Source organism: Corvus moneduloides, chromosome 1, assembly GCF_009650955.1.
Source record: "Corvus moneduloides isolate bCorMon1 chromosome 1, bCorMon1.pri, whole genome shotgun sequence".
NCBI classification, from domain to species: Eukaryota; Metazoa; Chordata; class Aves; order Passeriformes; family Corvidae; genus Corvus; species Corvus moneduloides.
In genome coordinates, this window is record NC_045476.1 from 152,551,478 (window position 1) to 152,689,328 (window position 137,851).

The 137,851-nt window shown below is 41.1% G+C and overlaps 3 protein-coding genes and 1 long non-coding RNA gene across 13 annotated transcripts in view; 3 read left to right on the forward strand and 1 right to left on the reverse strand.

Moving 5' to 3' along the window:
• Positions 1–33,940: 33,940 nt before the first annotated feature.
• Positions 33,941–76,004, reverse strand: LOC116454915. Of its 9 annotated transcripts, none has more exons than XR_004244240.1 (7): positions 75,541–76,004; positions 74,346–74,505; positions 50,751–50,849; positions 49,990–50,086; positions 48,292–48,369; positions 47,229–47,466; positions 33,941–36,987 (listed from the first exon to the last, which is right to left on the reverse strand). It is a non-coding gene; the product is annotated as an uncharacterized LOC116454915 (long non-coding RNA). The 9 variants fall into 9 exon arrangements; XR_004244238.1 differs by lacking the exon at positions 75,541–76,004 and adding an exon at positions 75,045–75,204; XR_004244239.1 differs by lacking the exons at positions 74,346–74,505; positions 75,541–76,004 and adding exons at positions 54,639–54,710; positions 56,863–56,957.
• COLEC10 (collectin subfamily member 10) lies at positions 42,445–60,417 on the forward strand. 2 transcript variants are annotated; one of them, XM_032132051.1, is made up of 7 exons: positions 42,445–42,593; positions 42,879–43,651; positions 53,584–53,655; positions 55,052–55,123; positions 57,173–57,226; positions 58,163–58,258; positions 58,881–60,417. In XM_032132051.1, exons 2-7 carry the CDS (start codon positions 43,504–43,506, stop codon positions 59,270–59,272), a joined length of 834 nt encoding a protein of 277 aa, XP_031987942.1. In that variant the 5' UTR covers positions 42,445–42,593; positions 42,879–43,503; the 3' UTR covers positions 59,273–60,417. The 2 variants fall into 2 exon arrangements, with proteins under 2 accessions (XP_031987942.1, XP_031987933.1); XM_032132042.1 differs by having other exon boundaries at positions 42,445–43,651.
• On the forward strand, positions 75,285–86,268 carry MAL2 (mal, T cell differentiation protein 2). The gene is made up of 4 exons (XM_032132065.1): positions 75,285–75,484; positions 77,581–77,751; positions 81,799–81,957; positions 84,346–86,268. The coding sequence occupies exons 1-4, from the start codon at positions 75,350–75,352 to the stop codon at positions 84,424–84,426; spliced, it is 546 nt and encodes a 181-aa protein (XP_031987956.1). The 5' UTR covers positions 75,285–75,349; the 3' UTR covers positions 84,427–86,268.
• A 46,472-nt stretch (positions 86,269–132,740) lies between these two features.
• CCN3 (cellular communication network factor 3) overlaps positions 132,741–137,851 on the forward strand; it is a 6,893-nt gene continuing 1,782 nt past the window's right edge. The window contains 5 exon segments of the mRNA XM_032132120.1: positions 132,741–133,418; positions 133,420–133,518; positions 133,615–133,843; positions 134,104–134,355; positions 136,237–136,445. Of these exon segments, the coding sequence (XP_031988011.1) occupies positions 132,756–133,418; positions 133,420–133,518; positions 133,615–133,843; positions 134,104–134,355; positions 136,237–136,445 (1,452 nt within the window). The 5' untranslated portion in view covers positions 132,741–132,755.

Consider the following 137,851-nt stretch of genomic DNA (forward strand, 5'->3'; position numbering starts at 1 on the left):
TATTTTGGACCAAACCACTACATCTACCTAGGGAATTAAGTCAGCTTGTGAATCTGAAGAGTGCTGGTTCCCTGTGTAGACACCCTTTGCTGGCAGATAATGTTATCTTCTCTAGTTCCCTTTCAAAGTGGATTGACACCATTTAATTCATCTGGATTTGTGAATGTTTCGGGTTGTATAAACAATTTGAACTGGGTAAGATCAGATTTCTACCCTTCAGATGACTGTAGTTCAGACTCCCCTCTTTGTATAGGGGCCACCAAATTGCTGCACTGTAAATTTACATCCCAGCCTGCTTCACAGTCACTCCTACCTACAGGCAAACCAGCATGAGCGTAAGGAATGCTGAAGAGCTGCGAACTGAGAAACGACAGTTTTATTTAGCCATTCCTGCCCTGCCGTTTTTGGCCTTGAATTTCTTCCTTACTTGATCTCTGTGACATCAGGAAGCTTGGGGCAATGATTCAGATCCTTCAAGTACTCAGAAACCTTTGAAGTTTTCTGAAAAACTCAGTAGTAAACCCCATTTGATAAGAAGGAATTCATTGTTCCCAGAATCAACATTTCCAGTTAACACCAGTACTCCAAAAGAGAAAGAGACAGCACATGTTTTACCGAAAGCTATGGAAACTGGAACTGAAACAAGACAAGCTTTAGCCAGTAAGATTTTCTGGCTAACAGGTTTTTCTTTTTTGTCTCTACTAATTTGCTTGTTACTCTGTAATTGAAGGTCACTGGTTAAGGAAAATGATCCTCTTAGCTCATGAGGGCCATCTGCAATTTTATTGCTTTCAGTCTGACTTCATTGTGTATTTTTGGGCAGTATTAACATGGCACCAATTTTCCCTCCTTCTGCTTTTCCATGTACACAGGATTGTCAGGCCAGAAATGATGCCACTTTCGGCCTTCAATGAATTTTGCATGGAGATCTGAGATTTTTTTGCTACGTGTTCTGAATTCAAATCTCTCAGACACTGGGTTCATTCAACTGTGAACCAGCTACTGGCTTATGCAGCTTGATGGACAGCCTGTATAGTTTACATCCAAATGGTGTCACCACCTGTGGATTGCTAGGCTCTCCCCTTTCAACCAGGAAAGTAGTTAAAGGCAGTTGCCATCCATGAGAAGAAGCTGGCTGCTCTTGGACACAGGACCTTGGCTGCTTCTTGTGACAGTAAACATCTACAGTACAGCAGGGGCTTTCATTGCTGAAGAATCTGAAATGCAGGTGAGGTAAGAGACTGGAATCTCAAGGGTAGGCTTGACTGAGGTTGGACAGAAAAACCACTGTGAGAGAGTACAGTCTTTTAAAGAAATCAACAAAATAATATTTGGTATAAAAGCAATATCTTTCAGCTGCAAATATCAAGCAATCTTCATGAACATTCTATGAGTTACATAGATACGTAGATAACATTACAAATACAGTGATTTCAGACACAGATCAATGCTTTCCTCCTTATTTATAGAAAGTTCCTGGCTTTGCCATCTGTCATATCAATGCCATGCTACTTTGAATTTCTCCAATAGCCTTTCCTTTTCCCACTGAACTGAGTTAAAGCATTTTGTCCACACCTTTGAAAGTGACATGGTCCTTTCCCTTACTAGTTATCTTCATGTCTCTTTTCATATGGCTTCTGTTTCCTTTTCCATGCCACTGAGGCCAGCCTAAGCTTGCCCATTTTCCCCCAACCACCTCTATGTCTTCATCATTCATAGATCACCTCTCTTAACTGAAGTTTGAAGATTCTTTATTTACTACTCTACCCACCCTCTCTGGGAGCAATGAGTGTTTGATGGGCAGGTGGTAAGTGTATGCAATATATGTGTAATATATATGCGTATACATATTATAAAAAATGAATGTACTTTTCTGCCTTGTACTTGCTGTACTTTTTAAAACATTCTAAAATTTCTTAAGTATGCTGCCTTCCTCAGACAGGTTGTGCAGCACACCCACAAAAAACCCCCCCATTTACAGCCATACTCAAAATCAATCACAATAAAGTAATGAAATCAATAATGAATACCCAATATTTCCTCCCCAAAATGGCTTTCAGAATTTATTTGAAATTCCTTGTACAATGTCAGGTCTGAAGCTTCTTGCTTCAAAGGAAGTGAGTGCAGTGGTGCAAGCCAAGAAAAAAAGGAGGGACCTTTGTGAAGTAACACAGAAGGAATATGTAATTTGTGGATGATGGCAAAAGTCACTGGGAAAGCTTGCCATGTCCCTGCAGAAATAGCACATGCTCATGTACTAAATGCTCTGAAGCACCTTTTAGGTAATGTTGTTTGTGGCCAGACTTCAGGCATAATAAAGCTTTTGTCCTTTTCTTGGCAGAGAAGGTCGAAAACCAAAAACAGGAGTGGGGGGGAGATGGAAGGAATTTCAAACTCCTCAGAAGAGGCATTCCAGCTGGTGTGGACTGTGCTACATCCTTCCTGGATGCTGCAGTGCATTCCTTTGTTTCCTCTGGCCAGACATTTTCTTTTGTTTAGTCCATCAGTGCCCTGCAAAGTATGTTGTACCTCCTCGGCAATGTGGAAGGCATTGCACAATTTTATCTTCCAGCTCTGAAGTTTCCCCAGATTTAGCATTTTTATCACATGCTGCTCTTTATTCACTGTGTTAAAAGAACTATTAATTATTGTTTTTAATTTCTCTTACTCAGCACTGAGACGTGAGCTAAATTAAGCTTTGGTGGAAGCCAAACTAACTGTCAACTTCATGCATATTTATTCTTCATCGCCATATACGCAGCAGGGTGGCACCCTGAGAGCAACAGCACAGATTCCAGTGCTTCACCCAGCAGGGACCAGGACGTTTTAAAGAGATTCCCCAGAGTCACTGATTATTGTGCACAAGGGAATGTGCTGATTTAAAGATTTTGCATCTACCATGCTGTGCCTCAGTTAGCACTGGGAGTTTGCTGTATTTCATGCAATGTGAATTTTAAACGTTGAACATTAGACTTCTCTGGGTGTGTATATGTGTGTAAGATGCACCTCTTCCCTGAATCCACCTTTATTAATCCCTCCAAAAACATATAAACTTCTCTCTCAGCTTTCTTCGAAGCTTGTCCTCTCCCAGTGGGATTTTGCTTTTGAAGCTTACCCTTAACTTTCTAGCTTCTGCCTTTTTTTTTTTTTTGCATGGAGATCTCCATACACTTCCATATTTCTAGAGGTACAGGGATTCTTCTGGCCTGCTGTCAGAATAGGCAATACAACTTTGTACTGTAAGACAAGTTTGCACATTTCCATGCTCCTTTTCAATCAGTATTCAAGAAAATCGCTACTAGGACAAATATTAAAGGAGCCAAGGGTCAGTGGTGATGGGCCATGAACCAGGATCCTTTCAGTGAACAAGAAATTAAAGGTTCCTCTCAAGCTTTTAGCAAGAAGCCTATTTTTTAGCAGGTGTAAAGCAGAACTTGCTTGATAAATCCATGTATTGCAGGTTATGGTGTCCGCTTGATCTTCAGTGAAATTTTCCAGTAAGTATTCCTGCAGCTGCGAGTTCAACTGCAGGAGATGGAAGCATGGCTCCTTGGCTAGGTCTGCTCTTGGACTGGGTTAGGACTCAGGAGGCTTGAGAAGTGGAAAATAAAATGAGAGGAAGTGAGTGTTCACCCTATTAAAAAGTATTAACACACAAAAGATCAGTATACTTTTTCCTATGTAAAAACAGATATTGTAAACAAGAAAGAATAGTAATAATAATAATAACAACTTTGAAGCGACCTTTCAGTTAAAGAATTCAGTGCTGCTGCTTTAAATTGTTGATGCTGACTGCACAAGGAAAGCTAACATCATTCTGATTTGTTGTGAGAACTTCTCCCTAAAATGTAAAAGCCTTCCTTATCAGACAAAGACTCTCCCTTCTCTGCTTCTGCCATCTTTTTACATATTGCTATAAAAAGGCTAACAGTAAATATCAATGAAAATGAAGGCAATGTGGAAATACATAGAAACTGCTGCTCTGGTCTTTTTTTTTCCCCTGTGAATTCTTTTAAATAATTTTGATCTGCATCCAGAGCAGTTTATGGAGGCACAAAACAGTGCATGTGAAACAGCAGGCATGAACGTGGAATGAATACTAATGCACTCAAACACCCTCCCTCAAGCTCTCTAAGCCTGAAAAATCCTTCTGCAGCATAACTGCTAGTTCCTGTGGAGGTTGCTTATATCCTCATGGAAGAAAGTCCTTCAGTATTTAATAGAAAATTATTATCTTTTCATACACTTTTTGAGCTTTTAGAATTTAATACAAAATTTCATCCTTTCCATGTAGTAGCTTGGGAAAAAAGCCTCTACAGACTATCATGAATAAATTCTAAAATGTTTTTAGGGAGGACTTTTCAGGCCAATAATAATTTTTATAGGACCTGAATACCCCTTGATAAATAAAATGTGGTTTTTTTCACAACAGCAGAATCTTGAACTAAACTGATTTTACGGGTAGATTTACCAGGACAAATTTTGACTCTTCAGTGTAAGAGGAGAACAGAAAAAGGCCACCTGTGAAAAATAGAAGAAAATTTAAAAAAAAAATGTACCCTTTTTCCTGAAAAATATATTATAATTTCTGGAAGGCTAAATACTTAAATTATTTAAATCTTTTTGGCAGAAAATGCCACAAAAGGCCTTTCTTTATCTTCTAATTTCAGAAGTCTAATTACAATCTGACATATCACTCAGAGATGTCAGCGAGGTGCACAGCACAGAGTTTGGGGCCAGACTGGTATCAGAACATTTTTTTTCACTAAACCATTAATTCTGTGAAAGGGGTTATGTGATGTCTGGCCCACAATAGCAGAAAGCTGCAGTCAGTGGCATTCTCTTTTCTGCTCCCTCTGCCTCCCATTTCTCATAAACTGGGGGTCCATTTTTCCTCCCATTCTGCCTATATAATGACTTTACATGTTCAGGGTGTAAATATACTTAGGCAACCATCCGGGAGGACAAATGTAAAATTTCAGCCTGAGTGTGCTTTGGATACCTCTCTTTCCTTAGACTCAAGGAACTCCAAGGACAAAGTGGCTGCTGTTCCTGCTTATATGCAGAGTTGGAAGTTGCAAAGAGACAAAAAGCGTCACAATTCCAAAACTAAAGACAGCAGATTTACTATTTATAAGCCTTGTGTGGCATGGGCTGTTTGCAGATGTTTACTTCCCCGATGCCATTTCTCTACAAAAGGGCGGGGTGGCCCAGTGCAAGGCTTTTGAATTAATTGACTTCACTTCTCTGCTGGGGCATCACCTCACCCATGCAATCCCAGCAAAATATCCACAATGGTTTCCAAGATTTTTTGGCTCTGCAAGAAGAAATGGGATTCTGACAATCTTGCAAAGTGGAGCCTGTCCTTTATATTTTGCCTTTTAAAAAATTCTTTTTGGGTAAAACTCCATATACTGGTATTGCTAACAGCTGGATTCTGAAATGAGAGGAGCTATATGATTACCTTGGGTAGGTAACTAAGAAGTGTTGCTGACAGGCCTTGGCATTTAGCATGCTGACTGTGACAATGGAAAGATTTATTCAAAACTACTGCATCAATTAGAGACCATATTTTATTTCACTGCAATATGCTTCTTGGTGTTTTGCTTTTTAGCTTATTTAGCAAAATAAGCTCCCTGTTGAATCTACCAGCTGACTGTTAAAATGAGTGAAAATCCATGGCTTTCCACAGCAGCACTGTGCAGAAAAGAGAAAACCAAATTAAATCCAGATATGCTGATGAGAAGGGTGAAGGAGATTCATCAGCCACTCTGGCAACAGCAAAAGCCAGACAGTGATGGTTATCTCTCAATCTCCCTTCTCCCTGCCTCCCGGTGGTTGGAGTTGATTCAACAATGGGAGAGGTCAGAATCCAAATTAACGATCTCTTTAATGGAATCTCGTAGTCCTACAGTAAAGATCTGTTTCTTCTCTCCCCTTATCTCCATTTATGTTCAGGCAGCCTCACCATCTTTTCCTTATTTCACCCCTCTCTCCCTCACTCCATCTTCTCTCAAAAATGGAGGAGGCATAAAGCTATGATGTTGTTTGCTGCTACTACCATATTCACTTTCCTTGCAAGTTGTGACATCTCTTTTGAGGCCTGTCTTCACTGTTTGCATTTCATACTTCTCTGTTTTACATTCATCACAATGGGACTATGACCTCTTGAATGTTTTCCAAATAAATAAATCTAGGTAAGGTCAAGCATGAGGCAGTGGCACCCCACCCATGAAGAGCAGGCACTACTTTAAACATCAAATCAGTACTCCAGTGTATGGTGCTGTGCTTCTCCCTCACCCTTTTTCTGCTTAAGCAATAGCCATCAGTAGTGGTCAGAATGGCTGTGTCTGTATTAAGTTGGACTCTGGAGAGACAGATAACACAAGAACTAAGGGCTATAAGTCTTGCTCGGCAGCTGAGGGCTAGTTGAGCATATGCCAGCCAAAATACAGCTGGTATGCAGATACCACTATAAGTCAATCAAGTTATCCCTTAACTAGTGGACAGCCCAAAACTTGTTGAACTCTCCTGCACAGCAGCAGAGTTGCATGCCAGGATCACCCCTTGAGTGGGGATGCCTCCCAGGGTTACTCCTTAAGGCCGAGAGAATCCTTATTGTTGCTGTTCAGGAGAACTGAGGGCGGACAACCCCGTGTGCCTGCAAGAAACAACTCTTCCAGGGGCGGTGGCCAGATTCCCTGGGCAGCAAGCACTTTCAGCAAGTGTAGGGATTTCTTAGCTACAAGTGATTCCAGCTCTTGTGATTCAGCCCTTTGTGAAATCACCCAAGATGAACTCGGGGATAGAGAGACAGGAGCCTCGTATAGCAGTTCCTTTATTGTCCAGCAGCCTCTGTGAAGGGAAGGCCAGGGACGAGAACTCCCTACTGAGGGGCAGAAACAGGGATCTTCTATGGGAAAGGCAGGGGGTGGGGGAGAAACCAACTAGCCAACTGGGTACAGGCTATTACCATATAGAAACAAGGCATGCTGGGGGTGGTTCACTTTGTCACCATGACCCGAGGAAGGCTGCTTATCTCTGGGGAAGGTCGTCTTGCCCTCAGGCCTCTCTCCTCCAAGGGAGTGCAGAGGGCTCTTGTGCCAAAGGCTCCCAGCCCTTCACACCTCATCACATCAGATACCCAGTAGGTGAATTGGGAATAGGAGCACTGAAACTTCGAAATCTTAGCTAAGTGATGTAAAGGCTTATTGTGTATCTGTTATCATTTAGACATAAACCATTGACCAACTCTGGAACTGAGCCTGAATCCAACCACACCTGAAAATCCTTGCTGGGAAAGAATTTAGAATGCAAGGGGATCCTTTCTGAACCTCATGACTCAAGGGAGGGTCTCCCGACAGTTTTGCCTGACGCTGTCCTCCATGCAGCACATACCTTGCCATTGAACCTTGTTAAGCCACTGTCACATTTACCTTTGAACTTTGGTAACTCACTGTCCTATACCAACAAAATGTATCGTTGCTTCCCTCTTGCGAGGGAAGTGCACGACTCCATCTGAGACAAGGTGAGACTCTAATCATGGGAGCATCTCCCATATTCCAGCTGGTTTCATTGTATGCCATGGCCTCATTCCTGGGATATGTAAGTACATGGGCAACTCTAAGTGTGTCAGTGGCCCACTGCTTTGAATAGGATTACTCACACTATGAAGCACCTTCCTGAACTGGAGCTTCAGTATTGACTTGAATAGCAGAGAAAAATGCTTTTGAGATCCATTGAAAAAGTGCTAATTCAAACCCCATGTAAAATGTAAGCTAGTCTGAACAGCTACGTTATTTCTCTAAAAAAATATACAACCATCTTGGCAGAGCTCCCTTGTTATTGAATTCATTTTTATATGTCGAGTTACGGGAAATGTAATAATACCTCATATTTTTATTTTTTATGGAAACTATGCAAAAATACTTGAAGTTAACAAATGCTAACAACCTTTAGTAGTCTTCAAAGCACAACTAGAAAATTAACTTTTTTCTTTATGGTGGTCCTATTTAAAAATCACAGATAGACACAGTTCTTTTCCCTCTGAAAAAATGGGAAATCTTTTTAAGTAGTGCATATCAATGAAAGAAAATGCAAGTAGATATGGATCAAATAGCACCAATATGAAAGTAGTTGTAGATTAAATAACATTTTTGTTTTATTGCCAACCCTTGTGGAGGTCCTTTGCTTTCTCAGACGTTGAATAGTTGCTTGGGGCAAACTTTGGGAATTGTGTGCATTTGCCTACCATTGCATTTGTCCCAATGACTTTTCTGTGAAACCACAGTTTGTGGTACCTCCTAAGGGTATTCACAGTGAAAACTTTGTGCATCATTTTAGGGGTGTTGAAATTACTGAAATGCTGTGAGTAAGAGACATACAGGAATTTCCCTCACCAGCAGGAGATGAAGTAAACAAGTAAGAAAATTCAATTTCATCATAAACCCATTGGGGGTTGGGGTTGGGTCACCATGTCAAGCAGTATAGAAAGAATGGCTTGGTTTCCTTGTTCATTAAATAGTAATTCTCTCTGCTGAAACTGCAAGCAAGAATGCTAATTAGTGCTTGCCACTCTCCATTGGACCGACACTGTGAGACGTCTAAATATTCATCTGACTAAAAAGCTGTAGATTCTCGTGACCTAACTTATTTCTGAAGCAATTATTCAGAAGTAAAATTCTCTGCTTTACTTTTTCAAAACTGCTCTCTCCGTCTTAACCTGTTCTAATTTTGCAAAAAATGCACAATTAATTCTTCCAAAACCCCCAATCACTTATTCCTACAATATTGTATTGATGTTACTCAAAGGTTCATGTGACAGCTGTAACATTTTGCATTGAAACTGTTGGCTGGTTTAATGGTATTGGCCACATTAATGAACTCCAGAGCTGGAGAGATCATTTTGCTTAGCAAACTTGGTTGCTTGTACAGCGTAGATGATGCAAATGCTTTGTGCTCGCTTACAGAAGATCACAGAATCATAAAGAAGTTTGGGTTGGAAGGGACCTTTAAAGGTCATCTAGTTCTACCCCCACATGTGGAAATCACAGAATACTTAAGGTTGGAAGGGAACACTGGAGATAATCCAGTCCAACCTGCCAAGGCAGGGTCACTTAGAGTGGGTGACATAGGAAATCTTCCAGGTGGGTTTTGAATGTCTTCAGAGAGAAAACTCCATGACCTCCCTGGGCAGCCAGTTCCAGTGCTCTGCCACCCTCAGTGTAAACAAGTTCTTCCTCCTATTGAGGTGGAACTTCTTGTGTTTTAGTTTATGGCCATAGGTCCTTGTCCATTTTGAATACATCCCATTTTTATTGTAAGATCACTCCCTGAAACCCTTAGTTGCTGTTCCACTCATTAATTAGAAACAGCACCAAAAAAAAGTGTGGTTTATCTTGTCTGTATACACAGAAATTCAACTAATCTTTTATGTGATACAGTTCACAGAACACCACTCTGCTACCTCAGTATTGAGTCCAGCAGCTTTTGTCCACTTTTTCCAAAGAGATATCTTTGTCTGCATTCAAAGGCACAAAGAAGTGGGGAATACACCAATATTGCTATTTTGTTCTCATGGTTAACCACCACCTAAGTAATTTCCCTACTGGTTTTTTTCTTTGGTATCTTCTGATTTAAATTATGTAAACAGTTCTTCCTGATGCCATTTTGAACAACTGAAGCCTCAGTCCAACACCTATTTAAATCAAGGGAAACATTCCTATTGATTACAAAGAATATTGAATCAAGCTCTGAATTATATATAACATTTTCTGTGGTTTATGAGATGAATGCTAAAGAAAGTCTCTCTTAATTTTCTAGCAGAAAGAGAATATGGATGATAGAGAGAATGCTGCCCTCTCATGGTTTTATGGATAAATATGATCTTATAATATATAAAAAATATAAAAATAATATTTTAGGTCACTACATGCTGATCTCTTCTCTTTTATGTATTGCACTGAAAGGCATACTTGCAAAAGGTATCACTCCTGCCACAAAAAATGCTATGAAAGCACGGAAGACACAGCCCATTAATTGCAGACATGGAAGTAATGAAGCTCAAGGAGAAAGGGTGATGCAAGATGCAAGTTTAATATCACTTTCTTTCAATCAATTTTTTAAGCTCATCCATTCCCCAGATGAACTGTTCCAAATGCCATGCTTTCCCTGCTGGAGAAGCCCTGGGTGCCACTGGGCAAGAGGTACAGAAAGTATTTTTCTAGTTTAAGAGCAAATCAGTTCCAAATTACTGGGATCTTTTTCTCTCCAAATGAGTAATTGACTGAGCATGCCTAAAGGAATAAAAACAGGTACAAAATGACTGAGAGTGAGTCAGGCTTCCTACACATCCTTGGTAGCTGTTGAACAGTATGGAACATATCCAGCACACCCAACATACCCTGTGCATGCAGGACCCAGGGCAGCTGCTGAACCAACTGCAAGATCAGAGCTGGTGTTGGTCTTCAGTGCCCTCTGTGCACATTCTCTGCCCTTGATAATGACCTTTATTGTCTTTATGACCAGTTGCAAGTTCATAATGAAAAACATGGCATTAAATAAGAAGACCCTGTGTGGTGTTTTCCCTGGGAAAGGGCTCCTGCAGGCTGTTCAAAGCACGTTTGTATTTTTTTGTGAGAACTGTATATCATACTGTATAACCTCAGACTGTGAGCTCAATCACATCTCACATTCTGTGGAATCCTTCATATGCAAAACCATGAAAGAAACCACATCAAGATGTGCAGACCACTGAAATCTTCAAATAAACATTACCCACATTTATCTATTGCTTCCGTACTAGGAACAACAAAATTCCATTTTGACTAACTGCTAAACTATGTTGAATTGGAAAAAAATTGCATAAAGTAAGTAGTTGTACTAAAACAAATCATGGGCCAGAATAGACCATTAGGTCATGTAGCCTTGTCTCCCACATAACAAGAATTTCCCCTAATTACTGCCAATACGTTTTGTTCGACTCTAACAAAATACTCCAGGAAAGCACTGGTGTGAAAATGTCAAGAAAGGTAATTCCTTTCTTCCTTTGTCAGTTTGTGAAGGCTAAATCTCTGTCATTCTTAAGAGTTTGAGTATTTCTCCTTCACTTCTCACTGAAAGATATGTCTCAGTCACCATTTTATAGCCTCATTGACAAAGTATATCTTAATAGATAGGTCTTCCAAACAGTTGTTACTTAAAGGATTTTTTTTTAACAGAGACTTTCTAAAAAAAGGCTTTGTCTCCACAATGATATTTTTAATAGTTTTGGGTGTAGCCATGACAATATAATGTAAAATAAACTTTTCCCATGTGGGGTGGTAAAGCCCGGAAGTTATTGCACTGAAAGGGGAAATTCACTCTGGGAATAATATGGCTTATCCATTTTTTCAAAATTGGACTGGGATGTTTTGGTCTGGCCATACTAAGGCTAAAAAATTACTTGGGTACCAAATGTGAATACTCAACACATTTCAAATTGTGTTTCAAATTTGTTTTGGGTCAGGTTATAATACTGTAATAGGGTGAATGGCAGCAGAATAATTATGGTTTCCAGTTGGTCTCAGGGAAGAAAACCTGTCATATCTATCACAGTCAATCAGATATATCCCTCTGAGCACAGACTGGATTTTACTTCTTGTGAGTGTCCTAGAGAAAGTCCGAGTCCAGGCTTCCCCAGTTACTCATCTCTGTTTCTCCATGGTACCAGTGTTGCATATCATGGTAATCAATTTTAAAATGTCAGAATAACATTAGGTTAAAAAATATACTGTAAATATTTTTTACTCCTCCATTTCTCTGTAGCAGATTTCTGAGTGTCAAGAGTCAGCTCACACATAGAAACATATTTAAAAATCGCTTTAACATATCCCTTTGTCTCTTCCCACAGTAATTGCATCAGAAAAAACACAGGAGAAGAAAAGCTTATGACAACTAATATTGCCATATGGACCAAACAAAAGGGTTAATATCTGGTTGATACATGCCTACACAAGAGAGCAATTCAGACAGCTAAGCAAGCATAGCATTTCAATTCTTCTCAAAATACTCAAGTGGAATAAGTGGCTGGCAAAATTATCTGATAAGGTCTACTTTGGGGACTATCAGAAACCTCAAATTTCCATTCCACTAAGAGATCTGATGCTGGCAAACAGAAAGAGATGCACCTGTAGCAAATCCACAGATCCAAAGTGAAATACTCAGAGATTTGCATCCTCTCTGATTCATATGATGTTGTAAGAGGCTTGTCTCTTATTCAGATACACATCTTGCTAACAAGGCTATCCTGTTACCCATATAGTCTGGGCTGAAGTTACAAATGTTTCCCTAATAGAGGGCTACATTGAAATACGACCACTTTGCATTTATCATACTACATTGAAAATGCATATAACCAATGGTGCAAGTTAAATAATGTTTGTCAAAATCCACCCTGGCATTTTGATTCACCCAGTCTACCGGTAGATGTTCTTTCTTCCTCTCCGCAGCTATGCTAAATACAGCATGGCATATTTTATATATTCAGGATTGGAAGGCATTTAATTCATTACATCACACATCTTCAGAACCTTAACCAGAAATATACTTTGCCAAATATGTATATTTAGCCAGTGGCTAAACCTAATGTTACAGAAAACAACTTCAGAAGGCTGTGCAATACTAGAAAATTATATGCAAGCTCTGTAGCCTGAAGCTTTAGAGAAGTGGCTTATGGACAACACTACAGACTCTCCAGCTTCCAGGATTAGGTGTAGCCAGGCATGACAGCCATTACCATAACCCAAGCTGATAAGGAGAATAAATGATCTTGCTCAGAAGGTATTTTTAGTCTGTATTGTCACAGGCCAATAAATTTTTGGGTCTGTTGCTCCAGAGGAAACAGAGCTCTGCCGGAAGGGGCTGAAGGGTACATGCCATAGAGCCATCCACCAGTGCATATGAATGAAAGATCCGAGATAAAAGGATTGAAGAATGGGAAATGGCATTTACTCATAGTTGTCTTTGAGTCCACTGAGCCCAAATTTTCCGTCACTGTTGAGCATAGCCAAATGCCAGACAGAATTACAGAATCACAGAATTATTTAGATTGGAAGTGACCTCCAAGATTATTGAGTTTAACCTTTGACTGATGACCACTTTGCTAACTAGACCGTGGAACTGAGTGCCACATCCAATCATTTCTTGAACACCTCCAGGGACAGTAACTCCACCACCTCCCTAGACAGTCCATTCTCAATGTTTAAGAACCCTTTCTGCAAAAAAAAATCTTCCTGATTTGTGGTGGCTAGTTAGCCTGTGGTACAAGGCACAAACAGAGTTCTCTGGTAAGACAGTCCCTAGTACCAGAGACTTCTACCTCACTCCCGGTGAGAAGAGAAGCCTCTCCCAGGATGCTTTGTTCTATTAATGTACCGCAGTTCTGCTCCCTTGGTTGCCTTTTGAGCCTCTGCGCCCCCTCTATACCTTATATGTCCCTGCCCTTGAAGGTTTTCCACTCCAGGTTCCCCCCATTGGCCCTTGCCCCATCGCCACTCCCCCAGAGCTCCCCCATGGGTCCCCCATTCCCTAGTCCCGCCTTTGTACCGCCCCTGTGCCCTCAGATCATTGGTCCCTGGTGCTTGCCCCGCTCCTGTACTTAAACCTGGACCCTCCATTGTTTCTTGTCTTTGCCCCTGGGGCCGTTCACAATGTGTGCGCGAAACCTCCATCCATGGAACCCCAAACGGAGACCCTTCCTGCCTCTTTGCCATCGACCCATATTGCTGAAGCTATCCGTGCGTTTGTGCGTGCACGCCTGTGTGAGTGTGTGGCTGCCCTGCCGAGCGGCTTACGAGACGCTTTTGGAAGATCGCAGCACCTCGCGCTCCGGCACAGAAGCTGCAGAGCACAAGTTAGAGATTCTGATTGAGGTGCTCTCACTGTATTTCAGAATTGCTGCTTCTCTCTATGGAAATCTTCTTACTGAAATAGCTGTACAGTGAAAACAGCTCCAGACCTACAAAACAGAGACTCACTTTCTGCTTTATATGTGTTTTGCATTAGCTGTGCCTTGGGGTTGTTTTTTTACCCAGGCCTCATCCTGCCTTATTAGTATGGATAAAGGAGCTGATGACTACAGAGATTACAAGGTTTTTATTCAGTATCCCCCAAGGGCCATTTTGAGCATTTTTGTAGCTATTTATCTACCCAAAACAGAAAGCAAATGGACAAATGAAAGAGAGAGGAATGAAGCATTATGCAAAGAAAGAATTGAAAGAACTGGGATGGCTTAGTCTGAAGAAAGGGACCTTCTAAAAAAGTAACAGCAAAATTAGCTATTCTCTACCCATACTGAGCACAGAAGAGAAAGGAATGAAGTTAAAAGACAGTAAGAGAACTGAAGGCTGCACCTGGAAATACTTTCTGGTTGGAAGACTGTTGAATACTGGGAGAGGTTGTATGAAAAAGCTATGGCTTCAGTGTCACTAGGACTGTATAAGTAGAGGTTATAAAAACCTTTGTCAGCTATGCTGATTTTATCTGGAGACAGCAGAAGGTCTTCACTGGCTTCTCGGGGTCCTTTCTAGGGAGCAGCCACAGTCCTGAATAAACTCTGCAACTTCTGCTCCCCTTTTACTGACACTGAAATCAGAAGAGCTACAAGTTAGGAAAGCCTCGGGAAAGAACCAGGCAACATTTCCAAAAGGTTTAGGGAGAGGCTTTCCAAGTACCCTTGAAGACTTTAGGCCCACTACACCCATTGTCACCACAGAGAGAGCATTAGTAGAGGGGAAGGGATGTGATTAGAGGACATTTTCTGTTGGGTGTTTACAGAAGTAGACAGGGAACTAAATTAACAAACTCTTGGCAGAGTTATGAGGCAAGAGCTTTGTATTTATCATTCATAAGGAGGTATTGCTGTTTTCTACCACTATGACTGTATGCCTTTTCCTCTGAATGCAGTTCCAGCAGTCTCCTATAAATTATTGGACCTCACTGCAAGTGTTGTGTATTTGGGGCACATCAGGAGGCAACACAGTCTGCAAGAGGTTGAGCTGGGGATGTTGGTCTCAAAAGAAGAGACGTATCCAAACCTGTCCATTGTTTTTGCCAGAACACCAAGAAGGAGGCTTACAGACAGAAAATTACTTTTTCCTAATACTGGCCAGAGATCTTTTTGCAGAAATCTGTGAAAAAAGAGTACCTCCTAGTAGAGCCACCTTTCCTACCTCCCTGATGTTCCTTACCTACCAGGTCTAAGAAGAAGCAAGTAGTTGCAAAATGGGTCTGAAATGTTTGATTAGGTATAGAGGAAGTAGCAAAACTCAGATTTTCAAGGAGCTTAAAGTGCAGGGCTGAGTTTGGGATCTATTCTGTACAAGAAAGCGGGGGAGGTATTCACACCAACCAGCTGACAAAACACAGGGAAATACACCTGTGGACTCTTATCACCGTAAAATGAATGTGCTTAAATGCTCTGAGCAGCTTTGCAATGGCAGGGGAGAATCTTCTAATAAGACCCTTTGATCAGGGGAGGCCTTGAGAGAAACCCAGATCTACATCTGGAACAACAATCTTTCCCCTGGCTGCACCATTCCCTTCCAGGGAATCAGAAAGCAAGTTCAAGGATGGTTGAAGCTTTTAAATAAACCGGAGTACTTTTATCTAAGCAAAGCACATCCTCTGCCCATCCCACAGGCACTATCAGGTACTAAGTTTCCCGGAAATCATGTAGTGTCAGTCATTCTTAGTACCCAGTCATTTTTTCTAGTGAGCCTTTTCCAAGGACTTTAAAGCAAGGCTCAGCCTTTTGTTGCAGTCTGATGTCTTTTCCAACCATTTCTAGGATTTATCTGGTGTGCTTCAGATGTGCTGTAGGCTCTGCTCCAAATCATGTTTCAAGGACCATTTATTTTAGTCATTTCTGGGTTAGTCTGTACCTCCCAGAACAGCCTAGTCCAGGCACTTGCTCTCCCAGCACAAAAGTGACTCTGCTAAGACAGTGTCTTCTCCACCCCTTCTCTCTTGGGTGAACTCACTGTCCCCAAATAATTTAATCTTCCCACTTGGCTGTAGCTGCCTCTTCCAATGAAATTATAAGCCACTGACAATCAAACCTTAATTCCTGAGAGAAACACCAAGAACAGTCCATTGGTCTGTTTCTTGATCTTTTGAGGCTGTTTCTTCCAATCAGAGGCAGAAGATAGAGGGAAATATGTTCTTCAGTCCCAGGAAATTCAGGGGGCAGGCTTGAGCAAAGGGGGAGTAGGTCCAGGAGAGAAACAATAAAATATAAAATAATGAAATGAAATGAAATGAAATGAAATGAAATGAATGTTCAGTGTCAGAATCTGAGTGGTATTTATGGGTGTACAGAAAAATATGAGCATCTATGTGGTCTCAATGTTTTTTGAGAGCAATAAAACTAACATGGATCTAGTCCAATCTCTAAAATTCTGCCACAGTATGTTATTTCTAATTCTTGAAGATTAAAGCAGCCTCTGGCTCTCCCTCAGTGGCCCAATAAGTATTGCAGGCTGCCAGAAAATAAACAAGCTGTATTAATTGCCCTCTGTGGTGGTGTTTCTTCCAAGAATGGTTGGCACTGTCTCTGTAGCCATTGCAAGTTCTTGCCAATGGCCATGACTAAGAAGTGGATAGGTAATTGTGACCCCTTTTTTCTGGTTTCCTATATTCACCACAGGTATATCACACCACAGTGAATTTGGTATTAAAGATATTGACAATGCATAATATCAAAAGTTTCTCTTCAGGAATTCATTACTTACAAGAAAAGTATTGAAAAAAATAACCCAAGGTTAAACTTTGTTAGCAACTGGTGTGGATTTAAATTTATTTAACAGTGGAATTCACACTTGAATCACAGCAGCATTTTCCTTTCCTGAGCAAAGTTTTGACTGCTGACAGGGTTTTCCAGTAAAGAAACTCAAGGGACCTTCAATCATTCCAGTTGAAGACTCTCTTAATTGTGAATCAACTACTTAGAGCTGCATTCCAAGGAACTATGGAACTGGAGAGAAAAAATAAACACAAACAATGCATTCCACTCTATTTTAAGAGGTTTGCTGCTTTCCTTTTTTAAAATTTTTTAATCAGTGCAGATATTAGCTCAGATGCACATTCTCAGCTTTCTCAGTGCTCTCCATAATACATCCTTTACAGGAAAACCCTAATGAGGTCTTAGATTCAGACTGTGTTATGCTTGTGCTCTTTCCAGTACTCAGCGGAAACAACACACTGCCAAAGTTCCTTCAATGTTTATATCTTGGAGGCAATACCTGGTGTGTGAGATCACTGCACACACCCAGGCTTTTCACTTTGAGACAATTCTTGTAAGTTATAATAAAGACAATATGTTTTGCAAAATGCATTGTTGCCAGGACCAACAGTTAAAACTGTCCGCACTTTGGTTCATACTTTGTCTACGTTTTCTCTAATCTTTGGATAAAGTATCAAGAGGATGCATCAGGTGGTGTGGAATATTGATGTAATTTTCTGGTGACAGAAGAAGGGAAGCTTGTGAATGAGATCTGACAGCTCTGGGAAGTTATATGGGTGAGAGGAAGAATACAAATCAGAGTATTAAATTTCCACTGGATTTTATTTAAAATTTAAGGAAAAGAAAAGAAACTGCTGAGACACGTAAGCTGCTAATCATTATTGACTACAGCACATGCAAACATACAAACCCACTGCTTTGCATGAGATTAAAAAAAAGGTGCTGCATTTTTTCCAGTGTAATTGATAAAGCTGAGTAAATAACTCAGTGTACAGTACACTCAGGAAGCTGGTGCTCAGTAGATTCTGTGAGAACAAGCACCATTATGCTATTATATTCCACTTATGAGATACCAGTATACTCTGGGAAAAAGTGAATCAGGCCCTGTCCCTGGGAATTTCCGCTTGACAATATTTAATAGCTGCCTGAGGGGGTCAACAGGGGACAAGAGATCTGGTCAGCTCATTTCCTGGTCCTTAGGTGCTAGTTTAGGCTCTACTAGTTTCTTGTCATTACCAGTGGACCTAGGATTTGAACGGAGGGAAATTTGGTGCTCATGAGTTACATACACACTCTCCTTGCTTTTTGGTAGTATGTCTATTCCCTGATTCATGGCTTGAGACCAGTGCTCTAAGTAGAGACAAGAAGAAAAGGAGGATGTCATTCTAGTCTCTTTTTCCTAATACTGTACAAACACAGCAAATGCATACACAGTGTCTAGCAGGAAAATTTTATGGTTTAAAAGCAAGGCCTTTGAACTAAACACAGATCCCTTGCAGCAAAAGTGAGAAGAATTTTAGTGTTCAGCACAGGAAATACTTTATGCTTTTTTCCTTAGTGGAAGCAGCAGAAAGAATAATTCATACTGAATTGAAGTTTTGTGGTGTCTCAACTTTGTTTAAAACAATTTTGAGGGTCCAAGTCCACAGAGTCTGGTAAAAAAATCTATTTTTCAATCATTTAGCTGACACAGTGTGGTCTCGTTTGAAGGATGCAGAGCAGCCAGAGCAGTCAAAGAGCAATTTCCTTTAAGACAAGAACAGGTTTGAGTTTTTCTTGAAAGGCCTCATCCCTTTTTTATTGAAATACAGAACATTCTTACTCACTCAGATGAATTCTGGGCCTCAGAAGTCCTGTAAATAATTTTGTGTTTTAATAGCTAAACAAGGTGAATGGATATCTCAGGATGGGAAGTGGAGGGGCAGGTACAGATCTCTTCACTCTCGTGACCAGTGACAGGACCTGAGGGAATGTCCTGAAGCTGGGTCAGGGGAGGTTTACATTGAGTATCAGGAAAAGGTTTTTCACCCAGAGGGTAGTTGGGCACTGGAACAGGCTCCCCAGGTAAGTGGTCACAGCACCAAGCCTGCCAGAGTTCAAGAAGAGTTTGGACAATGCTCTCAGGCATATGGTGTCACTCTTGGGGTGTCCTGTGCAGGGCCAGGAGTTGGACTCGATGAACCTGACAGGTCCCTTCAAACTGAGCATATTCTATGATTCTATGATACAACAACTCACACATCCACTGACAAACCTCCTTTTCAATTAAAAAAGACTCCTAAAATGCAATTAAATTGATGATTTTGACTCCAAATGATGCAGGAAAACTGTGTATAATCCAAATATGCGCGTGGATCAGCACATTCAGTTACTACTTCTGCTCACAGGAGTGAGCACATTTTTGTCTGAGCTCAGCTTTCAGAAGCCATTCTCCTTCCTAGGGCTTCTTGAGATTCATACAAAATGAAAATGCAGCTTGATAAACTGAGTGTGCTCACAACACATGTAGAGTGCACTGAGACCTGAGCCACAGCCACCTACATTTAAAGATGGTGGGAAGAGGTGAGCAACAGAGTAACTCCAAGGTTATGGTACTTGCTCAAGTAGGAGAGCTGGCATATGGACCAGGATGACAGAGCCCAAGTCCATGGTTTTTGCTTCACACAACAGAGCCTCACCATCAAGCTGGGAGTAAGGAGTACACTATTCCTTCTCACTGAAATAGGGACACTCTGTAACTTGAATTTGAGGTCCATGAGTTCAGAGAGGCAGCAGTGACCTGGAGCTGGTAGCTCAGCAGTATGGGAGCTCTGCTTCTAAGGCAGGGCTCAGATTTCAGGTATTCAGTATCAACACACTCAAACTTTTGTTATCTTTTGACCTTTTACCTCATGAAAGAGAGGGAATCTTCAGTAGTGCTGCTTCTTTGTAACAGAGACCAAAGTACGCACTGAGTGAAACTGGATTGAAGTGAAGAGACATTGCAAAGCTTTAAATGAAACATAGTTAGGCTCATAAAATTACTCTTTACCCTCAAAAAGTTTCCTTTCCATCTCCTCTCCACAAAAGTACTTAAACATTTCCTTTTACTTTTGTTGGGGGTATTAAAAAAGTCTTAGTGATGGTTGCAGACCACCTGTGTGATTTTCCTGCACTGGGTAATTTCAAAAAAGCCACAGAACTAAGTCACCACGAAGTGTCTACAAATATAAACACATAAAATTCATGGAAGCATTGTTCACTTACCATATAACATAGCCAAGCATTCCTTCCTGTTATTGCCATCTTATTATTGGGAAAATGCCCAGTCCTGCTCATTCTTACAACTCAGCAGGTTCTTTCAAGCCAAAAGTGTGTTTCAATGAGAGATGAGCTGGCAAATTCACTTTTAAAGTTTTTCTTAAATGATTTCATGTGACTTTGGCAACAAAATGCCTTTTAAATAATTTCATATGACTATGATGATCAATGCAGAACCAAGATTTGCAGACAGTGAGTTGGTAGAAATTGCTGAACCTAAGGTTGAAACAAAGACACTCATTCTTCCACGGGGGAAAAAAAGGATACTCCTTTGCCATCCCTCTGTTTTTGGTATAAACTTTTCCATTTGCGCTGTGCTGTTTGTGTCTTCAGCACCGGCGATGAGTTAAATTCAACAGACAACAACAACAACATCCTGAAATTTAAAGCAATATTTTATTTTGGTTTAAGTCTACTGAAGTAGATAGTGTTAAATGTGAATGGATGGAAACGGGTGTAATATGCTGAAGAATCAACTCCTTTGAAAGCAGTGAAAAAACAGAAGTTGCCATTAGAAGCACTTTAGCAGCAGGCTGAAAGGAGCATTAGAGAGACATACAGAACAAAAGGAGAGCTCATTAGAGACTGACTGCAGCAAGCCAAGCAGATAGACGGGTTGGGTATTTCCACATCGAGCTCCAGAAGTTCAGTCATTCAAGTTACCAAAAGAGTGACTTTTTTGAAGTTGTATCTATTTTGCTAAAGTATCAGCAAGCCAAGCTAAATTAGCAGATCTTAGTAGGAAGAAAGTAAATTAAGTCTCCGTTATATCAGCTCAGCTAGCAAACCACTTGATACAAACTGCCTTCACACTAGCTTTAACTAGAACAACTGTAACTGCTTCATTTGACTTTCCATCAATAGTTACTCATTGTGCCTGTGTTCACAGTACCACATTGCTATTTACAACAAGACTGCAGTGACAGGGTTCTTTCTAGTTCTTGGGGATGTTTCAAAGTGGGGAGTAGAGAGGAATTGTTTTGCACTGCCAAGACAGAACGTGACTTTGGATCTTGGCAATGAGAAATTTCATACAGGTTTGGGTGACCTACAAGTAAAAATTTGCTTTTTGGCATCAAGTTTATTCACTTTACTGGTCATTCAGGAAACGGTAAAGATTAGAATCACTTAACTCTTTCCTCAGTTTGTTCCTCTTAACAGAGTCTGTTTTTTCTCAGTTTACATATAAAGCAAGCTTTCATGCTAGAACTAATATGGCTTATTTCAGTTTCATGCTATTACATTTCCCAGGGCTAAGCTAGGGACTCCAGAGAGTCCAGCAATAGCTCTCCTTCAGCAGTGAGAATAAGAGAAGGCTTGGCACTGAAATATCCATCAAAACAGAATTCAGTGATGACAAACATAAAGGGATCCATTATCTGCTTTCCTGTATATATTACAGACCTTGGACCTCCCTGGTTGTCAAGATCAGGGAGAATAAAATGTGTGGCAGGATATGAGGCCGTAAGTACTATTCAAATTCTCCATGTAGCAAGAAGCAGGGCTGAGACAGTACTGAATTTTATGCTGGCTTCCTGGTCAGGTGTGCTTTTCACCCTGGCTAAGGGACATAACATTTTCTTAACTCCCAACAATTGTGGAATGCATTGCTAACCTCACCACAGCCTGCCACAAGTGCAAACAGCAACCTACGGCAGCATGACAAACCTACCTCCGTGTCCAGCTTCGAGCTGCCTTCTCCTTCCAGCCACATGCATTCTGGCAATCATTCAGTCCCTTACTGTCCCTCACCTGCTTTTTGTGAAAACAATGTAATTTCCATTACTGGCATCCAAACCCCAATGTTACAAATATAAAAATCAGACGGCTATTCCCTCTTTCTTTATGGGATTTTCCAAGATTGTCTTGGATATATTTAGTATTCATGTGTAATGAGTCAGAGTGTCCACCTGTGGTCTCCATAAATGGATTTTGTAAATAGCATTGACTGATGTGACTCAAAAAAAAAAAAAAAGAAAAAAAAGGCCAGTTTCTGTTTTCCAGTTTTAGTCTGAATTCAAACACTGTTTGCAGTTCCAAGAACTCTGTGGGTTTCATGCTCTGGGTCAGTGGGTGGGGAATACTGGAAAAGGCACAATCCATCCTGTCCCCTTGTTCCGGTGGGCTGTAGATCTGCAGAAAGATGACTTTATTTTATAGCACAGCAAACAACCTTTTCATTTAGCAGCTGTTTAATATGGAACCTGTAGAAGAGGCCCTGGCATACGTATCTTCCTGTGTCCCTTCCTCACTTGGATGTTGCTTTTGAAAAACATTAAATTCAGCACAAATGAATGCAGAAAATGAGCTGAGCTCTGTTTTTTGTAGGTGCTGAAAAGCATGGAAGGATGTCTGACTGACATTCTGTAACGCTTTGAAGAATATGGGAGAACAACTTCAGTGTTCTGTTATCTAAGATCAATTTCACCTCATGCTGATAGAGGTGGCCACATTGTGAAGTGCACCTAAACTTCTTATTTTGGACTGAAGTCACTTGGGTGTGGTGTGAAGTCCTTTGGGGCTGCAACAGAATCATAGGATTTTTAAGGTTGGAAATGACCTCTAAAACCGTGGAGCCCAACTGTTAACCCATTCCCACTGTGTCCATCGCTAAACCCTGTACCCAAGTGCCACATCCACACACCTTTTGAAAACTTCCAGGAATGGTGATTTCACCACTTCCCTGGGTAGTCCATTCAAATGCCTGAACACCCTTTCAGTGAAGAAATTTTCCCTAATATCCAATCTGAACCTCCCTGAGTGCCACTTGAGGCCATTTTCTCTTGTCCCAGCAGTTATTATCTGGGAGAGGAGACCAATCCCCACCTGGCTACAGCCTCCTTTTAGAGAGTTGTGGAGAACAATAAGGTCTCCCCTGAGCCTCCTTTTCTCCAGGCTAAACCCCCCAGCTCCCTCAGCTGCTTCTTCTCAGATTTCTGCTCCAGACTCTTCACCAGCTCCATTGCCCTTCTCTGGACACGTTGCTGTTCTTTGGACAGCACCTACTCTTGGTTTTTGAGCAGCTGAGCTGTGGGTCTGAAATGTTCCTGTATTAATTGAGAGGCCTTTTTGGTGCAAAAGAGAAGTTTTAGACAGACAGTGAAAGACTAACAGCAAAGAAGAGGAGGCAGCTTGTATCCTGTTAATAACTGAAGAGTTGTGTTAGTTAAGTTTAGATTAACCTCTCTGACAGATCAATATCTCAAGTTAAAAGCATCATCATGCATCATGTAGACATATATAGATTTGGGTTTAAAATCAACTATAAAAGGGTAACTGAAATCAGGTCTGCAATGATGGCAAGCCCCATCTCCGGAAAAGATATACCTGAAATATACCTGAAACTCAGGTTTCATTTTAAAATTTGGCCTTTCTTATGCGACATTCTTAAGACTTTTCTAAGTTCTTGTATTAAAATCTTTCATCTGCTTCCTTTGAAATTGCACAAAATGAGCAACTCGACAGGTGTTCTATAGTTGCTAAAGGATATCATAAAACTAGTTCAAATTAAGGTGTTAGAAGGACACATATAAGTGCACAGGTACATGCACTAGAAGGCTGTATATATTCAAAAATAATGAAGGAAAGTAGGCAAAAGGATATGCTTGCTGAGTGTTTAAACAGTCAGTTGACTTCAGTGGAAGTTTTGGCAAAAGCTAAAGGCAGGCTGGCCCCTTCCCAAACAACTGAATGAAATAATTGATGATTATGGCAGTATCCACTGTGTTTCTTTTAGTTTCTGCATTAAATGCATTGTGTTTAGGGCTTAGAAATAGACCCCTACCTAACAACACGTGTATTAAAAGGTCCATTAAGACTCATAGAGCTTTTGAACCTGCTCTGACTTGCAATCTTAATAACACTGCTTATCTTCCTTCACCACAATTTAATGAAATTTACAGTTAGCATGTTTTCATTATGAAAGTCAAGAAATATGGTACCTTGAAGGGCTTTTACATTAATGCTTCAGAAACACTTGAACCTGGAGCTCAAAGCAAACTTCAAGGCTTTCAAAACCACTTAGGTGGGAATGTATAATACAATAAAAGGCAATATCTGCATGACTCTTTGCCAACTGAAACCAGCAAGGACCACACAGATATATTAGGACATGATTTTGCCAGGTGCTGACGTGTCTTGTGAGTCATTGTGTACTCTCAGCTCTTTGAAATCAACAGAATCAAGTCAAAAGACACCCAGGACTTATTGAGATCGGGTTTCTTACAGATCAGTAAAACAGTGTTTGCTGCTATATTCTTTGAATAGAAGAACAAATACCAAAGCACCCACTTGCAGACATCAGAATTACTAAAATGACCAGGGAACCAGCATTTCTCATCTTGTAATGAATGCAAAGCAAGCAGCTGAGCTGGCAGATAACATGAAGCATGTTAATTTGGAATTACAGAAGCACTTGATAGCAAGGCAATGGCTAAAGTTCTATCAGCGTTTCTATTATAAGCCACCATAAAAACCTACTGAAACTAAATATTTGGTGTGTGCCTTCTGAGCCTCAGACTCATTCTAATGTTTGCATTTGATTAAGTAGTTTCCACCAAAAAGAAACCAAATCAGTTATAATAACTGGCATTCTAGATAAAAATTCAACTGAAGTTTAGGTGAATTAAATTTACTTGTACTTCTATTACCTAGCAAAATTTGGTCTTTAACACTAATTGCAATGCTTATTATTCCGTAACTGTAAGAAAGAGCTCTCTTATTTTAAAAATAACCTGCAGGAGTAGAGCAACTGCTCACTCTTTATGACTTTGTGCTAAGTGTTCCTGATGTAGATATGTGTGACTGACAATTTCATGTTAGTGTTAAAATATGCACTAGAAATGAAATATAAGAAATTACTTAAGTCCATTATGTCCTCTGTGTGGGAATGGCATTTTCTGCTATTGTACTCTGTGCTTTTTGGTGTCTGTGATGCTACGTCAAGATTATTTACTGCCTAGCACAAATTTCCAGGATTCCTCAGGTGAGCAGTATTCTTTCTTGTGTATGAACTCCAGTAGGCTGGGCACTTTCCAAATAGGAAAGGCAGCTCAGCTTTTGTTTCAATGGTGTCACAATCTAAAAAGGCAAAACTGATGCAGCAACTTAGCATTTAATGAAATCCAGCCAGGCCCCTTGAGTATTAAGCAAAGCCAGACACCCCTAGAAACACAACTGTTATGGCAGTGCCAGCAACTTGGCACAGACCAAAGGGAAGGAAGTACAGAAGAAAGAACCACAGGCAATTAAAGTAACCAGAACTTTAAGGTAATTACCCAGTCTGTAATACAGCCCAAAGCAGGATGGAGGCTGCTATTCTTGTGACAAGTGTCATCCACTATTTTACAGTCTGAAGTGGTCAGGACTCAGAGCCTCAGTGCTGGGATTCACCTGCAGGACAGCACCCCAGCAGGGCACGAGTGACTCAGGGTGAAGAATGTCATCTTCTGAATCACGTTGCCACTTCCTGTGGCACTTCTTTGTTTTATTTCCAGGATTCCCCTGGCTGTCTGATACTAGGTAGACTGTAAGATCTTTGGAAGACTGAAGATATCTAAGGACTTGGACCAAGTTTGTGCCCACTGCAATACAGTCAGTGTGGCTGACTTTGCCTCCAGATTGAAGGTTTCATTTAATTTCCTCTAGTCCTTATAAAGGTAGGAATGGTATGTCTGATTTTAAAATATGCCCTTGTTTTTTTAAGTGTTGTCCAGACTTCTGGTTCTGTAGTCATTTAAAAATTAGTCAGTGTTTCCATTACAAACTCCTCTTTCGGGGATTTATCATTGCAATAAAAACATATTCTCATGGCACATATATACTCACACAAATTCTCTGGTAAAGGAAACTGAGTTCCAGTGTCAAAAACTGCTGTATTAGAGCAAGATATAAGGAAAAGGACAAAGAACTTGATTATGAAATGAATGCAGAATACTTGGATTTAAGCATCTGAGGAATTCTGTTGAGTTCCAGAGCTTTGTATACATTGTTAATAAGGAAACACAGGGATCAGAGTAATTAATAGTTGTTAAAAACAATTAATAAACAAATTAAATAAGTAGACACCATAAATATGCCTTGCATTCATTCAAGGAAAAGCCACATTTGCCTAGGAGAAAGGACATAGAAGGAAGCACATAGAAGAAAGGAGAAAGATCACAATCTTAATACAGAAAATACTGATATCTCAAACATGTAAGGAATCCTCTGCTCTTGTTCAATTTAACTGTAAGAAGAAACTCAAGCTGTTAAAAGAGGATTGTTTCCTACCTTCTGAAGGTTTGATAATGCAGAGTCTTATGCATCTTCTTTCTACCTGCTGATAATATCTATCTTGCATAGATACAATAGGAAAAATTAGTATATATTACAGTTATTGAAGGAAGATAACTGTGTGATGGAGAGAAACTGAATGATGCTTCTAGATAACTGATTCTTCTTCTGAGGCTGGAACTCTAATCCAGCATTCAGCAGTAGAAACTGTTCCTTCTCTGTTCTTTCATCTTGTACCACACATGCCTGCTGAAGGGATTAAAGACACAATTTTAAGAGTTGCTTTGAAGGATAAGATAAGAATCTGGGTAAAGTAACGTCTTTTTCACACATTCTGCACCAAGTCCCAGGAGTAGATGTACTCCCAAAACAACACAGTGGTGCACTCATTTTCCTGAAACAAGTAAAGCAGGTGAGGATAATCTGGTGAACAAAAACAAACCGACAAAAAAAAGCCAACATCCAAAAAAACAAACCACACCAACCCAACCCTCCTAACAATTTTCCCCATGGAGGTCCTAAGCTGTTTCTTTAATATTCAAATATATCAAAATGGTGCTTTAGCCTGAAAACTTTGTCAAGTGCCATGCTGCTTCAGACATAAAAATATTTTACAGTCAAGTCTTTTGAAACTCAAGTCACTTTTGACCATTAGTTTATAGTTACAAACAACTGGAACTCACATGCATTAGGGCACTTCCATCAAAAAGCTTTTACTGAGAAAGGGGTCAACACACTCAGACCCAGCAAAGCACTGCTGATGCAGAAAATATAGTCATATTTAGTCAGCATGTTACAATGAAGAAAAGCCATCTTGGAAGGGCTCTCTCTTAACAGTTCAACCAAATTTTGTGGAAGGACTCTGTCTTAACAGTTCAACTGCATGTGTTCACCTCCACTGGCACTGATGCCTTTTCCTGGTAAGAGCCAGACACGGTTAAGGGGAAAAAGGGGTTTATAACTCTGTATTTATTTAATGATCCTTAAAAGTGCACCGCTTCACCAAGGTGGAATGCACCGAAACGCACACACACAACAGATCGCGTATACAATTTATAGACCTTGCAAGTTGGTATATCTATCAAAGATTCCCCAATGAGAGGCTTAAATGAATAGCGTGATATCCCTCCATCCTGAGGAATTCCCTCCTGGATGGGCTTATCTTAGTTTACAGGATATGTTCTAGAGAGGACCTTGGCTTCTCAGGATAGCATAGGGCTTTCCGGCCTCCAACTGCGAGGCCTCCAGGATGTTTGGTCTCCTGGCTTAACAGAATATTAGGACTATGCTAAATTATTTGGCTTAAGGAATTACAAGTATGCATGCTAATAGCACAGGATACATAAAAGTTGTATAAAAGGGTATATAAAAGGTATATAAAAGAAAAGGCAAAAAAATCTTCATGGCATCAGCACCACTATATGCAAAACATCAGAAAAAGATTCTTTGTGAGAAAGGAAAATTAATTAGGGCTGAAAATTGTAATATATTGTTATTACTAAATTAGTCCTAGGGGTAGATATCCATATGAAGAAAAGGTCATAGGAAAGGGACAATTTGCCACAAATGCCTACTTGGTAACTAAGCAAAACACTACATGTCTGGGTCTGCTTGTGTTATGCAGCAAGCCAGTGACAAATGACACCCTAGAGGTGATTAAGAGGTGTCTGGATCTGGCACTGGGTGATGTGATTTAGGGTTTAGGGCTTACAGTGGCAGTGCTGGGTCCACAGTTGGACTGGATGATTTTCAAGGTCTCTTCCAACCTAGACTTTCTATGAAATCCAAAATCAAGGGGTAGGTTTGCTAAGCCTCATCTCCGAAGCCTAGTGCAAGACTCAAAATAAAGAAATGTCTATAATACTTAGTCTTCCTTATGGCTGAAGCTGTTTTTTAAAGCTTCTTCATAACTTGATTTGGGGGCTAGCTGGGTTATCTTCCTATTGATTTTAAAGTATCTGTCAGTTTTCCTACAATTCTGCTCTACTGTTAAGTGCAAAGGCTCAATTTCTGCTTACAGCCTACACATTATTTGCTTTTCTCCTTGCCATGCCTTGAGCTTACACTTGCCTTTGGTTTAGGTTCTCGAAAAGTGACAGGTACATATGAATGGATGACTGATCTGTTAAGTGCAGTAACACAGTATTGGGACCTACAGTCCATGCACATCATTGATCCTTTCAGGTTATTGGATTCAATGGGAGTTTTTATACACTGTGACATTTTGTGTTCAGTTTGGGCATGACTAAATGGGGAATGGCAGGCATGCAACATTGCAGAATGAAGGATTCTTGGGAAACCCCAGGTTTGGTACTTCCTTATTTCAAAGTGTTGATTTTGTAACCAGATCTAACTTCGTATGAATCAGGACCCAAGGGAAGAAAGAGTCCATGAAAAGGCAACTGAAGATTATAGCAGGGCACAAAATTACCAGGCTGAATTTAGATTGGCCAGATAGGCAAATATCTGGAAATTCTCCACTTCAGAGGACTTGATTTTCCACCTAAAAAAAGCGTGAGTTTCAGGTGTATGTTGATAATTTATTTTTTTTAAGAAAGTCTACTCTGTTCACATGCACCCACATCTTCATCACCAGTGGGACTTTGATGCTGACTGCTTGTAGTAGGTACACATAAGCCAGCTCTCTGAGCAATCATTTATACACTCAGCTGCCAGCCACACACACCTTATTGCCAGTGGAGAGAAGTGATGGAAAACAGGATGGAGAGGGCTCCTAAAGTGGGGCAAAGGAGGGAGCGTTTCCGATTCCTCAGAGAGCAGCTCCAGCATCCCTGTAACCTCTTCTGCTGTGCTGGCTCCAGTGGAGCTACACCGGCATCAGCCTGTGGTGATGGCAAGCAGCCACAGCTTCCCTGAGCTCTGATCGGGAGAGGCAGAAACATCTCTGGAAAAACAATTTTGTGAGACAAAAGTTATGTATTTCTTTTTACAGTAAGAGCTCCTCCTTTTTGTCCTGCCACATACACGTGTACACACTCCTCAAGCACATTTCAAAGCCCTGCTGGATGCACCAAAGATGTTAAAACTTCTCAGGAAGAAGTAACAAGAACATTTTATGCTGAAATGGGTCAGGGCTCCCAGAGTGCAGGTAGAACAACTGCCACCCCTGATGATTAAAGCAATATAAGCTACAGCCTACCACAGGCTGGAGAAAAATTTCCTCCTTTCCTCCCTACCCACGTATGAGTTCAAGTTGCTGGTCCATATTATCCCAATAAAAGTGCTATCACTGACAACAGGGTAAGAGGAATCCTCAGCAGGTTTCTTGTCTGGTGTTCCTGAATTAATCTGAATTTTAAATGTGCAAAATAAATGCCGAGTGTCTGCCACAGCTATTACAGGAAGAAAAAAAGAATAATGTCACATGTTTCTCTCAAGAAGCTTTGATGTCAGGAAACAAAATATGTAAGTACAACTATTTTTCTAACTTATTCATCTTTGGGGGTTGCCAGAGGAAGGTCTTTTTTGCCTCCCAGACCACCACAAAGTTGAGAATGAGGAACAAGTGATTGTCCACATGACTCTTCTGTGAAAGTTCTGGATTTTCCGAAGGGCCGTTTACAGTTACGTGTTTATTCATTTTTCCAGTCAGTGACCATTACAAAAATAAAGGACAGAAAAACAGAGGTTATGCTAATAATTCCTGAGTGACTTCAAGAGCATGCAGTTTCAATCTCTGATGCAGATGATAGCAGAGTTTCTCAGGAAGCTAAGGGACGACACAGCCCAGCCTTGTAAAATTGCTTAGAAGCTAATAATTTGTAAAGTTTGTATCTATAAGGTCATTCAACAATTGATTTTTAGGTGATTCTTTGAATTATTGGTAGCATTTGTCACATTCTCTGACAGACACCAACTGTAATAGCTGTAGTGAGGTAGTCAGGAATTTTCCATCAAAGCTGAAAAGCCCTGATGGTCAGCAAATACATCTATGACTTAAAAAAAAAATCTTTCAGTTGAAGAAACAGTACCAAATTTCTGGTCTTCTGATATTCAGAAATATTCTGTAGTTGAGATCTGACATTTAGACTGTTTTATCAGATTTTCTGTCTTACCAAAAAAAAAATCAAGTCAAATTAGAAAAATTCTGTGAACTTGACTAAATATTGAAAATGTTGGCCCATTTTACTGCCCTCCAGCATGATTCACTGAATAATCCAATAGGTTGCCTTGTTCCAGTAGAGGTGAAATAAACTATACCTTGCTTCCTCATGGGGATGTTGGTAATGGACAATCTGTTCATCTGCATTAAATGTTAACAACTCTTCTTTGTGATTTCTCCTTTTTGGAAACATCTGAAACTTCTGAAGAAAACAATACAGACTGCTAAGCCATGCCAAAACAAAAGCTGCCACGGACAAAATGTTGTATTCAGGGGCAAAAGCACAAAATTTACGTCAGAGACACCTTTCTGCATAAGTCTCAGTATCTTTTTGATATTATTTGTCGTGTGATTTCGCCCTGTATTTTTTCTACTTTCCAAAGTAAGTGAAAAACAGTCACTTGGAATGGAAGGACCTTTAATATGTCCATTCTTAAGTTCTTCTACCTACACCTGTTCCCATTGTGAATTTACATAATTCTATTGAAGTGAACCTAGTGAAGAGGTGAACTGGGCTCTTCATATTTAAACACTCCTTTTTCCATGCTATATTCACAAAAGAATTTAGTACAAAACTCAGGGAAGTTAAGGGGAGTTTTTCATTCATTTGCATTCAAAGACATGCTGGACAATCCCATTCCAGTTCTGTAGCTTCCCTTTATTTTTTCTCTTTACCCTATTTCTTCTTTCCACAAAAAAAAAAAAGGGATATTCTCTGTTGCTCCCATGTCTTTTCCATTTGCATCATGCATCCTTCCCAACCCTTGTCACATGCCTATCCAGTATATCAAGGTGTTCTGAAACAGCTACATGGCTTTTTTATTCTCATTCATGGTGGAATTTGTTTCTCCCACATACAGGACAAAGTCAAATGCTTTGTGGAAATCTAATAGAATCAACTCTCCACTCTGGAGTTTTGAGATACAGCCAAAGGAAAAATACAGGCACAACCTCCGGACCTGAACTGTTCTTGGGAACAACTGCGTAAGCAATACTGTGGCACTGTGCCTAAGCTCCTTAGCTTTGCTGGATGTAGACTGACTCACAGGATCATCTTAGCTCTCTCTGTAACCACTGCACTGGTTGATCTGCAAACCAAATTGTCTTCCCCTGCATAATGGGGGGATGACTCTTCCCTTTATTAAGCAAATTGGCTGTCTCATCTAAAAGGTTATTTAGGCAAAATGTTGAGGTTTTAACCTCAGATAAAGATATTTGCAAATATCTTAACTCCATTTTTTTTCAAGAGAGACACAAGGGTTCATCATGTGAGAACAATCAAGGTCACTAGGAAAGAGAGGCAACATCTCAGCCACCTCTCTAAATGAAAGACAGAGGTAAGACTAAAGGCTCTAACTTAAATAGCTGTGGAGTTTGTCAAGAACAATATATGCTGCAACAAGTTAAATCAGTGGGCTTAGGGACTGTTATCTAATGGAAGCAGACCAAGAAACATGCATTGCTGTGGGCTGAAAAACTTCACTGGTAAGAAATGTAGCACTTCAGGAAGACAGCTGCTCTCTAACTGTAATACATCATGAGATAAATCAGCTTTTGGGATAAAGGATGTAGAACTAGTTGGCATTTGGGCCTAAAATTGATAGTTATAAATACTTCAAATACAATTGTTTATTTAAACAGGTAAACGTATTAAATATACTTTACTAAATACGCATTGCAGAAGATCCAGCAGGTTACAAAACAATGGTAACTAGTCACTAGAACAGGGTAGTTGTATTTTCCGTCACTTGACGTTGTAATATAGAGATGACACATCTTCCAATCACCACCAGCATCTCTGAGCAGGAATCATTCCATGACATTCCCAGGCTTATGTTACATACATGTGCTGGTTTGGGCTGGGGTAGGGATAATTTTCTTAACAATGCCTGGTGTGGGGCTGTTTTGGATTTGTGCTGAACACAGGGTTGATAGTATATAAGTGTTTTTGTTATTGCTGAGCAGGGATTGCACAGAGCCAAGGCCTTTTCTGCTTTTCATACCACCACACTGGCAGGGAAATTGGGCGTGTCTGGAAGGCTGGGGAGGAGACACAGCCAGGACAGGTGACCCAAGCTGACCTAAGGGAAATTCCAGACGATATGACATCATGCTCAAGATACAGAGCTGCACAGAAGCAGGAAGAAGGGGACGTTTGAGTGATGGTGTTTGTCATCCCAAGTCACCATTGCTCATGATGGGGCCCTGCTCTCCTGGAGATGGCTGAGCACCTGCCTGCCCCTGGGAAGCAATGAATTGATTCCTTGTTTTGCTTCACTTTAGTACAAAGCTTTTGCTTTCCCTATTAAACTGTCTTTATCTCAACCCATGAGTTTTCTGGCTTTTACCCTTCCAGTTCTCTCCCCACTCCTGCTGGCAGGAGAGTGAGTTAGGAGCTGCCTGAGGCTTGGTTGCTGGCTGGGGTTAAACCACAATAATAGGTGTGCTGGTTTTGACTGATACAGAGGTAATTTTCTTCACAATAGCTGGTATGAGGCTGTATTTTGGATTTGTGCTGGAAAAAATTTTGATAACACAGGGATGTTTTAGTTGCTGCTAGGAGTGCTTACACAGTGTCAAGGTGTTCTCTCCCTCTAACATCACCCCCACCACAACAGTAGGAAGCCAGCCTGTATCACCATAATGATCCCTTCTGTTTTAAAAGCTCTGAATGCTATACATAATCCCTGTAATTAATCTAGCTCCATAGGCTTCTGTTTACGAGTCACTTATTTTGGCTGTGTGTATCAGAAAAAAAAACTAGTTGCAGCCAGTCAGGCTTATTGAAAGTAGGGAATTACTATTTGGAGCTGAGTCTGTTTCTAAAAAGCCTGCTGTATAAGCCTATGCTCATTGGAAACACCAAAGTTGATCTTGATGACACATCCTATTTGTTGAAAGTTTACGGTAGATTGACTCATGCAGTTTTATGTCGTGCTCAGTTCAAAACACTTTTTTTTTTGTTGAATGGTAGCTGTTTCAGTGGTTACCTTTTGGTTTGATGGTTTGTTTTTATAGGGCAGAGAAAGTTTACCCAAATTACAAGCAGTTGCCAGTATTGCCTGAAGAAAAATGTCATCCTGACATTGATTTCTTCGGGGAATGAATCATGCAGCCATATAACTTTTAGCAGTGCTGTCTGTCTAGATTTGTGATCTTTTTCTTTCTTTTAGTACAAAGTTTGTCACTTGAAACAATGTGTGATGTCTCGTCTTAAGCATATTTATAGTTTTCCCTCTGTTTACCAACAGTTCTGTTCTGTGTGTCATTTGTGTCTGGCATATGCATCATCACTAGTTCCATTTCAGTATAGAAACCCATAATTTCACTTTATATTTTGTCTATATGCATCATTTTTGTGGCTATGTTTTATCCATGATGGGGCATTACTTGGAGGCCTTCTTAATGATAGAAACCATAATGTGTCCCAAATATAGCACAGTATGGATAATTGCAGACAGGAGTTTAGGGGTATTTTTGGCTTTGACAATTAATGACTGCCTGCATGGAAGTTTTATTGAATTGCATCACATAAAAAACTGCAAACAGAAAACCAATGGCACATTCCTTTGGAGATCTCCCTTGGGCTCATCTAATCCAAAGAAAGTCAAAATGGCCAAATCTTTAAATCAGCACAAACAGAAAACCTAAGTAATGAATACAGCTTGATAGATTTCCTCAGGCCAGATCCTGTTCACTTGAAATCTCCCACCTAGGAGGAAAGGATTGAGGAATCCCAGGAGCAGCAAAATCAAAGCAGCAGATGTTTCTAGTCTGGATCCAATCTCATGTAATTAGAAAAACAGATAAACCATAACTTCTCATTTTCTCATCCCTGCTTTCTTTTTAAGATTGCTCAATTCCCTTCTTTTCTTGTTGTATTACTGTGGCTCCCTGTTACTTACTATTTATTAAGTGCTTATTGATGCAAATCTTCAGAGATATAAGCCATAATATTAGTCCTGATGTTTAGGGGCTCTTGTCAATAAATCTCATCTCTTGCCCTCTGCTTCCTTGAAAAAGGGTAGCTCAGCATTCAGTTTCTGACTCCACTGCCCACCCCCCCATGGAGCAGCACTCATTGGACATGTGCCTGTCTGTATGGCACAGCATGACAGCAGGTACAGTGATCACATCTGAGGAAGTTGTCGCTAAGCTTTCAGTTACTAGCTCATTCCTCATCACAAATCCTTCTTAAAGAAAACAGTGTGAATATCTTCCTAGTGCTAATTGGCAGTAATTCACTTTCAGACTGATTAAGCCTAGACATTTTTTTTTTTTAAAGTTACCATTGAAAATAAGCCACTTCCAGCTGGGGAACTGGCATAGGCAGCATTGAGCAGGATGCAAGTCAAAATCTATTTCCAATGCTCATCTGTACCCTTGTGAAATTGGCTTCCCACCTCTGTGAGCAGGCACTGCGCCATCCTGCTGCATGGCTACAAGGGTGGGCAGCCAAGCCAACATGTGCACACACTGACTGTGGGCAGAAAGGGCACAAATCCAAGCCCAGGAATGTGGATGCAACAGCATGGCTGGAGTGTAAGCACAGATTCAACAGTAAATGGACTGTGTCAACAGCATGAAGCTAGAATCGCCTCTGATATCAGCCAAACAGCCTCCTTCACTGTGTGAAGTCATTTTCATTGCCGAGGGATCAAGACATATACTGCACCCGAAAAGAAAAGAGGTGAAGAAGGAGAACAGCAGTCAGATCTTTATGATGGGTTGTACATTCATGCTCTGCCTGACTTTGCATAGTCTTTTTTCTTTTGATTAGGTTGTTAGTCTTTGGAAAGGGAACAACTGATCTGTAATGCAGCATTATGGATGCTTTGAATGGCAAACCTCTTCTGTGCTATAAAGCCAAGGAGCAGTTAAAATGAGAGGTAATCTCTTACCATTAACCCAGCTGCTGACAAGTTCAGGTTTATTCTTAGCTGCTTCTGCTAAGAACTTAAGAATGTGCTTTTAACTGCCCAAGGGGTAAGACCTCTTTGCCACAGAACAGTACAAGAACGTGCCAGGATCTACTCTTTGCTCCCAACTCATGCTACTGACCAAATTGCAAGCACTTAGCAGATATTTCCTGTCCCTTAGAGTGAAAGTGACCCTGACACCCATAAGAATAAAGCTGGAATCTCCAAAACACTTGGAGAAATGACAGTGCTACATGTTTTACTGATACTGTTGGACACAGTCTGACACTGTCTTTGGAACTGATTTAATCTTACTTATAAACTCATAAATTCTTTTGAATGCTGTCATTAAATTCTATACATTAAACAAAACCATGCCCCAGTTTTTTGGTGATGAGAATTACTGTGCTGATTTATGAACCTTTCTTCTATATCTAATATTGCTACAGCCAGAGAGCAGGTAGATTAAAAAGTAAAGCATCCAAGTAGGCGTCACTTCCTATGTGGGGATGAGACAAATAAAAACTTGAAGTCTAGGAGAATCCTGCCTCAGGGAAAAATGCAGAAAGCTCTATGGTTCTTAAGAGTTTCCATCAATGATAAAGTCATTACTATTCAGAAATCTTTTTATAAGCCCTGTAGCTCATTTTTTTCCTTGCCAGAAGTGGCTCAGCAGTTATTCCAAGTGATGTGAATTACTCCAAATTGGTAGAAGTCACAGCAGTCCTTTTATCCCGTCTATGCTAGTACTCTACTTTATATGTTAAACCACTATTAAACTAAAAACCAGCCCTAATGACATCACATTGTACACCTAAGCAAGTATCCACAATTCAGAGGTATGCATATGAACTCGGGAGTGGAATCCAGACTTCTAGTTTCCAAATCACGTGTCAAAAGCTCTATACCAGCAATAATCAGCACTGAGTAGGAAAACCTCATAATTTTAAAATCTTTCTTCATTACACAAAACTTGAACTTGTAAAAAGACTTAATTCATTAGCAGGTTAAAAAAAAAAAAGCAAACACAACAAAACAAAGAGCTTTCTGAGTAAGAACTGAGTGAAGGAGTTTTTTTCCTTTAGTTTTGTTATGCTATCAAGTGCAAAATAAGCCACCACCATCACCCTGACTCCCTTACACTAGCAAACAGTCTGGCAGACAGTAACTAGGAAGATGGGAGAATGAGGTTCAAAACTTTCTTTTTCTTGCCAGAAAGACACCCCCACAGACATGAAACCAATGTTACAACACATTACACAACACTGTGCATCTCCAAACAGCAGGGAAACAACTTAGGACGTAAGACAGAGTTCACTGGGCAGGACAGATGTCTTGAGACACATTTGGTAGCAGGGTTCAGGCAGTGACAAAGGCCAGGAGCCTCTGGGCTTGCAGGGAGGTTTTCAAGCTTTCTCTGGTTTCCTGCTCTCTCATTTTCCTCACATCCTTGCCCTCCCTTTTAGCTGGGGATCTTGCAGGGCAGGTAGCTGCCTCCTGGTTTGTTGATGTTTCTTTTGCAAACTGCTGAAGAAAGTGTTAAAAGCTGTTTGGCTCTAGCTCTCTTTGGAAACTGTGCAGCATAGTTTGAACTGAAAAGGAAGAAAAAAAGAGAAACAAAATAATTATAAATCTAGATGATCTGTATAATAATAACCTATAAGGTTAACCTATAACATGGATAATGCAAGACACATCAGCTGAATTCTAGGACCAGGAGACTAAGAACAAGTAGGACTGGTAGAGCTTGAAGTTTGAAGTTTTGTCATTGCTCTGCATGATAAACAGGTTTCATATAAAATCCACAGGTCAGCACACCACCTATGTACGACTTTATCATTTTAGGGTTTTCTCCTGGACACAAGCCTGACATCTGCCATCTCTTGTGCCTGTGTCTGCCACCATCACACGGCTTTTTCCAGAGCACCCCACACAGCTCATGGAAGGGTTTGAGAGCATGCTGGAAAGCAAAGCTCAGCTTTGCCCTAATCCAAGGCTTTGCACAAGGTTCTGTCAGTTTGTGCTTCAATGTCAGTGACTTTTCTGTTCTCTTACAAAATGTTAGAGAGCAGAATCAACCCTTTCCAGTTTGTCATGGTGGGGAGTATATCTATTCTCTTGGGGCAACTTGTGCACTGCTTTGCCACTGATCCATACTATAAACTTAGAAAGCAAACACAAAGGACTGCACACCAGTGCTATTTCAGTTCACAGTTGTGTGTCCAGGTCTGTTTCTAAATAGAAATACTTTCATTAGCCATGCAATCCTCTGTTTAATTGCTTACATGATTTTTTTTTTTTTTTTAAAGAAAGTAGCCTCAAACCAGAATGGGAAGGCAGGACAGAAGTGTGATTCCAGGCAGAACATTATATTTGGTTCCTATTTCTGCAGCCCAAAATAACTACTCTCCAAAGGGCATCAGGAATGTTCAAATTCCAGAGCCAGAAATGAGCTCCATAGCTCAAGATATGATGTGATCTCTAGGAGGAGAGTGAAGAACTCTAAAAGACAGAAATGCCTGAGATAAGAATGTAAAAATCTGAGGCTGGGTACATGCCCATAATCTCTCATGTGTAAACAAACAGTTAAATTTATGTCAGGGAGCAGCATGTTTAGTTTTCTGAAGAAGACATGTTTCCCAGAAGGAATTACATAAATATTTATGAAAATGAAGCAGGAAATATTTTCCCAGGGTAGGACACTGTTCAGCACTGCATCAGGTCAGTAGAAGCTGGGGTTTATTTTGTCAGTCTTCCCCTGGAACTGAATCATTGCCCTCTTGTTTGCAAAAATCTGTTCTGACACAGGAAGAGGCTGCACTTAGATAAACACAATTACAAGCCACATTGAGTATTTAATTTCTATCACATCTCTGAATGCATATGTGAATGCCTTACATTTTTGGATAGCTTCTCTGAGTGATTGCATGCAAAACAATAGCAGTAAGTATCCATCTTAGGCCTCTCTGAAAGGCTGGTGCCGTTATGTCAAAGATGTCTTCCGTAGAACTGAAAGTCTGCAGGCTAACAGAGCATTCTCAATCCAGGTGTTCACTATAAAAGTGCTTAGAACACAATCACTGTGAGCCAGGACAGTCTTGCTAAGTGCAAAAGTTAAAAACAAAAAGTCATAATGCAGTGCTACCTGAGTGAGCAGAAGTTACACACAACTGAGATCTGTTCACAAAATGGGGTACAGGGTTCAGTACTGTACCTCATAAAGCATCCAGCAGCTCCCTGAATCTGTGGTCTGCAACCCAAGCTCCTTAAGAGATTTTGGTGCTGACCAGCTGTTCTGTTCCCTGGGCACCAGCTGTCTCAAAATCCCTCCTGCCTCACAGGAGATATGTACAGCTGGAACCTGTGTCAGCTTTTCTGTTTAAGGGCTAAAAGCTGAGGGGCATAGGAGTGGGAAAGGAGAGGAGCATCCCAAGAAGGGGTTGTAAGCTCTAGTGCAGACCTAAGGTTCTCCCAGAATGCCATCCCTGTGTCAGACCAGAAAAAGCTCACACCCATCCCTCAAGGTACCAAACTCAACAGAAAGCCGAACTCATCAGCAGGAAACCAGGGGGATCATAGTTGATAGCAGAGCATATATTTCTATATGGCCGAGGCTGATGAAGCCTCCCAAACATCCAACAAGAAATATCTATGATCATTAGATTCCTACAAGCTCTGTTTACTGAACATATAAGCCAGAAGATTTTGGACAATTTTGTCCTTAGGTTGTTTCTTTCTGTCAGTTATTTGCAGGCATATCAAAATCTAGTCATTGTTTGTATCTTAATCAGAGGAACAGCAACAGGTGGAGACTGTGTTTACAGGCTCAAGTAGCCATTGCATGGGGTCAAAACCAAGAATGGGATTTTACAAAATAGCTGTAGGATTACTTTTCTCCTTACACATTGCAAACCAAAATACTCTGTCCTTCTTCTTCCATTTTCTCTAAGCTTTGCCACCATGATTGATGTATCCAGCATGACAGAATGAAACACCCCAAATCATCATGACCCCTGATACCAGAAGAGAAGCCATCTAGGATCCCAAAGCAAGAAAATATTCTACCTTTTTTTTTCTTCAGGTGCTCCCAAGTTTATTCAGTACTGTAAAGTACAGAAGGGGAAAGTTCTCCTTAATACTGAATTTGGGTCAGAAAGGACACCAGCAGACTCTCAACTCTTACGGATGAATCAGCCCATGGTTACAAGCAGGATGTATTAACCTGGATTCCAACCACAGGATCTGTGACTCTACAAATGATGAAAATTTGCTGTAGATCTGCCCCCTTTTGATGGACACTATTTCAGCATGTTGTCTGTGCTCCTTACAGTCTGTTGACATTTAACTACTAACATTGAAGAGTAAGCAAATGAAGGTTATGCAAATTTCCAAGGAAGTTACTTGGACTCCAAATAGACAACACACAGGTTACCTGACTAGTGCTCATCTCAAAGAACAGAATCTTTCTGGATATTTTTTGGTGTGTTTTCAGGGTTTCCTTGTAAAACATCCATGCCCTTGGAATTGTTTGTTTTGTGACCTTTATGTCTGGACAATGTGGCCTAGTTTGTTTTTCTTTCTTGCCTACAGTCATTTCTTTAAGCCTGATTCAATGAGAATTAATATGCACAATAAGCACTCTGTTTCATTAAATCTCCATCAGCAATGAAGCTACTTGAAGATATTTCAGGGAAACTGGTTTGATAAATACTGATTTGCCAAAACCCAAGCTTTTCATGGTAGTATATCAGTTTTGATGGACTGCCTGTTAAGGCAGGTTTTCTAGCTCCAGGACAGCATTCCTGGTCCAACACACGGGAAGACATAACTGATTAACACACACCCTTGTAATAAACCACTATAACCTTAAGGCTCTACTGCAAGCACTGGTTTGAAATAGGCAGAGAAATAATTCAAATCTGGATCTCCTACATTTTAAGTAAGTATTTTCATTTACCAAGGTTTTAGATCCATTAAATCTAATTTCTCACAGTATTTTCAGGGGGCTTGTGACTGTAATGGATGTGGGGTGGGGGTGGGGGTGGGAGTGGGGGTGGGGGAAGAGTAGGGTCTTTATTTATTTTCTAAAGTGGAATGAAAACATTTGTAAATTATCACAGCACTGTCAGAAAAATGTTCCCTGCTTAGTCCCGGATAGTAACTGAAGTAGTTAAACAAATGGTTTCCTCTCTCACTTACACTTACCCCTCTTTATCCCTGATAAATAACAAACAAGTCACTGTAAGTCTCTCAGTACTGTGGAACAGATAGCATCATTCATGTCAGTTTGGCAACATTTCCCAAAATGCCTCCTCCAAACCTAAGTACACTAGCTTCCCACTCCTACGCTCTCTATTCTTGCTCTTACATTGACCTTCTGCTCACAAAATGGAAAGTGAAGAGAAGAAAAAGTTAAATAAAACAGATTTACAGTGTACAAGTCAGAGGCACTGTGCCCAATGCAAATCACAGAGGAACAAGTTTATTTCTGGTATGACTCTACTCAACTACAATCCTGGCTTTGTCCTTCCTCCACATTAGCTGCATGTACCCCTTATCAAGGCCACATTTGAGGGGGTAAGTTAGATGACATTCTTTAAGACAGAGACGACTGTTTATTTCTGAAAAGCACTGTATACAGTTAAACAACAAAAAAAACGTGTTTTGAAAAGGGGGGCAGTCTATGAGCAGGCTAGAAGGAAAAAGGGAGAGGAGTATCTTGACCCTTCTTAGGACTTTGGCCAACATTTTATCACAGATGAAAGCCTGAAGTCAGAGCTTTTCTTCAGGCTTTAAGAAAAGGTATTCACTCTTACATCGGTACTGCTACTTATTCTATATGCCCAAAGGCTGAAATGTAGGACTAGGGAACCAATATTCTCTTAAATAGTGAGGAAAGCCTCTCAAAAGCTATTAGCATAGGAAATACATTTTTTCCTAGAATGGAAAACAAACATGCTCTCACACACTACATAGTTCAAAAGCCTAGTGCAGCTTTTTGAGTAGCTGTCTCATTGTATGAGAAACCAGAATTTAACAAAATTCCTGGAAATATTACAAATAGTCATCTCCCCTTTCTTTTCTGCCAGGCTACCATGAACATCCTCCTATCCCTGGCTACTGTGCTCTCCTTAAGAGAAAGCTAGAGTTTTTTCTAGGAAGGGATTGCACACAGATAGGTATATATCATAGCTCCTTCCAAGAGGGAGGATGCATGCAACCTGTTCCTCCATCCAAGAGGCCTCCTACACTAGTTTCAGGGTCTCAGCACCCCGCTGAATACCAGAAGGCTACCTCAGGATTTGAACCAGCTGCAGTTTCCTGGACAACCAAAGATAACGTTCTGTTGTGATTTGTGCTACACCATTATCTCAATATATGGCCTCTCCCACTGCATGGGAAAAGTGATATAGGAGAAGGTGACGCAGTCATTCAAGCTCATCTTGTGCCATTCTTCAGTCCTGAAGTGTGTTGTCAGAGACTGAAATAGTTCATGCCTCAAACATTGATACAAAGTTTTGCTCATTATAACAAAAACTGTATAAAGAAGGTACAACCAAAGAAGGCTCCCTGAAGGTACCTGACTGGAACTTTGGACTGTAAGTTAAACCACTAAGATTAGATAAAGGGAAAACCCATTCTTTAATCATCTCAGGCCTAGGAAAAAACAAACAAGGCTGAAGAAGGGGAATGCATCCACAAGAAAGCCAAACACAGCAGAGATTCTTCCCTGGCTGAGTTTGGGGTGGGGGAAACCACAGCATGCAGAAGCCAGGTTTACACAGGCTCACCCCACCAAAATAAGGGGGGAAGAGGAGGTTTTGGGTGTAACCTCTGGTCAGAGGCAGTGAACACCCACCCTCCCTTACACAAACTGGCCCAGCTGTGGAACCCCCAACCCCACAGGCCATTCACGTGAGAGGCAGCTGAGGGGGAGTCATAATCCATCAAAGGCCCCCCAGAGTGCCCCCCCCGAGTCATTCCTGAAGCCTTGCACCACAGGACTGCACGTGATGCAACAAACCCAGAGTCTGTTATAAGAGACAATGGCAAACTCCCCCACCAATGGAGGTGCCTGGGTTTTCCTACCTAGCCTGAGTGTCTATTAACCCATCAGATTCTATGCTTTTCAGGACGACCTTCACCACCAAGAAGACCAGCTGGAGAGGATCAACAGATCATCATTGGGATCCATGGAGTGGTGATATTTTCCTTATTCTGTCCCTATCACTCTCTTTCTGTCCCCTCCACCTGTTTTCTATGTCTTTCTTTCTTTCTCTCTCATATTTACTATCAAGTAAAACCCATGCTATTATCACTGGCATATGGTCTCATTTGCACCTTAATTTGGGCAGAGGCATTTCTAAGAACTTTAGTAACCAGAATCGTAACACGTGTCCTTTCTGTACTGTGTCTAGCAGCATGAGCTGGGCTGGGGGCTAGCATTGTGGAGCTATCTGTAAGCATCATTTGTGGTTTTCAGGCTAAAACACCCATGGATAATGTCAACTTTTCATTTGCTACTCTGGGGACTGTGGGTACCTGGCACCCAAAAGGTGAGATATAGCACCGGTGATTTCCAGCCACAGCGGACTGGCAGCTCATCTGTTGTCACTAACAGTCTCCTTGGAGGAAAGTCTTTATGGAAAAGTATCGCTACATATTATATGCAGTCTGCACTACTCTTCCACCACAAAACCAGCCAAATGTATCCTATAACTAATTAGTACACACTTCGATACAATACCGAAGTCTTTTGTCCCTTGAGTAAGTGAAAAGCTGGGCATGAAGAATCAGAGGAGGAAAAAAATTACAAGAGAGATATTCCCATATGTTGGAGAAATTTTCCATGGCAAAGGCAGCTAAATATCTCACAGATAAGCGATAAATTGGAATAAACAGCTGTCAGTGTTAAATAAATATCCTGGATAATGTGCAGGACAGAAATAACTACAGCATCGTCAAACTCCTTTCTTCACTTTATTTAGCTGTTGTTGCATGTAGCTCCCAATCTTTCCACTGCTCCCGTTAGTGAAGCATTTATTTTTGAGTCAGCTGCATTTCTTAAGACTGTAACAACGAAAGGCATTTCCTGAGAAACTGCAAGGATGAGCAGCAAGAAAGAACAACTGCTAAGGAAATACAGGACCCTTATAGTGTTTTTTATCTTGCAAGTTCAGATCTTTGGTTTTGATGTTGATAATCGACCTACAACAGATGTCTGCTCAACACACACAATTTTACCTGGACCAAAAGGTGAGGAATTATCAGGTTGCTAATGCTGAGACAAGTGCTGATAAAGGCTGATTTTTTAAAAATAGAGACTTGGAGGGCTTGTGGCATAGGCTGGGCTTGAAAGATGTGAAATATTGTAGACTGTACAAACATCTAGTAAACTGTAACTGTAATGGGGGAAAATGAAGAAGCAAGGAGATTTAAATTTGCATTTCTTTAGTTTCAGGAATAGTGTCACATATTTTCATATAAGTTAGAGGTGTCTTTTTGCATCTTTCTCCAGCCACATAAATCTTCTCTTATTGCTTGTGCTCATCACACCATGAATACAGCTAACAGATACAAACTGAGGGACTTGTCTAAAAGTAGGCACATATTACAAACTTAATGGTTAATGGTCTGCTTTGTGTCTACAGACAGGAAGAGATATGCAATATTTAAAATGATCAAACTGCCATTATTTCCAAATGTTTACTTGTACACACATCTCTGCTACATTCATCAGACCTCATCCAGTAGCTCTTGTTGAATTAAACAGGACCTTTCCTACAGATTTCAACAAGAACTAGATCAACTCTGACACATACAGGTCTTTTATCTTCAAAACACTTTGCAAATATCTGAAACCAAATTTTCTGCATGAACATACTTTTTCTGTAACACAACTAATGTCAATGAAATTGCCTGAAGAGTATCTTATTAGGTCCACGACATACAAATCTATCTTGCAGTGGCAGATCTAAAATATGTATTACACACCACGGCTATTGCAGTTTCAAACTATTGCTTTCTTTTTAGTAATTCATTGTATTTTTCTATAGGCTACAGACTGAGAGAAAAAAAAATGCAGCTGATTTAAATTTAAAGCAGGGAAAAGATTATCAGGTCAAGAGCTTGCTACAGACTCATTTGTTTTTATGATGGATTATTCAAATGCATGTCGCTTAAAGGACCATTTTTAATCAGGAAATTAATTTCTTTATGATTACAATCCAAGCTTAAACTTTTGCTGCCACAGCAATGTAATGTAATGATCCCCAAGGGAGCTAGTGGGTGTTGATTTAGTTAGTATCTAAATAATGGCAGGCTGGAGAACACAGTTTGACAGAATTGTGTTTAACAAGTCATAGGCTAATGAGGGGGTCTTGTGACAACACAGGATAGCTGGGACTCCAGCTGGCTTCTGTGGTCTACCTTGTACAGGGAGCATTTGCAGGGTAGGTATTATAGTTCTTTCTAAATGTGGTACTGAGAAAGTCAGAATTTAGCCATTACCAGTCCTATTCTTCCCGCATGACATCAAGACACAAGATGAGACCAGCAGTTCATTGGCACAGCTCAAACTACTGCTTTAGGTCACCATTACCAAGATCTATGATTGGTAGAAGGGGTATTGAGTAAATCACCTCCAAATTACTGGCTCACATCCACTGCAGGTCATCAAATATATTTTGGAGACTCTGTGATATGATCCTGTAGATTAATTTCAGTTCCTACCAGAGCTGAGCTCATCCAGGACAGCTATGAGTAGCCCTTAATGGCACTGGTTGTTTTAACTGCTAGTCATCTGGGCAATTAAAGACTGAGCAGGCTGCGTGTATGAACTACCCTGTTACTTTTTAGGCAGCATGAAACATGCTTCCCTAGTATGCCAGAAGAAAGTCTGTCCTGCTGTCATTTTTCCCTTATCCATCTTATGTCTATGGACTCAGAACACATGATCCCAAGCTTATAACCACATCCACAGGCAGCACTTTGCTGCTTGAACTCTAACCTTAACAATGGACAAGCCTCTGACTTTTGCTGCTGTAGTTTTTATTCCCTGTGCTACATCTGTTGTGTCCCTTTGTTCACTGTTCTCATAAAAATGGGGTTTGACTCACCCTGAACAAGTTTCACCCCCTCACCTCCATCTGCTCAGCATCTCAGCTGTGGTAAAATATGGTGGTGCTCCCACAAGACAGAGGTGCTGGTCTCACACATTATGTTGACCAGCTTTTTCTACCACCACAGGCTAGAGTCCTGTTGTGGCAACTTCCTCCTTCCATGAGAACATGGAAGTGTCTAATGGGCCAAAGCAACCACAAGTGCAAGGAATTAAAAGGTATTCAACAGCTGTAAGACTGCCTAGACTGTCCCACTTCACCTATCCCAGTGCAAGGCATAAATTGTCCTATAGGCTAGATCCAATCTGTGTGCTACACAGATGGACCCCGGTCCTGTGCAGCAGAGACACTGCTGTTTCCATCACACAGAACAGCAGACAGGAGAGCACAGAGGGAGAAGTGGGGGTGTTTGGAGAGTTCAGAATTTTTAACCCTTTATTGCCTGCACTATTGGAGGCTGCATGACTCAATCCCCTGGACATTCACAGTTGCTACAAGGAGCAAGTGCCCAACCTCTTCACATTCTCACCCCGAAAATCACCTGTTAAAGGGTTTTGAACGTAGGCCACTTATACAAGCCACATGTAAGTTGTCCAAGTTACTTTGGCCAAGCCATATTCTTCCCCTTCAGAAACATCTCTTTGTTATGCTTATACCTGAGATGTCACAAGAGAAGTATGACATGAGCAGTGAGATGAAAAAAAAAGGGTAATTCCAGGCTGATTATCAGAAGTCTTCAAACCGCCTGTGACAGTCCCACCAGCTCCCAGAAAGCATGAGGCAAAACCAGAGGCCATCATGCTTAACAATAAGAGCTAGAAAATACTCTGGAAGACTGCAGTGTCCCAGGAAGAGGAGGAATGCAGTGAACATCCTGTCAGCCTTTGCAGGTTGTGCCGCAAGGACAGCAGCGGGTATGAGCTCCAGTGCTCAGTGTGACGAACCCGGCGGGTTCCAGCCCCACCTCTCGTGGCTCACTCAGTGCTTGGCAGGTGCTGCCATCCCCCCACAGCTGCTGGTTCCCCTCACTGGGGTGAGCAAATGAAACCTGAAGCTTGTTTGCAAAGAATTATGCAAAAAAATTTGCCAAACAGGCACTCCAGAAAAACAGAAAATTAAAAAAAAAATTTTAAAAAGCGAAAGGCAAATTCTGGCACCCTTCTCCATTTCCTTTTCTAGGGAACACTCAGGTCTCTTCTCAAAAAGAGGGGATTATTTTCAATGAAAATAGCCCACTGCAATGGCTGTCTTGTATTGCCTTCCTGAAAAATGATTTGAGGTACACAGCCATTTGGCTTATATGGCAGTTAAAAACAGAAAGGTGTGAGGCATTTTCTAGGATTTTTATCGAAATACCCTAGGAACATGCCCCCACGTCCCCACCCCCCCCCCCAAAAAAAAAAAAAAAAAAAGGTACAGATTTTCAGTGTTCATAACTAGCGATTTTTGATGTTTGACCCAAGATGTTAGGAACAACTTGGTCCTAGCTGGGCTGTTGTGGCACAGGAACTCTGAAAACTTGCATCTTACATTAGGTAATGCTGATCCACGGCTGAGTAACTGAGGCAATAACGACCATGCTCTGTACTTCATTGAATTCTTGGGTCCAAAGAGAATCAAGAGATCAAGCATAAACAAAACAATGAATTTTCCAGGGCAGCCAGGTGCTTGGCCTAGCAAAAGTAGTCATGGCCCTATTGCTTACTTTTTACCTTTCCAAGCCTGGAAGCAAAGCAGGCTGGCTGTTGCTGCTGCTGGGAAAGGATGTGGGACTGTGGGCAGGCAGCAGGTAACACAGTGAGAGCAAAGGCACCAGCTGTTGGTTGTTGTCCTGGCAGCATCAGGACGATCAGGTTCTGCTCCCCTGGGCTCCGCCTTTGAGGGGTGTCCCAGCTCTGTTCTTTTTTCCAGCCTGCTCTCCCCTAGACTGCAAGCTCCGTTTTGTCTGATCTGCAAAGGAAATTTTAAGTGGGCTGCTAACATAGATGAGACAGGAGTTGACCTGCTCTGAGTAAATCAATAAGCAACAACATGAGGACTGAAATAAGCAGAGGAGGACCCAAAACTCTGACTCCTGAACTCCCATTAAATATGTGAGCAGGGGGAGGAGAAGACTAGAGCAGGGACTGGCAATGCAGAAGCTGATTTCACATGGATTCATGGGAGCTCAGCACTTCAGAAGACTGGCTCTAGATCTTGCTATCTGTCCCTGGTCCCTGATTCATTTCCTCTGAAATCCAGACACAAGAACTTAGAAGGTCTTGAATCAGATCCAGATTGAGAAACTGGAATGAGATGAAATCTGAAGAGCACCGGGAGTTTCCCATAGCAATTTAGATGTAAAATGTTTCCTTATCATTATTTCTGACAAACAATGCTTATAAACTCTGTGACATTGGCTGGTACCTCAAAATAGCATTTACTGTGGTCACCAGTATAGCTGTCCATCTCTCAGCTTTAATTGCACTTAGACAGTTCCACTCCTGGAAAATCTCAAACTCTCTCAGAAACCAGATATGCTGCTATCCACATTGCCTTCCAAAAAAACAAAATGCCTTACCACTCCTATAGCTGTTCAAATATGTAACTAAACTTCCCTCTTGTTTCATCTGAAGAGTCCTTTAATTTCAACACATAATTCTATTTATCATGGCTTTTAGAATTCCTCATTTTAGCACACAGTAAGTTTCTGGAACTTATCAGCCTGAGCAACAAAGCATGTATGTGGGGACTTAAAGACATAAATTCAAAAGATAGTGGGTCTGTATTTCTTACCAATGGCAGTCTGATTCCTCACTGAAGCCACCATAATTCATGGGTCTCTGAGATCATGTCAGAATGGCAGGCAACAGGCTGGGAAAATCAAATCAGGCAGACCAAGTAAAAGGAGAATCAAGAATGATTGAAATTACTTCTGTGTTATTAAAGAAATAATGCATATTCCATTCATGCACAAAGGCTCAGGGTTTCAAATAATACAAGTCAGCAGAGGTTCACTGAACCTACTGAAGGCTTGGGTATGCCTCATGCAGTGCAGTAGGAGAGGAGGATATTTCTAATGAAGTCAGTAGATATTTATAAGTAGAAAAGCAATCATAGAATTCTTTTTTTTTTCTTGACGATTCTTTCTATTTCACAAGGGAAGGGCTTTTACTGTCTAATTTGAACCTGGGTGAAGAACGATAACCTGTGTAAGAATGGTGCATATGTAGGAGCCCTGCACATTCCTGCAGGACACCTGGGAGAGTGTGGGTGCAGTTTCACTCTACAGCTGAACATACTACTCAACTCTCAGGTTTTCTGACAAAAAGGGAGGCCAGACATCTTTTTCTTCCACTCTGACCATGTGGTCCCACCCTCACCTTGAGCTGGCTCACCTATTTCACAGAATCACAGAATATTCTGAGTTGGAAGGGACTCACAAAGATCAGTGAATCCAACTCTTAGGTGAATGGCCCATCTGGGGCTGGAACCCACAAGCTCAGCGTGGTCAGCACCATGCTCTGACCCTGGGCTCTTCACTGAGCTGCTTCAGCTCACTTGCTAAAAATGTGTATCTACCTTATTGATATTCCTCTGTTTATGGAGCTGAATTTCTTCAAAACAGGGTCAAAAGAGTGCTCAACATCAGGCAGAGGGGAGGGAGGCATGCAGGGCAATGCTGGGAACTGAAGGGAGGAGGAAGGACAGGGAAGGAAGCATCATGTCAGACAGGCAGCTGACGTCAAGAAATCCCATCCTCACTAGCCAAATACAGCATGAAAGCAAGAATGCACTCTGTTATGGGAAATTTGCAAAGGATCTAAAAGACACTGAAAGTGAAATTAGAGGAATTTTTGAGTCTTTCCATTGACGTAACTGTGACGCGCTCGTACATTGGAAATACAAACTGGGCTGTGTTTGCTTATTTCTTAAAGTCTGCAACTCCCTCTGGTGACAAGCCCTCTCTGTAGATACTGTGCATGCACAAGTGCTGCAAAGTTTCTCCATGCTCAGAGTCACTCTGTCTCCCAGGCTGCAGAGCCAATCCTGTGGCTATCTGTAAGGTTCTTCCAGGAGGGCAGGATTCAGTTGCTCCTGGAGGGATCTCAAGGCTTCAGAATTATGCTCATCTCCTTATCCTCTTAGTTTAATTCCCCGGATAGGCAGAAATCACCTGTGCTCTTCAAACTCAGCTTCTGGAGGTGGAGAGGGTTGCTCTAAGAACATGAAACATGGAGCTCAGCAGAACTGTGTCACACATGTAACAAATTCCATATGAAGCCTTTGTGGTAGGACATTGGCTATGCCTAGGAATGATAAATGCATCCAAGGCAAGCAGTGCAAAGCTGCTTGCCTTGCTTGACAATACCACCCATGTGGTATTCTCACCAAGATTAAACATCCTTCCCCCCTCACAGAAAATCAGACATTAGGCTAAGGGCTTTTCAAGGACTTTTGAGCTGGTAGTGGGATTTTTTCAATTTAGAGTACCTGATGTAGGAGAACAACTGTGCCGTAGCCCAGCGTAAAGTGATGCTTCTATCATTTGAAAGGGTGGGCAGGCCCTGGATTCTGGAGGTAGATATACCTGCAAAAGAGAGGATGAGAAAGCCTTAACATTTCTGCAGTATTTTTGCTCAGGAGACAGGAACTGGAGCTGACCTGAGGCCATGGCTTGCCAGCACACCTGACAAAGTGGTTCCCTGGAGTCTCTTAGCATAGCTCCAAGTGTGCTGAGAGGTACTCATGCATAAGCCCAGCTCGGAGTCTTCTCCCAGTTTTAGCCTTTAGGCAGCCTGTAGGCATGCTCTCAGCCTGATGCAGGGCTGTCTCTGTAGATAAATGTGGGCTCCATAACTTCCAGGAATTACACCCTGGGTCTCCAAGAACCATGCTCAGCCCTTGATTACAAGACATGGAGAGCCACTAAACATATGTGAGCAATACCAATGAACCTGAAAACATCCTCAATTCATGAATACAAACCAGATAAATTGCCCACAAAAGATTCAGCAGGGAAATCTAAGTCACTTGAAAGTCAGTAAATTCTTACAAATTAAATTCTTACCAAAGGTAACCTCTCAACACTGTGTTATGTAGTCAAACTCCAAAAAAGACAGAGCCCCTTTCAACTGCCTAAAAATCCTGCTGGTGGTTAGACCTTCAGCATTTTCCTGAGCTTGTTTATAGAAGGTCTGTGGTTCCCTCTTAATTACAATTAAAATTTTCTAATGGCTGCAAAATTCACTTACTTGTTATGGCTTCTGCTCTTCTGCCTCACAGTCCCAAGCTGGAAGAGTCTAGTAATTTACTGCTTCAGGTGTCCCTTTTAGCAATCTGGTGTTTTATATCTGTGACACAGAACAAACAAATCAACCTGACGAAATACTAATGAGGCTGAGAAATGGTCTTACTTCAGTTAATGACTCGACTGCTTCTTCACCCATGCTTCAAATGCCAGTGACACCCTCGCAACTGCAGTTTTAAGGTGACAATCTGCTAATTAGGTTAAAATTTAACCTCAGGCTGCCCCAAGTGCAAAGCAGCACAAAGGAGAGGTTAACCCCTAGGTACATACGAGGTCAGGGATCAGAAAATTCATTTAGCACAAAGCACAGTACTACAAAACTACAGCCCAGAGTACTAGCAGGACAGATTTTTTTCTGGAAGATTGAAAAAAAGGTGGCTAATGCAGTGGATGGCTTGTCCACATGAAGCCCCAGAGGAAACGGAGGGATATTTATTGTAAACTAAAAATAAAGCTAACTCAACCCCTGCCCGAAACAGTCAGCCAACCTCTCACAGGCTCTCCTACCTGGTTGCAAATCATAGCGAGACCACAAGAGGGGAGCACAACCCAAGAGTTCACATTTCATGCCAAATTTTGAGATCACAGCACACAGCAGCTAAAGGAGGACACAGGATGTACCATATCAGCAGGCACTGGGCTTAACCTAGTCTTAAATTAACAATAAAATTGTATCACTAACTAATACTGTTTGTTTCTACCCTTGTTTTGTAATGGCCTACTAATTCTCAGATGGCATATGGGGAGAAAAGCAGGATAACCCTGTCTTACAGATAGAGAAATTACTGTTCTTCCCATTTTCCTGGATATGAAAATTTAGACAAGAGTGTGACAGGCTCCTGATTTGATTTTCCCAGCCTGTTGCCCTGCCGTTCTGACATGATCTCAGAGATCTCTCAGAAACCAGATACGCTGCTATCCACATTGCCTTCCAAAAAACAAAATGCCTTACCACTTCCTATAGATGTTCAAATCTATAACTAAACTTCCCTCTTGTTTCATCTGAAGAGTCTTTTAATTTCAACACATAATTCTACTTATCATGGCTTTTAGAATTCCTCATTTTAGCACACAGTAAGTTTCTGGAGCTTATCAGCCTGAGCAACAAAGCATGTATGTGGGGACTTAAAGACATAAATTCAAAAGATAGTGGGTCTGTATTTCTTACCAATGGCAGTCTGATTCCTCACTGAAGCCACCATAATTCATGGGTCTCTGAGACCAATGTAATGATCAGTCTTAAAGCAACCATGGGAAGGAAGGTACTTGCTCCCAAGTACATTAAAAAAATCATTGAGCTCTTTGCCACTTGATATTTATTATAAGGGCCAAAAATATAAATAGGTTTAAAAAGCACAAGGCTAATTAGTGGAGGGAAGAATCACTAGCAGCTGTTCATGAGGGGAGGGGATGCAGTGCTTGGCTCAGATAAGCCCTTTAACCATTCCTGTGAGAGGTTGGAAGTGACAGCCTGGGTCATAGTCACCCTCAGTGCAGCCAGTTCCCTGAACGCCTTCTGCCAGGGCTGGAGGCACCATCCTTGGTGAGACAGGTTCTTGGTCTTGTCACATACTGCTGTTCTGTCCTCAACTCTCTGGCTGACATCCAGACAGACTTCCCTCCCTTGGCTGTCCATATACTGAACCACAGCCTCTTCTCCCCTTCTGGGCAGCAGGCACAGACACAACTGGCTGCCACTACCAGGTGAGATCCTGGCTGAGCCAAGAGACTGTGGCACTGCTTCCCACTGCACGGCAAGGCTCACTGCCGACATGGGAAGGGAGCAACGAGAGAGAGAGGCTCTGGAAGGCTGCCTGTGTTCAGTGATGGTCATTTGGTGCAGGCAAGTTGTCTCCTCCCCACCTCCACCCACCTCTGCCAGGGGAAAAAAAATTATTCTTGGGATTTGACTCCAAACTAAGAAGATGAGAAAAATCAACTTTAGTTGTGCCTCCAATTTCCTGCATAATGCAAAGACACATTGTATGCTATTTATGGCAGGAAGTAACATTTCTTTCTGAATAATTGCTGCCTTGCACCTTTAGACTGTAAGCTGCCCAGGGAGAGAGTAAAAGTGCTTATACAGAACTATACAGAAACCCGTGTAATAGGGTCTTGATCTCATTTAGAGAAATCTCTGCACTACTACAATAAATGCAACGATTTTGCCTCTTATAGATGCTCTGGGTATGACCTTTTCAAAATAAAACATTGGAGTAATTGCAAAACAAGTTTCTTGTATCAACACACAAATGCCATCTGTCAAAAATGAAGGCAAGAATTGTGTCATATCAAGTGCCAAGGTCTATGTCAAGATCTATTTCAACACATTTACATTCCTCTCATTCCGAATGCATCTGCATACCCTGAACACAGAGTCACTAGGAATGGAATCACTGGGAACAATTAACTAGGAACCTGTTTCCTCCCTTGGCAGTTTGCCCATGTGCACAAGTTTCCCAATACCAAAAGATGGGCTTATTTATCTGCTTTATAGCTAATAACACTTAAAGTGTAGTAGTAGAAATTGGTGTTGTATAATTCTCATGTTGTAACAGCCTCTCTGAAAGGGAAAGTTTTTAGCTTTTCCTAATGATGGTCAGATTCCTCATCTCTTCTCAGGAAATTTATCCCATGGCTACTGTGCCTTCAATGTGAAATAAAAAGAAAAATGTAGGAAAAAAAACCCCTGTGAAATTTACTTTCTGAGTGTGTATGGTTGTACTTACTGCACTGAGAGAAATGTACCATGATGTTTTCTTTCTGTTTTTTGGAAGGGGATGAAGGTGAAAAGGGAGACAGAGGAGAAGTAGGCAAACAAGGAAAGGTTGGACCAAAAGGACCTAAAGGTATTTATGATGGTTTTATGATGGTTTGTTGACTATTACTGGTATATGAATATCATTATACACAACTGTACTGATTCATATGTTTAATGCTTTTCATTCCTGTTGCACCAGTGGATTTCACAATCCTGTCAAACATTAATTGGTGAACATAACAATACTTAGAGAGCTCAGTTCAATTCCTACTGATACTTAAGACAAATATATATGGCTGTCATGCGTGTGATTCAGAAAACCCATATCATATATATAATCAGAAAGATTACTCTTACTGAAATTAGCCGTTAGTTGAAACTGAATTTTGAGCATTATTGCCTAGCAATACATCAGGATGCTCAATAAAATTTGGTTTCAGCTGTCTGTATTCTGCAGAAAAGCAAACAAAGCCATACACAGAAAAAAAAAGTTCCTCTGATCAAACAGCATCCAAGATGAGAACAAGGAGTGGCACGTATTTCAGGACTTGGCTCAGTTAAACATATCCCATATCCACAGTGTGACCTGGGCAGATCATTTGGAGGCACCAGATGTGACGGTGTCAGCCTCGTTTGCATACTCTAATTCAAAAGCTTCATTTATCTTAAGAGTTTAATGATAATGCATATCCAAGATCTTTCTTCTTTGACTGTGGTTTAAGACTAATCAGGAAAGTTTTTACTTTCATAGAAACTTTAAAATCACTCTGTTATTATTGTCATAATAAAAAAACTTTTTCAATTTTTAAATGCATTCTTACGATTTTGCTTCTTACCTTAAAATGATCATCAGGTAAGATACAAGGAATTCAGGGAATCAACCATTTACAAAGCATGTTATTGATGTTAAATTCATTTTGCAAACTGAGATTCCCTAGATTGGCCTGTCATCATTAGACAGCTATTTTAGAACTTAAACTATTTATTAATCAGTTAAAAAGGACATCTGTTATTTTGGTGCTCTGAAGACTGGGAAAACACATACAGCAAAATTAGTAGCTCCCTACTTACAGTCCTGCTAGCAGAAGGACTCCCAGCAAAGCTGCAAGGACTTTACCTCAAGGAAGAAGGAAAGCATTATGCCTGGGGCAGAGAAAAATAAAAACTGTCAGCCTGGTTTGACTGTGAAGTAAATCACTAGCAGTTTTAGTTTCTATTTTCTGTGAGACAATATGATGTTTCTGGGCATTTGAACAGGCAGTTCTATTAAGGTTCCTTGCAATGTCCTACAGTCATACCCTACAGCAGCAGAGATCTGTGCTGTACTCCTCCAAATATCCTCAGGGCTGTGCTCACTTGACTTTGCCACACAAGCAGACTGGCCCCACTCAGGAAAAACAGCAGCAGTAGAGACCTAAACCATGCCTCAGAAAAGAAATTACAGCAACCATCCATACTCATTTCCTCTTCCTTTCTTCTCTTAGGAAACAAAGGACCAGTGGGTGATGTTGGTGACCAGGGAATGCTTGGTAAAATTGGTCCAATTGGTGGAAAGGGTAAGCTCTGGTCTGGGAATTTTCTTGGGTTTTTTTCCCTGAAGGTAAATATGTGCTTTGTGAGAGTTCCAGATATGGAGTAATATTAGATAATGGTATGACCAATGCTCTCCAAATAAAGTTATGCATAAAGATTGGTGATGAGAGCTAACTGAAGTATCCTGGTTTTCTACATGCAATATATCCAACTTATTTGGCTAAAATAATTTGTTTTATGAGTTAAGACATCAGTCCTCTTTGATGGATCTAGTTGAAGATGTTTCTGCTCATTGCAGGGGGGTTGGACTAGATGACCTTCAAAGGTCCCTTCCACCCCAAACTATTCTATGATTCTGTGGTAAAAGAGGAAGGGAGAAATCCAGTTCCTGTGAAGTAAATCCTCTGAACACTCTAAGAGACAAATTTGTGCCTCTGATTTGGACACTGAAGGCCTAAGTCAAAGTCCTGCTGCTGCTGCTGAGGATGTCACACCTTGTTACCTGCACTACTGTGGGTCACGTGAACAAGCAATACACAGGCCATCCTGGTAAGGAAGGAATTCAGTTTTAAGAAGGCACTCACATGAGCAGGGATGGCAACTACCTGCAAATCAAGGTACACTCCAAATCTGCCTGGACAATAATTTATCAAATTGTGCTCTACTGATCTTGAGAAGAAGCTCAGGCATTCTTTTCTGATGTTCCTAAAGAGCTACTTAAGAAGGAATATTACTTCTGCCACAAGGAGACCTGCCTTGAAAGCTGATAAGGGACACCACCATTCCCAGGGGAGCTCTGTGGTCTCTAACCAGCACAGCAGCCTGGGTATGCTGGGGAGTGGGTGGAACAGTCTCTCTGGGGAGCTTCTCAAACCAATGTTCTTAATAAACCTTTCATGGCCTCTAGCCGGCCTCAGTATCAGACAAGAAGAAAAGATTTTGACCTGATGGATTAATTTTCACAAGTACCTAGACAACTGAAAACTCAGTTATTTCCTAAGATGTCTTCAATCCCCAAAGGAGACAAAATTTGAGAATCTCACAAGTTGCTTTTCTTTATCTGAAAGGAAACCAATGTTCTGAACCTTTAAATCAAGCTCTTTTTTAGTCTGAATGCACAATTTATTGTTCCCTTACAGTTTTTTCTCATTTTCTTTATTTGCTGGAGCAAAGGTCACTAAGTCACTGTTTAAATCTATGATTAAACATTCGAGTTCTTAATGAAACAACCCTGAAATTCCAGCTTGCAAGTGTGCAGTGTCAAGCACTGCCAATTAAAATGACAGCCAACATCTAAATTCTTTAAAAAACCACAACCATGTAAAGTAAAAAGTGTATCAAAACATGACCATCAATAACGAAGACCAAGTATTAGCATTTTTGGCTTCTGAAGGTTCAGTTCATAAAAGAAGAACAGACACAAATTTCAGATAAAGTCCATCTGTTCCTGACCCAAATTACTGCTGAGATTTTTTAAAGAGCTAGTCACCTCCAGTTATACAGTAGCAGAGCACTTGGAAAAGTATTTCTATCACTTTTATAATTTACAAAAGAAGGGGAGAGCAGCTGGATGAAAATAAATCCCATTTCCATAAACTGAAATGAAATGCTGCTCCTTAATGACCTCCCTCCATGCAGGTGCCACACACAATCTCTTGCACACAGGAATTCAGCGGCACATCTGGTGCCTCATCCCACCGTGGAGCTACTGAACCTGAGGAAGGGCTCTGTCCTGCAGCTCCTGAGAGAACCCAGATCTCACCTTGTCAAGATTTCTTGAGTGCTTTCAGCCTCTCAGGATCATTTTTTCAGTTTATATTTAAAGTAAGTGGTACCAGGAACCAGCAGCACACAAGATGCCTGTGTTATCAGTGAGTTAGCTATTAAAGGGTTCTCATTTCCATGCACCAGAATTAATCGTGGTTTGTTTAACTTGGCACATCTTCCAGTACATCTATCAGGGCTTCCTATCAAAAGCACACTGTTAATCTATTATTAAACAGGTTTTTGAATACGCTTCCCTGACAGGTGCACTGTCTGAGATCTGAGAATTTATTTTCTTCTTTATTCAGGTGACAAAGGAACCAAAGGCTTACCAGGAGTTTCAGGAAAAAAAGGAAAAGCAGGTATGCTATGGATCCTTCTGTGCAGAATGGCCAAGTCTGCTAGATCTTTGATTTCAGGATTGGTCTGTATTGAATTCTATGAAATTTTGAGGCCTGTGGAAAAACTCAAGAATATATGAAATGTAAAGAAGAGACTGAAAATGTTCTGTCGAACAAAATGAAGGGTAGTGTAGAGATATGACTGATTTCTATGAATACACCAGCAGACACAAAATATGAAGTCACCCAAATTCAGGGGCAATGTTTGATATCATAAAAACTAACACACAGGCCAGCAGTATGCATTTGTACTGGATACTAGAAGAAAGTTTCTTAATATCAAAGGAATCAAGCCCTTTAACAGTTTCCTGGAGCATGGGAATGAAAAAAGTAAGCTATTTAAAATAGAACATAATCTGTTGTCAAATTAATGCAATGCATTTGCTTACAGGAGGAGAATTTGACTCTGATGAACTAGAAAGTCATTCTCAGTCCTAGTAACCCTGAATGGTTACCCACATTGAACTTACACTTGTGTTTATTTTTAAGAGATTTCATATAAGATGACCATTTGGTTCTTAATGGGAAACCATCAGCAACTTACTTTCTTTCTGGGAACAGAAGAAGAAACAAAACCTCTACCAAGCCAAATTCCAGTTTCCAAAAAAAACCAAACCCAACCAAACCAACTGAGTTTCAGTGCTTAAAAGCTATTGATTATTTGGGTTGGTATTAACTTGCTTAAGCCAGTTAGCAAGGGGATGGTACAAAGTGTACAGAACCAAAACATTAATCACTTTGTTCAACAGAAGTATAGCCATTGGGGTAAGGACTGGCTCTCCATAAGCGGAGCCCAGGTCTTCAGAAGCTTTGGAAGTGAGCTACAGGTGACTCTCTATGCACACACACACAAATGCTTCTAAGCAGATAAATCCTCTGTCCTTTGTATTGCATCAGGCACGGTCTGTGACTGTGGAAGATACCGCAGATTTGTTGGACAACTGAACATCAATGTTGCTCGTCTTAACACATCCATCAAGTTTGTGAAGAATGGTAAGGATCCCTGTGTATTTGACGGGATTTATTTCACTCCAATCACAGATATCATTGCTATTCTTCTACCATTGCTGCTCTATGGCAGCGTCCACAGATGACCTAGAGGGAGGGTCCTCTGTTTTAGGCACTCTGAAAACCTACAAAGGTCTTGTCTTAGCAGTCACATTCATTTTCTCCTACATGGAAAGGGTCTGAAAAGCTATCTATACCCCTGTGTTTCTATCCCTGGGCACTCTTTCACAATCTGTATTCAAATACATACAAAGCCATGGGAGTGATCCAGAGTTAGACATTGCCATTTGACCATTTAGCATGCCTTAGTACTAGAATTTGATTAGTACTAGATATCCAGGAAATAAAACTGAAGTGTCACCGGAGACGTGCCAATCAGGACTGAACAGTTCTTGTCCTAATGTGGGCAAAGTACTTGATAATCTCACTAGTCATATCAATCTCTGATCATGTCCTCATCATTCATCATAAATACAGTGGTGGGAATACTTTTCCTCCTTCCCTTCTATTAATTCTAATGTAAAAGTCATCTCATTGTCATGTTGGAATAGAATAACCTTCAGCATCTGTTGACATGCGATTAAGCAATTTTTCTTCTCCTTTAAAGTTATAGCAGGTATCAGGGAGACAGATGAGAAATTCTATTACATTGTGAAAGAAGAGAAGAATTTCAGAGAAGCCTTGATCCACTGCAGGGACAGAGGAGGATCACTGGCCATGCCTAAAGATGAGGCAACCAATGCCTTGATTGCTGACTACATCTCCAGCAGTGGCCTGTTCCGAGCTTTCATTGGGCTGAATGACATGGAAAGAGAAGGACAGTTCATGTATGCAGACAACAGCCCACTGCAGAACTACAGTAACTGGAAGAAAGGGGAGCCTCACGACCCAGCTGGTCACGAGGACTGTGTGGAAATGCTCAGCACAGGAGAGTGGAACGACTCCGAGTGCCAAGTCACCATCTACTTTGTCTGTGAATTCCTCAAGAAGAGGAAATAAATGTGCCAGAGAATGTGCCTGGCACCTGCTGTACATACAATAACCCGTCCTCATTCATTTACTGTAGGAAAGCAAATCAGGGATAGGAAACCAGAGATAGGGCTCAATCCAGCCCTCACATCACTGGGCTCAGCAAGAGTAACTACTGTTTAGTCATCAGTGACCACAAAGTCAGCACAGGTCCACAGGGGGCATCCAGCCAGCTGTGAATTTTTATTTCATTTCTACATGCATTTTAGGGTGAGCATTTCTATGTGTAATTTAGGGGTAAATTTAGAGCACACAGAGGTGAACATAATTTCACCAGTTCCAGAAATAGTAAGATCATTGGTATATGAAGTACTGATGTGACTTGCACAGTCCACAGATGGAAAGAGCATGACCTTCATTAATCTCTGATACCTGCACAGGGAGTCCCAGTAATTTCCCTAATGACTTGAGAGCTGTGAGAAAAGATTTTCAGGATCTCTTGAAAAAATCCTTCTTTTGTTAGAATCATAATTTGAGGTGGAAAGGATCTCGAGGTCATTTTGTTAAATCTTGCATGCAAAGTAGGACCAACTTCAAACTTCGAAGTTTTTATATTCTCCTTAATTTGACTGTGCAATTATATTGCCTGATAGGCATTTATCTGGTTTTCTGTAAAGCCTTTGACATGGTCCCCTATAATAATATTCTCTTTAAATTGGAGAGATGGATTCAATGGGTGGACTGTTAGGCGGATATGGAATTGGTTAGATGTTCAAACCCAGAGGGTGTTGGTCAATGGCTCAGAGTCCCAATGGACATCAGTGACCAGAGATATCCCTCAGGGATCTGTATTGGGACCAGTGCTATTTAATATCTCCATTAATGACATAGACAAAGGTATCAAGTGCACCCTCAGCACATTTGCAGATGGCACCAAACTGGGTGGTACAGTTGACACACCTGAGGGACGGGATGCCATCCAGAGGGACCAGGCTCAAGAAGTGGCCCATGGGAACCACATGAGGTTTAACAAGACCAAGTGCAAGGTGCTACACTTGAGTTAGGGCAACCCCTGGTATCAGTCCAGGTGAGGGATGAACAGATCAAGAGCAGCCCTGTTGAGAAGGACTCTTGCTGCCTGTTCGGAGCTTCCCTTCCCCCTCCCCAAGACAAGCCAGGACTTGCCTCTGCCATGGGTTCCGAACTCCTTTGTTCCAAGCGCCGGCAAAACCAAATGTAACTCAGACTCTTCAGCAGTGTCTGATTGGCCGCTCACCCCGGGTCCGCCCCCAGTCCTCCCCTTTCCCCTCCTCCGAATAAAAGAAGGGCCCAAGAGGGGGACCGCCCTCTTTGGCTTTGCAATCCTTCTGCGAACATCTGTGTGTTTCTGTTTCTAAGCTTCTAATTGCAGGAATCAAGCAAGCTGAAGACTATATTTCTCCTTCTTTGCTTCCACTGGTGGTATCAGCTTTGTAGCTACTGTTTGCCGCTTTTAGAGCTACTGAAATGCTGGATTGCCCATGCTACCTCTCTAGGCTGCCCGAGGCTTTCTAAGGCATTGAACTACGAGCCTAGCCAGTAAAAAGCTGTAAGTATCTCCACAAAGGACTTGGGGGTGCTGGTGGATGGGAGGCTGGACATGAGCTGGCAGTGTGCACTCACAGGCCAGAAAGCCAAATGTGTCCCAGGCTGCATCCAAAACCCTGTGATTCTGCCCCTCTGCTCTGGTGAGACCCCACCTGCAGTGCTGCATCCAGCTCTGGGGTTCTCAGAAGAGAAAGGCCATGACCTATTTGAGTGAGTTCAGAGGAGGCCACCAAGATGATCAGAGGGATGGAATACCTCTTCTGTGAGGAAAGGCTGAGAGATTTGGTTTTATTCAGCCTGGAAAAAAAAAAGACTTTGGGGTGACCTAGTTGTGGCCTTCTGGCACCTAAAAGGAGTCTACAAGGAAAATGGAGAGAGACTTTTTGCAAAGACATGTAGTGACAGGACAAGGGGGAATGAGTTTAAATGGAAAGAGAGTAGGTCTCGGTTAGATATCAGGAAGAAATTCTGTATTGTGAGGGTGGTGAGGCACTGGAACAGGATACCTCGAGAAGATATGGATGCCCCATCCCTGGAAGTGTTCAAGGCCAGGTTGGATGGAGTGCTGAGCAACCTGGTCTAGTGGGAAGAGGCCCAGCTCACAGCATGGGGGTTTGAAGTAGATGATTTTTAAGGTTTCTTCCAACCCAAACCATTCTATGATTTTAGGATTCTATGCAGAAGAGGTGTTGCTTATCTCTGTTTTCAACTCCATTATCCATCAGGGTGGTCTGAAGTGTGAGGAATTAATGGTACAGAGGCATGCAAGCCTGCACAGCTTGTAGGCAACCTGCAAACAGATGGAGCAGTTCTAGTGTCTGAAGTCCCCAAAATCTGTGATAAACATACAAAAGTCTAGCACAAAGAGAACAGTGTAAAGGAAGCAACACCATTCCTATATTCCTGTAAACAGGCACGTGTAATATCAGCTATACCATGTGCATTGCTAGTTTAACAAGTGATTCTAAGAACGTATTAACTCCCTAACTCAGAAGCCAGTAATGTTCAATGTCTAATGCTAAAATCACCTGTGCCTTTGTAACACAGGAAGAAGCTACAGAACAGGTTTTATCCTCCAAGAACCCAGATTCAGGTGTGGTTGAACAACTTAGTCATGCAGTTCAGAGGGACTCACTAAAAATGATGAGTATTTAATATGAAGGCTCTGCTGTCACTGACTGGCTACTCAGATCTCCATGTCAAAATGCCCACAAAGAATAACATTTTCATATCTCTAAGAATACTGACAGAGCTTTTTTCTTCAGACACAGCAAGTTCTTAGTCATGGTTTCCTCACAGCAGGAGATGTCAAGAGAAACTCCAGGGCCATTGCAATGTAAGTCTGTAGGTTTTCTTTCCCACTTGATAATAAAAATTAAGGAATGATATCTGGAAGCTAAGGAGAATGCTAGACACTGGCACCAGACAGCAACACTCCCTCAGCACCAGGTGCACAAAGTCTTCCTCTGGATTTACAAATAGCTGGACATGTCATCAGCTCACAATGCAGAGGGTCAGCTCCAAGTCTCCCTTCTACTGCTGAGTACAGCACTGCAAAGGCAACCAAACACTGACACATCCTCAACCTCACCCTAAACAGGAAAATTCTCCAAACCGTTTACCTGGTTGTTAGTTTGACTCCAAGTTCACCTCTGAGCATTGACCAACACAGGAGCATCCCAGGAGACTGTGACTCAGAACCACTCTTGTAATCTGGTTTCTCTGACACTTTATCCTCCAGAAAACCTCCTGCTGCTACCAGCAGTAAACTGTGTTGCTACACACCCTCCAGGAAACTATTCAGACCTGTGAATAAAGGGGTGGGACCACATTTCTTTTCACTGCTCCCCTTCTATGCTATGAGAATATTTGGGCAAACAGGTTCACTTTGCATGACATAACTCAACCTGAATTGTTCCCTCTCTGGGAACTGATATTCCTCAAAATTAGGCAGAATTACACTTTTTAGGATCTATTGTAATAAACTCATTAAGCTAAACACTTTTGTTTTAGAAGCATTAATGGGTAATGATAAAGAATTAATGACAAATTCAAAAATAAGTTTCAAAAATAAGTTAGCAAGAGCGGAGGGTAGGCACAAGCTGAGCCAGTCAGTGTAGCGTACATGCGGCCTCATCCATCAAATAAGCTTCAACCTACTACATTGAGGAAAAATAATGCCTTTTAGAAGTTCAAGCCCAAGGCTGCTGGCCTCATTCACAGCAGGTCAGCTCCTACCAGTCATGAAGAAGTGGTATAGTAATATCCCTGTGGGTAGGCACAATCACTTCTCCACACTTCGTCTTTACTTCTGACCCAAAAAGCCACCAAAACATGCTTACCGGACTGAATGCCCATATTCTGAAACCCTCTGGCCATACTGAGACCATTGGCTGACAAAATTTAGAGGTGTCCTTAATGCTACAACCATCATGGACAAGCCATTTTCCTGTTCTTTAGGAGGAAACTCAGAGCTGGGAGAAGGTGAAAGTGGAGCAATACTTTGCTGCAGGAAAAAGCTCTGCCTTAGATTAGACCAGCTGCTCTCCAACACATTCAAAATCAGGAAATACATGTCTAAATTGAAACTTTAGGGTTTTTTTTGGTGACTATGAGTTATGAGTAATACTGGACCATGCTCTGTGTACAGGAAGGAATGACTATCACAGCTTCTTGCTGTATGGCTGAGTGAGGAAGTGAGTGAGGAACTTGTGCTGGATTTCTGCAATGGAAAGGCTGGGACTGCCCAGTTCTTCCATCTTCATCCTCTCCTACCACACCAGCTTCATCCTTTCTTATATAGAAAAAAATAAACAAAACCAACCCTTTTACGCACTATTGGAACATTGGGCAGAGCTATGCCAGCTGAAACAAGCAGACTTGGGATGGCAGTTCCTTTGCTAACTAGAGAAGAGGGACAGCAGAGGAGCACAGCAGATGTCCAATGTTCAAGTCAACCAGGTGTAAGTGTGAGCAGGTGCTTGTGCAGCTCATTCCTGCAGCACTAGTCCCAGTTAATAAATTGTGCCAAGAAGCTCAACTCGTAGGCCAGGCCAAATAAAAAAGCCTATACCACAGAGGAAACCTGGCAGGTAGGTATCTGCCCCATGCCTTGTGGACACAGGCTTGAGCCTTAACTAACTGAAATATTATAGCCATGTTTTGCAGAAAAAATATGCTTGCTATAATTAAGAATTTGGGCTACATCAAAGGTTTCACTGCTAGCCAATGGAAATTGACTGTGGTGGGTAAAGTATCTTAGGTTTATACATTAAGTGGATGGAGCCAGGAACACAGGAAATGGTGTCTGACTATTCACGATTTATGGTCTGTTAATGCGTGACACCTAAACCATTTTACCCAATCCCAGCATAACTTTTACACATGTTTTTCTTTCCATTATTCCCAGGCTGAATGTTTCTTGTTTCAATTTATGCCTGCTGTTTCTTGTCCTCCCACCACTTAACCTACCACTGTGAAGAGCCTGGCTTTGTCTTCTTGAAGACACCCTCGTAGGTCCTGGCAAGCTGCTATCACGTTCACCTGAAGCCACCTCTTCACCAGTCTGAATAAATCCAGTTCCTTTAGCTCCTCCTCACGTGGCTCTGACTCCAACCATTTTAGGGGGTCTCAGCTAAACTTGGCTCCAATTTTTCATTGCCTTTCCTGGAGGGGCTCAAAAGGACACAGTGCCTAGATGTGGTCTAACAGGTGCTGAGCAGGAGGATAATCTCTTCCCACAAGCTCCTGGCTGTGCTCTCTCCAGCACAGCCAGGATGCCATTACCTTTTCTGCTGCCAGGGCACACTCCTGGTGCACAGGCCATGTGCTGTCTGCCAGGACTCTCCAGAGACCTTGCAGCAGAGCCAGTGATGCAAGGGCTCAGCATTCCCAAGTGACAGGAGCTTTGCATTTGTCCTTGCTGAATTTCATAAGGTTCCTCTTGGCCCATTCCCCCAGCCTGCCTAGGTTCTTCTGTATGGTAGCACTGCCCACAGCATATTCGCTGTTCCCTACAATTTGGTGTCATCTGCAAACCTGAGGAAAGTGGATTTTATCGCCTTCTTGAAGTACCCGGTAAAGATGTTAAACAGGACTGTTCCAGTCTCCAAATCCCTGTGGCACTCTACTAGGTAAACAGGAGAATGTTGTCTGGGTAGAGAACAACTCATTTAACCATTCTCCTCTGAGCCAAATCAATGAATTTTTAGCCATACAGACCATAATATCCATCCCAGTTGGGATACAAGAATATTGTTGGAGACAGTATCAAAAGCCTTGCCTAATTTGAGGTAAATGATACCCACTTCCCTCCCCTCATCCACAAATCCAGTCATAGAATCATAAATACAATCAGGCAGTCAGACAAGATTTACATTTGGTAGATCCATCCTGATTGTTTCTGATCACCTTCTTCTCCTTCATATGCCCAGAAATGCGTTCCAAGAGGACCCACTCCTTTAAGTTCCCCAGGGAGCAAAGCAATGCTGATCAGTTTATAGTTCCCCAGATTGTCTTTGGGCTTTCTGAAGAAACAATGCAACATTTACCTATTTCCAGTTACTAGGAACATGGTCTAGTTACATGGTCTCCATAACCCTTCTGATGTGATGGAGTGGCCCTGCAGAGACATCTAATCTTTCTTTTTGGCACCTTGGATGTGATCTGCCTGCTCCCATGGTGTTTTCTGGCGAAACTTTCTCATGTAATCCCCATCTAAACACACATCTACTGCTGGTAGTTCTCTTTGAACCCTTTCCCTAAGCACAGATGCATGGGAGAGTTTGGTGGTAGAGATGGCAAATAAACCTTAGAATGCTTCCATTTTATCAGTGTCTGCTGTCACTACATCACCTCCTCCATTCAGCAATAGTTCACATATTCCTTGCTCAGCCTTTTTATACTAACAAAGCATTGGAAGCTCTTCTTGTGCTTCCCATGCAAGTTTCAAGTACATTTAGGCTTTGGATCTCCCAAGGCTACTCCTACAAAGCATTAAGTTAATGCTTCTAAATTATTCTTTTTTAGCCTGTCCCTGCTTCCATCTCCTCTATACTACCTTTTCAAATTGGAGCTCCACAAAGCTCCCTGTCCAGCCACACCAACCTCCTGACAAATCTACTTTGATGTAGATGTACAGTGAAAACAAGAATGCTGCCTACGATAACAAGAATACTTCAGCATGCTTCCTGCTCTTGGACAACCAGGAATTTATGATCTTCTATATTCGGAAGAATGTCACTCAGTGACATTATCAAGCATTATCCTCCTGTATTCCCCAGGCTCACAATACATATAAGGCACAGATATCTATGGTAAATACAATGTTTTAGAAACTAATAAAAATGATCACAGAATCAACATATGCCATTAGGAATATATTTTCCTCAAGCATTTCAAACAATCTCACATGGGCATTCATCTGATCCATTTTTTTCTTTCTACTTCTATCACTGATTTTAATAACTTTTTAAAAAAACAATTTAGCACCTAGAGCAATTGCCACATTCTTGACCACAGCCACAAGAATATATAGGCATGTCTATGTAGCTTTACATACACTCTTAAATAGTACATTGCAATTGTAATTCAGCTGGCTGAAATGGTTATTGAAATGCACTTTGACACCATGTGTGATGACAAAAATAGTAAATGTGTCACAGAGAGAGGGATTAACATGGTTATTTGGAAAGCATTGCTCTAGATTGTCTTGATTTAATAGGTTTGCATGGTACAGAAGCCATGACTTGCTATTTCTTTTCTTCCTCCCTCTTTTTTGTTAAAGTCATACGTAAACTACTCAACACAGGGAAAAAAGAATGAGCAAGATCAAAGCAGTAGCTTAATCTGCGTTTCTTTTATGCTTGTGTGGCAAGGGAGAACAGCAAATCGTTACAGAATTTCTGCCTACCTGCTGCGTGCAGTGCACCCAACTAAAGCTCCAGGCCACACCCACTCCTGGCCTGGAAAGGTTGCTCCATGCAGATCTTTCAACATAGGGAAAAGTTTCAATTGATTTTTAGGTGGGTGGGACCAGGAACTCATATCACTCAGTTTTGCAGAGAGCAGCAGCAGCCTACTGAAGCACAGAAGCTGACCACACAGAGCTGTCTATATCTGGGATGTGTGTGTGAACATGTGCATTTTGAGTTCAGAATCCCCAAGGCCCTTAGTGCTGTACCTCAGCATCCTCAGTGCTGTATCTGTGCTTAAACCCCATGGAGGTCAAGTGCAGACCTGCAGATGCTGGGGGAGTCAAGGAACTGCAGTTTCTCATTGGTGTGAGGTAGTACATCATAGATGCATCTGCAGAGCCATGACTTCAAATGATGCAATTTCATTATATATCTTCTTTTTTGTCCCATTTGTCTTTAGTTATGTGTTTTACAAAACAAATACAACTTTTTAAAAGTAGCCAGATGTCAGTCATTACTTTGGTTTTATTGATGTGGACATAGTTCAATCCTAAAGAGTCCTAAAAAGTATAAGTAATATATTTTTGAAAGCAGATTTCAGTGATGAATCCCCTGTTCTTTTTTTTTCCTCTTACTAGATTCCGCAAGTTTTGCTATCTTGTTAACCTCTCAGCAGTAAATTGTCTACCAAGAGATGCTAATTTTCCCAACTTCATACAACACAAGTCTTTATGTCAGTTTCCCACAACATTCCCTGAGTGCATGGAACACTCTACTGTGGGGAGGGTGGAAGGAGTAACAATGATGACCAGTCAGTCAGTAGAAGATTAAGTAAAACAGTGCAGAAAAATGTGAATACAGAGTTGGCAGATGCTTACCATGTGAGGTGATGAATTTATTTCCCACTGCGAGCTAAATTCTAGGTCTTGAAAAGCCTTTGAATTTGTCAGAGAAAATCTAAAATGTTATCAGTAGGTCCAACAAGAAATTCCAATTCAACAGATCAGGAATACCAGAGCTTTCTGCAAGTCCGTGTTTGCAGGAGAGAACTTTCTCAGGATCTGAAGAAGCAGAAATATATTTTCTGCAAAACCAAGGACAAAGCAGACACAAGTGATTCCTATGATCTATATCCAGATACCTACTTTAGTACAAAACAAATTGTTCATCAAATGAGGCTTTCTCTTTGCTGTTTGTAGTGAACAGTCTAGCCAGATAACTGGAGATACACACGGGCACTTGATCAGCTGAATCCCAGCCTGGTTTCTTTCACTGTGCACCAGAAACCCAAAAGGACTTCATGTGAGGTTAAGTATTTATTTTTGAGTATAGCTAGATGTAGAAATGCATGAACACATTAGTCCTATACAACAAATTACGTACAACAAATTACATCTTCAAAGTACCCCATAAACATTAACTACACAGCAATTATATTATCCTATTAGTAAAGTAATACACAGAATACTGACCTATTTATTCTTTTGCTATTATGTAAAATTAATGAGCTGTTTTTTGACCACTGATTCATCCTTCTTCCAAATACCTGTGGATTAAAATTTAAGCTACTTAAATAGCTCCACAAAACTACTGGTAGGCAGAAAAAAGCAAGGCCATTCAAGTATTTGAAATGCACTGCTACAGACTGTAAACATTCTGAAGGATACGTGAACATAAGGTCCCATTCCAAATCAAATTCCAGGGTAGAAAAATAATTTTGTTTAAAGGCGGAGGTAGTCTGCTGGTAGCCAGTTCACCATCCCTTTCTCTTCCCTCATCCAGCACTTTTGAGAACAATGTGCAAGTCCACTGTCAGGAGTTATTTACTGTAGTGGATGAAAACATTCCCTACATAAGAGAAGCATGTGCACAAACGTGCATCCTGAAAGACATCAGGGAACAAAGTGCAAAGCCAGACACTAATGAATACAAGAAATCATCAGCAACGGTGAATGAAGTAACATATTCATTATCTGTGTGAGTAAATTCTGTGGTTGCCACATTAAAAATCATGGAGGGAAAGGGGGATAGTTGGTCTTTAACTTATTTTTCATAGTCAGAACAATGTCCTAGCAGAGTTAGTCTCAACATGAGGATAGCACAAACCACCTCACCTTCCTTGGTGATTCGTAAGCTAAACCTGCCAGCAGAACCACAGATTGTTTTCTATCCAGAAATTGCATACGTACTGTGTGTAACACTTATTTCTTCACGAAGGACGTCAGGCCAACAGGAATGCAGTTTAACTGGTTTAGGATTTATGAAAGAAAGAAAAGAAAAAAAACTCCCAAACCTGTTTGTTTTCCTGCGAATCAAAATGTACTTTATCAAATGCTTAAACTTACCAAAACGTTGTGAAAGAATCTGAGGCAAGGTTCAGTAGGAACTAAGTAGTTGGGATAAGCCTGGAGAAATAAATTCACAGGAATTTCCTGAAATAAAGATATTGTTCTCCTGTCTTATGTTAATTTCTGATGTAGCTTCAGCACTTGATGACTCAGAGAGTTACTGTTTGGAACTTGCCATCAGTATCAGCATTGGTTTTCAGAGGATCTGAGCAGGCAGACTTTCTCAATCTGATATTTGACATGAGAAAATCAAGCACTAGAAGGAAGGTTCATGTTCTGTAAGGGGCATCCACTTCCTGAAAATACCTGACTGTCCTATGGGAGTTTATCATTGCAGAGGACAGGCAAACTCATAATCTAAAGTTCAAGGTTAGAGAACATGTATTTGTGCTTATTCTAAGTAAAAAAAAAAAAAAAAAAAAAAGAGACAAATGCTGATATATCATGAATCATCCATCTCAGTTGAGACCCTTGGAGTTCTCCAGGATGTAAAATGCTGTAAACTTCATTCAAGAAAATTACACTCCAAGTACCAATACCCCCAAAATCACCTATACATAAGAACATTAAAACAGCTCTTTATGAACAATTTGAATTTTATAATGAAAGCCGTATTCTTTTAGTACAAACAAGTAACTGTGATCATTTCATTTTTCCCTTTAATTAATATGGGAACAGCAATAGATTGTCTAAAGGTGCAGAAGCATGGCTCAGACCACCTGAAGGTTTCTAGAAGCTGCATCAACATTTCTTATCTAAAAGAAAAATCCCAATAATGGCTTTCCATCTATCATTTAAAAGAGAAAAAATGTCCATGTAATGTACAGTCCATAGAGAAGATAAAACATGGCGGTGTATCTGACTCATAAGTTTTGTGTTTATTTTTAAACTGTTCTGGTAGTACTGAAATTACTTAATTTTGTGAACACCAGAGGCACTGGATGGTTGGAGGCTGGAGTCTTGGACACAGTTTTGAAATGATGCATTAAAAGGATTCAGTAAAAGGATTACCAAATTCAGTGATTCAGTAGCTGAAGAGCTCCCTCTCAGCCTTATAACTCCAGCAGTTACTGTAAATAACAACAGATGTCAGTAGAATAAGACCCTCCTGTTTTAATCAAACTGAAACTAAAAATATAGAAGTTACTTATGATTCCCTTAACGATGCCCATATTTACATACAAAGAGCTCTTTACCATCCTACTAACAGTCATCAGATAAGTCCTAATTATGTGTATGCATTGTAACACTGATAAATCCTTTTTATTACAAACAAATAAACTCAGAGTGCTTTGAAATCTATAGACTCACTCCTTTTGCAGCAGCATTTTTCTGCTATTTCAAACCACTACGCTGCTTTTTTATACAATCATATTTTCATGTCTCCATGCTTCTCCTTCCTGAATTCATTCATCACAAAATAAAGCCACCATTGTCTTTTCCTTAATTATCCTTTGCCTTCTACTGGATTTTTAGCCAGGATTTTGCTCAATAAAACAAACAGTCTCCAAAAGGCAAACAAACTCCAACTGAGGAAAAAGGTGACTTCCTGAAAACATTGACAGTTCATGAAAATAATAGGTACCTACTGCTGCCCAACGAGAGATAAGATCAGAGGCCACCATGTTATGAGTAAAGATTACTGCCTCAAGTCTTGAGTGATGACAGAGTGAGAAGAGGCCCATGCTACCAGAAGTATCAATGCCACAGTGCTGCAATGGCAGCACTTAGCACATCCTCCCTGAGTTCCTCTGCAACTGGCTGAACTGGTCCTCTTTTATACCATGAAGCTGGAGTGGGACAGGGAAAAAAAAAGTATTGCTGCTGTGCAGTCTGTCTACTTGTTTCCCTGGGCAATTCTGTCATAAACAACCAGTGCTATTTACTCATCCCTCAGCTACAGCAGTGATACTCTCCCAGTTTGTACCTCTGAGACTTTCACATTCTATTCTGAGGACAGTCCATGCAAACCATTTTTCCTGCTGGCTCACCTCTGCCAAGAGCAGAACATTGACTTCTTGAGACATTTTCCCTTTAGGTAATTTTGCTCTGCTCTGCCATGTCCCTCTCTACCCACCTTGCCTCCTGCACCATCTCAGGTCAGAATCCTCCTCTATACTATGATGAGATTCTGCATTTTTACCTTTGCTGCACCCTCACAGATGTAAAAGAAATTTCTCAAAGTAAATTAAAGGAAAACTGGCCCTTGGCACGTTACACTATACTGCTAGAGAACAGCAGTGCCACCAAGTCAAACAAATGAAGTGCTGGGAACCTTAGGAACATGAAACAATGTTAGGAGAACAGGTCAGGAACCTCAGTCTGACCTTGGGAACACAGCTTACCACCAAGGAGGGTCCCTGGCTCCGTGCCAGCCTCCCAGCTGTGTGGTACCTGTGTGAAGAGACCCTCAAACACCCCTAACCAGTCAGCTAAGGATTCCCTGCTTTAAAGTAAAGCTCCCTGAGAGCTAAAGTAGCCAAAGTACAGCTCTGGGCACAGAAGACACTTCTGCAGGAAGAAGCGATATCCAGAGTACCACTACAGCCTTATGAGCCAGCCAGAAATCACTGCTGAGAGCAGCTCTGAGACTGCTTTAGGTTACTCCAGGGACTGGTTTGGTAACCAGCCATCCCTGGGACTGGTGGACCAAACAGGTGGCACATTTATCTTCACCTCCTCTCCTCAGCACACATCCCAAGCTCAGTTTAACTGGATGAAATGAGAGATTTCAACAGTTGTTTTTCCCATAGTGTAATGATGCAAAAAGGGGCAGCATGCATTCACAAGCCTGGCCCCACCTGTTAAAATTAAAACTCTTGCACTGCCTCCCAAGAAATCTCAACAATGTAGTGGTATTTGAACACTAATTCATAATATGCATAGGTCCAACCACAACCCTGAAGTTCTGTTACCGCTGAGTAAATACACTACACAAATGACGCTAAAGGCTTTCCTTATCACTCCTCTTATGCAAACCAGTTTTATGCCTATTTAATTTCACTGGCTGAAGGGGAACGACTCCAGAGTTTGTACCAGTATGAGATCAGAATCCTGTATGCAATTTCCAGGAGCATGTTAAATTAATTCATCCATAAACAAAAAGCCAGTTTTACATGATCAGCTCCGGGCTTTCTATTTTTGATATGTAATGAACTATAGGATTAGGAGACTCTGTGTTCCTTCTTAAGAAACAGCAGCTTTGCAAATCTAAAAGAAATACAGATGACTTTTGAGGGCAACTTCCTCCAGAACAAGAAGGTAACTGGAAGAAAGAAGCAGTCCTAATACTGTCAGGAAAACCTTGCTTAGCTCCACTCTGGGTTGGGGAAATCTGTGCGTAAACAGAGCTACAGGAGAATAGGGTTACTGTCATTTATTTGTTTTGTATTTTCAACTTCTTCGGCCATTTTGGCAGACCGCTCTTGTGCACACTGTAGCACAGGACATGAGATTACATCATCATCATGAGATTATCATCTTCCTGAAGTGCTCCTGATAACATACTCAGATAAGGTGTTAAGGACCATGAATTCCTATATTGACATTACTTTCACCTATTATTCTGACATTACTTTCACCTATTATTCTGGTATCCTTACTAATATTCAGCTCTTCCAGAAGTATCATGCTATACATCACAAAAGGTAGTCTGAATCTTGCCGCATAGGACTGCTGTGTAAGTAATTTTCAAATCCCGTAGGATGTATGTCTATGTTTTTTTCAAAATACTAATTTATCTTTTATTGTAGCTGACTATAGATTTTTATAACTTACTGCATTTTTCTAATGGTTGGTCACCTGGGGGAGAAGAATTACAGCATTCCAAAAAAGATATTTTAATTTCTATATATATAGAATTAAATCATCAATTATTTTTCATAATCTAAAATTGACACCAAGTGGTTTAGTAGTTCTGTGACAATGCCACCTTTACATTAGGCTGCCATAAGCATTAGAACACAAAGGGGAAAGAGCTTTTTATAGCCATTTAAGAGCAGTTTTTAGTCCTTGTGGTTGTATAGACAGACCTTCCTACACACAGTGAATCAATATACCTCTGTCTACTTGTTGACTCTGGTGGACTTGGAGCTGCATCATTAGTTTACCTTGTAACATGCCAAGATGCAATTAGTTACATAAAAATGCTATTAAAAAGCAGTCTAAGACAAACATGTGCTTTTGCGTGGAAACATAAAAATGCAATCCTGACACTAATCTCTTAAAGAATCCAGTTCTTTAAAGATTCAAACAGTACATGAATCAGTATAAAAGCAATTCCACATGGAACTGTAGTGCATCTTGCCTGAACACAGCAAAAATAATTTAAACAGCCACTTCCATGCACATGATTAGGATTTAGGAAAAAGCACTGCCAAAATCTACTCACTATATCTATACCTATTTGTGAAAGTGAAATTTAGACTTTTTGTGAAAACCTACTAAAATTCAAGAAATTAAGTGTTATAAAGGAATGTGCAAGTAAAAAGAAATGGTATGTACAAGCAAGAAAAAGTGTCTGCACATGGTATGCAATCATTAGTAAAATCCAGTACTGCTGGAGTTCATACAGATTAACTGTGCAGCTGGATAATAACACTGGAAATGTTTATGACCAAGTATTATTTATACTTCGTGTAAGATAAGGGCAATCACATTTCTTGTTCTGAATCATAAACTAATCAACCCGGTTTTGTGCCCAGTCCACTCAGACTTCTCCCTCTGCAGGGCAGTCTCAATAGATTTAGGGTCAGACTGAAATGAATTGGACCTATGGTCTCCAAAATGCAACCCCAAGAATAAACCCCCTACACCTCATCACTTAGGCGTAAGTCTGAACCCCATTCATTTCTAAAACACACCCAGACTGGGTCCTGTAGGCATGCACTTCTGCCTACAAAGACTGGAGTCTTTGCCTGACGATAAAAGGATGGGACACAAGGTTTACTTTTAAAATAGGTCTAGAGGAAAAAAGTATTATCTCATTGGATAACTGATGGGGTAAAGCACTCAGAAAAGAGGAGAGGCTGGGCTTAATGCCTTCTTCAGCCTAATGGGGATTCATCTCCTCCTTAAGAGGAGATTCATCTCCTCCACATCACCTCCTTAAGAGTACAAGAAGCATCCAGATACAAGAGGCATAGGGATGAAGACAGAGCGCAACAAAGAATGCAAACTCTTGCTTCTTCCTCCTTTAGAAGACATGATTTCAAAGCCAAGCAGTTATTACTGCATTTTTAAAGCATCACAAACCTATTTATGTACAGAATAGTACGGCAGAAACACAGATGAGTCCTGTTTTATGGAGCCAGCTGCTCTCCACCTAGGGCTTGGATTGGGGTGGGGAAGGCAGGCGTCTCAGGCTGTGGCATTTCTTGTAATCACGAAAGCATATCTGAGAAACATCATGCATCTAAAAATAAAGGAATATAGTCTTAATGCCCAAGCTACTTCAACTTTCAGAGCAGCTACACACACTTGCATGAAACATTCTTAAAATGTAATCTGTAAAGTCGCAGCTGTATGTGTGGAGGACAAACACCCAGAAACACTGCATGGGATAACACTGAGTGAAACTCGGTCTTGGTCTTCCCAGAGACAGGATATCCTGTCCGAAGTCACAATGGGAGAAATAAGAGAGAAATAAGAAATATCCTTCATCTGGAGATGATGCTTATACAAAGAAGCATAAGAAAAAAAAATTGATTATAAGTGGTCTGGTGAACATGTACCTTTTTCTAAACTGAACTTTTACAAACATTTTCTATTACTCTTAAGCAGTTGTGCACAGTTGAAAGTTGAGCTAGACTGAACAAAAAGAAGACACAAATGAAATGTTTTCAATATTTTGAATGGACAACCTCGTCGGCTCCTTTAAAAAAACAAAAAGTGCAACCACGCAATTTCGAAGCCCCAAATATCTGTAACCAGAAATAACAAGCTTTTGCAAACCGGCATTAGGAAATCACGCCCCGAGTCTGGCTGGCCTGATTCAGGACTCATGAATGCGGAGCGCCGCGCTGCTGGGGAAGCCGAGAGGCAGGGGCCGGACCCGGCCCAGCTCCAGCTCCGGCGCCCGGCACGGCGGGGCACCCGCCCGGCCCCGGGCAAGGCGCGGCGGCTGCGGGGCGGGGCCGGGCCGGGCCGGGCCGGGCCGGGGGAGGCACGGACCGCCCCGCCCGCACCTGCGCCCGCCCTCGCCACCGCCTCCTCGCCCACCTGGCCGCGCTCGGCACAGCAGCCGCCGCCGCAGCAACATGTTGCCCAGGGGAGCCTCGTCCATGCCGCCGCCTCCCAACCCCGCTCCCTACTTCCCGCCTCCGCGGGTCACGCTGCCCTCTGGCCTGGAGATCCTGCGCACCTTCTCGGGAGCCGTCATCTTCCTGGAGATCGTGAGTGAGAGGGGGCCGGGGTGGGGAGCGGCCGCGGGCCTGCCCGCGCTACTCACCTGCCATTTTGTGAGCGGGGCAGGTGTGGGGGCCGGGCCGGGCCGGGACTCTGCGGGAGCGGCAGCGGGACCGGCCCTCCGGCCGCCCCGGTTCGCTCCCCTCGGGCCGGGACCGCGGATGGGTTTCCCGGGGCTGTTTGAGTTGTCGAGGGCTTTGAGCCACGCTCTGCCCCCGACCCAAAAAGGCACCACGGAGAGTTACACCAGGTTTCGACTGTGCGCGTGTTACGCGTCCTCTGTAAACTCCTACGAGTATGTTCAATGTCATGTGTGTTAGACCTCACTGGTGTACACAGGGCTGAGGACCTTTGAGCTGAGGTTGGGTATGAAGCTCTGCAGTGCCACTGATTAGTGGGAGATAAGAAACAACAACAAAAAAGGTTTGGTAGAACTAGTCTGATTTTGGTGGCTTTTTTTTTTTAGTGGTCAGAGCAGAATACTGCTTGGGTCCCAGCCTGTGGGCTGGATCCCACCCCACAAGCTGTAAAACTGTACTTGAGAAAGAAACTCGAAACACAAGTCTGGGCACTAAATCAGGCCCAGAGTCAGTAGGGACAAAAGGTTAATTTGGTTGGCCAACCAATTGTACATCTGACAGCCAAGCTGAAGTAGACAGGTGTAATGTGAAGGAAGTAGCACAACAATGGGTGCTGAGATTAGCAGTCTCTACAGTACAGTTCTAAATTTATTTTTAAGGAACCCTGCAAGTTTGCACATTCAGAATACTGAAAACATTTCATGTGTCCCTGTTTTTTGTTTAACAGACACTTTCTGCTATCCCTTTTGCTTCCTCACTGCCCATCACTCTCTGGTCACCAAGTGACAGACTTGCACCTGCAGCTTGTGAAACTAGAGAAAGTTTGGTTCTTCACAGGTTCTAAAAAAGGAACCCTAGAGAACAACTTGAACACTAATACATAAACCCATGGGAGCTTTGAACTGAGACTAGCAATGCATCTTTACATATGTGCTGCTACAGTGTAACGTCAGAGAGGAGCCAGCTAATTTTATAGCAGGCATCTTTTGAAAGGTATCTCTTCTCCAACCTTGATACAAAAGAAAGTTCTGTGAATCTGAAAATGTAACCTCTGACTTCCTGGTTGTAAATGTGTAGAATTTAAACAGGAAAGAACTAACTTTTTTGGAAATTGATTTTAGTTGTCGCTATTCAGCAGCTTGGATTATGAAGTTAAATCATTCTGTAATAAACAAACATACGTAGATGACAATTGTGATTCACCCCATTTATCCTTTTTTATTAAGAGGCAAGATTTGCAGGAAGAAATAGTACTGTTCCTGAGGCCAAGAGTTGATTAAACCAGGGAAGTCTTAGAGTACATAAATTCTCCATCAGGCCATCCCTAGCACAGTGTCCCTACCACTCATTTGCTGTGAACAGTCTGCTGAAATGAAAATTGGCACTGCTGAATTCTTCTCCAAGTTATGATGATTCTGGAAAGCTGTACATTTTTCTAGTTTTTACAGCATAGTCTACAACTCACCTTATTCTGTATTCTAGTTTTCTCTCTCACTTTATTGGTTTGTGTCCTCTTTCAGCTTGGTATTACAAATACATTGAAAAATGGGTGTCGTTTTGTCTCCTTTCTGTATCTCATCTGATTAGGACTACAAAACTAAACAGTAGGAGATTGAACCCAAATCTGAAGTACATCCTTTTTGTGCTAACTTGTGTGTATAGAAAAAGATTTATGTGTGTGTGAACCATGTTTTCACATTTCCTGTATTTTGCTCAAAATTAGAGTAAGGCTAAAATTTTCAGCAGCAGCACACAAGTCACCTGGGTTTGTATTTTAAGACTCTTTTAAGAGCTTTTAGGAATTTCAGAGTGGCTTTGTCTTTTCGCCACTTAGTGCTTATCATTTCTGAGAGAAGGACTTGGGCTCTGAGTACTTTTGAAGTGTCTCCTTTTGGTTCCTAAGAGTCATTTGATTATGTGTAACATGTGATATCAGTTCTTAGGCAGAAAGGACTGAGTAAAAGTTATCTGTCAGTTTATTCTCTGTATTCCTTTCCTTGCAGCTGTTTGGAACAATAGTCTGGATTTTGGTTGCCTCTACCCAAGTTCCGCTGCCACTGCTGCAGGGATGGGTAATGTTTGTGGCGGTGACTGCATGGTTCCTCTCCATTGTGTTCCTCTCTGTGTTCCTCTTTGGTTATGCAAATAGAATTGCTGTCAACTGGAACCAGGCGGTAAGATTTTTTCTTTATTTAAGGATTGCCTTTGTTTTATAAACTGAAAATGATTTAATGAGAAGTGTTGATCACAAGTCTTAACACCTGGCCTTCTGTTTTAGCACAAAGCTTTTCAAACAGAGGAATTCAAAACTGGAAAAAGAAAGAATAGGGTTACAGAGGTGACAGAGGAAATCCAGGACCTGTTTTATGATGGAGGCTGAAGGAGCTTTTGAAGCTGTTTGAAGGAGTACACTTGTCCTGAGCACATAAAATGCGTGAGCAGCAGGAAGAGGACTAGTTAAACAAGGCGTGACAACAAATTGGTTTAAATGGCCAGAAATTACTGTGAACTGGAAATCAGAAAATACTTTCTGGCTATTAGAGAAGTGGTAGTAACACCTTGTGCATAATGGGATGTAGAAAGATACATCTAATATTGTAAAGGAAAGGATGCATTTATGATCATACTGTGTGATTTGGTTGTCTGAGATAGCACAGACTGGACTTCAGCAGCCCTCCAGTTCCTAAGAAATCTACTGGTGACTTTTGGGTCGATTGCTCAAAGCTAGGGCAGCAATGGTGAATGGCTGTTAGACCTTAGGTGGTGAAAGACAGAATAACCTGCAGTATGATATAGCTTAACGTCTTAGTAGGAGACGTAACATCTTCATCTTTCTTAGAGGAAGCTTGGTGAGACTACAGATCTAATTATTCTTTGCTGAGCATTTCATTTTGAAGACAAAGCCTGAATCTTGCTGTAATTGATTGTTATTGCTTGTGCCAGTAGTTCTCAACGGCTGTAGCTTCCTGTTAAAAAAAGGAAGTTGTTTGTATTACTTTTTGCCAACCACATTGATTCCTCAGGTTATTGACTGGTAATTTACATGCTCCTTTGTTGTCATGAATTGTTTTTTACTTTGAGTTTTTAGCACTCAAGTAGTTGAGCATGAGATGATATCACACTCTCTTATATTACTGGAAGTGAATAATAAGAGGTGGCAAAACTTTGATCAGAATTCATAATTTAAAAAAAAATTCCTCCAAAAGGACTGCAACTTCTAAACTACTGAAGTCTGTCTGTCTGTAACTGCTGATCACCTTCACCTTCTTCCTGTGCAGCTTAGTTTTCCTATTGGCACTTTCCTTGATCATAGCTGGAATTGCATGCTTCAGTATAAACATCTGTAGAGATTTATCTGTTCAGGTAATTCATGGACAGGCCCTTAAAAGTTCCTTAAAGCAAATCATAAAACTTCATGAGTTTGGAGCTCTGATAATTTCAAAGCCCATCAGTGCTAACAGACTGGATTCTATTAAAAACAAACTTTATCACTTTGATAGTGAATAAACATACATGCAGCATCAGCTTTCCAGCACAATACAGGCAGTAATTAAGCTAATAATCAGTTACAATCACAGAGGCCTTTACAGGGATTTATGCTGCAACATCCTCACAAATTATGATGCAACAAAGCCCTTGAGCATGTGCATAAGTAAAGTAAATTAATAGTGTCCTGGGTTTCATTGAAACTGTTTGCCAGTTTACAATCATGCATCTATTTAAGAGTTGTTGGATAAGGACAAAGCCTTTTATAGATTGAAAATGCTATACAAATTTCATCTTATAACAATTGTGTGTGTATTACACATTGGCTACTTGATACTGTCAGTGATTTGTTGTACTGTTAATTTTGTCCCCTTGTATATAATAAATTGCTGGAAAATTTTCTGTGTCAGGAAATGGATACATGACTTGTATAAAAACTGCATCTGTAATTTCATCTAAAAAGCTGTCATAACTCAGTCAACATCTTAAAAAAATGCAGAGGGAATCCTTTTATTTCTAACTTGGTAGCTGAAACCCAGCCCCTTCCAGGTGTCAACAAAAATAAGAGAAGACACTTTACCACTATTTTCAGGTACCCAAATGTTTTGTAACTTGTTGGCAGTAAAGTCTTTAGCAGGACTTCACAAGTAGGGGTTTTTTTACCTTCTCTTGCAAATAAATAATTAATTACTGGAAACACTAAAACTATTTTTGTTACTATAAATGCAGTCCTGCATTTAGTAATACCTTTAGTATACTTGTAAGTATATCTGCTAATACTAATAGAGATATTTAAAAAATGATATGGTACACAGTGGAAAAGATGGACCTTATGGAGTTCCATCACTCATCACTGTAAAGGGCAGTACAGTCAACCATCAGGTTTAATACACTGGTATTAAACCTGATGGTTGACTGTACTGCCCTTTACAGCCTCACTCACAACACACTCATTTGCAAAACTAGATGTGAACTAACTTATCATGCTGCTCTGATAATGTTTTGCATACACTTTTGTTGAGGTTTCAATGATTATACAAGTGTGGAGGCAAGGGAGAGTTAGGCACTATGATAACAATTAGTAAAACCCAAAAATAGTCCCTCATAAGATCTTGGGGTTTTTGGTCACAGAAACCACAGCCACGTAAATGTGAAACCTTACTGATGCTACAGAGCTTCACTGTAATTACTGCCAGGAGAAGGAAGTTAGAGGGCTTGGCAGTAGACTGAAGGAAATGAAAAAGTGTTTCCCGAAAAATATCTCTCCTGTATGCAGTCGGTCCTGATCTAAGTGGAATGGGGAACTGCAGTAGCAGCTTATATCATAACTTACCAAAACTGACTAGGGAGGTGTGATTTAAGTAGCTTCAGCTGTGACCAAATATGGAACAAGTAATAAGTTTGAAAAGAAAGTTCTTTCCATTAAAAGGAAATCTCACATCTATGAAGAAACTGCATTTCCCTGTCCAGAGAAATGCAGCACACTCTCACTTTGCTCTCAGGCAGGCAGTATTTAAGGATGTCACACAGTGGTTTCTAGTGCGGGCAAGTGCTGTCTGCTGAACACACATAAAGTATCCTGGGTTCTCACTCCAGGCATACTGGTAGTCCTTTGCACTCAAGTGAAGTTAAAGTTCATAAAGGATTCATTAGTACTGGAGTTAGCCTGCATATCATAGATATCATCAAAAAGCGTACATATACTTGTGTATATATTTTTTAAACTGTGTCTGTGGCTTTTGCAGACCTTCACAGGTATAGGCACAAAGTATGGATCAAGAATTGAGTGCAGTGCAAGTATCAGCTTTTCAGACTGAATAACAGAAGGAGATGTTGGGAGAATACTTTAGACATTTTAAAACTGTACTGGAACATGCCTTAGATCTTGCTGCTGGAACACTGGACTCTGAAATAGGACCTGCAAAGGCACCAGACCTTTTTTATGTGTGTCAGTAATGGAACGCAGAAATGAGAGTTAGGAATTTAAACCTTTTGTTCAGTTAGCATTCATCATAGAGGAGGGCATTGCCTAGAGAGGGCTAGGAGAGAAGCATATTTGAAGTAAATCCTAAAACCTGTCCTCTCAAGCCTTGGACATTTTATTCCACAGTGTCATGAAGAACTGTCAAGTTACTGACTGTTGGGTAGAGCCAAGTCAGAGAGAGTTGTGGATATACCTCTATTCTTGGATCTCATTGTATTGGGAAGTTGGACATTTCAGCTGTGTCAAAGCTGAGGTGTTTCTGGGCATTTAGAAAAGCAAAATTTAAGCATGGAGGGAAGATATTTGAAGCTTTGTTTACAGCTGAGAAGGGACTTACGGGGCTGCAAGATTGTATTGTACTGCTTGAACTGTGATAAAGTTGGCGTGTATATGTCTTCTTTTTTATCTGTCTGAAGGGAGACTTCTGTAAACTCCAGTAACTTTAAGGTGGTCTAAAATGTCAGCATGTGTACATAAAGAGGAGCATGTGCTTCTTAATTTGAAAGAATATAAAGTTTGGGGAGAGGGAGAGCTGCCCTTTATCACTAATAATGTTAGTGAGTTGCTTATAATTGCAAGAAGCTGTGAAAACATGTCCAGGTTAAGCTCTCAGATGGATTTAACACTGCTTATCTAAAGTTAGTGTTATCAGTTCTTGTTTCATGTTTCAGTGTTGGATTTCATTTGTACTGAGATGAGAAGAATTAGATACGTATTGGAACCCAGACTGATCCTGTTGTTTGCTTTTTAGGATTTTATTTTCCATGGGGCTACTTTTGTCTTTTATTTTGGAGCATTTCTTCTGCAAGCAGCAACTACATCTCTGCATCACTTACCCCGCAAATTCAACTCCACCACACAAGAGAGTATTCTAAGTGGTCATGAATATAACATAAGCATAGCAGCCTCGGTATGTGTTTCATATATTTGTATCAGGGGAACAGAAGTCTGTAGCAAGCACTTGTAGCCCGCCATTCAACTTGGGAATTTAACAGCACACTGGAATAGAAAGAGGAGCTGTGAGAGAAAGAATTGCCTTTGAGAGCAGCAAATAGTACCTAACAGCAACATGCAAAAATATTGTATAAGCTAATGCTAATGTGATAGCTACTCTTCAATATAGCAAAGAGTTGCTACTCTTCACTGTAGCATTTTAAATATATGATCACTACACTTAGAATTTTTAGACAAGGTATTTTGTAAAACAGTTTTGATTATTAGAAGAAAAAGATAACAACTGAGCCTTTAGCAGAGGATGAGGTATGAAATTCACACCAGTGCTCAGAACTTTAGTTGCCTTTTTTATACCATTTAGATAGTCCTGAACATGCCATGGAGATAAAAAAATTTGGACTAGGTCTTTGTGAAGCTCCACATGCGTACTTACTACATCAGACATAAAAGTCGTCTGTCAGAACCTTGCTGTCTCATTGCAATTATTAGAGTACTTTCCTTGATAGCCTAAGCTCAGAATGCATTTTTCTCACTGTAGTTGCATCATCACTGAATCAATGTATTTGGTGATGTGGGTGTGCATAGCTGAATCAGAAAATATACCAGGCTTTAGTTTTCATCCTGGCTGGACTATTCAGGGCCGAGTAGAGGTGTGGCAGGTAGGCTTAAGTTAAAGAACTGAAACCACTGCTCTTAATTTTTTGTTCCGTCCGGAGACTTGCCTACCAGGGAACTGTGTATATTTATTAAGCTTCTAAACCCTCTGTGGTTATCTGTTGTCCTTAAAACTCTGTGCACCATAAATTTTGCACAGTAAGCACCTTCAGTTCATCTTAAGATAAAAACAGATGTCTGTAAGGTGTAAGGTTCACATTCTGTCTGCAGGAGCAGAATAGAAAGGAGAAGCCTTTTGCTTTGGCCAGCCAGTCCCTGAAGAGGTGAAGTGGGCATGTCAGTGTCCCAAGGCCAGAGTTCCTCACGTCACCCACCTGCCAGTAACACACTCAAGCACATCTGATTCCCTGGGTGGCCATGTGGCACAAGGACAGAGGTGGTGTCCCAGCTGTGCCTGAACTAAAGGAGGTTCTTTATCCTAAGCAAATATCTCAAATTCTACCCTTAAGTGTACCTTTAGTGTGTTCAGATCCCACTGAATATATGGTCACTTGAGTCATTTTGTCTGACAACAGAATACTGGGCACTCCAAGAAACCATTCTCTGCTTAGATACTATTTTTTTTAAGGGAGAATTCAGTTCTTCAAGCCCCTCAAATCCCTGTCAAGATGGGGGAGGAGAAGACTCTTTTGTAACTTGCCTCAGTATCTTAATTAAGAGACGCTGGAAAACAGTGAATAAGACAAATGTAGTCTCTAGCGTCTTTTCAGGTTTTTTTGCAAAAGTGTATATTTAGGAAGTCAAAACATACAGAAATTTTTTTTTTAAATCTTTTAAGTACTTCATTTCAACAGTCCTGTGAGCTACATGACAAAAAGAAGAAAGGTTGCTAACATTCTGTCTTTTAGAATGACTTTTATATACCATGATTAGAAATACATGTATGTTCATTTTTTACAAATGATGGTTCTATGTAGCATTCAAAACTTTAATTAGTCAAATTAACACTTGTATGTAAAGCAAAGGATGATTGAATTAGTATATTAGGAGAGACAGAATTCATTGTTAGCACTGGATAATCTGAGAAATGTTTTTTCAGAAATTCAGTTTCTCATTTCTTCTGTCCAGTGTACATTACATACTCGCTTTCATTGTGGCACGATTCAAATCCATCCAATTCAGTTCTTGAGCAAGAGCAACTTCCCTGGCATTCCTTGGGAAGTTGTTTTAAAGGCTGGATATCTGGTCAAGGAGGCCAGCTGTGGAGTTGTTTCTGTATTCCTGCAAGTAAAAGAGTTCTGCTGTTTAGAGGGATGTCTTCTTTGATGTTTGCTGCGGTAAAGGCACTCAGCTGGAAACATCTGAGATTGATGTTTGATCAGTCTAGATAAGAGAACTGAAATACACAGTGTACATATACCTGTTTACTTTGTACTGTAACTTATACAGAAATTATATTTCATATTCTATTTCTAAATGTCTGCTGAAGTAAGCAAGTGAAAAGTAGTAACATGAGGTATTAGTAAAATGGGGTTATAACAGAGAACTTCCTGAGAAAACTTCAGAGGATCCCAAACCTAACTTTACCTTATTAAGCATTTTGGTTGGGGGAAGTACCATTTGAATCACTTGTCTTCCTATATTCATTTAGAATAGAAAAATATTGTAGAACAATATGTGTGATTCACTTTTTTCTTCTTTTTTTTTTTTTTCTCTGCTCCTCCTCTAGATTTTTGCCTTTGCAACAGCTGTTTGTTATGGTTGCAGCACAGCCCTGGCATTAAGGAGATGGAGGCTAAATAACAGTTGAAGAGAGGTTAATACCCACGTGTTCCACTTCAGATCAAATTAAGTGCTACTTGTCTGTTTTACTGTAATTTAATTCCAAAAAGACTTCTTTTTTTCCTTTTTAAAATTTGTTCTAAATGCAAGTAACCCCTAATCAGGATTTCCTCAACAGAAAACAGGTTTCCATCTCTTCCCTTTCTAATATTTACTTTCACTGTGTACACATTGTAAGTGTACTTATTCTAGGGTATTAGAGAGTTTAGGAATAAACTAAAAGAGGTATGTCATTACAGACAACAGAATTCCAGTGCTACACCAGAAGAGGAAGAAAATGGAAACTAAGCCAAGAAGTTAACTGCACAGGCAGCTAAAAATCTCCCCCCTTGTTAAATCTTGGAATTAAATGCTTTGCAGCATTACAGTGCACTCCACACAGGTAGAGCCTTGAGGCTCCTGGTAGAGTCATGGGTGTTCTGTGTGCTGCCCTTTGCATGATCAGAACCCAAGCTGACTTTGAAATTCCAACTTAGTGTATATATATATATATATATATATATATATGTTATTAACTTTGATGTACAGTGAAAGTATTTTAAAAAACCATCCAGTGAAATCTTTTTATACTCTCTTATAGCTATGTCTAGCTAGGGTCACCTGATCCTTAAAGCTTACTGTGTTCCATACTAGATGAAAACTGGGACTGTCAATCAGTAGTGTGTTAGTTTTAGGAATTTAGCTTAATCAGATCTATTTATACTACAAAACAAAACAGTGCATTTGTGTTGTGTGTGTATATACATGGTATGGTTTTGTTTAACAGGAATTTTTGCACTGTTTAACTTAGTTGGACTACAGCTTTGTTCTTGCTGCTTCAAGTGCTGCATTTGTTAGGTATTATGTGAGTCAGTATAATTTGAATGGAATGTTACCAAATAGTGAATAATGTCTGACCTCAATTCTTGTACTGTGTTATTTGTTGCATTCTAAACCTGCAGTGTTGTAAAGGTGTTTTTATTTGGACAGATGCCTGTGCAACCTCTTACTGAAATCAGTGGAATGCAAAGCAGTCCGCCCACTATGGAGTTTGCTTTTCGCATGAATGATGTTTAATTGAGTCTTTCTTGAATATCCTGGTGTATGATGACATGTGATATTATATATAGAAAATTGATTTAGCAAAACTAAATGATAGCTCCCTGACACTCATGTCATTTTGCACATGGTGAAGCTTTTTGTTATTTTACTAGTAAATAATTTTTGCTTTTGTGAATAGTGCCAAAAAGATAAGCTGGGACAATAAAAGCTCCCTGTCATTTGTAAAACAACTTGTTCACTACATCTTGCCAGTGTACCTGATTATTCTGCAGAGACCAGCAGTGGTTGTGTAAGGGAAGACAGGATTTCCTTCATTCCCAAGCCACTCTTCTCCTTGAGCCAACAAGGGTGTCTGCCATGGAGGTTACTTTATCAAACTTGTCAGGTACAAGGATCTCTGAGGGGCACCCACCCTCAGCAGTGCCCTGCTGACCCAGGGCAGATTCTTGTGAGTTACACAGCAGTGAGCAGCACCCTTCTGACTATGGAACCACTCAGTTGTCCTGAATTACTACAATGGGATGTTGTCATATATCTGTTTCCTGAAAGTTTTTTCGAATCTTGCAAAGCTTTTGTACTCTGGCTGATTTTTGTCCCCCCTAATTCTCTAATTGCATTGAAACTTTTTGTGAACGTTTTATCTAGAGCCATATACTTTTAAAAATACTTTGTATTGTATAAAATACATTTACACTGGAGTATATGGATGAAAGTATATAACAAAGACTTACGCTAAGCAGCATTAAAGTTACTTAATATATTTATGGCAGTAGTCCGGTTACTAATTTTGTCTTTGGAAATTATCAAAAAAACTACCTTGCAACTCTGACTCGCCTGATGCTAGACATACAAAATTGAGGCTAAGATTTCATGAGAAGGCACAGTTGCATTGGGGCTAGTTTCACATATATTTTACTAGTTTCACAGCTAGCTTGCCATGTGACACTGCATGAATATTGGTAAGAAGAGTAAAGTCAGTTACAACATTTCAAACAGATGCTGATCTTTGGTTTGGTTTCTCCTGTATCCTGCAACCTGTCTGTGTCTTGCACACCACAGACTGTGCATGCCACAGCTGCAGTCTCTGCAGCCAGCTGTGATCATGGAGGGCAGATCTTAATGTTTTGCCTTTTGTATGTATGAATCCCACATATGGAGTCAATTAAAGAGCTGTCCAGGCTTAGTTGGCATTTGTATCTAACCACCCAAGTTCAAACCTGAGGTGTAAGACTCATGATTGGTGAGTGCTATTCAAGGTTCTTAATCTACTAGTGGAAGTCCAGATAGCAGAGTGTGGTTAGCATAGCATGGAAACTGTTTGCAGAGTGAGGAAAGTCTGAACTTTCCCTCTTAAGTATCAAAGACAAACAAAGGACAGAGAAGAGATAAAGGTAAAAACTACAGTAATGAAGAACAATTTTCACAGCAAAAATGGAGTGAAAGAATAGAATTTTTATGTTAGTATGGACTGAGTTTTGCTGTACTTTGAGGAAGATCTATGGACAGTCAAACCGGAACATGCAGTTATGCTCTTTCAAAAAACAAGGAAAGAAGTCAGTAGTTAATTTTGTATTACATTATACTGGGAGCCAAAAAGGTAGGTGTGACTTAGAAATGGTATGTGCATGCTGTATGTATGCAAATACTGATATGGTAATAATATGTAATCCTTGTGATAGATACTCCAGGGAAAATGTGCAAGCTGGTTCTAAATAATCTTTCTTCCTTGTAAGAAAATTCCTCCAAGCCTATGACCTTGAAGGACACAAGCTTAGACCTCTCCAAAGAATGGAAGGCATAGGGAGGACACAGGGAAATAATTTATCTCAATTAATTTAAGGTGAAAGGACCAGGATGACAGATGCTAGTGTTTTCATCAAACATCTCTATTTGATGTGAAGCTGAAGTGCAGCAGTATCTAAGGTACCATGCAGGTATCCCTACTCTTAGAATATATTTCATGGTGTTTTGGATAGCACTGTTTGGTAGCTGCTGGTAAATAAGAAGGAGCCTCAAAGGAGACTTTCCTTCAAAGGGTGCAGAGATAAGAAATGGTTATTGCAGTTATTCTCTTTCTAAAGAGAAATGAAAGAGCACATGTTAGAAAGCTAAAATTTTGTTAAAATTTTGGCAGAAAATATGCACAGCACATGCTTCCCAGAAGTTCTGACTCTGCTTCTGCCTTGCTGAAGGTCTGGAAATAATCCAAAATTACACAGGTCCTGTAGGATTATTGATCTGCACAGGATCAGTCTGTTCAGACTCTCATGATTTCTCTGGCTGTGTACATTGGTTTATAACCCCTGACATGAGTAACGTTGTACTGCTGTAAAATGCTGCCTTAAAACAGAGGTGTAAACCACAGCTCTTAAAAGAGAGAGGCAGAACCAGTGACTACACAAACCTGTGCCCTTCATAAAAATAAAAGAAAAACCACTGGATAATCACTAGATCTGTGTCTTCTCTTTCACTTCCAAAACCAGCTGATAATGCTGACTCCTGTTGCACTTCCTCTAATTGTAGTTTTGCATTTGCTTTATAACTTTAAAGGATTTTGACATTCATGATTTCTCCATATGCATTTCAAAAAATGTTAAGAGAGCTTAAAACTCTTAAAATTTGTTTGTTCCATTTTTATCTAGACACTGTGAAATTGGTCTCTGAACAAAAGTGTCCTGATCATTTCATGCTCCTCTTCCAGGCTGCCCAAGTTGTACAGAAAGGCTTCCCAGGTTTTTGTCTAAAGATAACAGTGAACCATCAGTTCTCAGACTGAGATGCAAATAGAACATTGCTCTTGTCAATCTTACAAAAAGAACAACTTGAAAGTGAGAGCATGTTGTCTTTCTTTCTTAGTTGTATTTGTACAATTGGTCATGACACAGTAGTCTTTGTTGAGACACAGAGAAAACCAGAAAGAAAAAAACCAGAAGAAAAAGCAAATCTTACGTACTAAAATTAGTAAACAGCAATGGAAAATTTAATTTTTTTTTTAAGAGGCTGAATTCAGCATGACTGTTCTCTTTTCTCCCACTTTCTTTTGCTCAGTTATGGTGTTTATCTAAACACCCTTATAACCTGACCAGCTCAGAAATTACTGTATTTATCCTCAAGGTGCTCCTGTAAAGAAGGTAAGTGCTATTCCCATTTCACAGGTGGAAAACTTGGACACAGAGACACTGAAAGACAACTTGGTTGCCAGAGGCCTCTCACAGAAGGTCTGAGTGGAGCAGGAAGAGGAAACCTGGCTTGTCAAGTGGGAGTTTCTTGGTGCCTTGCCCAGCAGCCTCTACTGCTGCCCGCTGTGGGCTGGAAGGAAGCACTGTAGTGTGGGTTGTATGTGACCTGACCCCAGTCCTGTCTCTGTCATGGTGGTATTACTCTGGCAATTAGTTACATGGGGTTAAAATGTAGAATGACTGTTTGTGGAGGATTATGAGTCAAAGGCAGGTCTAATGTGCCAAATTGGCATTCCTAGATCAAACATCATAGTGTCTGGGTGTTCGAACAAATTTTGGTTATCCAATTGTAAAATAGACTACATGGAGTTCTGTTTGAGGTGTTGATCTACCTTCTGCATCTTAAGAGAGGATAAAGGTGCTGAGGAATCTGTAGGTTTCAGATGCTCCCTGCTACACAACATGCTTGAGCCCTAAATCCCTGGTGCTAGCAGAATACTACTTGCCTTGAGCCTGCCAGGACACAGCACCTTTCAGTTCAGAAACCTGAGCTAAGTATTGGCAACTAACCTGTCAGACTACCTTTCAGGGGAACACAATGATCAAACTAGGTTATGTCTAGGTGTGGTTTTAACATCTTTCTTGCCATGGGATAATTGCAAATGTCGGTAAAGATTCTGGAGATTGTGGACAATATCTTCATGCGCTTATGTCCAGAGTTACTGTGCCTGGCTACAGAGAGGCTCTTAAGCAAGGACTGAACCCTGTGGATCCATACAGGGTTTGATTATGGTTGCAGCATTATTAGCAATCTTAAAAGAATGACTGCAGATTTTAATCTCATCCAAACACCTTTTCCTGGCCATCTCAGCAAGGTGTGGTCTCTGTCATTGGACCAGTGCTGTGACACAAGAAACAGCAGATCAGAACAAACCTGAGAAAAGCATCATTGAGTAGTTTGGGTTTGGAAGGGACCTTAAAGGTTCTGCACTCCTGCTGCAGACTGGGACCTCCCACAGTTGTGTTGCCCTGTACAAAGGTGATGGGATTTCCCAGTGATCTGATTGCCTGCTTGAGCAGTTCTGCTTGCAGTGCCCACCAACGACTGGCTTTTAACATCACTTTGTTACAGGTGGTTTGGGTTCAATAAGCTTCACCAAACAAACTAATGAGGCAAAAAGTGTTTTATTTCCATATGAAATGGAAGTGTGGAAGATTTGTCCCACACAAGTATCACAGCCATTTTTCTTCATTATTATTTTTCAAGTGGAAAACATACTGTAGCATAACTTAATAATGTAATTAATGATATCATAGGTCTTACTCCTCACAAACTGCATGGCCTGGAAGTATTTCCAGACTCCTGGGTCCAGGTGAACACCCCAGCTAGGTTGCATCTGTATGTAAGACCTAAAACAGCATCTTCCCTTTTCCCTGCCTCTTTCTCATATTTGGAAAGCAAAAAGAGAGCTATAGCATGATCTACACAGGCTGAACAACTCAAAAAACTATGTGGTGTATTGGAATATGATTCACTCTTCAGTAGCACTCATGGGCATAGATGGTCTTGAGGTGGTTCCACCAAGATAAAATAAAAGTTACGGAAATAGGGTTGGAGGCTTACCGGGTAGAAAAGGAGCATAAGACCTCAGTACTTGGCTACGATTGCTTCCTGTATAAAACCTGGCATTGAATCCAGCCCTTAGCTCCTTAATATACCTGTTTTTCAAACTGTAAATACCTTGGCCTGGGATCTAAAGCCCTGGGGAACCTGTAGGGCCAGCTTAGAGCTTTGTGCTGTTGGAATAAGAGGCAAGGTGAATCATCGCCAGATACTTTAACCCAAAATTCAGGAGCAGAGGAGAAAGAGAATGGTTTGCAGGTCCCTTTTCCAACTTGTTACCAGTTCTAAGAGTTGAGAGAAGGGCAGGAATAGTTTTCCTCTACCTCTGTTCCTTTCCATGGACCCAGAATGAGCTGCATGACAGAAAGGATGAGGACTTGTACGGAATAATCTGAGTTCTGAGATTCACCTGACCTAGCTGCAGCAGTGACAGCTGTTCTGGGGCCACGTCCAAGATCCATCCACTGACCTAAAATAAAAATTAAATATGTCCAATAATGAAATTTTCAGACAACAAGTCTTCGTCTTAGCTGGAGAAAATGTTCTTAGAAAAAGACAGTTACCTCAGAGAGAAATTTAATGGTGAAAAAGAAGCCAAATTGTTCTTTTAGTTATATAAATGCAACTTCTTTTGAGGTCTAGTCGCCAGTAAGGAATTTCACTAATGGAAGTATGAGCAGAATTTCCCTTCAGCACTAAGCAGAGCTGACCTTTGAAACAAATGGAATTACAAATTCCTTGGCCTTGTGTCATTTGCTATTTCTCTTAAGAATCCTGCTGCTAGGGTGAGTTGCTGCTGGGATATGTTGCTGCTGTTCTTAAAGGACAAATATCCTATGTGACCACGGCAGACTTAGAAAGTGTGAAGACACCAAGACAAAAATCCAGCACTTGTAGAATCTCATTATTTTGGAGGACCTGACTTATAGCTTGTGAATGGTTTAGGGTCGGCAATGTTGGGCAGGGTCTATGAGGAACAATGTCACATAAAGCTTGTAAGATGAAAAACTTGTACGTTAGCACCAAGTTACAGGGATCTGTCGGAGATCTGAATATGTCTGCTGGCTGAAAGGACAGCAGGAGAAGAGATTCATTCTGAGTTTACTTCCGTCCAATATACTGTAGCTTTTTTGGTAAGAGGAGACCCCCGAAGAGGAGTGAGTGACGGGTGCCCAGGGCGATGGGTACCGGCAGATGGAGCCCCAGCGCCGGGAGCCGCTCCCGCGGCAGGGTCAGCCCTGCCAGGAGTACCGCGGAGCGCCTACCAGCCCTCATCCTGAATAAACAAAGCTTCTGGGACTGCAATTAGGGCTACTCACTGTAACTTAGGTGATTCATCTGAAAGACCCAGGCTTGCTTTTTCATCTTTTTATTATAAGGAGACAGCAACAACTTAGCTCTGCACATGACTTCGTACTTCTGTCATTATGGTTGTATTACAAATTTCATATTTATCAAGAACAATTCCAGGACACAAATACAATGCCAAGGCCCTTTTTGTGAAGCTGAGAAGTAGCTAGACACAGTGTCGTTCACTCTTCTCCCTGCAGGACACAATTGGCTTTATTGACTTCTATAAATCATTTGTGGTTGAAATCCATGTAGCTTCACTAGGTTAGAGAAATAGAAACTAGCCCTCAAACCTTAAGGATGTTTTGGAGAGTTTTCTTTTTTCTAGGGAGTTATAAAATTTAAACAAGTCAACTAATATAAAATGACAACTGAACTAGCTCATACCATGGAGTCGCTGTCATTGCATAGTTTGGGGGTGATACTAAGTTCTTTTAGACAGTCAAGTTCTGGGCAGGCCATGAAGACATCACCAAACTGAGTTGGCTCAAAGGTGGCAGATGAACTTTAATATAGATAAATCCAGGGCAATGCATCTAGGAAAAAATTATCCACATTAGGCCTGGAACTGAGGGTAATAACTTAGGAAAGAGACCTCTGAGCCATTACTGATGGTTCTCTGAAATCATCAGCTCAGTATGCAATGGCAAACAAAATCCAATAAAATGTTGGAATTCATATGAAAGTTATTAGGAACAGGACAGAGGGTGTAATGTTACTGCTACATAAAAAACAAACAAACAAAACTCCAAAAAGCCCTGTGGTGCATTCTTGTAAAGAGCAGCAAAAATGGTTGAGGTCCTGAAGCTGCTGCCTTATGAAAACTGAAAATACTGGGACTCCACTCAGGAGTGAAGGAGACAGTGGAGCGAGGTAATGATGGTTTACCAAATGATGAACATGCTGTTTAAACCAAGCATGTAACTGTTATCTACAAGGACTTTGCATGGGATCTAGGGGACACTTGAGGCAACTACCAAAAGATAGGTTTAAAAGAGATAAAAGAAAGTATTTGCTGATACAGTGAGCAGCGAACCTCTGGAGCTTGCCAACACAGGAGCTTGTGGAGACAGACAGTATTAGCATGTTCAAAAAGGGATTAGACAAATTAATGTGTCTTTATGCTAAAAGAATAAGGCAGGAGCATACCCTCTAGTATCCCATATCCAACAGTTATGAATGCTGCATATTAGGGGGAAAGGACTGCACATAACAACCAGCCTCACACGGTCTTCCTAAACAGCAGCTCTTCTTGCCACCACTGGAAACAGAGCAGTGGGTGAGGCAGCTCATTATGTCACCAACAGGCTGTCTCTCATATGCAGCTTGGGGCTTATTCCCCTTGGCAAGGCTCCCCTGTGGGATACAGCCTCACCTGCACACTCAGTCCTTGCTCCATCACCAAAATGCTGAGTTTATCCTCAGGCTCAGGTCTGAGGCCAGCTGATAGTTTAAAATCAAGCCAGCTAAATTAAGATTTTTAGGAAAAGGTGCAGTTTGTATATCCTAGCATAAACGGAGCTGCTTGATTTGCTATAAATGAGTAACAGTGTTGGCTTCTGGTCCTTCAAAAGGCAATGGGAGAACAAGAGGTAAAATCAGGTCGTGCTCTTATACACAGTTTTGGAAGCAGTAAATAGATACAATACAGCTGAGGAGATTCTACCTTACCCTTCAATACTGCTCCTTGGACTCTCTCCAAAAACATTTTTCAGCAGTGCCAAGCTGAAAGCTAATTGTCAAAACTAATTATATGTACAAAGTAATTGAAAAAAGATTAATGAAATTTCCATGATATCTCCTAGATACTTCCTGGGCTGTTTTTTTCTCCCCAGTTCATTACCTTTTCTTCTGCAATTCTGCAAGGGCTGGGCTGCCTGTACACACATGCTCATGCATGCAAACACACACACGCACACACACAGACACCAACACACACTCATACCTCCTCATCCCACTTGGTTCAGCCATTCCCTCTGCTCTGTGGATACAAAAAAGCTAAAAGCAGAGAAATTCTTCAGCTTTCTGCAGCATCCTGTGAAGGCCTTGCTTTCTCATGCAGCTAGCTGAGAAACAGTTTGAGGTTTTTGTTAACCAAGGCTTTATCTCACAGGATGCTGCAGAAAGCTGAAGAATTTCTCTGCTTTTAGCTTTTAGTATCCACACTGCTCCATCCTTTTTTTTTTCTTTTAATACAGTTTCCTCTTTGTAGAGTTTTCACGCCCTGTATGCCTTGCTGGTGTTTCACCCCCACCTCTTCTCACAGTCCCTGTGTCATGTTTTAATCTTCCCTGTTGTCAGGCCTAACTGATACATCACTTGTGTTAGACACAAGATGGGGATGTCATCCTCCAAGTGACTTGAGCAGGGCTGTGGGACTTCGGGTAACCAAGGAGTTACACTTGGCTGCTGGACATGCCATGACAATTCTGTGTGTTGAGTGAGGGGCCTTGGAGGTCATCAGGTACCTGCCTTTCCCTTGTAAAACATGCAGCTGCTTGGTAATATGGATACAGGATTATTTTTTCACTATAGGCAAATAGTGAAATCCCAGTTACTCTTTTTGAAAGGATTGAATTACTTTTGATGAAACCTTTCCCAGACAGTTCAGCAGAAAATAAGAAACCAGCATGAAGAATTGGTTTAAAATCTGTGAAATCATAAGCAATTGAAAAAGCCTTTCAAAGGAAAGTGTTACATTTCTTTAATGATAGGCAATGCTTCCTTCTCTGGCCATAGCATCTTTAAAGCTTTCACACCAAGTCCCCTTGACACTGAAGAAACACTGCCTTTTTTTGAGAAAATTCCAGCTGTATGATCATGAATGGAAAATGCTTGTATTGTTATGACCAAATTTTCTCAATTACAATCTAAATGCCATTTTTCTGAAGTGAATGAGACTGAGGTTTGCTTTTCAGACTGAGAGAAGTATTTGCCACTTTTAAAGTCCCCCTTTTCCCTGAGCATATGTACCACTTTCCTGGAGGTCTGAAGCTGAGGACCTCTTCTACTGCTGTGGGGCAGTTGTCTTGGCTTGTTCAGCTGTGCCAGCTCACATCAGCTGAGCATCCAATCTGGTCTTTAATAAGGCTCTTTTTGAACTCTTATGCTTTGTTTCTCTTTACCTAGCAATCACCAGGATGGTGAGGGACAACTGAAAATAAGACCAATGGCTCTCTGAGAGAGATTTGAGCATATAGGGGCAGGTGGAGGGGACAAACTTGCGGCACCAGTGTTTCAGAGGTTCACAATAACACACTTCCCTCAAATAGTATTCTTTATTTGAATATGCATTAAAGGGTAGCAAGTAACCACAGGACGCTGTATAACTCCGGGTTATAACTCTCAGCAAAGAGGCTGCACAGCTTCCTGGATTGTCTTTAACAGGAGGCGAGGCAGACCTGGAAAGCTTTCCATTTTCCAGCCTGCTGGCTTTAGCAATAATGTCATGTAAGTCTAAAGGGAGACAAGTGACCTTCTAGCTCATGCTATTGTGCTGGTAACACACATAAACAAAGCCTGTAGCTAGAGGGGGAAGAATTTCACCAAAAACAAGGTCTAAGGAGAAGTCCTTTCCTCTGCGCCTTTTCATATAACCCTCCTGTGATGAAAGCTCTCCTAAGCGTCTGGTGTTTTCATCCTCCATTCTCCTAGGGGGTTTAAACTCACCTCTTTCACTGTCAAAAGAGATCTTTGAACACCACACTCTCATCAAGGCTGGAATAGCTCACGAACATACACACATGCTGAATTTGTATCACAGTGAATACAGGGGTGTTGTGTTCACATGGTGACAGCCATCAGTAAATCCAGGTGATAATCATTTTCCCATCATATCCTTGTCATCACTACCAAATGGCTATAGAATGTCTCTGACAGGCTACAGGTTACAATTTTAATACCTGTAGAAGACGGTCAAATCCGTGGACTATTATGTCATTACTAGCACCCATAGCCACTATCAGCCTGGATGGATTTTGCACTCTTCTGACAGCACACCGTGTGCTGACATCTGCCCCCAAATGTAGTGTCAGGTGAGCCTGCTTTCGACAGCAATTTTGGACATCCCCACCCTGGTTGCTGCTGCCGGCCCAAGGATGCTACTGCATGTCCCATCCTGGGCTGCTGGCCCCATGGAGGGTATCTGTCCCGAAGGGAGCTGGCAGCTCTCTCTCTCCACAGACGTGGGCAGGGCGTACTGTGCAGCACATCAAGCAGAAAGGGGGAAAAAGGATTTAAAATATTTCCTATCTTTAACATTTGAAAAATCTAGACTGTTCCAGTGTACTTGCGTGTCCCTTGTGGCTCACTCTACAGCTCAGTCCAGCACTCCCCTTTGATGTTCTGCCCACAGTATAATAAACTTCACCAAAGAATAGAAAAACAGCCCATCTCTGTGAAAGCCACAAGCAAATGAACTGGAAATGTGAACTGAAGCTGCACCATGGTTTTTTGTAGGAGCAGATTCTTTTATATTAAGTGGCCTAAAAGGATATGGTAAAATAGATAGCCACATAGAATGATGGTCAACATTGCTAGAATTTGCCTGGGTAGAAAATGTTGTGTTTATAGCAGTTTTGGTAAATTACTAAATTTTGGTAAGTGCAGGAAAGGGAAAAGGACTTTCTTCAGAGCTAAATGTCTTAGTTTTTTTCTCCTCTTCAGACTTCTGGTTTCATCTTGTTCAGTATCAAAGCAAGTAAAAATATGAAAAATGTGACTTCTGGGGAATAATCGGTTGTGGGAAGAGCAGAACTCAGGTCTGAGAATTGTAATTGGAAAATAATAATTTCTCTAAGATCAAATCCCTAGCACTCCATAAGTTCAAAAGGGAAATATTCTGCCTAATCTATCCTGAACGGTGGGAGATTTTTTCCTCTCACTGTATTCATTTCTGTTTGTGTCATTCCTGGAAAGGGACCTCTTTTTTAGGTATCTTCTAATTTTGTGGTAGGGATTGTGGATTTTGGTGACATGCCAAAGTCTAAAGACTTTCAACACTGAAAGTTTCTAAGAAAGAAATTATGTCAGATAGACTCTCTTACCTCATATGACACTTGGCCTGAGATTTACTGCTGCTTTTTTCTAGGATGCTGGAAGAAAGCTGTGCTGCCACTTGGTGAGCAGACTGTAGTTCAGCTTTCAAGCAGTCCTTCACAGCTTTTATCCACAGAGGAACAGAAAACTTTGACAAGAAAGTGTAGTGAATCAGCTGTAGCAACATGCTACATGAGCTAATTTTTAAAACCATGTATAGGATGTTGCCATACATAAATATGGGTGGTCAGTGCCTGGAGTCTCTTAACTGGATTCGGAATGAGAAGACAGGTAAGGTGTCCCAGTGCATGGCCAGGAGACACTGTGGTGCCCACAGCTAATTTTCCCTTCATTTTAAAGGTACCATGTGACAAAATACACTGGAAAGGGGTGCAAGAGATGAGGAAGCACCCATCAAATGTCTAAAAGGCAATACCTGCTCCCTGTGCTTCCCTTTCTATTCCTAATTTGAACAGTCCTGTGCAGTATTTCAGTTTAAGCTCAAGGCGAGTTCCCACAGCACCGGGTGCTGCAATCACCACAGTGCTTCACCCCCATCACCCCATGCTTGTAGGCAAGGACTGTGCATAGATTGCTCTGTCCAGGGCACTGGTCCCCTCACCCACACCCGGCAGTGATGCTGACGTGCAGCTTAGTAAGAAATACCCTATTTTGCTCTTCCTTTTGGCATCTGGTCTAGCTTTTGAATTTCATGTGGTTTTGTGCTACACTGGAAGACCTGGAGTGCAGACCAATGCTAAATGAGGCAAATTATTCCCTCAAGCTGCTGCAGAACTCACCGTCAGAGAATTACATCACCATGTGGGACGATCTGTGGGATGTGTCTGCAGACAGCCATTATTGGGAGCAATTCTTCCAAGGCAAACAAGACCACAGCTCGGAAGCTGCCTGCAGGGAGTTGTAAGACTTGCTGTGAGAAGTCCTGCACTATTAAGCAAGGCACAAGCTATTTATTCACCTTACTGCATGAGTAAGGACATACTGTTCTATACACTGAACTCACACCTGCCTTTTGCTCTGCAGAAGGACTCTATTTGTTGTCTCACTAGGAGTCAGACCATGAAACCCCAAAGAACTGTCTTGGAGGATGTCTTCATGTTCCCTGACAGCTGCAGGACCTCATGGGGATGAGAAGAAGCTCTCTCCATAGAATGCTGTGCTCTACCCCCTGCAACCTCATCGCTCTTTTGCAGACCCCAGCAGACCCCAGTGATTTTTATTTGAGCAAAATTCCCATTGTACAGTCAGGCTTTAGACATTTATGGGGAAATTTTTCATTATTAGGGACAGAAATTAGGCATGCAAATCATTAATACATTCTGGCTTTTCCAAAGCATCTCCTCATCTAGCTTAATCAGAAGCCATGAGAAAGAAAGAGGATTAGAAAAATATATTTTTCTATGCATGTTTGGGTGTAGATAGTAATGGAAATCACCCACTATTACACAGAGTTTCTTAACAATTTTTCTGCTCAAGGCTCAGCACTTATGTGCCAGTTTTAGCTGGGATACAGTCAATTTTCCCCACAGTGGCTGCTCTGGGGCTGTGGTTTGGATTTGTGCTGAACACTGGCTTGATAATGCAGAGATGTTTTTGCTATTGCTGAGCAGTGCTTATACAGAGCCAATACATTTTGTGCTCCTCACCCCACCAGAGAGGCGGCTGGGGGTGCACAAGCACAGCTGGGAGGAGACAAAGCTGGGACAGCTGATCCCAACGGACCCAAGGGATGTTCCATACTTCATGGTATTACGCTAAGCATATAAATCTGAGGGAAGAAGAAGGAAGGGCAGATATTCAGAGTGATGGCATTTGTCTTCTCAAGTCACTGTTATGTGTGATGGAGGCCTGCTTCCTTGGGGATGGCTGAACACCTGCCTGCCCATAGGAAGGGGCGAATGAATTCCTTCTTTTGCTTCGCTTTTACATGGTTTTCACTCTCCCTATTATATTATATTTATGTCAACCCACGAGTTTTCTGGCTTTTACTCTTCCAGTGTGCCCCCAATCCTGCTGGTGGGGGAGTGAGTGAGCGCCTGCCTGGGGCTTGGCTGCTGCCTGGGGTTAAACCACAGCATTTTATATGATGCACACCCATGCAAAATCACATTGGTGTGGAATACCAAAAAGACATTTTTGATTATGAATTTGACTCTGGGTGCCTCCAAGGCACTGAGTGTCCCAGAATGAAAAGCAGAACTGGGATGCCAATGGAAAAGGCTCCAGCAGTGGTGTCTCAGGAAAGCTGCAGGCACGCCTTTGTGAGGAGTCTTCCAATGAAGTGCCAAGTACAAGTTGGCTTGGCCAGCAGGTATGAAATTTCACCACAGAAATTTATACAGGCATAAACTGCAAGCCTCTGGCAAGTAATTTCTGTACAATTTCCTTGCCAAGTGCTCATGCTGGGGCTTACACCAACAGATCTGCACACAAGTCAGAACAAAACCAACTCCCAGTTCCAGCATTATTCCATCCCCATTTGGCTTTTGCTGAAATCACCTTGTATTTCATGGCTCCTTAGTTCAGCTGACAAGACTTAAGACTTATAGAAGTCATATGCTCACACACCAGACCAGTTTTACACAAAATTTTTTACACAAAAATTCTGCAGAGCAGCAGTGGCTCTCCCAGTGCATCATCACAGCACATGTGGGTGTCCCCTTGCTGGCTGAGTCTGACCTGGAGCTGGAACAGGGCCAGGATTTGCTATTTGGTCAAGAGCAATATTCCAGAGGGACGGTGAGAAAGGTACCAGATGTGTTATACCTTGATAGTGTGGCAGAGAAGCCACACCAAGTGGCTTCCAAGACAAGTGACAGCAGGATACAGGATCCAGTAACCTCAGATGAAGTCCTTGGCATTTGCTAATGCCTTTAGAGGATACTGTGAAGAAAATCATCCAGGAAAATAGGTCTATGACAAGAGGCTATAATTTACAGTTTATTTTTCAGTAAGGTTTCATCCTCCATCCTATTCATGTTCCTAAGAAGTTTACACTTTTTTTTTTTTAAATCTTAGCCAATATTTGAACCCACCAAGGGTCATTTTCCTTAGAATGAGAAACAGTCAATAAGGTTCAAGTATGCACTCAGAAAAAAACAGCTGTATTTATTTAAAATAGTTTTGGGGTTTTTTATAAAATCTTCTTTTCACTAAACTCACAACTGAAAAAAACCCCAGCCAACTACCCCCCATCAAAATCTGCCCTCCAGCAAGCTCTGGGCTCAAAAGCCTGCACCTCTTCCTCCTCTTCTTCCCTTTACCTTCAGTGTCCCAGTGACTGCCTGCCTGTCTCCAACACACCAGTTACATTTCTAGTGCCTCAAAAATGCAACATCATCACAGGAAGTTCCTCTCTGCAGAGTCCAGGGACTGTTGGATGCACCTTTGGGTGTAGATGGTAATGGAAATCACCCACCACTAAGTGCTACCTTAGAGTGCTTTCCATTAATTCATTAATTTCAACTTTGTAATCCTCCTTTGAATATTTTTGAAGAGGTTGTTCTCTTTTTTTTCCCAAATCTATACCATTGAGGGATTTTCCTCCCTTTTTTTTTTTGGTCAAGTTCAGATTGTATCACTGATGATAATATTTCTTTCTCCTGATTTTTGGTCAGACTTTTTTCAGGTATAAGCATTTAATCCCTTGCAGTAACTACAGAGCACACAGAGGCTTTGTGTTAGATGTCCAATGAAGAAGTAAAATTTACCAAAGAAAATCACTGAATGACATTTTCAATATTGCTGACATCCAGCGAGTTAGGACAATAGAAATGTTTAATCTATTTCTTTAATCATATAGAGCCTGATCCAGTTCTCCCCCAGGAATACAGTAATCTTTCCACTGACTTTCATAGGCCTGGAGCACATACACAGTATATGTAGTGTATCTCCACCACATCAAAAACTCATGGAATGTTCTCCTAATGGTTAAAGAGGATATGGTACATTTTATGTGTGTATATATATATACACACACACATACATATATAAAAGGAGCATGATTTTATTGCCATGGCTAGGCATAAAAGCAATCATTAGGAAGTTTTACCCTGTACCTTGTGCCTACTCTAATACTGAAGTCTACAGCAAAATCCAAATCTGGAGGAACAACAGGAAGCCATTATTAGTTTTTCTATGAAAATGGTATTTTTATTAAAAGCAGAAGGTGAGCTGAAGGGACCAATCCTCTTTAAAATAACTTGGGGTTTACCATCCATAATAGAAATCTACAGAGTGGGGCTGAGATATGTCTAACACCTCTCCCAGCTTTTCTGACTGTCTATAAATAAGTAGTTTAAGGCCAATGAATATAATAAAAGAATGATCTTAATATTTTGCTCTCAAATAGTTTCCATTTCACAGGAAGTTCAAATTTCCTTCAGTAAATGGTTTATACTTTTCCAAGCACACTTGCATTCTAGTAAAATCTATTATATATGCATTAAGGCTTAGTTTATTTATTGGGCAAGAACAGGAACACCACAGAAAAATCAAGCTGATGATATTTTTAAGGCTACATTTCTTTGAAGTAGTTAGCAACTCCTTTTCCCCTGCCATTTTGAGTAGTATGTGTGCATCACTGTTTTCAGTTTCTTGTGGAGATAATGCTAATTTCCTAAAGAACAGCCTGACACAGGTTCAGAATACCTGAAATGCAAGTCTAAGATCAGAAGTGGTAACAAACCTTTACAACCATAGTTTCCTACTGCTTTCCATGGAGCTCTGGAAGGGGTAGCAAGTCCCTGTGCAAGGATCAGACCCTTGGGCTGGAGCCTCTCAACTGCTCCAGGCAGGGGGACTTTACCAGCTAGTTTCCTGAATAGTGGAAGTTTGGCACATTTGATAGTCAAAACCTGGAGTCTCAAAAATTGAAAAATATGGTGAGAAAAATAGGACATGTCAACTGCTTCTAATGAATCTGGTTTACTACATGTACATAAAAACATTTTTGATAAAACCACATAGTTATTTTTCTGAGAACAAATTTTCTCATAAAATTAAACACCTCCTACTTTACAAGGAGTACAAACCTCTGTTCATTGCACATACAGTATATTCTGCTAAAATACTGAAGGAGGTAAAACTCTAAGGATTTAACTCTAAAATAGGAGTTAACTCTAAAAAATTAAAGCACTGGAATCTACCATGTTCATTGTATTGAAATTTCTCCAGTATCTATAATGAGTCCTTTATTACTAATTTATGTCAAACATTTGCTGGCTTTGTGATACTAGCTCTAGGAAAATCTTCCACTTGCTCTTACCATTTTCTTTCTTTCTAATCTAGAGGAAGGTTTGCTAGCAATCCTTTCTTGCCTACTTTTATACTCATTCTCTACATATCACAAATATTTAGCACTTTCTCCTGAATCCTGGTTAAGCACACAGTACACAAACTCCAAACTGTAAGCCAAGTGCTTGATGAGGCTGGAAGAGGAAATAAGTTGTGGTGGAGCCATTGCCAGCTGTCCCTGGGGTCCTGCCCTAGAGGAAGGATCTGCTGAATGGTCAGAGCTGGCTAAAAGCCACTAGGAGAGCTGCATACAAAAAAGTGCTTACGTTCAGGTATTGCACAGATTCCCTGACCATAGACTTGTGGAGGAGACAGGAAAATGGAAGTAGTTACTAGAAGGGCTTTAAAAATGCCACAGGTGTGATATTCATTTTATATCTATATCTATAGCTATAGCTATATAAAACCTCAAGTCTGCAGAAGCCTAGTGCCAACATCTCAAACAAGCAAATTTCCAGTAACAACCATCTGCTTTTACCCAGGATATTTGGGAGACTGGAGAGTGTATTCAGCCTTCCACATCACCTGAAAGCTCTCTCACTTCTGTTCCCAAACTGGGAGGTGATCTTACCTGCAAAAAGCACATCACTTCATGTTTTCTTCCTGGAAAACAGACCACAAATATGGGTAAAGCAAGCCATGCTTGGCTTGCACCTCCTAAACCTGGGGAAGATGAGATTTTGGGGCAAAAGGAGGAGTGTTTTGGCATCCACTTCTGTGAATTAATTTTCTTTAAAATTCCTCCCATTTCTTGTGACCTGGTCTAGGCCAAGAATAAGAAAGAAATGAATGTGCTCCTTGGGAGCATTTCAGTAATACCTAGCGATAAGTTGTCTCTGGCAGAGATTACTTCAGCAGGATCCAGAGAGGATTTAAAATCCAAACAGAGACAGGAAAGCAGCCCAGCACTCCATTTGAATTGGTGGTAGAATTAAATCAAATGACACAGCACATGAGAACTCTCAGCAAATATCTCTAAGATGGCATTTTAACATAGGATTATTTCGTGACTGCTCCTTTTGAGAGTCTGCAGGGACATAAAGGAGCATAAATTACACAGACACTTGCCTGTACTGTGTCTCCAAATTCTAGTAGTACACAATGAATGAGAGAGCAGGGGAGGTACAACCAGTCCTCTCAGTCCTCTCAGCTCCTGTTTGATGATTAAATTTCTGTGAGAGTAGGTATGGTCTCGATCCTGTTTTCAGGGTTTGGGCCATGAAGGAAAGTGAGCACAACAGCTCAATAAGCTTGCTATGTACCCATAACAGCTTGTGGGAATGGCTCCTATTGTGGGATCCTCATAGAAAGTGAAGTTATGGGCCATCTCACAGCCTGCCTGAAGATAGAACCTGGCTTTGCAGAGTTTTCTGTATTCATCTTTGCAGAATCTGCCTCCTATTTTTGTGTCTGGCCTGTGAACACACTAGGTAATGTGTTTTGCAGTTCCATCCTGTGTGCAGTGAAAAGCAGACATAGGTGTGGTTGTGCATGGGGATTTCTGCAGGTACAGCTGAAGTCATGCTCTCCCCCTTGACATGACCTCAGCACTGGGAGAACTCCTCCCAGCTGCAGTTCATCTAATTGGAGGCATGAAAAACTGAGTCTGCAATTAAGAAAGCACTGAAAGCACAGGTCTCTAGACTGGATGCTTATCAGTTATACGTCAGACTCCCTCTACCAGCAGAATCATGTTGTGAATTTATTTGTAGAACTTGATTTATGAAGACTAGTAAGACAGACAAATTATGTCAACTTATGGCAAAACCCATGTATTTTTCTTTCAGTTCAGATTCCAAAATGCTATTTTCTTTCTCATAGGGCTATTTTTAATGGCAGAGCCTATGTGTACCCTACCCAGCCCTGTAAGGAATGCCAGGACAGCTAAAAAGCACTGCAAATATGTGGCCCACCAGAATTCAAGCAAAAAAAAATACGGTGCTCACCGATATTTATCAGTCATTTCTAAACCTGGGCAGAGCCAGGGGATTACAATGGTTTCTCTTCTTTCTTAGCACTTCAGGCAGAAATCCTTGTTTTCTATTCAATCTGTGTCTTCATATCTGATGTGATAACATAACTCAATGTTAGCTGGAAGATCCTGGTGTCATGATCTAGTAAACCAAATTCTGTTAAAACTCTACAAATATCAGGCACCATTTATCTTGCCAGTCTACATTCTCACTGTTTCTTCTACCATTTCCTTAAATATGAAGCATTTAAGGTTGTGAGTAGCCACAGACCCATTGGTTACATCTATTCTGTCGTGCAAAAGAAGCCTTAAGGCTAGGCTTTAGGCCAAACTCAACACCCATCCACATTAATTGCCCTCAGGGTAATTTCAGAGTTCTTTCTGAGATAATTCATTGGATTTGTTAGAGTGGAGAGTCCCATCCTGTTTGCTCTGCTTTCAGCTTTGGTGCACTCTTCCTCTATGCATTTCCCCCTGAAGTGACACCACGTGGCTGACAGCAGACAGAAGAGTCACCTATGGAAGAGAATAAGTGGGAAATCTTTCTCAGGAAAACTCTCTGACCCCCAGTGTTAAATTATATAGATTGCTGAAGCCTCTATTCAGGTTTTCTATGTCTCGTTAATCCAGACTAAATCAAAAGCAGTGTAAAGAGATAAAAATGTAAACATGTGTATCTATACATATACGTAAATATGTAAGCATTTGTAGCTCCTGGAAGCACAGGCTTGTTTCAAGAGAGGATAGCTTAGGTGTAATGTTAACACAGGCATGAGAGGAACTATTCCAAAATAACCTTCATCTGACTTTTTGGACCTAGGTAGATGTTAACAGAAAATCCATTTATAGCAGACATTGGGAAGGGAAGGAACTCTAAGCTCTGTAATGTCTATTAGTTCAAAACCCCAGAACACACTCCAAAAATAAAGAAACAAGACTGGTGATGGCACCTGTGCATTTATTATTTTATTTGAATATGTACATTTCTTTTGCTTTGCAAAATAGTAATTTTGCTACAATTACTTTGCAAAGTAGTAATTTTGCTAAATTCATTTGTTTCTGCTATCACATTCTTCTAAAAAGTTACACATTGCTTCTGCAAATGGGTCACTCTTGAGATCTCCATCCTCAGAAGGAAGAAAGAGTTCTGCATTACTACAGCAACCACAAAGTAGAGCCGGTGCCTGGCTGTGCTACTTGGAGAAGTTTGAAGCATAAGGACTGCAACTGTATGCCAAATACAGACTAACAAATTCCTGGGGCAAAGACAGGAGCAAAGAGGGGCTCAGATAGGGCTGTGACTGACTACAAGAACCTGGTTATCAACTGGCAGAATAAGGGTTCAGTAATTGCAAAACCACTGGTTTAAAAAGATTATTTAGTTACTGGTTGCACATGGCTTTTTTCAGTGACAAGGCTTGAAAGCTAAGAGATTTATGGAGAAAACAAGATACTTTTTAAGCTATGGTCCAGTGTTTTTGGATTTTGGTGAGTAACATTTTCTTCCCAAAATCTGGAATTACTTGCTACATAAATATACATTCCTAATGTCAGAGTCTTAGAAATACTACAGTGAAATCTGCTTGCCTGGAGACTTAAAACTCTCTATTTGAAAAGCTGGACTTTACAGGACAAATCTTGAAAATTTTTTGTGATCATATTAATCTATCATGTGTATCACACTGCAAATTTGAGCATGAACCTGTCTCTGAAAGACTGAGTGAATTCTTGTAATATTTCTCCATATTGTAATAGTTTTCCATATTCCTGCTTCCCCTTCTACCTAAAGTATTGGCTAACAAACCGTGTATACAGAAAAATACAGTAGCTATCTATGAACCTTCAGGTTTCTAACAGTTTTAACACTTAAACTTCTCTGTATCATTCAAATTTCAATGTAAGATTTATTCCAATTTCTTTCTCACTTGGATTTTTGATATCTGATCCTATTGAAGTGACTTTGAAAGATACCACATTGACATTTTTGACTCATTGGCATAATGGAAGAAAGAGGAGTGAAAGACTATTGTCTTGTGTAGGAAGAAGTAAAAATACTGAAGTTTTTTTTAATATATATGTTGCAGAAAATAGCTAGAGGGGGATAGACACAATTCATCAGCACTTGATTTAAATTGCTGTATCTTCACTTTCCATGTGAACCAGTACATGCTTATTCCTGTAGTATGCAGACTGTGTGCTTATCACCAAAAGCTTCAGAAATATGTGGGTGTAGTCAACATCTGTGATTGCTTTCCTGAATGTTCTGGGCTGTTGCAATCTTTTCAAAATAGAGGCAAAGGGAAACACCTTTCACTGTGCCTTTCAGGCAAGAAATGCACATTTATAATAAATTCAATTTGTGCCTGTCTCATATTTTCCATTTTTAAAATCCTAAATAAATATTTTAATCCTACCAGAGCTTCCTTGAAGAAAGAAAGTAGATAGCTTTACCTCCACTGACAAATGCGAAGACTGAGGCAGAAATATAATTCATTACAAAATATATCTCTAATTTAGAAGTCAGGAATCTGTATCACTTAATCCTGAATACTCAGCAGAGCGGTCAAAATGGACCAGTATACTTCAGGAATGCCAAAATGACTCTTCACAGAGATATATCTGCATTTTTCATACACAGAAAATAGAATGGAATAAAAGTACATCAGGGCTTATTACCAACATGTATTCACATTTCTGAACATGAAATATATTACACGTGGCTTCTGAAGTCCATATCAACTCTGGTTTATACGGTCAGTACCCACTTCTGATTAAATCATCCTGCAGTCCATTTTTATTCATGACTTGACATAGAAATAGTCTTTGATGCATTTGTGAGCTACCTGTGGATCACTATTACAGCTAGTTTGGCCTAGATACATTTTCCACCAAAGAACAAAGCCTCAGAATGAGGTTATGCCCAGCCTTGGGCTACTCCTTATATCTCACTTTTTAGAAAATTATTGATACAGAAGCAAGGGGTGGATTATTTTTCCCTCTATTCCCCTGTGCAATACTGCTCAATATTATTTGAGATGTGGACTTCTAAGAAACAAGGAGTTGGCTGTGTAGGAGAGGTGAGTCTCTTCGGCCCCTTCTCTGTGTGTCCAGGCTGTTCTGTGGTTTGTGCATCTCTGGCTGGTACCCCTGACCAGGGCATCACTCTGAACTGGGTATGCTGAATAATTTATGGATCAGGAGAGTGCTGCCTGTTCCAGCTGCTGTACAGCTAATTTCAAACAGAAGACATGCACAGATGCTCAGTGACCACCAGTACAGTTCTTTTAAGTACAGGGAAGGATTTGTGAACTCATAATTTCATAAAGGCCAGGAGGGAGGGTTACAATCTCTGTCTAACCCAGTCTCCTGTATGGTACAAGTGAAGTTAATCCTTTTTCCTCACTTTCTTTATTTGGCCAAGATCCACCATCCCCAGAGGACTCCACAAACATCTAACAGTGAGAGGTGTCCCTGGGCCTCCATGAGTCTTTCTGCTCCACTCAGGAATGAGCTAGAGCTGGGACTTTGCTTGGGTCTTAGGGCAAACTGGAGATACTGTCCCTGCAGTCCCTGTAGGCTGAGTCTGTCAGCCAAATTCAGGAAACCACACTGGTTACACACCCATGAACCACACATGGCTAAAATGCTGCCGGCTGGCAGCCCCTGGCTAGCACTGGCTTTGAAAGAGGTGGCACAGGTCTAGCCTCAAATTCTCATCACCTCCCTTATTGTCTCCTGGCCTCCTTCACCTTCCTTTAACTCTCGTCCATTCCCCTACTGGCTTCACTGCAGAGGCAGAAACTGGACTGTGACAAACAATTGATTGATCATTTACTTCTTGCCACACAAGTATTTTTCCTTAGAAATTGAACTAATATACAGTGTGGGAAGAGAGAGTCATGTCCTACTAAAATTGCTGGGTGAAGTTTGATAAGAGTCAAATATACTGAGACACATCACATTTTCCCCTGGAAAGAGGAAGAAAACCCCAAAGATTTTGAAGTCTGGTGCTACAGAGCAGGATTTTGAAATTCTGTCACCTTCATTTCAAGCAGATAGATCTACTGTGATTGCAATTTGAAGGTAAACTTCATGGTGAACATCCTTAAATTAATTTGGATATCAGTTTAGACATACACACACCTATTTTTAAGGACAAGGATATTGATCTTGGCAAGGCAATAAATTCCAGTAATATCTCTCTGTAGAATAAAGCCAAGACAATTCAAACATGATTATATTTTGTCTTTGCAACATTTTGCCAAAACTATGATATTGTTGGACAAATAATTCTGATTTATATTCAACAAGAGTAGTAAAATGATTTTATAGAGGAGACAGCCAGAGTGACATTTTCCCGTAAATCACAATGATTTTTACTGCCACAAGATCCCACAGCTCAACTTCAAATACAACTGTGCTGTAAACTGCATGGATGAAGCTGCATTCCTTCTGAATGAGAGCCATGTTTCCCTTTCACAGTGAATGACTCCACATTCCTATCAGTGTCTAGCAGATAGTAACAATATCCAAACAAAAGCATATTTTAGAGCTGGTAAAGCAGTGATGGGAAAACTTGTTCAAAATGGTGTCACTCTATTGCATATCATTCTTCTAAAATAAAATAAAATAAAGAGATAAGCAAGATGCATACCAGACAGTAAGTTAGGTTTTTTTCTGTCTTGTTTCTGTTTGTTCTCTTCTGGGATAAATTTTCCTGCTGATAGAATATGGAAGAATATAACTGGAACCAGAGCAGTATTTAACTACTGACCTGGAACATAGTACTCCTGATCTTTATATAACCCTCAAGGCACTTAATAAGATAAAGGGAATTGGGAAATACCTATATTCACTTTTTAACCTAACAAAGGAAAGTCCATCAAGGACTATTGAAATTAAAATAACACTAACCTCTTATATACTGTTAGGCATGTATTCCTGAAGGAAAGCTGACATTTCTGTTCCACAGTTCTTTCATTTTCTCACTTGAGAACTGTACTCACCAAAGCCAGGTGCATGAAGCAGGATCAAGGGTGCAGTGTTCTGATCTGACTCTGGATTAGATTTAGGCAAAGGTCCATCTCCTAGGCTCAGGATATGATCTTACTGTTCCAATGCCTCACTGAGCTGAGATGAACATGCAGCCAAAACAGAACCTGAAAATTATTTTATTGCAGACTATCACATACCCTTTATTTCCTAACTCTAGGCATCATCTCAGCTCAGGTGGCAAGGGTTCCTGCTCTTAGATTATATCTTTCTCAGGACTTGAACTCACTTGTGAGGCCTTATGTTCAACTTGGCCATGATTCTGTTCTGTGCCAGGATGAGGCCTGGGTACACGTCCTTACATCTACCTCACTTCTAGGATGTGAAACCAAATTGCCCACACTCCCCCTCCACACCAGGAGTCCAGGACCACACAAAGGGCAGCCTCACTCCAGAGCTGCAGGCAAATACAGTTTTGTCACTCATCTTCCCCTCTTGCTTCTATTCGAGCCACAGTTCTGGGGACAGCTGGGTTCATGGATCATTTGCTAAGTGATATGTCAATGAAAATGTGACTATAAAAGACACAAGTATAAGAAAGCACAGAATAAACATATTTTCTAGTGAGAATACAAAAGCCACTTACATGGCTGGCAGTGCATGGATCACGATTATTCATAATTTAAATCCAGGGGCTGGCAGTCCTGAATCTCCTCTTTGCAGCACATTCTTCATCCCAGCCTCTCTCCAGTGCAGTGGCAGATAAAAATGGGAATTGTGTGGGAGTGCAAGCTCAGGATCCTCTGAAAACCTCTGTGTGAATGGAAGAAAGTTCAGATTTAAATCTCTAGTCATAGACAATTTTGGGGTGGGGAGGAAATGCACTTATACCCATATGCTAATAAAAATACCCCAGCTGTAAACTGCTGGCATATGCAGAAAATTGTTCTTCCACAGCTCTTTAAAAGAAAGAGCCACTTTCCTTTCTCATGCCACAATTATCATCACTAAATATAAACAGGGATAAAAGGCTTTTTATGATTTGCACCTCAGTATGAAATAATATTCCCCCTTCTCTTTTAAAATAATTTCTTTTCCACTTCTATGACTATAAATGCATCCAAATCAGGAAAATCTTGCAGGTTAAGCTACTCTTGTGAGGGTCAAGAAAAGAAACCTCTTTACCATAGAGCTATGGACAGTGGGCTTGCAGTATGGTCAGGTGACAAAAGTGCAGCTACCTCAGTCAGCTGTGGGGCATGCACCGAGCTTTCCACGCAGCCCTGATATTTCTGGTGTGCTTTGAAAAATTAGCAAGTTACAAATTATTATTGATGGTGGCCATAGAGGAATGTGAAAAAGTTCAGGGTCAGCTTGCCAAAGAGTGGTCACCTTTCACCCCTCAGAGCAGCACCACACTGTTCTCAGTCAGCTTTCCTCTCTCATGGCTATCTGGGAAATAAGATCAGTAGAAAATAATGGTCCTCTGCAGCTTAAAAAGACAACAACAAAATCAGTGGACTAGAGTGTATTGCCTTTACCTCCACTTACCAAAGACAACCTTCCTTGAGGGTCTTTGTGATCCAGAGGGCCAAATTAGGATGTCTTGAGATGGCCTAGAGGAGTCAGAGCCTTGTGGTGTACCCAGCCCCTTCCCCCCACAGGCAAAATTTTGGGTTCGCTCCAGTCCCATTGATTGCAGAGATTACCTTGGCTCCCTTTCCTACAATGCTCATCACAAGCCACTTGCCCTTTCCTGGTGAGAGGTTGGGATATTGAAGGTGCATGTCCTCCTTTCCCATGGCTTGTGGAATGCAAGTCAGGCAGTGTGTGCCCAGCCACTTCAGCAGGTCAGGGTCAGGTTTGGCCTGTGCAGCTACAGAACCTCAGCGTGCTCTTCATTGCATAGAGCAGCCAATCCAATTAGCAGCTTTACACTTGTTTTGGGGATTTTTTCTGACTTTGAAACACCAAGAAATAAAGAATGTGCTCTGAAGCAAGCACATTTTGGAGGTGCTGCACCTAGTGAAAAGAAGTGAAAAAACTTGGATTGCTCTTATTTGAAACTGTCATGATAGTGTTTACTTCTGATTTTTTTCTTAACATCCTGAAGTAGTTCTGATTAAATAAATCTTGCTCAAATTAATTTTCTTTCCTTCTACCTTCCACCACCTATAAAGGCACCAGAAGTCAGGCCACCATTAGGATGCTGAACAGTGAGTTCTGGCAGCAGGATAAAGGTCCTGTTAGCTCTCAGTTCATCTGGAAGCAAAGCAGTGTTGTTTGGCCATTGCTGTATTTGCCATTCTCAAGGTTAGTTGATGCAGAGCAAGACTTACATTTGGATCAGCAAACAGAGGTGCAGGTTAAAGGAAAGAAAAATGAAAATGCACATTTGCAGTACCACTGGTAGAAAGCAATCTAAACTGATTTTATCATACAAGCCTGAGGGGTGGGAAACAGTGTGAGTCTAAGAACTGGAAAAGAAACATCAGTATGGGAATAAGAGGAAATCATTCAACCAAGAATCAAGACCTGTGGTATTCCAGCTGGGACCTGATTTGCCTTATGAAAGTTTCAGATTGTCACCTCATAAGCTGCTCTTCTACAGTGGGGAAGATGGAGACAGAAATAATTTTATGAGCTTGAGATGTATTGTGTATTTTGGCACTCCCAACACAAGAGATTGGCACACTGGAGTGAGTGCAGTTGAGAGACACTGAGATGGTAAATGCAGGAGCATGTCTTGCAGAGGGGCTGAGGGAGCTGGGCTGGGTCAGTCTGCAGAAGGGAAGGCTTTGGGGGGAGATAACAGCAGCCCCCAGCCAGTGCCCATGAGGAGGCTGTCAAGGACATAGGGAGCCAGACTCTGCACTGCTGTGCCTGGTGGGTGGATGAGAGACTCTGGGCATAAGCGGAAGGAGGAGAGGTTTAAACCTCTGGAATTTTCCCCCTGAGGGCAGTCAGGCACTGGAGCAGATGACCCAGAGGCTGTGTGACTCCATCCTGGGGGTGGGGGAGTTAACCCCCGCTGAGCTTGCTCAAAGCCTTCAGCAATCTCGTCTGACCCCAGAGCAATCTGGTCTGACCCTCCTGATTTGAGCAGGACATTGGCACAGAGACATCCTAAATTCCCTTCCAACATGAGTTTTCCTTTGATCCAATGATTTATTATATTTTTCCCAAACTGTACATATAAGAAAGCAGATAGTAGTTTTGCCTAATCTTTTTAAACTCTATTTCATCTACTGTGTCCAGCAAATTCCTTCCTCTGACTGCTGAAACTTGCTGATAAGTGTGTCATTTATTATGGTGATTTTTATGATTTGGCACCACTTTCACAAAAACCATTCAGAAGTCATTTTATATCAAAGCAGGCAATCATACACAGTCATTTCAAGTGGAAACCACAGGTCATGGTGAACTGGACAATTCTCTGATTTTTGTGAATGAGAAATGAAGATGTAAATAGTCACCACCAAGAATTTAGTCTCCACATTCAATTAATCAGCACTTCTGTTTTTCTGTTTTATTGAGTATAGCTTACTTGTCTGTCTTAAAGAGTCTATCTTTTTTAAAGACTAGTGGACAATTTATGACTAGAAATAAAGGCAAGCACACTGATGCCAAGAAATGCTCCCAAAGTATTAAGCTGGTTTGAATATATGTCAATACAATTGAAGCTGCTGTTTTCATGTCCCTGAAACAGCAAAACCAGAAATACTTGGAAGCTGTTTTGACATTCTTGAACATACCATTAAGCAACAATAAAAGAGGTTGTCATAGCTGCTGTGTCATAACGGAATGAGTTTGTCTCTCTTCAAACGGGTAGTGGCATTTTGCTAGTCAGAACATCAGGAAAAATTGTTAAAATCAGAGCCAGGGGAAAAAAAGGGTTCACAAGACAGTATAAATCACTATTGTTTTATATTCATTCAAGACTTACTCCTTTTTTCTTTCAATCTTCTAATCCTTCTTTGAAATAAAAAGCAGGGATGTCAAGTCTAAACCAACCAAGATTAGTCACACAGAGAAAAGAAAATATCTGTAGTTACTATTTCTATGTCTTGTACAGCTTGTGAAGAGAAAGTTGGTAAAGCAAAGTTTGGTTTCAGTTCTTTGCAAGTGAGTTTGCATCCTGTGCATTACCTGCTGCTGTTTCCAGGCCTCACCAGAGGCACCTCACATGCACTGGCCTTAACTGCATGTACCTTGTGTCCCACTCTTTTTACAGATTAAGCATATCTAGATATTAAATACTCAGAACAAAAATATAAACATATAGCAGGGAGTGAATTGGATTAAATTATTGATGTTGTAATGTTGTTTAGCAATGGGTTTTTCATTAGAATCGGCTAAAAATGGTAAATTGTAATAAGTAAAAAGCTAATCCCAAGAATGAGATTATGTCTGATATTTAATAAGTAGTAGTATGGAAGCAGCTAAAAATATGTATCCTTAGCATCTTTGATTACACTTATCTACAACACTATGATGCTTATTTCACTGCCATGATTTCTTTGTCATCTTTCTATAACCAAAGTGGAATGAAACACTTTTGCAGAATTACTGTGCACTGGAGGCAGCACCTTTCCAGAAATAGGTTTTTCAGGAAAACAACATCTGCTACTCATAATATTCATGCACACCTATAAGTACAGCTGCTACTAGAGGTGTCTGACATACAAGACAGAAATGGGTACAAGATTTATCTGTTAGTTATATCACAAGACAGGTTTTAATACATTAAATATAAAACAAGTGAGAAAATCCTAGTTTAGAGATCGAGTTGAGGTATTAGGCTTTTCAAGTTCTTAGTAATGGATAATATATTATCTATGCACTCTCAGAGTTGTACAAACACAGACAAAATTGTCCCTGTCCTGATCACTCCTGCTTGTGGATGGATCATAGGAAGCAGTGAGCAGAAACATCCTTTGAATTCAATTAGCCTATTGATGTGATGAAAATTCTCATAAATATGCCCTCAAATGGGTATTGACTCTGTCATCTATCACAACACAGAGTACAGACAAGCCTAGCATGAAATTCTTCAAAAGAATTTGGGTTTTGATCTTTGCTTTCATCCAACCCTGAGTAAGATCTACAGCGTTTACAGCATTGAGGATGAAGTTATTCAACAGGCAGCACTTTGGCCAAAACTGGGGAGAGAAGCAGAGACTGCAAAAACTGAGAGCACGGATCTGAGCCCTGAGGGAGAGGCAGTCATAGTGACTGCAGGTGTGACAGCTGGAGGCTTAGTACTTGGAGGTAGTGTCATGTCCTCTTGAGAAAAATCACCAAGTACAATTATTTTATAATTTAATCTTATGTTTCCAAGTATCTCTGCCGCAGAGCATATTTGTGGACAAATATCAGTTGCTTACACCTCAGTCCCTAGGAAAAAAATCTCTCCCAACTTCTTTTCTTTTCTTGGACTTTCACTGCAGTGATGTTACAGATCATCTCTACCTTAGTCTTTGGGCATTAGAAGTGTTATAAAAATATGCAACAACCTAATATTTATCCTCATTTGGTTTCCCTGTATTTCCCCACTTTGCTTTCTATTGTATTTCTGCACCTAACCTGCCACAACTGCTAAAGAATTTATTGCAGAGAATTTCTTTCTATGGTTACAACTTAAAAAATATGATCAAACTGTAAGAGTCTGTCTGGGCACAAGAATGAAAAGGCTGAGGAGACAAATACCTATTATGACTTGTTCCTAAACACCACCACGGACTGCAATTTCACAGTTTACTAAGGCAATCAGCCCAAATACTTCACAATCATTCCTGTTAAAAAGTTTATACCAATGTTAAGCCAGAACCTTTCATGATGATTTAGGCTGATTATTTCTTGCCCTATTCACTACAGATTCTACCTTACACTTTGGAACTAACTCTTACATACTTGGAAGACTGTTAACTTGTCTCCATGCTCCGCTTTGTCTGTCTCCAGTTAATGAATCCCAAATATCCCATACATCCTTGTTTGTAGCCCTCTGATACATCCTTGCTCCTGTAAACTTCCTCCAGTTACCTATACATTGCTTCAAATGGTGTGCCCAACACCAGACACTGTTTGCCCCTTGTGAACAGAGTACCTGGATTATTGTATCTTGGAGGCCACACTCTTATTTGTACATCTCAGCTGAGGTTTGCCTTCTCCCAGCATTGTGACACCTTTGGCTCATGTTCATTTTGAATCTCTATTTTTTTTTTTTATTAAAGATCAGCCACCTATCCAGCTGTTCCTATCCTCGATTCAGGATAGGATTCAACCAGGAATCAACCAGGAATTAGTTGTTCCTGGTGCTAATCTGCACTGTTCCTAGTGAATTTTGAACAATCATTTGGATGATTTCTCCAACCTTTCACAATTTCTTTGAATCTTTACCTGAAGCCTTTTTTTTCTGAAGTCTCTTCCAGCTGCTTATCTGTGGTAAGCTTAATACTACAGTTCTCTGCTTCATCACTGTAATTTATTCCACTATTGAAGATTTCATGTAACATATTGATCCCTTCTCTTTGGCTTCCAACTCTGTCCTATATGCGGGCATAATAGTTTCAGCAAGATTACATCTTCCCAGCTTGCTTGTCATTAACACAATTCAAATTGTCTCAGAGTTAACCTATGTTATCTTTTGCTTCACTCATCTAGAATGACTTTTTCATTGCACAAGGAAATTTGATGAGCTTGATATGAACCTTCCTTGAAAAAACACATTGCTCATACTCGTGTTGCCTTCCAAATGCCTACAGATGGCTTCTTTAATTATCTATTTGTTCTAGAACACTTTAGCTTAACTAGCATTTCCCAGCTCTTTACTTTCTAAGTTAAGTGCTTTATTTGCTGTTTTCATACACCCACTATTAAACTTGATCTCTATAAATTCTCAAATATACTTAATTTTTTTCTGAGCTTTCTTCATCAAGTTGTTTCGGCACCTAGGATGACTTTTGTCAAGTTTACATAATTTAAAACACCCAGCTCACCTCAGGGTTCTCCTATTTGTTTTACCTTTGTGTTAGACTGAGGCCTTACCCAGTATTGGATTAGTTACCAATTAGTTACTTTTAAATTACTAGGGATGAGGAAAACACTTGTGTTTTCTGGGTAACATCTTTGGTGGGTCTCCTCCCCAAGGAACAGCCAATTGGAAATGACATTGTGCTTCCTGTTAATGAGTTAATAAAAACATTAATAATAAATAATAACAATAAAACATTAATAATGTTAACTTAGAAGAAACAGAATATCAGCTAGTTACTCTGCTGTCCTTAGCCAAGGGCTATTGCTATTAATTTACAATTAATTTATAGCCAATCCAATTTCTATCTGATTTCCTATGTGCTTCTAGAGCTAAATGCTAGTGCAGAGCTAAACATGTGACCAGAACTCCTTTAAACTTTTTATCCTTTCCCCATTCTTGGACAGGTTATGCTTGTTCCTTTAGAGTATTTTCTTTCAAGACTTCCTTTAGGTCCTAAGTCTCTTTACCTTGGATTATATATTTATGAAATCTTACCTACAAATCCTGAATTTGTTGATTCCTGATCTCAGGATGCCTCTCTTTTTCCTAAGCACAGGGAAGACACCAGCTCCTTGCTATGCTTGTTACCTTTCTCCTTCACATTCATTACCAGCTCCTCCCCTTTTGATTAGAATCAAAACCAGAACAGCAACTCCTATTTATTTTATTTATTTTAATTTATTTAAGTGTTTAAGACAATACCTTAATTCCTTCTGTCATGAGAACCTATTTTTTTAAACAGCCGTTTACTCTGGATATCATAATGTTAAAGTTCCTTTTAACTCTTTTCTAGAGGACTGTTAGGGGGAATGTCTAGTCTGGTTGTCTATGCACTCCACATTATGTAGTAAAATGTCAGACCTTTGTTATGGTCCTATTTTAAAGATTTCCATAAAAATTGTATAATCTAGTTCTTCAGGCATGAGAAAGGCTTTTATTTCTACAGTGTTTGACTTTCAGAGGCCTTTTAAATATTTTGGCAATTGGAACCATCATTACAGATTGGAAGTCTGTTGAAAAGATACCTTAGAGACTTTTGGCTTTACTTTGCATTCTTACAGATAGAAATCATTTGGAAGGAAAAAAAAGGAAAAGAAAAAAGGAACTTTACTGTCCTGCTGAGAGTCACTTTACCTATTTTTCCCTTGACCAGGCCTCCTACTGGAAAAGCATTGCAATGGATACCTGGACTCCAATGTCATCTCAAGCAGAAAATGGATTTTGACATTTCTTGTCAAAGTCTTGCTTTTTTTTCTTTTGCCACCTTCTGATAATATCACAATAGAAGGATCCCTTGCTCAGAACAGCTGGACACCCAAAGGTCTGTGAGGGGCTCTCTCATTTAATTGAGCTCATTCTGCTAGGGAAAACATGGAACTGGTGCTAGGTTAACATGGAAGCCCCAGCAGATTGAAATGTACAATGATCCAGAGCTCAAATCCTTGAATCTCCAGAGCTACCTTGGAGAGGTCGGTGCGGCCGTGTAAACTATGGTGTGACACACCTCTGTACCACCATCCTCTCCATAGGGAAAAGAATAACTCCTCGATTTCTTACCTGAAGTTATTGAATAGCTTCTCTCTAAACTACGAGCAACCATTTTCTTCATGTTCCGCTTAATTTGCTATTTCATATTACCCTGGAACATCTGCCAGCATTACCCCTCACTCCCTTACCCTCAGTGATACCAGACACCTTTGGAAGGCCACCAGCTTGGACTAAGTATTGTATAATAACTAATCTGAAAAGCAATAGGGACCAGCAAACTTCCAGTCTCCTGCGCCATGCTATGGGACTGTCCTCAGGAGGAATAATATTGTCCACAAGTTTTATACCTTTTTATCTGTAAGATCTTAATTGCTTTATTTTGGTGAGTATCATCATTAGTATGAGAATTGTAGGACATCGGGATGCCACGTTTTTAAGTGATTTGCTTAAAAAGAAGTCTGGAAAAGTCAGGATTTCCCCCTTGGTCTAATAGTTGTGCTCCATACATGTGCTTCCTACCTGCTGTTGTTTAATACCCTAGAGAACAAGCCTGCCCCAAATCTGCTGATTTTGATGGAATTTTTCTCTATTAACATCACTGGGTATTGGATAAGGCTCAGAATGGGTGCAGAGACAGGACTGCTATGAAGCAGAAAAAGCAGAAAGTTAAAGAATTTGGGAATGCATTATTTTTGAATGAAAGATGAAATGGCTGAAATGTCAGTTAAGAAGGAAAGAAGAAAGGGAAAGAGAGAAGAAAACATGAAGAGATGTCCTGAAGTTAGTCAAAGAATTACAAAATGACTGAATCTGAGAAGTAAAAGCTAATGAAGAGATTTATAGTCCTAATTACTTTATATCATTTAATTAAGAAATATGACTACAGACTATGAACTATACTCTCCATGGTTGCTTAAGAGGAGAAGCTGATTTTCCCCATATGAGTAGATGAACTGGGCTTGCCATCTGTCAGATAAGAACGAGCATCAAAGCCCAATCCAGCCATTATTTATAAATGTTTTGGGATGTTTTTGTTTAAATTCTATGACCTTCCTTTGGAAAATGGATTGAGTTTTGCAAAATATGTAGATCTCTGTTTTGCTGACTTTTATATGGAAAACTCAGACAGCTGCATCCCAATATTTGGCATTTCCATCTCTTTCCCTCATCTACACTTCAGTGGTTTGGCTCACACCAAAGCAAGTCAGCCAAGGATATGCTCAATGGAGCCCTGAGCTGGAGTTAGTTTTCATGCCGACTCTAGGAAAGGATTTCCCAACTGCACCCACAAGTGAAACAACTGATGAACTAGGTTAATTCCCCTCGCTGCCCTTCTTTTTGTCCTCCCTTGTTTTAAACTTGCTTACTTTCCTCCTTTGCCTTCCCTTAGGCTCAAGTATTTAATTATTTTGTTTTCAAAAAGGCTTTTCTCTCCCCCAAGTGCAGAGATCTCCTTGTTAATGTGGGTGACCAAGATGCTAAGCTCCACAGGTCAGGGTAATTCTGGATGTATTGGCTGACGCACTCACACTGAAACTGGGAACAGGACCAGTACTGACTTCATTGGGAGAAGCATTAAATCCTGGGGACAGCTATAGAGGATTTCCATATCTAAAATTTTCCAGTGACTTTGAAACTTACAATGAGGTTTGGATAACCAAAACATTCACAGTAAGATATAATAATACTTTATCCATTCCCCCCCCCCCCCCAAATTACTTGAGAAGTTCTCTGAGAAAAATGTCAACGTGGATAAAGTTAAAATCCGAAAAGGATAAAGAACAAAATAGGTTGTGAAAAATTTTGGTTGAGAACATTGCAACCTGAGCACCTTAAAACTACTGGTCTTTAAAGCAGACTGCTGTGGGTTTTGGAAATCATATGGGGAAAAGCAGAAATTAATATTATTAAAAATAAAGTGTTTTCCCCAATCACTGTATGTTACTGAAACAATGTTATTTATATTTTTGCTGAAACACAGTTATTTATATTTTTGCTATTGGAACTGTTAAAAACTAGCAGCTGTTAAAAAATGGGATACTTTAAAGCAAATTCAATTTTAAGTCATAGAATAATATTGTAGAATCATAGAATGGTTTGGGTTGGAAGGGACCTTAAAGATCATCTATTTCCAACCCTACTACAACAGCTTCATCAAGGTCATGCTACTTGAAATGCAGGTTCTTTAATTTCACAGAAAGATTTTCTCTTGTACAAAATCAAGCATCGGCATTTTAAAAAGCTACCAAATATTCAAGCCATCACATACTTTGTGTGAGAAAAAAGCATATTTTTGCTTGGAGGAAAGAAAAAAACAACAAACCACAATGGTTTTGGACTCTACTCAATGCAGAATCAAGACTGAGCTGAGAGAATAGAACCAAGACACTGATCATATAACTGCATAACATTATAAAAAAAAAAAAATCCTTCAATATAGAATATTTATGGGAAATAATTTCTCTTGTTCCTGGGATTCCTAGGCAGCTGGGCAGCCAGGGCACTATTCCCTCTGGGGCAATGAAAATGTTCAGGTGGATCTTGTTTTGGATCACTGTGTATGTTTAAACAAAGCCACACAGCATTGGTCTTAACCCATTCTTCTAGATTTGGGGAGATGCAGACAGGTTACCACTGTTTCTAAAACCTAGCCCAGATTTACCACTCTGCAAATAAGCAAAATAAGACTATTTTATTTGACATTTAAAAGCAAAAAAATTATCTAAAGTACAAGAGATATGAGTACACTTTGAAGCAGAATTGTGACACCTATCTCAGTGTAGGAAGGGCTTTTATTCAATAAATTAAATAAACCTTACATACAAACCTTATATTACATTGAGTGTATGTTCTAGGACTAGAAATGTATATTCTCCAGTGTCTTCTCTTTGTCTCTAAGTGCGAGTTTGTCTTGTTCCAGTGATGAAACATGGTGTGTTTACTAAACAAAAGGCATCTTTCGAGTATAGTGAACTGTTGAAATCTAGACAGGTATTTCAGGCTTGCCTGCACTGCTTTCTTCCCTGACTGTCTTGTCTCCTCTAATTGTTTCTCTGATGTATTGTCTTGATTTGAAAGACAGGTGTCTGCTAAGGAAGGCAGGAGCCTCCCTTGGAATGGCAGATGCGACCCCCCTTCCCTCCGAGTTATTATAATTTGAAATCAAGGGGCTTTTAGGCAAAGATGTGGGAAATAGGAATAACAGTTCTTTACTATTATATATCTATATGTGTATAACCAGTCAAACAAACAACAATAACTCTGGCAGTAACAGCAAACAATCACAAACCCAGTGCCAGCCTTCTCGGCTGTCGGGCCCTTTCCCCTCGGGTGCAGTTCCGCTCGCAGCCGGCAGGGGCGCTGGCGGCTCCCGGTGAGCAGGGCAGGTGCGATGGTTCCCCCGCGGCTGCAGGGGGCGCTCCGGAGCGAGCTCGGGGAGCACGCGGCACCGGTGCCCTGGGATCCCGGGAAGGGATGGGACAAAGGCTTCACAAACCCCTGGGCAGCCGATCCCGGTGTCCGGCCGGACCCTCAGGAACAGCAGGCTGGAATGGCAGGGACGAGCACAAATCCCGGATGGCAGACGAGATGTATCCAAACTGCGGAGCTGCGGTGGGAACCCCCCGGAGGTCTGGGCAGGCAGGGCAAGCACGGCTACAATGCAGCGAAGGCTCGAAGCAATGGCAGGGGCAGGGCGGCCACGGCCCAGCTCCCAGCGGGGCAGGGAAGGCAGAAACCTGGGGTTTCTCTGGCAGAAGGAAAAGCAGCCGACGAAACAGCCTCCCTCTCCGTCCAAACGCCACTGGTCCGCCACCCAGGTGAAACAAAAGAGTAGCCAGATGCACCCCACCCCCATAGCCAGCTCTTTTGTTTCTCTGAAGTACCCAGCAATTTGTCCCCGTGGCAACACGGATGGGGAAAATTCCTTTAACAGAAAAAAAACCCAGGAGAGTTCCTAAAACCCCAACACATATTCAAAGCTTCTTTTCTAGGTACTACAGACCAAGATGAACCAAGAAGGGCTGTAACTGGCAAAATCTGACAGTAAGAAAAATCTCCCCAAGTTGATCAAGAGATGTTACAGCAGATTAACACTCCTGCTAGTGGGTTGCTCAAGTAAGCTGTAGATCTTTGAAGCCTTGTGAACCTTGTCAACTTTTCACCCAGACCACAGCACAGAAACATCTGGAGGAAAGGGCACTGAGTTTACTCACTATGAAAATACACAGTTGAATACTCACATACCTTCTTAACCTCCCTGGGAAGCTGTTTTTCGCTCCTTCTGCAAGACAGACTCCTTATTGATTGATGATATGTTTCTTCATTCATATTTAACATGTTCATAAATGTTTTAATACCTTGTTTCCAGAGATTTTAATAAAAAGAGTATGCAGACAACCCATGAGATGAGCTTCTCCACCTTCCTTAATTATGTCAGAATTTTCACTGCTGCTCAGCCTGTGTACTTAGCTCTGTCAGCTGCCTCCCACTCCTTTGATCCCTGTTCTGCCACTGCTGCTCACGATACCATTTATTGTAATGCTGTGCTATCATTACTTGTTCCATGGATGATGAACTAGAGATCTGCCTATTTCATAAAATAAGGTATTTCCTTGTAATTATTACTGTCAACTAAGACCATCAAACATCACCAAAACTTAGTTTTCATTACATCTGCTAATCATACATAAAAAAGTTAATGCCTATATTTTTCTCTCAAGCATTAAGAGCATAAAAATGACTACACATTTTCCTTACAAATTGCTGCTCCATTAAGCCTTTCTATAAGTTATCTGATTAATTGCTAATAGAATCCTTATTAACTAAAGAAGATATTTTAGTTGTTAATAAACTTGTTGATTTTTAAATGGAAAATTTACATTATCTAGGCTACTAATTTTAAACAACCTAGCACCTTTTCACTTCTTTACTGGAACTAGAGCTATCTCTGAAGTAAATGTTTTAGAGTTTAGTTGACCATTTTTGACCAATTTTGATGTTTTAAGAAAAAGAATTGTCCTATAATGCTACCAGTTTCTTCTGTTCATAAGAAAGGTTTTAAAGGTTTAATTAGACTTTGCATTTGAAACTGTCACACATGTATATTAAATATCCTGAATTATGCTAACAGGAGATGTAATTAAATTACTCAAATTAAAACATTTTAATTCATAAAAACTGAATCAGAGTAGAAAAGCAGGAAAACATTATGCAGGGAAGACGGCATATTTTGTCAAAAAGAGGAAAGGAAAATAGATCATCTACTCAACACAGGACTCACATTTGTTTAAAAGAAGATATTGCTGAGACAATGTTTGGATGAACAGTATTTGGATGATGAACTAAACACATTTTTTAATCTTACGCTGTGGAACCCTGAGTGATGAACAGAACAGTTTAAGAATGCCTTGCCAAAAGTTTTTAGCATGATAAACTTCTGGTTTCATCTTCCACTAATACGATGAAATAAGCTTCTTAATTGTATTTAGGCCAAAACTCTCAGTATCAGGGATTGTGTCTTTTTCTGTATCTGTATTGTGCCTACCACATGGTATTCTAGGAATCTACAATATTATCTATTACAAAAAATATAATTATAGTTAATAATTATACTATATACCATAGCACTGAATTACTTCTGCCAAGCACTAGGGCAGTTTAAAATCGGCTTTCTTGAACTTACTAAGACCCTTGCATTAACCTCCAGTTTTATCATTGCTGTTTTTGAAGATAAGGTTAGAATTCCATAGCAACTGATCAAAAAGTTGCATTATTAATATAATACATGCCTCTTTTTCTGCTTGTATTTCTCTAGCTTTTCTTTTCATTTTTTCTGGCTTGTTCCTGACCTCTTTCATTTCTTTTCCCAGTTTATAAATTTTTCCTCTCTTCTTGGCAAGGGGAACAAACTTGTGGCCTGGAGACTTTAAAACATACTCCTGTAGCCATGGATTTCACATACCTAGCCTGCTGTCTGCACCGCATTCCAACTGAAAAACTACACTGAAGGAAATATTTCTGGAAATTTTTATGAACTAAAAGAACTTTACAGCCACTTCCAATTGCCTGGCACTGGTACTGAAGGATGAATAGGTGTCAGTAGGCAGGACACACCAACAAGCCTTTGCCAGTCCTGTTAACACCTGTATGAGCCACTGCAGAGATTCAAGAGCAGAGCAATCAGATGAAAAGAAACAGATCAAAGCACTGCTCTGCTTTGCTTTACTATCCTCCCCCTTTTTTTTTTTTTTAAAGACTGTCAAACAGAGGGAAAGCAGCCTGAAAGAAAGTGCTTTCCCTTTCATTAAACAAAGAAGTGAATGGCCATTTGTTGACAAGAAGTTTCAGTCTTTCTCACCAGGCAGAGCTTTCTTAACTCCTGCTCAGCAGCCTTCACAGCATGCTGGTGCTACACTACAGGAGCACCCAGCAGCAGCAGTTGCACTTGCTCTGCCATCATCCATTAGTGGATCTGAAGTTCCACACTCCTCTAAAACAAATCTACATTCAGGTGGATGGCTACATCCCTACGGATTGAGGAATGAATTACTATTTCATTGTGGCAGTACAGTTGTAAAGAAAGCAGTCCCTGGCAATCCGATTTTATATATAGGGTATTATTTTCCATTGTTAAGATTTTGTGACCCCATCTACACTTTAGAGTTCCTAATTTCTTCCAACAAAACTGCCACAGGATGCCCAGTACAGTACTTGTCATGGGTCTAAGATCTTCAACCCAATCTTGCCTATTAGAGATATATGAAGTCATCAAAATACTGTGTTGCTAATATTTATCTGGAGATCTCCTCCTTTTTTTTTTAGCTTTCATTTTAGATTTTGTGTTAATCTAGGCACTAAACAGCCAGTCACTGAAATTCACAGTGAGAACCCTGTTCTGCAGTTTTTGAAGCACTGTTCACACATCACCATAAACATTTTAGATTTTTGTAGTTTGCAGGACTAGTCAAGAGACCTCTACAACGTGGCAGAAGGATACAATTATATTGCAAATGCCCATGAGTACAGATGTGTATGAATACTAATGCAGGGTGCTCCAGAAGCAGGAGGTAACGTTAATATCAGTAATGAAGTGTGGTGATATGTTTTCCCACTGCTTTTCTGATCCCATATTCCACCCCCCCCCCCCCCCCCTTTCCCCTTCTCCTAGCCCTGGCCACTCCCTCGGGTTCTCCCTAGTGGTTCCTGTACCCCAACTCTGCCCATGCACCGCCCCTGCAAAGTGACAAAACCCCCCTGTGCCCCAATCACGGGGTCTCTCTGCCTCTGGAGATCGCTGGGACAAGATTTAAGATTAAAGATCCTCTTAAACCCTTACGGAGAGACCCTTCTCGCCTCCTTCGCCGTCACTGTGTTGTAGAGCTGATAGCTGGCCGGAGCAAGAGTGTGGAGCCGTCTGGAAAGGACTACGGGAGGGTGAAATGGTTGCACTGCCCTAAGCAGCTCCGCTGAGCTCTCAGGGAAAGCTGCAGCTTGCTAAACTAAACCTAGCACTACAACAATGCAGTCATTTCCTACACTGTCGGGAATGCTTTTCAATCTACCTCCCCAGCTGTGTGGATTCTCAGAAGATAATGACTGACAACACTTCCAGCACATTACAAGGTTTACCTCTATACGCACTAATAATCTAGAAAATTTAATATTCATATTTACTTAGTATTTGCTTTAATTAAAGCTTTGTGTTAACAAACTCATTAAACAAATGGGATGATACTTGATTTCAGAAGTATCTTACTGCACATTCCTCTGCAAAAATTTTGAGATTATAGTGTTCCAAACTAGATGGTTAGTCTGTTGGGATATCTTTCAAGTCTAGAGAAGTAGCTAAATTTCACAGACCCAGCATTATGTGCCAGATCAGGTGGCCACCACCTCTCCAGTCCTTTCACCCTGGTAAATTTCCTCCAGTGCTCTCTCCAGCTTTGGCAGAAGCAGCAATTTGAGGTTAGAAACACTGCCCTGGAGTTTCTTGTCACACCACCTCTACAACTGAACTAATAAAACAAGCAGCTGGGTTGAATTTTTTCCCTGGTAGCAACACCATCATCTTTGCATCCGCTCCCCACCTGAACAAGCTGCAGTAGTGTATGGTACATACTATCGCCTTGAGCCCTGCGGAGGAACGGAGTCTCCCTTTCCAATGGGACAGGACCACTTTTATTCCAGGACATCCTGCATCCCTCCTAAATCTCCTCTTTGAAAGAAGGCTAAAAACTCATCTTAAATTTTACCCACAGATTTCTCTACCTTTGTCCATTCCTGGTAACTTTCACAGAGCAAGCAACTGCCATGCTAACTTCAGTGAATATTTGCACTGAGTTTATTTTCAGCTTAGAAGTACATGCATCATATGTTATCAAGGAAAAAGTATGAGGGGGGAAAAAAGTTAGTAGAACTCATATTCATCTTCCATTTCCACAAAAGAGAAAACAGAGGGAGTCTGCCCTGGAAGCCTTTTAGAAGGACCAAAAAAGGAACATGGGAAGAGGCCATGAACTGTGTTAAAGCACTCTCCATAAACAAGCCCCTGAATTTGATTCAGAAAAAATGGTATGCTGATCTAAATAGATTTTTTCTCCTATAGCGATATCAGTAGGAAAACCTGGATAGAATTTAGAGAACCACAGAAAAAGGCCTGTATAGATTATTTACAAGGAATATTGAAAATATTAAATTATTTGAGCTTGGCTAAACAGCAACACAATAATATTTTCAGTTCACAAGTATTTTTAAACTTTATTTTTAAATGCTGTTTTCACGATGAAGTGAAGCTAATATGTGGACCACTCCTTTTAATACAGTTATCTCCCTGGCAACCAGACCAGCAAAAACAGAAAAAGAGATTAAATGACCAATCATTCCTTCCATCTCTTATGTCTTCGATTTCTTTGCTGGATGGCTGATAAAGTGCTCGGACCCTGTGACTCCTGTGGGTGAAGCCCAATGCAGTGTTTCCTTTGGCAAGACTCAGTGTGTGCAGTTCGATGGTATGCTCGGCTGGTATCCCATGGCTGTCTGAAGGAGAAAAAACCTCTTTGGAATGCCAGCAATAAAGGCTTGGCTATCACAGGGCCAAAATTTCTGTATTTCCCTATAAGTATTTTTAAGCCCTAACTTGCGGAAACATCAAGGAGATTTTGGGAAGATCAGACAACTGGTCCAGGAACTATGGATGGGAATAGTTCCCTGGAAGGGCATCTAGCTTGCCAGCCCAAAATGAGTTACTCACAGCAGTGCAGGAACTCAGAACAGATGATGGAGAAAATGCAGATGTGTTACTGACAGAAAAATGATAGATCCTCAAAATCTATCTGAACTGAAATGTATGGTCTTCAAAATTATTCCAGCTAGAAGAAGGAACACCTTTCTGCCAGGCATGTTCCTGATGCAACCCTCTTTGTGTGTAGTCAGTGTCCCTGCCCTTCTCAGTCTGAGACAGGCTGGCTGTCATGCACTTTCCTGACCCCTTGCAGTGTGCAGCTGCCTCTGTAGGGAATGTATTGCTCTTCCACTTCTCTTTCTGGCTACTCACTTGCTCTATGAACAAAAGCTAGTTTTAACCTTAAAAACTTAAATGATAGGATTTACTTCTGGGACTGCCTCTATACTCGCAGTGCAAAGGAACAACAGAGACTAAAAAAAACTGCTCAATCGAAGAGGGTCCAGTTTATTTGTACTTCATTTGTTTTCCTCACCTCGCATTTTCATAAATTTACAGTTTCTAATTCAGAGCTCTCCTAATTCAAAAGCCTGTGGAGCTGCTCATTCCCAGGAAAAGTTCTTTCTTATTCAGTTATGACCAAAAGAACCTGACAAAAGCATATTGGAAAATGAAATGAAAACTATAAAATATGTTCTTAGTACTTATGGCCAAATCATTCAGCACTTGGCAGAGTCCCATGAGGATATGGGAAACAGGCACAAAGAACTGCTCTAAATTTGGTAACAATACTTACTTGGAAATGTTCAGTTAGCTGAATTAGGATCTCATTAGCCATACCCCTTTCTGTCACACATGCTCTGAAAAATGGCTATTCTTTAGTAAAGGAAAAAAAGGGAAATCCCACCCAGCTGAACTAACCTTCTGATTGCAGAACACTGATTAGGTTCTTCAGTTTGTCAGCGTTTTCTTCCTGCCTGTGCTCACACAGATAAATCTTATTTTCCAAAGCAATCTGTGAGGCAACTATTTAACAGCTGTTTCATCCAGGAAACTCCACATGTATCTCTTACTGAAGCTCTTGAAAGAGAAATTAGGTGACACATTCCTCAAGGACCTTGTTGGCCCTCTGCACTAAATTAGTTTCACTCAGTGAATAAAGAAAGGAAAACTTCCCCGATTCTGTTTATCCATTATGATTTCATGCAGTAAAATGGCCCATCTTAGATTCTCAGTAATGTTAATTTGGTAATTTCAGATAAAAAGCATAATTATATATTTAGGGTTAATAAATTTTAAAATCAAATTAAATAAACAAAGACTATCTGATTTATTTTGAGAGCCAGTATGTGTGGGATATGCCCAGCCACTGCCCTGGAGGGATGTCTGCTGAGATAAGAGATTTTGCAATCGCCCAGAAGGACTCCCTGGAAAGGACTTTTGAGTCATGGTGAGGAAAAGTAGACCCACAATCCTTTGGGATACCCTATGCAGATCGTTCTGTAACCCATTGGTCTATCCCAGACCCTCTGTAATCCATTGGTCCCCTTGCTGATCCCCTGTATCCCTATAAAAGACCAATTCGCCTCTGTAGAAAGAGAGAGCTCTCGTCCCTGGCCTTCCCTTCGCCGGAGGGAACCCACAATAAAGCTACCTTCGTGTGGAACCAGCCATACGGGTCCTCTCGTCTCTCTCTCCGGTCTGGTTTGGCCTAGAGGCTGCCCTGCAGAGCTGAGCTGGAATCACGAACTGATAATCACTAAAGAGCTGACAGCCTCTGCAAGGGCTCCTCTGCCAGCAGCTGAGAGGAAGACACCGGACCCCGGGAAGGCGATTCCTTTCGGGACCATCTCCCCGGACCGGTCATCTCTTCCTGGGTCACGGCCACAGACCCCACCACCAGCTGTAATAAGTATGAATGACCTTTTTCTGGCACAAGTGTCATCTCTTTGGTTCCCAACAGAGTAGAAATTGTCACTACGAAAAGTGAGTACCTGTTCCTGAATATAAACACCTCCTGCCATCCTCAACAGGAGCAGGCATTCATACCAAAGCAGCACCTACCCTCAGGTTCCTTGTATAAAAACATTATTTTGGAGGGCTGTAGCATAGCCCTTATGTGACTTCAAGCACTTTGTTCTGTCATCCCACCCTTACCCAAATAATAATGGTCTATGGCCGTAAGGGTACAGGGAATTCCAGGGGCATAAAAATCAAAAGCTAGTTAGTGTCTACAGAGTATCTGCTCCAAAGAATGACAGCCCTAAGCATTGAGGACATAACACATTCCCACCCTACTATTTGTACTATTTGTACTATCTCTCTCACAGGACAGATGCCATGTTTCTGCCTCTTGTCTTCTAAAAATCTCAGCCTGCACGAAATCACAGCACCTGCCATCTTCTGACTAAAAAGGGAAAAATTTCTTGCCATGCACCATAGCATTTTGACATTAGAACCAATTATAAATGAGCAAATAATAATAGCTTTCTTAAAAAAATGTACATCTCCTCATCAATTCCCCAAAATAACAAAGCCATAACAAAGCCATATGTAATAATTTCACCAGCTGACTGCGCTGTAAGTATTCCCAGCAGGCTTTATAGCTGAAATAGGTGTGGAGAAAATAAACTTTTTCGGTGGAACATGAATTTTCGAATAAACTGGAACTTGTGAATTTCTTTTGAGCACATAGAGTTGTCTGACTCATAGATAGTGATGCAACTCCCCATCCTCACATAAGTAACTCTGAGAGGTTCAAAATAATGTTTTGATTTTAAATGCAATGTTATTTCATTCCAAATTTTTCTTCAATTGTATGTAAAATATTTTAAAATAACACTCTGAAATATTTTACTTTCAATATTTTCCCCCCAAATTCTTATTTGCTAAAGCTGTTCTTTCTTCTATGGATGACACAGGAGGCATATCTCAAAAGAATAAAATCCAAGTCACTGTCATTTCCACAATGCTTACTATTGCAAAACTCACAGTATCACAGCATAAGTTCAGTGGAGTTGTAGACCACCACACAAAATACTGTAGAAAATAAAAACTAGTAGAATTCTTCCATCTGCAAAAGGATAATTCATTTTTAATCTCATCTCAAAAGCACAACCATGATTAAGTCTGTGGGATTAATTCTGATAATGACATTAAAAATAATTACAACTTAAATCCTACTTAAAATAATGGTAGAATTAATAGATTTAACCACTTAATAAACCAGTTGCTTTCCTGGAATATCCATCTCTCAGCTGAAGCAGGATGTCTTTTGAAGAGGGAAGACATTGAGTTCAGTACATGCACTATGGGGCCTGGTTTGTTCAGCAAGAACATCCATGCCCATCTTGATCTCCAGTGGCCAGCAGCAATTTTGTTGTCCCTGTCCCAGTACACACAACAGAATTACCAGTCACTTGGCTCTGCTTTTCTCAAAGCGGGCTCATCGCTGCTGTCCTTCAGCACCAGCTCTTGGAGCCGCAGCTCAAAGGAGCGGAAGAAGGACCAGTGGTGGTGGGAGAGGGGCCGGCTCCACAGCAGCTGATCCCAACACCTTCCTGCTGGAGGGGCAGGCCAGATGGAGCACTTCCCGTTCTTGTCCCTGGCTTTTCCTCCCAAAACTACACCCCCAACAATGTCGAGGGTGGTGTGGAATAAACTACTTTGTCACATGCACACAGCGGTAAAACTTGGTATCCTTTTTCTGTAACCAGGACAGTTCCACACGTAGCTCATGCGCAATATTAATAACGCAATAAATGTTAGGAATTTGCAGCTATCAGCTAGGCTGAGAAGAGATAGCTAAAAATCAAAAGTTGCAATATTTTCAAGAAAAATACTGCCATTTATGAGGTAGACTACCAGAGAAGGCATTATTTATGGGACAGTGCAGGACAAGTGCTGAATCACCCACTTTATATTTGTATGAGTAAAAAATGGTAGGACAAAAGAGCAGAAAGAGAAAGAGAAGGATATGGTGTTTATGATAATTTTAGTCTAAAAACAGCATCACTTCTCATACACGAAGAATGGATGATAACTTTGTGGAGCCACATTGTGAAGCAGTGACTTTCACAGGCAGCTGGCTTTAAACAGAGAGATATTACTATGAATATTTGAATTTTTTTAATGCTTGATAGATACCCTGACACCTCTGGATAGATATAGGATCAACCACCAGAAACCCTCTAATAGTTGAGCCAGTTTTATTTGTAACTCTGTTTCCAGTCTTTTAGATACAGCTTTCTTCAGCATTTTGGTGGCGCAGAAAAACCTTTAAGTGTATTCTTATTCCCGGGCTCTGTTCCTGAACTTACACTTCTCAACACTGTTCTCCAACTGTGTTTCCCAGCAAAGCGAAGAACAGAGGTTAATTTCTTTACATCTTAGGAGGGATTACTCTTTGCAACAGCTACAGCCAAGGTGGCAACCCAAATATTAACTCACTTAAGTACAGTTCTTTTAAAAAAATGAACACAGAGAAACTAAAATATTTATTTGTACTTACTAATTTTGTACCATGAATAAATGCTATTCATTGCCAGCTGAACCAGCATGAAACCCCTCCACTGATTATTATTTTACTCTATGAGAAGTAACATAGGCTACTTTCATAAGATAAGAACTGTATGGCACACTTTGTAAAGTTGTAAGACAAGTACAAGAAGATTCACAGTTAGGAAGATGAACCAGCATCCGAGAACTGATAGTTCAATGGACTCCAAATTATGCATGGCGGAACTGAAATGTCCGGGACAGTATATTTGGGCTTACTGTACTAAAATGTAGCATAATCTCATTTTCATAACTGGTATTTCATAAACAAATAGAGTGTTCATAAACAAAGAAAGCTTTAATAAATCTATTAAACATATGTAAAAGAGGGATTTTTTTTCTAAATTAAGTATGCTGGCAAATATTTTTTTTAATTTCTTTGATTTTTTTTCTGCAGTTTTATGTAGTGAAACCTTTTTTTGGACACCAGAAGATATTTAAGAATGGTGTGAAGTAATCTCATTGAACAGTAAGGAAACTTTCAGTGACTGTGAATGATTATCGGCACTGAAAACCTCAGCAGATTCACAAACAGAGGGATAGGCAAAAACAAGTCTTGTATGTGCCCTCTGGCTCACAGCCTTGCTTCTGGGAAAACTACAGGAACAGCCTTACTTCTTTTTAGCAAATCTTCATGCCAGGCCAAGAGCACTGGTTATTCTGTTCACAAGCAAGGTGCTGTAAAAAGTGGCTGCACTGACTGCCTAAGTCACAGATAAAAAAAAGCAAGGCAAAAAAAAAAAAAAGAGAGAAGGAAGGGAAAATGACCTGTCAGGCAGTGGATGACTTAAGCTCAAACTCATACTCAAGCTGCTAATGTTTGAACAATCCAGTGTTGCCCTGGGCTGGTCATGCTGTTTAGGACTGAGGCAAAATTGAGGACCAATAGATGTCCAGAGATTACATGTTCTGGCACCAGTGAAGTCTGCTTTCCCCAAAATGCCAGGATTTTTCAGAAACCCCGCTGTTGTCACTCAGCATGAAGAAAGGAATGGTCACTTTCATCCTAACCAAAACTTCTATCTTGCCATTTCTGGTTTTGTGTTGACTTTTGCTTTGGTATAGTGCTACAATAGCCTTGTAAATTCATGAGTACCACTTTTGTCATGTCTTAAACTTAAAAGACATCTTGTTTTCACTAGTCTGTCGACAAGTTTTGTTTATTTTTCAAATATTTTCTCTTTAACAAGCCATAACAGAATCCAGTGTGTATTATCTGCCTCAGACAACTACGGATAAAGAATATCTGTATCCTAGCAAGTCCTAAGAAGGCCTGCCTTAGGCAGAAGGCAATTCCTGATGAGTAAAACCTGTTAACAGATTTAGTCTCCCTTACAGTTGGCCTTAAATCTGTCCTGCACATGCTAAAATAACAGCACAGAGCACTGGAGTTACTTCTACAAAGCATTCCTGAGGCCTAGCCTGTTGGCTCTGTATCCCCTGTGGTTGCACACACCATGTAGGCACTGAATAGTCCATAACCACTCCAACGCACCCTTTTACACAGAGCAGGAAGGACTCCCTATGCAACATCTGTTTCCCATCAGCTCATACACCTGCACCTCTGTAGTAAAGAACAGTGCCTCTGACTTAAAACTAAAAAGAGTTCTGTGCCCAAAACGCTTCAACGCCTGGGTCAGGAGCAGTGTAGGCCCGAGAGGTGTTTGGCTTTGGGGAGGCTGGTCTCCAGCGCCAAGCACTGCCCAGCCATCCCGGCGATGCCAGAGACCGCGGAGTAGCCGCGCAGAGCTGCGAGGCAGCACCGTGCCTCCCCAGGGCGTGTGGCCGCAGCCCGGCCCGTGTGGGGAAGGACACTGCGGGCACACGGGGCGGGAAAGGGGCCGTAGGGCCGGGCACAGGGTGGTAGCCCCCTCGGCGGCAGCTTCTCGACTTCAAGCACTGGGCCAGCCCAACCTCCGGGCAGGGGCCGGCTCTGCCCTCGGGGCTCCGGTCCCCGCTCCATGCACCGCCCCTGGGCAGAGGGGTCGCGCCCGGCGCCGGGCAGGGCAGGGCAGCGGCTCGGCGCCGCCGGGGCAGGTGGCGGAGGGAACGGGGGGAGCGGAACGCCCGGCCCGGCTCCAGCTCCCCGCCTCTGGCCCGCGCTGCCCGCCGTGCGGGGGTGGTGGCGGAGGGGGGTCCCCGACCGCCTCTATAAAAGCGGCTGCAATGGCTCTGCCGGCAGAGCCGAGAGGGCGGCGGGCAGGCGGCGGCCAGGACCATGGCGACGGGCAGCGGGCAGGACCTGCCCGCCCTGCTGCTCCTCCTCCTCCTCCTCCGGCCGTGCGAGGCAAGTGCGGGGCGCCCGGCGGGGCCGGCGGCTGTGGGGAACCGGCGGCCGGTCCGGCCCCGTGACCCGGCCCCCGGGGCCGCTCTGTCCCCGCAGGTGAGCAGCCGGGAGCCGGCATGTCCCCGTTTGTGCGGCGGGCGCTGCCCGGCCGAGCCGCCGCGCTGCGCCCCGGGCGTGCCCGCCGTGCTGGACGGCTGCTCCTGCTGCCTGGTGTGCGCCCGGCAGCGCGGCGAGCGCTGCTCCGCGCTGCTGCCCTGCGACGAGAGCAGCGGCCTCTACTGCGACCGCGGCCCCGAGGACGGCGCGGCCGCCGGCATCTGCATGGGTAGGTGGCGGCCGTGGGACGTGCCCCGCCTGCGGCGGCCCTCGGGGGGCGGCGGGGAGACCCTCCCCGGGCCGGGCCCGCTGTCCCGCAGTTCTCCCGCCTGGCCTTCGGCGAAGCGGGTGATCCTCCGCACCGCCAGCGCCACGGGAGACTGCCCCTGATGCTGCGGAAGGTGCCTGTGCGGCCGCCGAGGGGCTGGGAGAGCCGGGGAGTGTCCGAGTGCCCTCCGCCCTTACGATAGCCTCCCCTTTTCCCACTAGTGCTGGAGGGAGACAACTGCGTGTTTGATGGGATGATTTATCGCAATGGGGAGACGTTCCAGCCCAGCTGCAAGTACCAGTGCACCTGCCGCGACGGCCAGATCGGCTGCGTGCCCCGCTGCAACCTGGACCTGCTGCTCCCCGGGCCCGACTGCCCCTTCCCCAGAAAAGTCGAAGTCCCTGGAGAGTGCTGTGAGAAGTGGGTCTGCGACCCTGACGATGAAGTGATTTTGGGAGGTTTTGCTATGGCTGGTGAGGAAATTAAAATTAATTATCGTAGTAATTGTGAGGAGGAGGTGACAGCATACTGAAAATGTCCACAGGGTTGCACGTTGCTTGCATGGTCGATTTTTTTTCCGATCTTTTTTCTCACCTCGAGTGACTAGTAGATATACCAGGTTATGAATAAAGGCAGAACTCAACAGGTAAAAGAAAAGATTCAGAGGATGAACGTGCATAGCAGTTTTAAAAGTTAATTAAGTTAGTTCCCAATTTTTAAATTTCTGTTTATCTGGTACACATTAGTTCTGTGACCAGAATAAAATAGGGACAAGATACTAATCCTCTGAACATTCCCACACCAAAAAAAAAAAAACCAAAAAAAAAACCCCAACCGAAAAAACTCCTTTGCAGTCTTGCTAGTTGCTCTGCAAGAATATGTTACAACATCTGTACTATTATAACAGCTTTGTCTACAAGAGATTTTTTTCCCCCCTGAATCCTGCAGGTCTTAGAAGTGGTCAGCATGGCAGCTAAAATGCCAACAAATTCCAGCCTGTCTGTGCTAGAGTGCTCATATTTATTGTTGGCATTAAAAACACTACAGAGTACTTGGAGAAGCAGTGGTTATAAACACAGTGAATGGATTTGTAAGAAAACCTAACCCACTCCAAAGTGCAGAACTCAGGCTTTTTAAAAAGCTAGATAATATTTTCCCCTTTTTCAGTTTTTCTCTATTTTCATTTTTTCTACTACATTCTATCTCCATCCCCTTTAAATTCTGTTATTAGTTTAACATGAATTTTCATAACTTTATACTGAGAGTAGAGGGCACTGCATTCTCTTCCAGGCACTGCTCTTTGTGATCTTGGGCAGTTAGTTATGCCAAAACTCAGCTAATCCGTTTAAAAAAGAAGTGAGAAAGGATTGAGGAAGAAAAGCTTTAATAGCTTTTCAGTGTGCTATGAAGTATTAGTTTTAAAGCGCATAAACAAAAAGTGACACTTTTTATTACCTTTCCTTTTCTTTGGTTGGTCTGACAGTGACAGGGTAATCCATAAAATACCTACAGACAAATTGTCTGCATTCTTTTAGCAATGGCCATCCCTCTTGGGAGGCCACCTTTTTTGGACCTTTGCCATTCAAAAGGCAGAAAGGCTGTTTTAGAGGAGCTTAACAGCAAGAGCTGTGACTGACGGCTCAGTTGTGTTGTCTCCTGTTTGCTCCTGCTTTGATCAGTGAACCAAACTGTGCCTTAGCAATATTTGCATAGTGCAGCTTAACATTGCCAGGAGGGCAGGACAGTGGTCAGGCTTGACCATGGCTTTAAGTACCTGTGATAGCTCCTGGAAATGGCTTCCCTCCTCCCTCCCCACCATCACCCTGGCTGTAGTCTGTCAATAATTGACAAGATGGGGTGATTTTACGACTCTCAGGAGTAAAAGGACTTTAGTTCCATTCTGTTTATTAGTTTAGATAAATCATTCAGCCTCTGTCCACTCATACCTAATACAAATATTTTTATGACATAGCTTTAGAACAGATTCGTGATATATTTCCATTAGAAAGGGTGAGGAATAAAAATCTCTTAGGATTCTAAACTGGTTTAAAAGTTGGTAGTAATTCTTCCAGCTGTGGACTTGAGGGAACTGAATCTAAATGCTTTGCTGATTACAGTGATATGCACCTTTCTAGTTTGGGTTGGTTTTTTTTTTTTTTTTTTAGTTTCAGGAAGTTGCCATTCAGGATTCCTAAAAAGACAGCTTTTAAAATTTCTAAATCCTGTCAAAAGCATGGATTTTGAACCTTGTTTTGTCTCACATGTTCCTTCCCAGATATGATAGAGCTCAATTACATACTGAGGTTTCACGTGACTTTTTCTTGTAATAAAATTCTGTGGGGTTTTGTCTCCAGCCTACAGACAAGAGGCCACACTCGGAATCGATGTGTCAGATTCAAGTGCCAATTGTATTGAGCAGACAACAGAATGGAGTGCTTGTTCCAAAAGCTGTGGAATGGGCTTTTCCACCCGTGTTACTAACAAGAATCAACAGTGTGAAATGGTGAAGCAGACACGACTTTGTATCATAAGACCATGTGAAAATGAAGAGTCATCTGATAAGGTATGCTGCAGGGAGTGAAGCAAGGCAGCAGCATCTCTTCAGCTCTAGTTCTAAAGCTGGAATTTTATGGTCCATAATGGTCCAGATGCAACAGCACATGTGCAGCAAGCTAAGTGGTTTTGGTAAAGCATTAGACTTGCTGTGTTTGCTCAGTAGCTTTGTGCTGCACCTCCAGCAGGTCAAGGGAGGTGATTCTGCCCCTCTGCTGCACGCTGGTGAGAGCCCACCTGGAGCACTGTGTCCAGCTCTGGGGCCCTCAGGAAAGACATGGACTTACTGGAGTTAATCCAGAGGAGGGCCACCAAGGTGGTCGGAGGACTGGAGCACCTCCCCTATGAGGTAAAGCTGAGGGAGTTTGGATTGTTCAACTTGGAGGAGAGGAGGCTTTGGGGAGACCCTACAGTCCCTGCCAGTACTTAAAGGGGGCCTAAAAGAAAGGTGGAAACAGACTTTTTAGTAGAGCCTGTAGATAGGACAAGGGGTAATAGTTTTAAACTAAAAGAGGTAGATTCAGACTAGATATAAGGAAAAAAAAATTTGTACCATGAGGGTGGTGAGACACTGGAACAGGTTACCCAGGGAGGTGGTAGGTGCCCCATTTCCAGAAACATTGAAGGTCAGGCTGGACAATACTCTGAACAACCTGATCTAGTGGAACATGTCCCTGCTTATTTCAAGGGAGTTGGATTGGATAGCCTTTAAAGGTCCTTTTCAACCCAAAGTGGTCTATGATTCTATAATAATTTTAAGTCATCCCAAACAGATCACATATATTGCATGTGCAGATTATTTTGACAGTTCACAAAGTGTAACTTGTCCCACAAATGCAACTGTACTACCTGTACATATACATCAGAGTTGCTTCAGTAATACAGAATGGATATATCAGATTTCTAGTCTGTTGAGCATCTGGAACAGCAGAGAAATGTATGAAATGTCTGCTTGATAAAGTAAACCTTATCTTAATCTTTATGATGTTTTTTCTCCAAAAAACAAACCCAAGACTGACATTTCTGATGTAAAAAAATAATTTTATCTAAGGGAGATGACTTTTTTGTTTCTTCTCCACATTAAGTGTTTCTATCAGGGAGAATAACATGTATCTAGGTAAGAGGCCCATCAATTTCTGTAATGTTGAGTGTCGGAAAGCATTTCTAAGGCCTTTGCCAAACAGTCTCTGCAGTTTTAAGTACTGTGTTTTAAAAAGGAGATGAAACATGTGGGGGGGGGGGGGGGTTGAGGAGATTAACAAGAATGATCAGAGGTCTAGAAAACATGTTCATCTAGGGAAAACCAGATAGAACTGAACTTCTTCTGAATGCAAGAGAAGAGAGATGTGTTCTCATAACCGTGTTCAGATATTGCAGCCTGTTTTGAGTCCATTGAGGATATAACAAGAAATGGTG

Excerpts from the sequence above, each read along its gene's own strand:
- COLEC10 (XM_032132042.1), top strand. The coding sequence starts at position 43,504 with ATGAGCAGCAAGAAAGAACAACTGCTAAGGAAATACAGGACCCTTATA. Across the intron at positions 55,124-57,172 it reads TGGTCCAATTGGTGGAAAGG|GTGACAAAGGAACCAAAGGC; the intron begins GTAAGCTCTGGT and ends TTCTTTATTCAG. Across the intron at positions 57,227-58,162 it reads AGGAAAAAAAGGAAAAGCAG|GCACGGTCTGTGACTGTGGA; the intron begins GTATGCTATGGA and ends GTATTGCATCAG.
- MAL2 (XM_032132065.1), top strand. The coding sequence starts at position 75,350 with ATGTTGCCCAGGGGAGCCTCGTCCATGCCGCCGCCTCCCAACCCCGCT. Across the intron at positions 75,485-77,580 it reads CCGTCATCTTCCTGGAGATC|CTGTTTGGAACAATAGTCTG; the intron begins GTGAGTGAGAGG and ends CTTTCCTTGCAG. Across the intron at positions 81,958-84,345 it reads ACATAAGCATAGCAGCCTCG|ATTTTTGCCTTTGCAACAGC; the intron begins GTATGTGTTTCA and ends CTCCTCCTCTAG.